Raw genomic sequence first — 144,179 nt, 5'->3', positions numbered from 1 at the left:
ATTACTGCCAACCTTGGAAGGGTCGCTCTGACAACCACTTTGAAAAGATCACTCAGTGCAAGAGTCTGAATTGCAAGTTTACTGACTATACCTGGGAATGTTTCTTCATAGGGATGTACCTTACCTAATTCAACAGAATTAAATTCATTCATACTCTGTGGAGTTCCAAAGAAGACTCAAGAGCCAGTGGGGATCTAGCCATGATAGATACTACTTTCCTAAAATTGAAGATAATCCATAGTTGCCTCAAGAGACGAAGGGCATCAGTTAGTGGGCTCATTTGTTTGTCCTCTGCGGACATTTTACTAGTGATCACCAAAATCGTTCAGATTTCGATCAGCAGTGTTCTTCTTCCACAAGGCGAAAGGAGTCCAGACAGTAGTTCAACATTTCTTGGCACTTGTGAAAAATGTAGTAATCAGAGTAATTGTCAAGGGCCTTAATTACGGCTCCAGGCGTGACTTTTTTGCGTATGCATTTTATTCTCAGTGGTATAATTTGTAAGGAAAGATTAGAGTAAGTGGATTAGCATTTGGACTATTAATTAAAAAGAAAGAGAAGATCTTGCCAGTGAATCAAATAAAGTGTTTATTTAGTTTATTTGCTCTTTTTTGCTTGTCTCTTAGGCTATGGGCAGCACACCCACCCCCAGGATATCCTTTTTTATCCATCCCTTTAGATCCCTGAGAAGCCTCTACTGATGGAGGATCTGACAAATACTGATTGTGTCTCTGCATGCATTTCTGGGTACTTTGTTGCAAAGACCACAAAAACCATTTTTGCTGGTGACATTCTGAAGGGAATGTCATGAAAATAAAATATCTCTGATGTTGCTCATGTTGATCTGTCAGTGGCCTTGAAATTGGGAAAAATGAGGTTTGAAAGGAAGAAATAGGAGAAGTTGGGGGAAGGTGACTGGGGAAGGTGACAAGGGAGACATAAAACATCACCAAGGCAGAGGGAAGGAAGAAAGTAACATTTTAATGGAAGACCGTCGGAGAAAAGAAGAAATTACAGAAACAAAGATAAATGGACAGAAAAGGAATACTTGTTAATCTTTTTCATTAGGATTCGGTCTTTCTTTTTCTTTTCTTGTTAAGCTAAAACTTGGAAGCATTTCCTGTACAGCACCTGTACAGCACCCAGTGCTGTACTAAATGCCATGTATTTTTATTTTATTATTACATTTTAATATTATAACCCTCTGAGGAAACAGTAAAGCTAATAAATAGTGCTTAGATGTATTAGCCCTGGGGCTTGATTGTCTGAGGTTGGAATCCCTAATGTACCGCTTACTTGCTCTGTGATATCGGGCATAGTAGCCTTTCTGTACCCATTTCTTCATCTGTAAACTGGTGATAATTCTAGTATTTATCTCGGTATTCATCGGTTATGGTGCCAATTTGTAGGTTAATACCTGTAAAGCATTTAGAACAAAGTCTACGCATAGCAATACTTAACAAAGATTGGCCCTTCCTATTATTTTCATTACATTCCGATTTCATAGTTGAGGCTCAGAAAAATCAAGGCAGTATCTCAAGATATCTTAGCTAGTTTCTAATGCGGGTGAATCTACTTGAAAACACATGCTTTTAATCCATATCCCATAAAAAGATACAAGACCTAGATCTAGGTCTGACAGATATTCTAGACTCCAAACATAACTGACTTTTTAAAAAAAAATAAGTTACTTAAACTCTTAGATTCTGCTTAGATTCTCTCCCCAAAGCAGCACCTATGACAAGGGCTTGATGAGAGGTTCCCCAGGAATATGACTTTTTTTGATGTATTTATTAACTCTTAATAAACTCCTGCAACCGAATACAATAAAGCAAAATAGGTATGACGAATGGGAAAGAGCAGAGCAGAGAAGGAGGCCAATGCAAAGATGCTTTTTTTAAAAATGTAAAAAAAAAAAATGTTTATTTTGAGAGAGAGAGCGTGTGCGAGCATCGGCGCACAAGCGGGGGAGGGGCAGAGAGAGGGAGAGAAAGAATCCAAAGCAGGTTATATGCTGCCAGTGCGAGCCTGACCTGGGGCTGGGACCCATGAACCATGAGATCATGACCTCAGCTGAAATCGAGAGTCTGATGCTTGACCAACTGAGCCACCCAGGTGCCTCCAAAGATGCTTTTTAAAGAAGATGGCTGGCAGTAGCTGGGGCTCAGTGATGCCAGGGCTCCACCAGCATTATCTAGAATGTACCCCAGAATCATCCACCAAGGATGGGGAAAGAGGAGTCCTTATTTACCACTTCCTACCCCCTGTTGATTAAATATTGTTCCAGCGGTGTTGACCCCCTTGCACTCCCAGCTTTGCACATGACCTGGGAAAACCCAGAATCCCAGTGCACAGAAAGCAAGTGTAAGGGATCACCACTAAGGGTGGGGAGGGGGGAGGCGGTCATTTATCAAAGGTAATGTCTGTGGCGCCCCCTGCTGGCATAGCCGTCCAAGTAAAGTCTGCCAAGGGATTGGAAAAGGTATTTGCCACCCTCCCCTTCTTCAGTAGACATGCGGATTACCTGAGATCCTTGCTCCATGTTTGTGTATGTAAATTTTATGTCGTTAGCACTGGGTTGATAAGAAGATTGAGATGTGTGTAAAAATGATCTGATATACAAATCATGTGGAACGTGACACAGTATGTGTTCTAACATTGAGAGCTCCAAAGTTGAAGGTCAAACAGTGGTTGAACAATTATTTTTAACCCACCATTGTGGCTCCCTTTGAAATCAATGCCTCTATCATTTTACTGTATAAATGCGTCTGGGTTTTAGCAGGGGAAAATAGCCTTGGGAACCCAACAGGGCATGCATAGCTGAATTCCAAATTGATTGTTGATGTAGCCCTTTGGATTGGGAAAGTCCAAACCATTCGTCTGCCTAACGTGTAGTCATTTGGTTACTTGCTGCCTTGGATGTTGTTCCCCTAATATTCTGAGGTAAAATGAAATAGAGCAGAATAAAAGTTTTGTTCTCACTAGTTTAAAATCTGAGCCAGTTTGGCACTTCCTATATTGGGTGGAAATCAGTCTGTGCTCCACTTTCAGAACTAAAATATGGCTTTGCGATGTTTAATGTTCAATGTTGTCTTCCTGCTCCCTGTTTGAATCCTTTTCCCCTTCATTTACTCATGGTGTGATGTTGGTCACGTTATTTAATTTCTCTGGGCTTCAATTTCCTCACTGAAAAATTGGGGTAATATTAACATTTAATCTAATGAACTATGATGATGATGACTGTAATGTGTTTGGAAGAGTTCCTGGAACATAAATTCATGCAATATGTGTTAGCTGCTATTATTATTGTTGTTAGCATTATCTGTCTTGACACAGATCTGTAGCATTATTTTCTGAGTGTTTAATGTAACAGTATTTCTGTTAATCCAGTTTAATGATGAGCTGCTCGAATATAACATTTTTTAAACATTATTTCAATTTTTATTTATTTATTTTTATTTTTTAGTTGAGAGAGAGAGTGCAGAGAGAGAAAGTGCAAGCAGGGGAGAGGGGTGGGAAGGTGGAGAATGTTAAGCAGGTTCCATGCTCAGTATGGAGCCTGATGCAGGGCTCAATCCTACTACCATGGGATCATGACCTGAGCTGAAATAAAGAGTCGGATACTCATCTGACTGAGCCAGCCAGGTGCGCCTCTAATCTAACATTTTATATGAAATATAAAGGCCCTAAGAATAGTCTAGATGACCTGGCTGAGAGATAAGTTAAAATCTTTTGACCCTCTTAGGAGCTCTCTGACATCACTAAAGCCCAGAGCCTTTCTAAAGTTGATTTTCTTTGTTGTTTTTTTTTTTAATGAAAAAAAAATTTAATGTTTATTTATTTTTTTTGAGAGAGAGATAGAGTGCGAGCAGAGGAGGGGCAGAGAGAGAGGGAGACACAGAATCTGAAACAGGTTCCAGGCTCTGAGCTATCAGCACAGAGCCTGATGCCTGGCTCTAACTCATGACCTGTGAGATCATGACCTGAGCCAAAGTCAGAGGCTTGACCCACTGAGCCACCCAGGTGCCCCTAAAGTTGACTTTCTAAAAAGAAAATTGATATCCCTATCCATATCTAATTTGGAAACCATTTGGAAATATTAAGGACCTTAGGAAGGAATAACGATTTTGGTAATAATGCTGTGGACTTAGAGAGGTTGTTCTACCTCAAGAACTAGAGGTGCCTTATGTTCTTATTCCACATACTTCCCATGTACCCTGCACAGGAGTTTTGCACACAGGTAGTATCGATGTAACAGATCTCTATCTCCTAGATTTATAGAAGAGCCTGTAAATATAACCCAGTATGATAAGGACTCTGGCTCTGTTTTTTGATGTTTGATTGCCAAAATCTTAAGCTTCCCCTCCCTCCCCCTCTGCCTCATTTCTGGACTAGCTGCTTAGAAACTCTGGATCCTCCTTCCTTGATACTGCTGGGAAATTCAAACCACACAAGACCCTGCCTGTGCCCATGAGTCCTCATGTCAGCCTTCCCCTCTGACTACTGTAAAGACCCACGGCAGTCTCCTTTTCCTGTCTTGCAAAGCGTTTTCAGACCAGCTTGCAAAGCCTTCCCTGCTTTCCCAGAAAGCGTCATTATGTAAGTAATAACCCTTTTGATACCCTCTTGCTATGAGTCATCAGTCTGGACCTTCCAACCAAATTTTGGGTGGTGGGGCAGGGTCTATCCTGTTTCTTCAGAGTGGCGACAACACACAGATAGTAGCTTGAACTGAAAAGAACTAAGGTTTTTGTGTAGAAATGGCCGAGTCCAGGTCTAGGCAAGAAAAATACAAGATAAGTCTGGGCTATTTTTGTTATGCCCTAAAGCAAGGAAGTGTTCAAAGACTAATGGGCTCATGTCAAAAGAATTAACAGAAGCCAGGATGAAGGGGCTTCCACTTGCCAAAATGGGGGCAATTTGAGCACTGAAAAGAATAATGATGGTAATGGATTATATCACATCAAATATAAATCTATAATGATACAGAGAAAGAAGAGGGGAAAGAGAGAGAGGGAGAGAGAGAGGGGAAATAAAAGGCAGAAGGTCTTCTTTATAAAAAATTATTCACTAATGTGAAAAGAAGATTTTTAGAAGTCACCATTTTGCAGCCAAACGTAATTCAAGCAAAGATCATAAAATAATATGAAAACTCTTGAATAAAGTGTTGTTGAGATATTTGCATGGACTCAATGTATTATCCCAAAGATGATGTGTTTTAATTGCCAAGGAAAATTAAGCCCTGTGATAGATACATGATAACAGTAGGAGGTATGCAGCATCACATGTAGTGGGTAGTACTTAGGACAAAATAATTAACATGAACCTAATGGTGAAGAAGAATTAAATACAGAATATGGGGTATAGTAGAAGGCAACTATCCTGAATTTTTCAATGTCATCAAAACGAAAACGAAAAGCTGAGTGCTCTTCTAAAAGAGATTAAAGGTATTAAAGAGACATAGCCACATGTCATGTGTGAACCTTGATTTGATTCTAGAATGAAGAAGTAAAGTAATCTTAAAAGTTATGTTCCATCAGTTGGGGAAATTTTAATGTAGATAAATGAAAGGGATGGTGTGGTTATGTAGGACACTCATTCTTAGCAGATATGTGATATTTAGGGATGAACTGACACAGTGTCTGTAACTTATTCTCAAATGTTTCAGCAAAAAAGTATATATATATTTTTATGCCAAAGAATAGAAGATTAGCCCACATAAAAAAAGGAAGAAAGGAAAGAAGGAAGGAAGGAAGGAAGGAAGGAAGAATGGGAGGGAGGGAGGGAGGATTGGAGGAAACAGAAATTAAAGCAAGTGTGACAGAATGTTAACATTTTGATGAATTGAGATGGATGGTATTTATTGTTCTCTTCCTTCAAGTTTTTTTCTGGGTTTTAAAGTTCTTACATAAAAAGAAATTAAGGCTCAAAGCCCAAAATGAAATAGAAACAACAAAAGAGCTCCACAGGAGTGCCGATGCCCTCCAAATGCCTGTGTTAACTTCCTCTGAACACTTAACAGACTTGAACAGAATGTAATATTTGCACTTGAAAATTATTCTTAATGTAGAAAATAAACTGCAATTATTATGATGTCAAAAGACCTACCGCACAGCAGCACAGGTTCATGAATCAATGTTATCTGCCTCTGTCTCTGGCATCTATTTGGATTGCTTTGCCCTGAAAGCTGTATAAATATGTGCTCTCTGCCAACAAGGACAAATAGACAACTGGCTCAGAAATCAAAAGATTTATGGTTGCTGTAAGTCTCCTTATCGTGGTACCTCGTTAATACCAGATTTGATTTGGGAGCGCCTTGCTCGAACTGCAAACGAGCCTTGACTTGCCTGATTGGAGAGCCACTGGCAAGACTCACCTGTGATTAACATCTCTTTGCTCAAATAAGGACGACTCCTCCAGGATGACATTTCTGACTTGTTCAGCTTGTGTTATTACATCTGAAAACAGCAGTAATTCCTCGTCCTGCTCCTGTGCCCTGAGACAATAATTGGCGGGCTCATTATCTTTTAAGACCCTGGAGGAATTTATCCTATTAAGACCGTGGACAAATGAGTACTTACCGAGATCTCTTTGACTTTGCAGTGCCTTTCCACAACTTGTTATCATGCCTAATCTTTTTTCTCCATTCTGTGGTACTTTTTTTTTTTTTTAAGATGACAACTTATTTTTCTTTTCCTCTTCTGAAAGGCTCTCTGTATGAAGAAGGATTGCCAGTCAGTGCGGTTTTATGAATTCAGGGTAAAATGTAATTGTAAGGGAATTCTCTGGCCTTACATACTCCATCCTCTGCCTGTGAGAGATGCGACTATTACCATCATATTCCGTGTCTGTTCACATCTACTACATAACAATTTTTTGGTTCTTTCTTGTTTGTTTTTTGTGAATGTTCTTTGGATCTCAGTCTTCATTTTCCTACCAATAATTTCTCCATGGGAGAGAGCACAGCCTGCTCTACATGAAAATGAAAACCTGTAAGCCAGATAATGTACTCGGTGAATTTAAGGAACACGAGTTTTGGTGAGACTTCCTTATGCAAGGATTATTTGTTTCTGAAAACTGGAAAATTCCTGTGGAAGGAACACATACTTTCAAAGTGAAACCAAACTGGTGTCTCAATATCATATGAGTGTTTCCAGATAGCTAAAAGAAAGAAGCGTAAAATCAGATTCACATGACACAGGTTTGAATCCTGACTTTTTGCCAGTTGTGTGTTGCCTTTGAACAAACTGCCAGGCCTCTCTGAACCACAATTCCATGAAATAAGTATAATAATCCCCACCACACAAGACATTGTAAAAGGGTTAAATTATGATGATGTCTATCAGTGAGCCCAGAAGTGTTAGGCTTTCAGTACATGTTGGTTGAATGTGGATCTCTTGAGAATCTCTAATATCTGAATAATTAGCATGGAAAGGAAATTCACACCCTGACAAGCTAGCTAAACAAGTAGATTTATCTTTACCTAATACAAAGTCAAGGTAGATGCTGCGGTTCTTGATCCAGGGGTTTATTGTCACCAGGGTTGGGTGGCTTCTCTGTAGATCATCTGGTCTTTCCTTAAAAGTCATCACAAGGGGCGCCTGGGTGGCTCAGTCGGTTAAGCGTCCGACTTCGGCTCAGGTCATGATCTCGCGGTCCGTGAGTTTGAGCCCCGCGTCGGGCTCTGTGCTGACAGCTCAGAGCCTGGAGCCTGTTTCAGATTCTGTGTCTCCCTCTCTCTGACCCTCCCCCGTTCATGCTTTGTCTCTCTCTGTCTCAAAAATAAACGTTAAAAAAAAAAAAAAAAAAAAAAAGTCATCACAAAATGAGGGCTATGTCTCCTATCACAAGATCTGTGATCTTGGCAGAAAGAGGAGGAGAAGAGCAGTGACTCATATTTGTCCCCCCCCCCAATCTTTTAAAAATTATTTGAGAGAGAGAGCGAGCATGGGGGAAGGGCAGAGGGAGAGAGAGAGAGAATCTTAAGTAGGCTCCATACTCAGCACGGATCCTGATGTGGGACTTGATCTCACAACCATGGGATCATGACCTGAGCCACAATCAAGAATTGGTCACTGAACTGACTGAGCCACCCAGGCACCCCTCAGATTTGTCCCTTTGATCCTAAAAACAGAGATTTTCCAGAAGCTCCAGTCCACTGCTCCTTATATTTCTCTTGCCATAACTGTGTCACATGGTCTGCTCTGGCTGTGATGGAAGCTGGAAATGGAGTGGTTGGCTTTCCCAGTCTCCGCTATGGAGGGTGGCAAAGGAGAAGAGGTTGGGAATGGGATTGGGTGTACCTGCCACACAGGGTTATCTGAGGAGGTAGGGAGGGTGGTATAAGAGCACAGACTTTGGGGGCACCTAGGTGGCTCAGGTCATGATTTCGGCTCTGGTCATATATATTAATTATATATATACTATACACATGTATATACACATGATATACATATATACACACACACACATGATACATATACATAATTTATACTTATATACATATATATACTTATATACATATATATATATAAGTATATATATACATATATACTTATATACATATATGTATATAAGTATATATATACATATATACTTATATACATATGATATACTTCTATATACCTATGATATATACATAATTTCCATTATCTGGTACATTACATTACCATTATCTGGTACATGGAAACTTTAATAAATTATAATTACTGATGAAATATTTTTAAAAGTTGTATTTTTGTTGTGATAGTAACTTGGCAATGAAATAGTAATAATGAGTTAACCTTCTATTAGAGAGTTAAATGCATTCAATGTATAAAATTAAACAACAATATTACAAGGAGTGGAGAAAAACTTCCTAAGGGAGACAGAAAATTCTAACGTTTTGGGGAAAAGATAAACATTTGGCAACTGTCATGAGGTAATATTGGAAGGTTCCCATTTGGCTGATGTGCTCCCAACAGCAGTCTTTGTGAAGGGTCCTTCAAGGGAAGATGTCTTCATTAACAGGTTTGATAATAGTGATGAATTGTTTTGAAGTAGTGATTTGAATCATGGCTTAGTGAGAGCTAGTTTCAGTTGAATTGATTTAAGAGAGTTCATATTGTAAAGGGTTGAATTTTCGGCAGAATTAAATGTTTGACGCTTTTTAAAATTATACTGATGGTAAAAGGTAATTGAAATAAAAGTTTTGATTCTTTTACATCTCCTAGAACAACACATATCAATCTTCTGAAAAAATATCTTTCAATAAAAGATAAAGTACGGGTTGTATACCTTTTGGAATAGGGACATTATAACACTAGAAATTCCTGCAAATGGGGCCACTAGACTCTTAGCAAATGAACTTTCATCTCAAGCTAGCTAGACTGCTGGAATTGCAGGTAAACAATGGATTCCTTTTTATTACAAGCATGTCCTAAATATTGCATGGGGAATGCTTATACTAAAATAACATCTATTGTTTTAACAAAAATTCAAATTTAATTGGGCATCCTATATATTTACTTGCCAAATCTGTCCAACCTACCACAAGCGAATCTTAAAATCTGCCCAAGTCGTTTGTTACAGGAGCCTGGTTATGTCTTCCAGACTCTGAAGAGGAAGCAAGACTTTTGATGAGTGGCCATCATTTTGTTTTTCCCACTTTTCCACAATAACTAATCGGTCTTCCTTTCTAGATCTGAGGAAGGAGGGCAAAAATAAAACCTTGTGTGAATGCATTTCCCCTCTTAGCTGTTGAACACTTCCTTGCTATGATCAAGTCTATTTTTGGTGAACTTGTAAAACGACCTGGAGAGTAGAGGTAGAGGGACACGGAAAAGTATCTGCTGTAACAATTGCCCCTGATTCCAAGGCATGAGACCTGGATATTGATGAGGATCCACCACAGGTAGGGCTTTGACTTTTCACAATGCACTTACCTTTATGTATTTATTTACTTCAGTGTATAATGAACCTCATTTACCTCATAGGATCTAACTTTATATCAAATGAGGTCATTTATGTGAAAGCACACCATAAATAAGCATTTTTATTAAGAGTCAGAAGTTAAGGGGTGCCTGGGTGGCTCCATCAGTTAAGTGTCCAACTCCTAGTTTCGGCTCAGGTCATGATCTCACGGTTTGTGAGTTCCCTCTCTCTCTGCCTCTCCTCTGATCTCTCTCTCTATTTCTCTCTCAAAATAAATACACAAACTTAAGAAAAGAGTCTGGGGGTGCCTGGGTGGCTCAGTCGGTTGAACGTCCGACTTTGGCTCAGGTCATGATCTCGCGGTTACTGAGTTCAAGCCCTGCAAAGTCTGTGCTGACAGCTCAGAGCTTAGAGCTCGCTTCAGATTCTGTGTTTCCCTCTGTCTGCCCCCCCACCGCTTGCACTGTCTCTTGCTCTGTCTCAAAAATAAATAAACATTAAAAATAAATAAAAATAAGAAAAGAGTCACAAGTTAAAACTAGGATCAAATCAAGATAAATGTGTGTAAAATTAGGGTTAATTTTGGTATTTAGTAATTTTCTAGGAATTTATTTATTTTATCTACTTTTAAAAATTTGTGTATAGTATCTAACTGTTGATTAATTGCTGGTATTATGATTGTCTGCCTGAAAGAACTAATAAGATTCAGAGAGAAACTATTAAAACTAATGTAAGAGTTTATCAAGGTTGCTGGATACAACATCAACCTTCAAAAATAAGAAAATATTTCTCTACACCAGCAATAATCAATTAGAAGTCTCCATAAAACTATTATTCCATTCACAATTTAAATAAAACTATGCAGTATCCAGGACCTTTATGGAGAAAGGTACCAAAATGAAATCTTCAAATTTGTCTATGTGTAAATTGTCTATATGTAAATAGACAATGAACATGTGTCAAAGATTTTAAATTCATTAATTAATGAGCAAACCACTCATGTCATGGTCAGTTCAAAGAGCACTTGAGAAGCCAGGGATTTATAGGCACTTTAATAGAGAAATATTAAGATACAAGGGCTGAATTGGTTATAAAACAAATGTCCCACAGACCTTGGATGTTTGGAGTTTTCTGTTTCATCAGACACAAAATTATTTGCATCTACTGGGTGCAATTTTAGAAATTAACATGTAACCTCACTAGGTCTGAGACATTTTATTAATAGTAAACAGTGAAATAAACCAAGTGCATTCCATAGCAATTCTTTCCTTTTGTGGTCTTCATCCCTGAGTGATAGTGTAAGGATATTCTATGCATCTTTTTGGCCTTATTTCCAAGTTTCACATAAATTTCCTGATACTTCAAAATTCTGGTAAAGGATATAAAAGATGATCTAAATAAATGGAGTGACATTTCATGCTCCTGGGATGGGATGAATTCATATTCCTAAGATGTGGATTTTCTTCAATTCAGTATATAAATGAAATGCAATTTCAATCCAAATTCCAGTTAAATATTTTAGAGGAACTATTAAGCTTTCAGTAAAAATTGTAGAGAGGAATAAAAGTCCATGGCTGTCTGTTGGTTAAAGGGAAGTCATAAAGATAGAGAGTTTGCCTGTCACGTATTAAGACATACTACGAGGCCAAAGTGATAAAAACAATGTGCTACTCATATTAAGACCAGATAAACGGGTAAGTGGAAGGAAATAATACACTCAGAAGAGACTCATGTATCCACGGGAACTTAATAAACTTTAAAGGAGTTACCACAAATCAATGAAAATTGTTTAGTTGAAGTGTTTGGGGAAAACTGGCTCACCATATGCAGAAAAATTAAAGTGGATGCCTACCTAACCCCCAAAAAAAGGATGAATTCCAGATAGACTAAATATCTAAATTGAAAATGGAAAACCATACAGCTGATAGAAGAGAATATATGAGATAATCCTTACAATCTAGAATGGTGAAACCCTTCAAAAACTTCAAAAAGAAAATAAAACAAATGATTGATAACCATAATTGTATCAAAATTAAAGCTTTCTGTTCATGAAGAATACCAGGGGCCAAATTAATAACACGAGTAACTGGAAGAAGGTGTTTTCAAATTTTATTTTATTTTTTAAAATTAATTTATTTTTGAGAGAGAGAGCAAACAGGGGAGGGGCAGAGAGAGAGGGAGAGAGAGAATCCCAAGCAGGCTCAATGCTGTCAGCACAGAGCCTGACATGGGGCTTGATACCATGAAGCATGAGATCATGACCTGAAAGCTAAGATCAAGGGTCCTATGCTAAACCAACAGAGCCACCCACACACCCCAAGAAGGTGTTTTCAATATCTAAAAGGGGCAAGGGAGTAATAGTGAAAAGTTTCTGTATATTGACAAGTCAATTACTATAGTAGGGAAACAAAGAACATGAGCAAGTAATTTAAGGGAAAGAAAATTCTGAAAACCAACATGTGCCCAAAGCCATGCTGAAGATAATTGGAAGAATGCAGTTAAATTAACAATAGTAAAGTGGCAAAAATAAGAAAGCTGGGTAATGCTAAGTATTGTCAGGGAAGCAGGTATGCAGGAAGCTTCATGGGAGAGTAGACTGGTATAGGCATTCTGCACAGTCTGGCATGATGGATACAAATTATATATCTATATCTATATCTATATCTATATCTATATCTATCTATCTATCTATCTATATATCTATCTATGACCTGGCAATTCTTCTCCTGAGACTTTATCTAAAAAAATTTTCAATCATATTTATAGCATGAAATATATAAAGGTATTTACTGCAGTGTTGTTTACAATGGTGGGAATTGGGGGCAGTTTGGGTAGACAGATGTGGAGAATACCTCCGTGGGTTATTAAGGAAGCATTAGAAGGAGCACATCTGATGTATACATAGAAATTAGATCGGATCTTAAAAAGAAAAAAAAAGCTTCATCCAAAAAAGTAGAAGCTGAATGAGATCTATAAGGATTTTCATAGTTTAACACAAATGCCAAGGAAATCACACATCACGTTTTTAAGCACTTAGTAATAAAAAGAATAAACCACAATAGAATGGTTACTTTCGAGATTGGGATAAAATGTAATAAATAAATAATAAAACTGGAGACCCTCGTATGGATCAGTGATAATAATGTGCCTTGAACTGAGGCGCGTTGTTAATATCTGGTGAATAAATAAAAAATAAAATAAAACGAAACATAACGGTGCGCTGGAGGAGCATAAGCATTCATCACTATGGAAGAGTTACGACTTGCTAAATTTACCACCATGGTTGCGTTCTGGGGGATAGTCCACCTGGGAGGCGGCTGTAGGCTGATTCAGGGCTTTCACGTGCTCTGAGGTCAGAGACCAGCAAGAGAAATTCAGAAAGAAGGAGCACACTCGCCATCAAAACAGTTGCAGTCCCTTTTGTGCATATTGTTAAAATGCTGCAAATAGTTTTGGGTATCGGTCTTTGCCAGCAAGAACCCCACTGTTTCTTCATTTCTTCCCCTGTGTATTTAGCAGATTGTCTTCGTGGTTATTAACAACCCATGCTACTGTAGTTTTCCAGTATGCGAACCGCTTTGCTGAAACATGCTTTTGTTTCGTCTTTGCTACAGCTCCTCTGGAGGCCCTATCCTGCTACTTTCGCAGTTGAGAAGGCAAAGGCTGAGCGAGACACATAACGCGCACGAGGTCAGGTATCTGGGAAGTGATGGAAATGGAACTTGATGTCACGTCTTCTGGCTTGAAACCCCACGTTTTTCATCTAATGCTTCAGGCTGCTTTCATGCAAAGAAATATTTAGTCCTAACTGAAATTCAAGTGATTGAAGAAATGAAATTAATGAAATTTTTATATAGGTTTCTATTGCTGTCTTTGCAGAAATTAACTAAGAATCGGTAAAGAGCTAGTAGATATCTCAACCAGGGTAAGGCACTTTTTGGGTGGAAGTCTGAAAAACAGTGATAAATAATGTAATTCCTTGGTCATTCACTACTGTTTGGAAACTATAATTCATTTTTGTTAACGTTTATTTTTGAGACCGAGAGCATGAATGGGGGAGGGTCAGAGAGAGAGGGAGACACAGAATCTGAAACAGGCTCCAGGCTCTGAGCTGTTAGCACAGAGCCTGATGTGGGGCTCAAACTCATGGACCGTGAGATCATGACCTGAGCCAAAGTCGGACACTTAACCGACTGAGCCACCCAGGCGTCCCTATAACTCATTTCATAATAAATTCTGAATTTCAAGGAATTTCAATTTGTCCAAATACATGAGGCTATGAGTTACAGATATTCTATTACATCATCCCAGATGCAGTTTCCAAAAAGAGGAATACTTATGATATTAAACTTGACAAAATCAGAAAAAATTTTAGGCATGTATGTAATACAATCTTACAAAATAACAGATATGGGAAAACTGATTAAAATAAAACATAAATGTTGAAGTAAAAGCTACGATAGTCTACTGTCAAGTGGCCTATGGGCTTTCTCCATGTGTCTTGTACAAGGCAAGACTATGGTCACTTCTCTTCAGAACCATTCAATGTCCACAGTCTCCAGGTCCTCATTTGCCACACAACAATCAGGGTGATCTGATTATTTTAGGGTTCTCCAGCATAGTTCATCCATATTTGCTTTCATAATAAAGAAAGAAATATGACTTCATCTAGCTTCATCTACCTTATCCTAACCTTACTTTCAACACACTCCTCTCCCCCATAAACCTTAACCTAGAATAAGTACATGGTCCTTTCACCTCCTCAGACTTGCTGTGTTCCTTCTCACCACAGGCCTTCTGCATATGTGCTTCCCTTCACTGGAATGTTCTGGAAGGTTCTTCAACTACTTCCATCTGTTTAACTCATTTCTTCCTCAGATTCAGTTTAGAAATCATCTCCTCAAGAAGTCTTGTGATCCCTAGTTCCATTTGGGTCCCACCTATATCAGTGGGATATAGATCTCTGTCCTTTGCATCACTTATGTGGTTTATAATTGTATCTTTATTAATGTGGTTATTTGCTTAATTTTTGTTCTGTCTTCCCCAACAAACTACAGATTCCACGCAAATCTGTTGCTTAACATATTTTTATTTTTCCTCATCATTTCCTCACTTTGTATCTAGTGCCCTCTGCTTGTTGGGGGCATCGGTCTTTTATTTTGACTCTTTGGGACCTCTGCACACCACACCTTTCCTGTGTTTGAGGAATACTTCACCTTATGAGCCCATTGCTAACAGCGGAAGGGCCCAGAAACTTACTTCCCTAGCCATCATACTTTGTAGCTGAGCACAGACCTCTGACCCAGGCAATGACATGCAGCTTTACAGAGGTGTAGTCTGGAAGATTCCAGGAGTTGTCTTCAGTCCCTGGAATAAACAGTGCAATCCACGGGATTGTGCCTGGTGGTCGCCCTGGGGCTGGCACCATTTTGCATCTTACTTTGAAAATTGTTCCTGGAAGAATGGCCACAAGCCTGCTTCTGTGACTTTCCCAGAAATTCTGAGACTTCTGTCCTTAATAAAGCATTTTTATCTGCCTTAACGAGCTAGAACAGTTTCTTTGGTTTGCAACTAAGAACCTTGAAGTGAATGAATGAATAATGGAGTCTCTTTGCTGCCAACACAAATTGGATGTTTTGATGTCTATGCTGTTCTAGGAAGTTATTGCAAAAGAGATTCAAATTACAGAAGTGATCTGAGTGTTGTCTAGAGGCTTGATTATGGCCCAGCATATTTCAACCGTAGGAGGCTACAAAATGTTCTTAGATTCATGTAAATATATGCATTGTCTTCCTAATATCTATTGCTTAAAATCTTCTGACAAGTAGTTTGGAGTTCTGTGTAAGTAATTTCAGAATAATTCAGCTCTTAATGCTCTCTGTGTGTTGTTTTATTGTGTACTGCTAAGCTGAAAGAAAAATATTAGATACTTTTGTGTCAGGATTTATAAGTACTTTATCCTTTGTTCTATGCTAAAGGGAGATATTTCAAATTAAACAAATAAATTGGAAAATAGTTGTATGTGTGCTGTGATTCCCTGAATCACACCAGCCAAGATTCTGTGAATGTATGTGTCTTATAAGAAGAGAGCAATCATTAGTAACATATTCTTCTGGTAATGAACTTTGGCATCCTGGATGGAAGGCTTGGAAGAGCTGAAATACACTATAGCCAGTTATTAAATGTGTCAACTGGGATAACAGCAGCAGTGACTTAAGAGTTTAATTGGCCTCTCCTTGAACCATCTACCACTGGACCCTGCCAGCACTCACTTAGATAGTAGAGGCTCTCAAGCTCATATGTCACTGAGGCACAAAACTGTGAAACGCAGCTGCTAAAAGACATTTAAGAGGGGTAGGGACTATGAAGGACTAGAGTGTTTATGCTATTAAAAGCTAAGCTGATGGGGCACCTGGGTGGCTCAGTTAAGCATCTGACTTCAGCTCAGGTCATGATCTCACGGTTCATGAGTTCGAGCCTCGTGTCAGGCTCTGAGTGTCAGCACAGCTTCGGATTCTGTGTGTGTCTCTCTCTCTGCCCCTCCCCCTCTCATGCTCTGTCTGTGTGTCTGTCTCTCTCTCAAAAATAAATAATAAACATTAAAAAAAATTTAAACACATAAACTGAGGGATATTAAAATTTTTAAGAGTTTATTTCAGCAAAAGTCTATTCAAATCAGGCAGCACCAATCCAGAAGTGGTTAGGAATGTTCCACTGACAGGAGTTGGTGAGAGGCTTTCACAGAGAAAAGGCCAAAGTAGGGAAATTCTTGAATGGCTTTAATTAAAACCTGCTTGTTTGTGATTAGTTGTTGTTAGTGTCTTGATTTCATACTCTTGTGGCATTTATAGGCTTAGATATTGGTTTGCCATGGCATGGGAGCGACATTGGTCTAATGGCCTCCTTTTTAAAATTTTAACATTTATTTTTTTGAGAGGCAGAGACAGTGAGAGAGAGAAAGCGAACACAAGTAGGAGAGGGAAACAGGCTTGGTGATGTGAACACAGAGCCCAATGTGGGGGTCGAACCCACGAACCATGAGATCATGACCTGAGCCCAAACCAAGAGTTGGCTGCTTAACCAACTGAGCCACTCAGGCACCCCATGGCCTCCTTGTTTAATTAATTTAATTAATTAATTAAATACCCTGCTTTTTTGGTCATTCTCTTGCTTTTGTCTCATGATGAAACTCATAAGTTATGATGTCAAATCCATTGGAAGAATTGTTTTTGCTATTTATTTCCTTGTTCTATAAGCAAGTTACCAGGAAGAGTTTTTCCAGCATTCCAATGTTTTCCAGCGTTGGTAGTATGACCAATATTTCCGACCATGTCCTCTTACATGAAGCACCGATTTTTACTGAACCTGTATGGATAACTGTATTCTCATGAAAATAAGATTGGAGTTTCTGAATTCTGGCAGCATCAGGTAGGAAGGAAAAGGTCAATGTTTCATCCTTGTTCATAAAGGTGTATTTTCCAAATGGCTAAGAGCTTAAGAGAAAAGAGCTAAAGATTAACTTACATCTGGAAAAATAAAACATTAAAGACCACACAAGTCATAAGCAAAACTAAACAAGCAAAAGTTCTAAAAATGATAGTTATTCTCATCCATTCATTGACTCCCATGTAATTAATTCTTAGTGATCTTGATCTTTTGTTAGCAGTTTTATACAGTTACCACTTTTTCCATTAGAGTTCTGAAATTCTCATTCAGTTAGGGGATATGATCTGAAAGCTAGCAGAAACTTGGACTAATCAGAATCCTTTCTGTGAGTCTCCTTGAAGATGAAGGACTTTGGCAAAAGCATCAGATTAAAATCATAACCGTCCGTAAATGACAAAAGACTTAAAAAATAGCCATGGTTAAAGATATGAGGGGAGAGTTTATTTTAATGAAAATGACAAGAAAAATTGGTTATTTCTTTGGCATGCAATGTTTTCTAATTCTTTTTAAGTTTTACTTATTTATTTTGAAAGAGACAGTGACAGTGTGACTGGGGCAGGGGCAGAGAGAGAGAATCCCAAGTAGGCTCCACACTGCCAGCACAGAGCCCAGTGCAGGGCTCAGACCCACAAAACCATGAGATCATGACTGGAACTGAAACCAAGAGCTGGACGTTTAACTGACTGAGCCACCCAGGCACCCCTGGCATGCAATGTTTTAAAATGCTTACAGGAATTACAACTGGCAACACTATTATACTAGGATATCCTGGATTTTCAGATATTTTATATAATTTCTGTAACAATATTAGTAAAATGTATCCATACATTATAACCTAAAGAAGGTTTAGCTTCACTTCTTGTTGGACAATATTTCCCCTGCAGTTTAATGTATGAAATAAGCCCAATTAGTTTAACATGTCTCTTTTTATAAGAAGAGACAAAGAAATCTTTTGAGATGATTCAGGGACTGTCTGCAAACCTCAAAGTTAGTTCAAAGTTAAAAAAAAAATAGTTCATTTAGAATTTTATTTTTGGGAAGTGCGTTTAAGAAAATAAGCATTTAGGGGCACCTAGGTGGCTCAGTCGGTTCAGCGTCTGATTATGGCTCAGGTCATGATCTTGTAGTTCACAAGTTTGAGCCCCATGTGGGGCTCTGTGCTGACAGCTTAAAGCCTGGAGCCTGCTTTGGATTCTGTGTCTTCCTTTCTCTCTCTGCCTCTCCCTCGTTTGCACTCTCTCTCTTTCTCTCTCTCTCAAAAATAAACATTAAAAAAAATTTTTTTAAACATCCACTTAACCGAAGAAACCATTAAAAACTTCAAAGGCAAATGCAGGAAGTTACAGTTGTTAAGACCTTAGCTTTTTCAATATTGAGAAGACTGAGTTTTCTTAAGTAATCAAAGACCTGATAAAGACAACATGAAGCCCAAGAAACGATTTTGATGAAACACAGAATTTTTGCTTTCTAGACAGATGGCTTAAAAGTAAAACCCTTTTATAGTCTTATGAAGAGCAGACCAGGGGCACCTGGATGGCTCAGTCAGTTGAGCCTCTCGCTCTTGATTTCAGCTCAGGTGATCTCACGGTCATGAGATCAAGCCTGGCCTGGGTGTGGAGCCTGCTTGGGATTCTCTCTCTCTCTCTCTCTCTCTCTCTCTCGCTCTCTCGCTCTCTCGCTCTCTCTCTCTCTCTCTCTCTCTCATAGTAAATAAACTTAAAAAAAAAAAGCAGACCATTAGGTCAAGAGAACTTTGTTAAGCAGATGAAAGAAAAATGTTTAGTTTTACAGAAGTGCATATTTATTAAAGCTTATCTTATTACCTTATAATAAATCCATTGTGTTTTTAGCCAGCTTGACTGCACAGGTAAAATTCTCTCTCTCTCTCTGCCCTGCTTTTCCTCCTCTTCTCTCTCTCTTCTCAGCTTTCTGTATCTAATTTGTTTGGTCTTTGTCCTCCTCTTTCCATTTAAAAAAAAAAACCACTTCTGCTTTAGGACACAATTACCTTGTTTTCCTTTAGCAAAAATGTTTCTCTATCATTGATACCTTTTTTTAGTCAAAACTCATCCTAGTTCCCTCACAAAGATTGTTTCTCTTATTATTTCTTGTCATTTTAGTTATACAGATTAATTAGAATTTTTAACCCTTAGAAACCTTCCTTCCTAGTGAAAACTAACAGTTACTGTCAATTTTCTGTTACTCTAGCTGGCAACTGCCGGTAGGACCCTAGTCACAAATGGAGTACAATCTACCTTTTGGTACAGCCGGGTATTTGTTGCCTCCCAGTCTGACAGTTGCCAAGTCAAGTCCTCAGGACACAAAGTGTGACAAGTAAGAAGGCAATAGTTGTCTCTGGAAGAGAATGGATCAACAACAAATGGTACCCAAAAGCAAATTCACAAGTCAGAATTCAAAGATGTAATTCTTACCAATGTTTTTGTTTGCCAATCTGAATATGGAAAGAAATGGACAAAGTTAAAATTTCCCTTCCTCTCTTGGCCAGGTAACACTAACGGAGATCTGGCAGAGCTGACTTTGGTAAGAATTCTTACCTTCTTCTGATTCCTGCCAATGTTCCCAGGATCCCGCCTATAGGCTCTAGAGGTAACAGGGTGGCCTAGCAGGTCCCATTCTTATCCCTAGAAACTGTAGAGGAGGGAAAATAATTTTCCCTCTACCCTTTATGGTGAGCACCTGGCTAAGACCCCGTTATTTATATGGCTCCTCATAGATGGATAAACTTATGGAGGTTAAAATGCAATCCAAGATTATCTTTGGTAAATTAACCCGTGTTCAGCCTTAAGACAAAATTGCATTCACCTAAGTCCTCACACTGGACACAGTCTGGTTTCTAAGTCAGACTCAGTCTGGTTTCTAAATTGGACCCATTCCGAGCCTGGACCCAGTCCAGTTTTTAAGTCAGACCCAGTCTGGAAAAAGGAATGTTCAAAGAAAGCTTGAAAGCTCATAATGCAAAAACTACAGAGCTTGGATCCAAAAGGGACCCACCTGCCCCCTCCAGCAGCAGTGAGGGAGCAGTGAGCTCAATGGGGGTCAGCAGGCACCTTCACCGGGACCTTAGCCTTCCCCTTTCTAGTCTTTCTGGGACACCCCACAGATTTATATTTGTGCCTCTGCTTCTGTCCGCGGTAGCTGCTGCTTCTTTTTTTTTTTTTTTCTTTTTTTTTTTTTTAATTTTTTTTTCAACGTTTTTTATTTATTTTTGGGACAGAGAGAGACAGAGCATGAACAGGGGAGGGGCAGAGAGAGAGGGAGACACAGAATCGGAAACAGGCTCCAGGCTCCGAGCCATCAGCCCAGAGCCTGACGCGGGGCTCGAACTCACGGACCGCGAGATCGTGACCTGGCTGAAGTCGGACGCTTAACCGACTGTGCCACCCAGGCGCCCCAAGCTGCTGCTTCTTTTATTAACTCCCCAGGACATTGTGTAAAATATATCCTGTGACTGCTGTCTACACTGGCCTGCTGGGCCACCAGCAGGTAGCCCATTGAGTGGCTGTGACTCACTTTTGACCTCGCAAGCTCCTTGAGGCCTCTTCTCTCTACAAAGCTGGGACTCTTCATCATCTTTCCTGTGAATCTCATATGCTCCCCTTTATCTGGCCAATAGGAAATAGTTATTCCTTGTCACGTTCTGCTTCTTATTTTCAGTGGTGGTAGTAGGAAAATTTATCACAGGATCCTTAATCCCTTAGTTACGGCTCTTCGTTAGGCTCCCTCACCCTCCCCTACAAGAGGGCTGGTTTGGATAAACTCAAGTGCAGTCTTCCATGCTAGACAGACCTTCCCTCCATTCCAACACACAGGCCCTCAAGCTGAGTCGGGTCTCCCCAGGGAGGCCTGTGGGTAGGGTTGGACTTCTTGGTAAGTGAACTAATCCACCACCCAATAGTATTGCCATCCCAGCAGGGTCTTCCTGTCTTCTGCTTGTTTCAGTGTAATATTTAAGTAATGATAATAATACTCGAGTAGTAAGAATTAAGTGTAATACTCAAGACTACTGCATACACAGTATACAGAGCCAACTTGATGATAATAACCTGAGAACATAGTGTTATCACAAACCGAGCTTTATTAAACCTTGTCCACAGCCAAGAGTAACTATTTTAGCAATCTAACGGGGAAAAAAATTACACAGCAACAGAAGCCATCCTGAGTTTTCTCTCTGTGCAGTACATTTCTTTTTTTCCCCCAAATGTTTGTTTCTTTTGAGAGACAGAGAGAGAGAGCACGTGCGTGAGTGCAAGCAGGCGAGGGGCAAAGAGAGAGAGAGAGAGAGACAGAATCCAAAGAAGGCTCCAAGTTGTCAGCCCAGAACCTGGTGTGAGGCTGGATCCCACCAACCAGTTAGATCATGACCTGAGTCAGAATTGAGTCAGACGCTTAACAAGCTGAGCCATCCAGGTGCCCCTACCCACCCCCCACCCCCAACAATGAATTTCCATGTGACTTCTTTCACTTCCCAATGAGCGCATCAAGTCCATAAAGATTCTCCATACCAAAAGACTACCAGTGTATATTCTTGCTCCTTTTATTCTGAAAACAGAGACTCACACAAGCTGTTAGGCAGCTTTCTTTGTGAGGTGTTAAGAGAAGAAAAAAAAGAAGATGAGTTACTGCCTGTGGAAAATGATCACTTGAGTGGAGGGTACTGAGCCACTGCAGGCTTGGGATAGAGGAGGAGAAGGAGTCACGGCCCTAGTGAAGCATGCCTTCAACTCCATCAGAGGAAGGACGGATGCCATCACACAGTAAGAAGCAACCTCTTGCACCATGATAAAATGCTGTTGGTCCTCAAATCATGCGAAAAAAGGGGCTTTGCTTGTCCTAAGGGACTTCTCTTCCCAAAGCTGGAGGGGTCATAAAACAACTGCTAATGTTTTTCTAACCTCTGTCCCCTTCAAGGCACAGGACTGGAGTTGGTTTGTTTTGAATCATAATAAAATATGACAACTTCTAGCTTCTCAGCCACTCTGTCATTTATGATGCCCAATATTTTCCAAGTTCTGGTCCTTTATCATGGTGAGCCTGACTTATGAGCCATATTGAAGCTAATGCTTTCCTTCTGAAAGCAGAAGAAATTTATTGTAAATGGCTATATTTGACTATTTTTTGATGACTTCTTACTTTTGTCTCAGGAAAAATGATATTTACCATAAATGTCTGTTTTGTGCCTGTTGAAACATCTTTGTTCTTTTACAAGAAAAAAAAATCTGAGGTTTGCCTGGCTTTTAACATTGCACTTTTGTTATGAGAGCAGAAGTATAGAACGAATGGCTATAATTTCTGAATTTAAATATTTTAAACCTCCTTGTTCATATATATATATACACATATATTCACTGTGATGGTTTCTTTCTTTCTTTTTTTTTTTTTTGAAGTGTCTGCTGGGCTAAGCTACATCTCCACTCATTCAAACACTAATCTGTGCGTTGTTGTGAAGGGAATTTGCAGATGGAATTGAAATCCTTATCCAGTTGGCTTTAACTATAGGAGATTATCCTGGATAATCTAGGATCTGATTAAAGCAGTTAAAGAGCCTTAGAAGCAGGGCTGGGGACTGTGCTCTGTGTGTGTGTGTGTGTGTGTGAGAGAGAGAGAGAGAGACAGAGAGAGACAGAGAGAGAGACAGAGACAGAGAGACAGAGAAATTATCCTTGTGTTTTAAAATTTTTTTCTAGCTTATGTATAATTGACATATTACATTGTGTGTTGAAGACATAGGACATGATGATTTGATATAAGTATACATTTCAAAATGATTACCACAATAACATTAGTTAACACATCCAGCACCTCACATAGTTAACTTTTAAAAAAAAATTTTTTGGCAGTGAGACCTTTTCAGATCTACTTTCTTAGCAACTTTCCTGTATACAATATGGTGTTGCTAACTACATATACTATATTTCAGAGTCTTTCATCTCCTTGGATAAATTTGGGCAAGGCCACTACTCATCCTCTGAGGTCAAGGGTATCACTGTTGGTTGGGCTCCACGTTCAAGTGGGGCTGTTGGGTCGGCTCCGGAGTCTGGAAGGGCAGTTAACTGTGTGCTGCTGTCAGGTGGGGCCACTGGCTGGCTTCTGCAATCACCTCAGGTGTGGTGGGGGCATGAGCTGTGTTTCCTGGTATGGTGGTGCCAATGGCTGGATGTAGTGATTGGACAGGGATACAGTCTGTGTTTTGCAATCTGTCCGAGTTGAATGGGAACTCAGTCCTGCCTCCTCCATCACCTGGTGCCGCTAGCTGGAATCTGTGTCAGGTGGGTCCACAGGCAGGGCGGGAGTTGGTACAAGGGGTCAGAATATGTTGTGTGATCAGGTTAGGCCCTGAACTTGGGCATGGCCACAGCCTGGGCTTCACAGTAGGCTGTTGGCTGTGCTCAGCTGTTGGGGCGATAGTTGTTGTAATTTGTGTGGTGGGGCTATACAAATATTGTTTCTTAGCAAACTCATCCCCTACCCGTGCTAGCCAAGACTAACCCATTGGTAAGTCTTGCCTCAATGTATTTTGTCATAATAATTGCATGTGATTTTCTAGTGATTTTCTAAGTGGACCTTTCCAGATTTATTAGTTGCATTCTACAGTCTATCAATCATCTATTTATGATCAAATGGACTCATGGTGTGGGGGGGGGCACCTGGGTGGCTCAGTTGGCTAAGCGTCTGACTTCAGCTCAGGCCATGATTCAGCTGAGGTCGTGATCTCGCGGTTCTTGAATTGGAGCCCCCAGTTGGACTCTGTGCTGACACCTCAGAGACTGGAGCCTGCTTGGATTCTGTGTCTACCTTTCTCTCTGACCCTCCCTTGCTCGTACTCTGTCTCTCTCTCTCAAAAATAAATATTTTAAAAAATAAAATAAATATGGACTCACGGATTTTTCTTTTATTCAATGGGTAATTATAGTTCTTATTTATTTTAATGCTCACATTGTCTCTGACTTGTCCAGTGGGAATCCCTTTGACCTGGCTCCATGTGTCCTTTTGGCACATCCTCATGTTTTTGGTTCATTTTATATGGTTTTTTTTTCCTTTTTCTTTTTTCTTCTTTTTTTTTTCTTTTCCTTTCTTTTTTCTTTTCTTTCTTTCTTTCTTTCTTTCTTCTCTTTTCTTTTCTTTTCTTTTCCTTTCTTTTCCTTTCTTTTCTTTTCTTTAGCTGTTTCTTACTTTCTGGCACAAAATGTTCAGGTTGCTCTTGTACTTTCCCTGCCCCAGTCCTGGAACCTGCCGTTTCACCAAAGACACCTGAATTTTTAAAATAGAGAATGGTATTTAGAAATAAAGATCTGAGTGTCAGGTGTGCTAATTACTCCTGGGGTATAATTGTTCTGGGCTTTCAGACCCTTTCAGCAAGGAAAAGAAATCTAAATGGCTACCTCTTAAACCTGAATACTAAGTCTCACTTTAGAACCCAGCTACATTTAACCTTTATAAGCATGCTTTACACTTGATTGTTTCCTTGTTCTGTCACATAAACCTTCCAAGTAGTTCCATTTCGATGCTTGGTTCTTCTTTCTCATTTATTAGCACTTTATTTCCTAGGATTTTCTTAGCCTTCTAAAATCCAGTGAAAGTTTTAAATTCTATCTTCAGAGTCAATCTTCAAAGACTTCTGTGGTTTCCCTGTTATGTAACTTCAAGTCCCAGGTTCAAGTGTCTATTCCCTGGGCTTTGGTTTACCCTTTAAAGTCCACACAAAGTTGATTAATATGTAACGGACACTAATATTTGAGTAGAGATTTTGGGGGTTGGCAGAATAGATGATAGTAGACGATGTTTTCATCATGTGGATTCTTTTTCCAAAGTCTGGTGCCAGTAGATTTGTCTAATGAGTTTATCTTGTGATTTAATTTCCTATAACACTGGCATTCTCCAGAGGAATTCTTCTCTGAAAGAACCAGCTGTAGGCGTGTTGTGGGTAGTTACTTTTGGAACCTTAAGTCTTAATCTGAGCTATGGCTTCTTTGGTAAGCTCAACCACATTTGAAAGTATTTTTAAAATCTTGCAAAGGATTATGGACAAAGTGCTTCAGCTAATTTTTTGTTTATAGGGTTAAAATGCTTTTGCAAGAAGACTAAAAGCCATTAAGGCCAGGACATTAGAGTTGCTTGTGGTTTTGATTCATCTGTGGTATTTTTGCCTTATAACATCAAGGGAGAAATCTGATACTGTACCCAAGAGCAAGTTCCAAAAGCAAATGGAAAATTCTTCTCTGGTACTTCTAAACCCTGGGAAAATACAACCCAATTTTTATTTATTATACTTGGATCTATAATAGCGGGGAAAATGCTATAATTTATAGTCCTGAAGGTTTCTTCTTGCCTTGGATTTATTTGTGTTATACAAGCCCTTAAATATCTTAGCCCTTAAATATCTTTCTACATCTTTCTACATGAGTTACCTCTCTTTAGATACTACTCTTTAGATACAGTCCAAGCTGTACGTGGGAAATCCCATTCAAAGATGGCCAGAACATTAGAGGCGTAAAAAGCCCTGCTTCTCTTCTAGGGTTGTCTTTCCAGTTCAGCCCCAATCCACTCTTATCAGGAAAGAATTATGAGAGCTTGGGAATAGCAACTACCGATATATAAAGAATTATCAAGCCATTTATACCCAAAGGAGGTTTAAAAATGTTTTTTATTTTTAAAATTTGTAAATTATTATTATAATTTGAGGACACCAAAGAACAAGGTTTGTTTAAGAAGAGAAAAAAAAATTTTCTTCTAAGGGAGAACAAGTATATCTCAATACCTACATATGACATCAAGGGAGAGATAGATAGATATCTCCTAACTAGAAACTACACACACACACACACACACACACACACACACACATATGAACTCATTGTCACAATATAGCCATGAATACATAAGACTATTTTTGGTGGTTAATAACAAAGAGAAATTTTTATCTAGGAAGTTAGCTATACATTTCAGAGGTGGTTCCCAAGATTCCAGAGTACATTTCTAAATCAATGTATAACATGTCAGACTCTGTTTACCAGACTATGATCTCCTTAAGGATGGGTACTAGGATGTTCATCTTAGTAGGTACTCAATAAACAAATGTGACACATTGTCATCAGGAAAAGAAACTGTGAGGTGTAAAAATAGGAAAGTCATGCTGATGCCTCTGACCTTCAGATGAAATGGCAGAGCAGAACTGCTTCTGTAAAAATAAAGCCCTGAAGGCCAAATCTGGTCTTCCTGGGTGGCCACCACAGGGATAACTTACCCCAGGGCTCCAGAAACAAATCTGTAGATGAACATGACAAGACTGGTTTATCTCACACAAATAAAAGAAATAACAGAGCCTTGTGCCAATTTTTGACAATTAATTTCTTTATTTGGAAAGAGAAAACCACATCACTTTAGCCATTTACTGGAACATGCAGGACGCCTACATGGGGGTGCTCTCTCGGTTGATCTCAAAGACAAACAACATAGCTCTCCATAATACCCAGCTTCCTGCCAAGGGCTGGCAGCCCAGGGGGCATGGATATGAAGAAAAAGCTTTATATTTCATCTTCAAAGCTGAGGGTGAAATGTGATGATATTCAAGCCAAAGCTTTAGGTGGCAATGCATATGCTCTGGGGGAAGAAAATCAGGAGTTATCAGCACAATTACAGTTAGTTTCTTTCGTAACTACAAACTAGTATAGGCATTGAGCAAGGACTCTAGAAAGACTCTAAATGATAGAACTTGAAAATGTTCATTTGCATATGATTTGATCATAAATCTAAAAAGAAAGTGTTTGTTAGCTCTCAGTATCTTTTCACCAAGAGAAACATGAAGTTGGCTGGAGGGTAAGTCCTTCTATGGGAATTCTGCTCTTTGGAGAAAGGAGAACAATGGATTTTTGAATGTATTAAAAGTTGTAATAGAGGGGCACCTGGGTGGCTCCGTCAGTTGGGCATCTGACTCTTGGTTTCCGCTCAGGTAATGATCTCGGGGTTTCGTGATTTTAAACCCTATGTCAGGGCTCCACGCTGATGGTGCAGACTCTGCTTGGGATTCTCTGTCTCCCTCTCTCTCTGCCCCTCCCCCATTCATGTTGTCTCTCTCTCAAAATAAATAAACTTAAAAAAAATGTTTAATAAAAAAAAGCTCTAAGGGATAACTGCTCTTTTTGCTGGTCCTGCATCCATCCCCCTACTACTGGAAAAAGTACCCCAGTTTTCCTTTGGGGAACTAGATTCCCCATTTTCTGGCCAAGTGTCCAGGTGGGACTCTACATCAGAGAGAATGTGACCCTGATTTTCCACGATATCATGTTTGTTTTAGGGAAAGACATCTGACTAAGGAGGCCAAGCAAAGTGAAGTCTGTGGGTTGTGAGTTGAGCTTTCTATAAAACATGCTCTTTATTTTCTGTTAGACTTGAACACGAAAGGTATGGATCAGCTATCTTTGTGGAAGCTGGGAATAAGCCATTGCATTAGGGAACAGGGCAAAGAGAAGGGGAGGGCTAGTTTTGCTGACATAGTTTGAGCCCTGGGTTCAGGTCATCTATACATTTTCAGTTCATGTGATCCAGTAAATTCCGTTATTTGCTAAATCAGCATGGGTAAGATGTCTATTACGCAACAAAAAGTGATTTAACACATTAATATGGTGATTGAATTCCAAGCAGGTTTTTGGGGCACCTGGGTGTCTCAGTCAGTTAAGCGTCTGACTTTGGCTTGGGTCATGATCTCCCGGTTCATGAGTTCAAGCCCCACATCAGGCTCCACACTGACAGCATAGATCTGCCTTGGGATTCTGTCTCTCCCTCTCTCTCTGCCCCTCCCCTAGTTTCGTGCTATCTCTCTCTCTCTCTCTCTCTCTCTCAAAAAAAAATAATTAGAAAGAAAAAAAACAAACCAACAGGCTTTTCTTCTCTTGCCCCCTTGGAACACCACCTAAGTGTTTTTATGTAAAATGTAAAAGAAAAATTATTGGATCATTAGGACTCAGAAACTAAAAACTCCACACAAATATATGATTGTATTGAATGTTGGTGCTAGCAGAAATGAAAGTAAAAGATCTAAGGAGGGAACTGACAGATATTTATGGGCTATTGCTCTCATAAAACAAGTTTGGTAGAAGAAAACTTCATGCATATATTCATTCTTCCCCAAGTCCTTTGCGGAGCTAGACTGTGATTAACATCTGTTGGAGCTCTAGTGTCCTACATACTGACCTGTGCAGTGTAAGCCCAATATCGTTTAGCAATAATAGATTAGTCTTACACATCTTTCTCTGCACGTCTGCACTGACCATATTCCTGTAATATACCTAATCTAAGATAGGGACAGAGGCAGTGTGTGTGTGTGTGTGTGTGTGCAGATATCTGAACTAGAGATGCATCATACTCCCTGTCCATAAGCGGCAGATAAGTAGCAAATTATTTGGAGACACAAAGCTTCTACTCTTCGTATGTTAGAAACAACATGAAAATTGGATAGCAATAGGGTGACAAGAAAGAGAAATCACAAGGAGGGGTTATTTGTCAAGTGACAGAGGAGTGTTTGTGTTCAGAAGCTGGGTGGATCTTCCTCTGGCTGATGTGGAACAGAGACCTCTCATAGGACAGTTGGGCTTGTGTGAAGCTTTGATGAATGGATAGATGTAAAATTATTTAAATTCGAGAGTGATGTGTCAAAGACTGTCTTGTGTTTATGAAATCCAATTTTCTAATCCATTTGTACCCTATCTTGGGCACATGGTTGACTGTATTTCTGAGTTAGGTGGGGCCATGAAATGTTGGTAGAAGTTATGGTATGCAATATTTGTCTTGGTCCTTAAAACACCAGTCACATGATGCTGTACATTCTCTCCCTTCCCTGGTCTGTGGTCAGGCCTTGCTTTCTTTCTGTTCCTGTCCAACTTGACATGCTTAGAAATATCCAGGTGCTACTCTTTTCTTTATTCACTGGATTTGTAGTTTCAGTTCATCTCCTGGCTTCCTTACAACACTGCCCCTAGGACACGGCCTGACCCAAATTAAATCAGAAGTGGTTGCAAAATATTCTATCGTCCAGTAGATGCTTTGCATGTGGGTGGTCCACCATGAAGCTGGAGAAGCCAATTGATTTCTATTTCTGGATTTTGAATTCCTGAACTGACTAACATGGTTCTAGAAAGGGTGTTTTGTCCTGGCTTGTGTGTACCTCACTGATTGAAGTAAAACATTTGTTTGCTGAGCCAATAACTGTCCTCTGGGAGGAAATGTCATTCCTTCTACAAATCTAAGTTTCTTAGTGCTCACCAACTGCAGGGGTGAATGCAGTTTTTAAAATACTGTGACCACAGGGGTTGTTCACTTGGTCAGACTGACCACACTCTGTTAACATCTGGATGCTAGAGGCAATGAAGCCCTCATAACTTGGGGCAGCCGTAAGGCAAACCTGACCTGTGTAATTGTATGAAAACTACTTGATGGAATACACTTGAAAGCATAGACAATTGTTGGCCACACCCAACACTCAGGATCTACCTGAATGTGAGTATTTGATAATGAGGGTGTGAGGGGAATAGGAATGATTTCGGTTCTTTCCTATACCTTGCTTTATTCTAGCAAGTCAGCTATGGATAGCTCTTAATGCCATTAGTTGTTTTCATATTAATTAACTCCTGTGTATTAAGGTTTCTTTTCCCTCAACCATGACTAAAATTTTAACCTGTCTTCTCAATTTGTAATGTTAAGAAGAATCATATCAGGGGGTGCCTCAGTGGTTGAGTCAGTTAATCGTCTGACACTGGCTCAGATAAGGATCTCACAGCTCATGAATTCAAGCTCTGCGTTGGGCTCTGTGCTGATAGCTCGGAGCCTGGAGCCTGCTTCAGATTCTGTGTCTCCCTCTCTCTCTCTCTTCCCCTCCCTAGCTCATGCTCTCTCTCTCTCTCTCTCTCTCCCCCCCCCCTTCTCTCTCAAAAATAAATAAACATTAAAGAAATTTAAGAAAAAAAAAAGAATCATGTCATGGACTTCAATTTCAAGCCACTCTGCACAGATTGCCTTTAATGGACAGGTAAGCCCAAGGGCTGTAGTTTGAGCTGTAGGAAAAAAAAAAAAAACAAGGATCTTTTGAATATTGCGTTAAGCACATATGGGACTTCCAGCTCCAGCATCCTATAAGAATGAGGGTGATTAGATTGAAGGGAAACAAATTATTGGAAAGTTTTTACCAGAATCCATTGAAATCATTCTCTGTTACCCAGGGACTGGTTTTTATTCCAGATGCTTGCAATTAATTCCACATTCAAAGCCTGTTTTCTGGAGGAAGAAAGATAGGCTACTTTCAAAATTTTTTAAGGGTTAAAGGTGGGAACGTTTTGAATTTATTTTTGTGGAGAAAACAAAATATAGTGAGGCAGCATTATAATCCCTTTTAAGGTTTTATTGAAATGTCAACCTCTGGGGGACTGAAGCTGTATGAAAAAAATGAATAAACAGTGGATTAGCATTTAGACAATATTCTTTCGTTGTTTGACCACAGAAAATAATGCTGAATAGAATTAATTTGGAATTTGGCAGGAATTTGAATAGTAGAGGTAAAGCATGCAAATAATTGAGTAAATTTGAATCTTGTAGGAACATTTATTGGAATAAATTAAAGAATAGCATGAGGAACAAGATTCTTTTGGAGGCTCTAAGCACAAAAACAACAAGAAAGTAAGAATTTTATACTTACTTGATGGTTTTCTGGAATTAAAAAAAGGAAAGTGTGTTTTAAAACCAGGACTTTTTAGCGCCAGTGCAATCAAGAACCAAAACCCATAACTGGTAATGACCATTGAAAGTTGTGATTTGTTGGGGAGTATCCAGGTTAGAAATAAAATGATTTCAAACCCTGACTATCCAATTTCAGTCAAAAATTGAGAAGGGATCACGCCTTAGCTAGTTATTTGGGATTCTTTGGATAACGTCAGATAAAGAAAGGGTACCTCATTTCTGAAAGAAAGTTTTTTTTCTAGACAGGGACCTATTCAGACGATTTAATTATTGTAGTTTATTGAGCATAAATTGTGGACATTTCAGCTATTTTCTCCACTCTCATTTAGATCTAATTAGAACTAGATGGCCTATTTAAATATATGTATATATACAAAAATAGTTATATATAATGGAGAAACTTAAAAATAGCCTAAATTAGGAAGCCATTTACTTTATTAATGGAGACTCCCAACCATGCCAGGATTTGATCAGATCATACAACTGAATGGGATTCATTTCCTTCATTTGTTCTCCTTTCTATATATTGTGACTTTCCGGGGCATTGTTTCACAAGCTTCTCCATTACTGTCTTGAGTTGTCTGTGTCTGTTATCAGTCTCAATACAGAAAATAGTGGTTCATATTTCTTCCCCTATCTCTAGTAGAATAGTCTGGAGGGAAAGGACGTAGGGCTGTGCTGAATACTGTCAGGAGTGAGTGAGAGGCCAAAGAGCTTATGTGGGGACAGTCCTCCAGTAAGAGGGTGGTGTTCAAGAGCAAAACCACAGTGGCCCAGAAGGTTGTTTAGATGAGAAGTCCTAGTCTTAAGAATACTGCCCTGGGACACCTGGGTGGCTCCATCAGTTGAGTGTCCGACTTCGGCTCAGGTCATGATCTCACAGTTCGTGAGTTGAAGGCCCACATCAGGCTCGCTATCGCTGTCATTGCGGAACCCACTTCAGATCCTCTGCCCCCCTCCCCCTCTCCCCTTCACCCTCCCCCACTCACCCTTTGTCCAAAATGAACAAACACTTAAAAAAAAATACTGCCTGACCTTTGCATTCCTTTCTCTCCACTCCCATTCCCACTCTCATTCATTTGAATGAGCACCTGTGATGAGTATATCCTTGGTCTGCCTATTTTCAGAAAAAAAGAAAAGAAAAATAAAAAAGCAGGCTGGGGTCATAGGAACCTGGGCATGTGTGTGTGTGGTTAACTGAGAGCCATAATGTTGCACCTGTGGCCCCAATTGCCTAAGAAGGAAATTGTTTAAGAGGACTTGCTTAATCTGTGCCCATATTTCAACCCTCAATAAGACTTGAATAATCCGGAGAAATCACTGTGTGCCCAACCCAGTGAAGGGTGATGGACAAATGCTCTTTCTCCTTTCCTTTCCTTCTCTCCCCCCTATCCTTCCTTCCCTGACTCTCCTTTCCCCCACCCCCCCTTCCTTTTCTAATTTCCTTGCTGCTCCCTCTCCCCTTCTATTCACTAACCAAATGACTGTTTGGGGACATAGACTTGATTTACTATAAACATTTAATAAAACTTGCCGTTTATTAAACCAGCCCTCTTTGGTGTATTTGTCATTGCTATAAGATCCAAAAGTGAATTACGGAGGAAAAAAATGAGATCCTCCAAATCCATTCATCTTATGACCTAATCTGATACTGCAGTCTAGGTCCCTTGAGAGCAATTACATAATTTAAGCAGAGTAATAGTGATTTGAATGTATAGATCTCCCAAAGCCATGAGTAGAATTGAAAACCTGTAACATTAGTGAAGATCTCTCAGTGTAAAAAAGCCATTTGAACGAGGATGTTTCAAGGCCCGCTGGTTTTTCCTGAGCACGTTTGAACATGAGGTAGCCATATATCTTCCGCATGTATATTAGATTATTTAAATGCCGAGTGCAAAATTGAAAACATTTAATTTCCTTAAGTATATTCAGCAGCGCAAAACTATTAAAAACATGTTTGTGAGGCTAACCAATCTCTTTCCTTTGTCCAAAAGAAACTGTTGTTTGTGTATTACTAGTGAATGCTGAGTGTGCCTCAGGTAATTGATCATGAATGATCCAAAGTTTCACCCTCTTGTCCAGCAGGAACTACCTCCCTTTGTGAGTATGTTTCGATGTTATAATGAAATGCGTTTTTATCTATTCACAGAATCCTTATCACATTCCACTTAACTGTTGTGTGTTTTTCCCTCTGGCATCTCTTCCTATCTTGGGAACATGTCTAATTATGAGCAATCTTGGTGGGGACAGTGTCCATCTCCCAATATGGAAATGCAAAAGGTTATGGCCTCCCTTCCCTGATCCTGATAATACTACTTGGGTATGACCTATACCCCGCTGATTGGATGTTGCTGCCAAGGACTTTAAATTTTGAATGAGTAAATAAAGGAAAGGACAGCTGGACCTCTTTTCACAGAAGCAGCAGTGACAGTGTCCAGTGGTGTGGTATCCTGGCCAATAGCTGCTAAACATGATTGTGCTTTCAGCTTCTTGGTTTTTCAGAGATATTTACTTTCTAAGCCTGATCATTACATTTCCATCAATTGTGTGAATCCTCAATAACTTTTCTAATAATTTTATTTTTGGTAAACAAAGACAGATTTACTATCTGTCCTTGATTCTTTTTTTTTTTTAATTTAAGTTTATTTATTTATTTTGGGAGATGCAGAGATAGTGCATGTGGTGAAAGGACAGAGAGGAGAGAGAGAATCCTGAGCAGGCTCCGGGCTGCCAGCTCAGAGCATGATGTGGGACTTGAACTCACAAAAAACTGCAAGACCATGATCTGAGCTGAAACCAAGAGTCAGATGCTTAATCCACTGAGCCACCCAGGTGCCCACTGGTTTTGATTCTTATCCTCTCCTTGCATTCAAACTCCTTGCTATGTGATTTTGCAGTCCTTCCCATCAGAAGCAGTATGTGTGTACTTATATTTTGACTTTGGGCTTAACCATGAACTTTCTTTGTCCTAGAAAAGGTGGGTAGAAGTAATAATGTGTCAGTTCTGAATCTAGACCTTTGGAGGCATCATATATCTGCCTGGCTTCTTGTGCTTCTGCTATCGCCAAGCTTCCTTGGATACCTTCTGTTCCTTTGCCTGTGCCTCAGAATAAATACATCTGGAATTGACCTCAACCCAACCTGCAGTGAGGAGCAAAGCAGCTTGACTCACAGCTTGAAGCAGCATCACTTAGCAAAGCCCAGCCTGGATTAGCTGACCATCAAAAGACCCAGAGATACGGGAGTGCATCTCCCTGTGATTAAGAGAACCAAACCTCTAAGGCTAACCTGCAGATTTCTGAGAAATACGTGGCTTTTGTTTTGTGCCACTGGGATTTTGTGTTTGTGTGTTTTGTGATCTGTATCTGCTATATGCAATGGGAAGTATTCTTATTGATGGATTATAATACATTGATGTTGAGAATATGAAGGGTGTATGTGTGTGTGTGTGCCTATCTTTGGTTTTGTGGGGCAAATCCTATTGAGACTTAGCCTCATATTTATTCTCTTTCCTGTTGATTGGTTGGAATGAGTATATAATTCAGCTTTCACACTGATGGGATGTGTGCGAAGTCGTGTGTGTATGTGTATGTGAAAGTGTTTTTTTTCCCCCCTTTCCTAATAAAAAGCAAACATTGGAGACACATTCTCCACATTCTCTCTTCTTCTGTTCTTTTCTCTTCTCACCTGGAGCTGAGGCAGCTGTTTGTGTCTGTCAGGAAACGCCTAAGGATAGCAGAGAGGGAATGAATCTGTGTGCATGATGTACATGAACCACTTAGACAATTCTGGAACATCCTACTATTGAGCTTTGTATCCTTTCATAGAATACATTTTTATTTTTTAAGCTGATGGCTTTGGGTTTCCTTTAACTTGCTATTGAAAGTATCTTAACAGATATGTGGAGTATATGTGTATGGGGGCACGGGAGGACTGAATGCAGAAGTCTATATGAAAAGAAGAAAATAGCTCAGGTTATCCCTCGTGAACCTGTAGCCTCTCAGCATCATGTGTTAAGTGGTATGTAAGCTGAGGTCAGGTGGACAGAAGTCCACTTTTACCTGACTTTTCCTGCCACAGCTTTATGTGCTCTGTATGGATTACCAGAAAATGACAGATGTTATCTTCCCTGCTGACCCTTTTGGCAGAGTGTCCATATCTAGAACACTTTCACCCATAAAACACTGACCCTGCCTTTCAATACTTTTGGAAATAAGTGAATGTTTGGCGTCTGAGATTTGCTCCATGTCATCTGAAATCATGTAGTGTATTATTTGCAGGTAATAACTTTGACTCAATCCTAATGTCCAGGCTGCATCCTAGAACCAAGCAATCTGGATCTCTGGGGTTCCTAAGTAAATTCCATTATACAGCCACTGTTGAGAACCACTGTTCTAAACTCCATTCTCTTGTGAATTAAGCAAACTCCAAATCAAATGTGCACATAAGGGGTTAAAAAAGAGGGGAATAAAGACTATGAAGGTATTCATTATCTATTGCTATATAACAAATTGCCCTATAATTCAGCAGCTTAGAACAGTAATAAACCTTTATTGCTCCCAATTCTGGGGATCAGGAATCTAGGAACAGCTTAGCTGGGATGGCTATGGCTAAGGGTCTTTCCTATAGTTGCAATCAAATTGTGGGCCAAGGCTGCAGTCACTTGAAGGCTTTGATGGGGCTGGGGGGTCTGCTTTCAAGGAGGTTCACTCACATAGCTCTTGATATGAGGTCCTAGTTTCTTGCTGCCTTTTGCCAGGAGGCATCAGCCCCTTACCAAGTGGCTTTTCTCTCTGGAGCTGTGTGAGGGTCCTTGAAACATGGAAGCTGGCTTGTCCCAAGCAAGTAATTCAAGAGTTAGCAAGGTAGAAGCTGGGATATCTTTCATGCCCTAGGCTCTGAAGTCACACACCATCACTTTCAAAATATTCTATTGGTCGTACAGGTCATGCATCCCTACTTCCTAGGAGAGGGGACTACAAAGGTCTCAATACCAGGAGTTTGGAATCGTTGAGAAGGTCATCTTGGCAAGTGCAACCGGATAGGAATGAATAAATGATTTGTGCTCATTTCAAGGGTGAATGCCTAGTAGGCTGAATGATGGAAACCCATGCCTATAGCTTTCTTGAGGAGGCTTCATATGAATCAAAATACTCTGTGGAGTTAGCCCTATTAGTTTCTCGAACACCAGGTGGCTGGACAGAGCTTTGGGAGCTCTTAAAGGGCACTATTCAAAGGCACAGTGCCTTTTAGAGGAGTTCAACTCTGCCATTTCCTGAATTAATTTTGTCCAGATTCAGATTAGCTGAGACTAGCAGCTGATGTTTAGCAAACAGATAAATAAGGTGCTAGCTTCATTAGTACTGATTTTCCTAAATGAGGGACTTACAATACCTTCCAATTGTATGTAGCTATAAAAGAGGCCTCTAACATTAAGATGCGTGAGTCAACTCTTTGCAATTCTATCTTCTCCCTCACCTTTTGCTTTTTTGGCTGTGGGAAAAGCAGGGTCTTCAACACAGTCTTCAGCTCTCTGTCTTTATAATCCCTCCCACCCAGAGTTCCTTATGCTGTGCCAACCCAGTATTGCCTAATTTGTATTTTCAGGTTCAGATTTCTCCTACCAAATGCCAGGCTTCTGTAGCCAACTGCCTATTTGACATCTACTCTTGAATGACTAATGCAAATCCCAATTTTATTTGGCCAAAACCAAATTATTTTTTGTAATATTTATTTATTTTCGAGAGAGAGAGAGAGAGAGAGAGAGAGAGACAGAGACAGAGAGCAGAGGGAGGGAGACACCAATCTGAAGCAGGCTCCAGGCTCTGAGCTGTCAGCACAGAGCAGATCGCGGGGTTCTACCTCACCAACGCACGAGATCATGACCTGAGCCAAAGTCATTAGCTTAACTTACTGAGCCACTCAGGTGCCCCGAGTTTGCTCTCTTCTTATGTGGGTGAGTTGACCGCGGCTGCTGTGGTTATAATATACTGTCAACCTTTCAATTTCTGGTTTCTAACTCTGTAGAAATACAGTTCTTATCTATACAAACAAGTAAGTTTGAGAGGTCAGTCGATCTCCAAAGCAATTAAGTAAAATAGCTTATAAAGCTTGAACTGGTTTGGTATTTTTGGTCTGATGTATCCAGCAATCCTATACAGAATTAACTGGTTTGTGTGGATCCAATCAGAGCTGGAGGCAGTACTCTTTCTCCATGATTCTCCTCTGTCTGTGATTTCAAGAACCCGGGCAAATGGGAACAAAGAAGAATGAAGAACAGACTTTTAAAAGATTTCTGGCAGACTATAATGTGACTATGGATGACTTTTATTTTATCATGAGCCATCAGATTACTGGGGTTTTTTTTTAAGTCATTTTTAAAATTTAAAGTTTACTTATTTATTTTTGAGGGAGAGAGTGCGTGAGAGGCTGAGAGAGAATCCCAAGCAGGTCTCACGCTGTTAGCACAGAGCCTGATGCTGGGCTCACGGGGCTCCATCTCAAGAACCTTAAGATCATGACCCGAGGCAAAATCAAGAGTGGGATTCTTAACTGACTAAACCACCCAGGCGCCCCTTAGTCATTTTTAACGGAGAAGGTATATCTTGTAGGTAATCTGTGGTTCATCCATCTAAAAATTTTTTTTGTTTTTTTTTTGGGAAAAGGTATTAGTCTAACATATGTACATAAAATTATTTTGTTTGTTGCTCATTGTTTCTGTTATTTTCATTGCATCAGTATTGCTGAAAGCATTGATTTTTTTTCCTTCTCATTCTCTTTTCCTTTTTTTTTTTTGCTTTAAAAAGAGGTAGAAATAAGTTAACCTCTAAGCATATAAAAAAGATTGGATATTTCAATGAAAATATAGATAAAAATTTGACCACAGTTGTATTTTAAGCCAATATTGCTTAAATCCTTTAGCCTGAAAGATTACCAAGTTGATAGGATTTTAATTAATGATTTTAATTTTAGAATTATAATTTTAGCATTAAAAATTTCCATATCTTTTTAAAAGTCAAGGACAAGGATAGCAAAATAAAGAATAATTGTGAGTGATACTGGATTCATATCAAAAGTGCTCATACTGAAACTAAAAAATATAAAATGCAAATTTCATGGCAATTAAGATTAGCATATTCAGTAAACAACTTGTCCTGAAATTATATACTTCATATTTTAATATTTGGGCATGTAATACATTTTGAGTATATAATCATGACATTGCCAGCTTTTTATGCATAAAAAGGAAGATTTCATCTATTATTTAAAACCACAAATACCCCGTAATCATTTCTGTGTCTTCCTGTAGTAAAAGCAATATCTGTGCCTTTGACTTGGTGATCAGCATTTGATGATATACCATTTGTGTGTGTGTGTGTGTGTGTGTGTGTGTATGTATTTTTTGAGCCCCGCAGCAAATTGTAAATGCCATACTTTCAGGAGAAACAGCTGGAATAAATTACAAGGAGCAGGCCGACATGGCAAGCAACAAATAAGAAAACTAAATTAGGGTTTTAAGGGCCTATCTTCAGTGGAGGAGTGGGTTTTCCCTCTGTCTCTAGGGGAGGCCCATTCTAATCTTCAAGCTGGAATTGTTCAGCTTGCTTTCTCTTGGTATTTGGATGGGAAAGTAGAGTGAGCCAGGCTTTAAATTAAATAGCAAAATACTTGCAGGATGGGGGTCTAGTGCTCTGCATAGGGAGTTGTTTTTATTCTCTGCCTTGGCACTTTTTGGATGAGTTAGACTGGAGCGTATCCCTTAGTTCTCCATTCTATAAACAGAACACAATCACTCATTTACAGAGCTTTGTTAACGCTGTAAACACTTTCAAGCACTTGTTGAAATAATTACAAGAAACTTTGAAGTATAATCCTTTACCTTAAGATCTGTGTTGACTTTTGGACAGTCTGGCTCATTACCAGTACCCCTCTATTTTGAAAAACAACAATGTTTTAAAGACTAGGACTCTGGAAAGAATTGGCTCCGAAAATCAAGTTTCAGTCTTTCTTGCTGCAAACATATTGGGTATTTGGGGGCAAACTGGGTCCATGAGTGCAAGCTGCCTCTAGGAAGGGCAGTTTGGAATGAGCAGAAATGCCATTTAAACTGCCCATCTAACAAGCCAGAAATCAATCCTGGGTCAACAGAGTAAAAAAATTTTTTTTTCTTTTTTTGCCCTAAATTAGGACTTAGTATACTCAAAGTCATGTGTAGCAGTTTATATCTACCTCTCCTTCTTGCCCCCTACCGACAGCTCAGTGCTGTGGGCTGAGCCCTTGGATGTGATGACTGAATCAAATTGTTTTTGAGAAACTTTGGGAATTAGTGTATCTACTTGGGACATAGTTCAGCTGCTAGCTATGTTACATCAGGCAAAATGAAGCAATCATTAGTGGGTATTCTCATAATTGTTGCAAGATTGAGTTTAATATACTCTGAGTGGCCTCTAGTAAGAATTAAAAACTGTAGTTATTACTCTTGTCATACTGTTAATAATGAAACTGTAGTTATTACTGTTGTCATACTGTTAATAATATCTCATCCTAAATATTAACTGAGTGAGGTAATCTTGGCCATACTTCTACATTTGGGGACATTTTATTTCTAATTTTGTTGTTGTTGTTGTTGTTATTCTTACTTGTTCTTGTCTCTATAGTTTTCCTTCACCACTTTCCTTAAAAGTTGTGCCTACTTTGGTTGATTTTTACTTATTCATTTACTAATTGCTTAGTGAATTACGCCAAGCATTGATGGCTAAGACAAAAGCTTATGTAAGTTTACAGGTTTATATATACTGTGCATTGACTCCCTGTTTTCACAAAATAATAGTAAGCAGGCTGATGGGTGAGTGCTCCCTAACCCGGTAAAGCCACTGATGGTTCTAAGAGGGGAAATGTCAGTGCTTTTCAACCCAGTTGCATGTGAAAATCACCTGGCTGGGCTCCACCCCTGAAAATTCTGATTTAGTGGATCCCCCGGGGCCCTGTCATCTTCCACAAGTTTTATAAGCTATCCAGGTGAGATTTACCCCAAGTACAGGTGATACCACATTCAGTGATGGGTAAACCCACAGATGAAGAGAACATGTGAGCTTCCGGTAAAGGAGGCTCCTGCTGGCAGCCGATGTCATACCTTCCTGACTGCCTGCCATAGGTCCATTTCTGCCTTTACATCTGGTTCAGGCTGTCAGGTTTCCCTCTTCTGTTTTGGCTGTGGGAGAGCACCCTTCAAGGACAAGCTGGAGCTCCACCTCCTCCATGAAACCTTGCTGTGTCTGCCTTACCCGGCCTCTGTGAACCTGTCCTTGTCCGCATTCCTGTGTTCACCTGCTGTGGGTAGTTGTTTAAGCACCTTGCAGGCGTTTTGCGCTAAACAACTTGCGCTAAACAGTTTCAAGTTTGGGAACAGCCTGTTGACTTCAGGAATATGGTTCTCCTCTTTAGTAAGTACTCAATAAATGTGTGATGGTGGTGGTGAAGCAAATATTTGAGAGAGGTGGGAAGATGTGGGCTGGATTTATTTGGGAAAGACCACAGAGAAGATAGAGCTTGAACAAGTATTCAGGATTAGTTAGAATTTGAATTGTTGGCAGAAAGAGCCTTGTACAAAGTAGTATTTTTGGTTTGGCTTGAATAACTGTATGTCTGTGTGTACAAAAATATATAGGCACACATATGTACCTGTAGAGCCATCTGAATTTCTAGACCTACATATATATATATATATATATATATGTATATATACACACACATGCATACCTGCATATATATATACACAAGTGTATGTATGTACACACACATATATATGTATATATAAATATACACACACACACACACTATATATATATATATATATATATGTACTCTGTTGAACCAGGATTAATTTCTGGCTTATTAGATGGGCAGCTTAAACAGCATTTCTGCTCATTCCAAACTGCCCTTCCTAGAAGCAGCTTGCACTCATGGACCCAGTTTGCCCCAAATTCCCAATATTTTTGCAGCAAGAAAGACTAAAACTTGATTTTTGGAGCCAATTCTTCCCACAGTCCTAGTCTCTAAAACATTGTTGTTTTTCAAAATAGATGGGTATTGGTGTATATATACTATATATATAGGGTATATATATAGGGTGTATATATATGTATATATATATATATATATATATATATACACACATAGGGTGTGTGTTTGTAGTAGCTCGACCCCCTTCCCCATGTGTGTTTTGAACTAGCTGTCAAGAATATTGTATTAAAATCTAGAGCACCAGTGATCTTACTCACTTAAAAAGTCTGGTATTGCATGTGAAATTAAAAACTTTTCAAATTAATTCCATCTCAGAGATGTGTCTGGAACCCTTGTCAGCACTTCCTAGTTCTGACAGGCCACCTGGATGCATGATGGGAACATGGTGCTACAAGAGCAGGAATAGTCAAATCAGCCAGGAACCAGGTTTCTGTTTAGTACGACATTGATTTCAGATAGTACCAAGGTCACCAAACCATCTTCTTGTGCCCATTGGGTTTGGGGCACTAGATTTTTCTGTCCAGCAAGACATTTATTTATTCAGAATTTATTTCAACGTTTTTTATTTTTTATTTTTGGGACAGAGAGAGACAGAGCATGAACGGGGGAGGGGCAGAGAGAGAGGGAGACCCAGAATCGGAAACAGGCTCCAGGCTCCGAGCCATCAGCCCAGAGCCTGACGCGGGGCTCGAACTCACAGACCGGACCGCGAGATCGTGACCTGGCTGAAGTCGGACGCTTAACCGACTGCGCCACCCAGGCGCCCCTATTTATTCAGAATTTAAAGCTCAATTTCAAGTTGAGTGCTTTTTAAGTAGACCCAGCTTTTTTTCCCCCAATGTGTGAGGACCACTCAGCTTTGTTTACAATATGTATGACCTTGCAACAAGCCTTCCTCTTAAATCTCCCTGTGCTTTGGTATTCAGCATTAGCCGACTCCCACCGTAAATTCAGTGCGGCCAATTGCTTTTCATAATGAAGTTCATGTAAATGGAAGTAGAGCAGAGGTTTTATTAATGAGACTGATCTATTGTTAAGACCGATTTGATCATCCTTTCTGAATAGTGAGATAAAAGTCAAAAATAATGTTCCTTGTCAACAGGCTTGATGAAGAAAATGAAGTTTGGAAAATTCACACATCTTAGTTTTTGGAGGGGGGGGAACGCAAGCAGGGTAATTTATTTTGAGTCCTATTCAAGGTTTTTATAACTTCTATTAAAATCAGGATCTTCTGAAGGCATATCAGTTGTACATAATGAAAATTTTATTCATGTGCAACATGGAGCCAGATGGTGATGTCTTTAGGGTCCATATGTAGTCAATTTCTAGGATACCTATACACTCATATTTTCTTTTCTACTCTCCCCATGGATCTACTCATGGATGTCATGCCACGTATCTGGAGTTTTAGTGTGCAAAACATGGTCTGGTCAGGGCATTTACTACCCAGCTCACATTAAAAACAAACAAATAAACAGACAAACAAACTCAAATGGTATAATTATTAATGGTGGTTTCATAGGAAGTAGGATATGCAATGGAGTGGTACAGTTTGAGATGAGGTGGGGCCCTTCTAAAGGTTCCTCAACCTGTATAGCTACTTGCTCTGCCTATTTTTGAATCACCGATGTTTTGAATATGTATGTCAAAGCCCTCATTAGTACCTTATTAATTTACGTTTGTTGCAAATTATTTCTTTCTATATTTTTGTGTGTTTCTGACTCTTCAAAATGATTTAAAATGTAAGAGCCTATGTTGGGAAACGTGAAAGAAGCTGAAGGAATTGAAACCCATTCAGGGATGGATCAGTAAATCAACATTTAAAAAATGACATTGCCCAGGGCACTGGTGTATAGAGAGAAGTAGAAGATAATTAGGATAAAGCCCAAAAGGGTTTCTTGTGTTTGTGGATGAAGGATATACACAGGGACATGGAAAGAGATAGAGTTCTGATGGCTGCAGAGGGGGAGGAGGGAGGCAGGCTAACACTAGTCTTCTATCAGAGAAGAAGGCAAAGAAGTGTGGTGCTCTGCGGCATATCAGATATGAATCTCTCCATTTACAAAGGCCAGAAAATCAATTCAAACTGATTGAATTACAAAAAGAAGAGAATTTATTGACTTATATACTGGCTTCATTAAAAAAAAATTATTGGCTTTAATAATTAAAAATCCACAGAAGATACCCCTGAGTCCAAGTTCACAAGTAATTACATCAGAAATCCTTCTCCACTTCTGGGTTCTGCTCTCCTTTAATGGCTTCCTCCTCAGGTGGGCTCTCCACAGAAGCTTCTGAGCTGTAGCCTTCCTGTTGAGCAACCCTGATGGAAAGAGAGCACCTCTTCTAAGGGATACGCTCCCACCCCCCCACCCCCACCCCCTCCGCCGTCTCTGAGCTGATTTCTTGGGAACTGAGCTTAATTCGTTATTTCTTATGAACTAAACACAGTAGTCAGGGGATATGATGACCTGACTTTACAGGTTGGAGTTGTCTACCCATTTTTGAGCTTAGGAGGGTCAACTCCACCAACCTAGACTACAACTACTGAGGGCATGGGGGAAGGAGGTTCCCCCCCAAAAAGTTGGAGGCTGGTAGCAGAATGGGCTGTGACTAGGGTAGGCAAACAAAATGAAGCTAAAAAGCAAATGAAAAATTAAGAGGTCCACTGCATATGGTTACAAATAGTATCAGGATGGAGAATGGTTCATCCGTAAGGGAGCCTGGGCTTTAGGAAAAATATAAAACAGGCATTGATGTCACTATAGGAGAATCTAATGAACATTATTCAGGAAATTATAATGCTAATACTCAGTTATGGTTATTAAGAGAATGAATAGCTAAATCAAAGAACATATTTTCATGCAGCTGTCTCAAATAATTAGAAAAATATGTGAGAGGATTGATCCAACTAAAGGATTTTCAAAGTTTTCTAGGGGAAACTTTTAGGTCCAAGTTATGATCATTGTTAGCAATAGTGGGTGATTTTGTAAAAAAGGAAAACATCCTTGCAGAACATTTGTTTTTCAGCCTCAACTTTATATAGGTGCCAATCAGTAAACTTGCAATGTAGGAACAAGTGACTTCATTTTGCTAACAAAATACTGCATTCTTCACCAGAATAACTTAATTTGTGTAGAAGAGAAAAAGGTATTGTTACTAAATCCCTTTAACTTAAACTATAGGCACATACTTGTCATTCTAATAGGGGTGCTTTGGTTAACATTTCCAAGTTAAATATGGTTTGTGAATTTATTCTAGTTTTGTTTATTTTCTTAAATTTTTTTTAACATTTATTCATTTTTGAGAGACAGAGAAAGACAGAACTTGGACGGGGGAGGGGCAGAGAGAGACGGAGATACAGAATCCGAAGCAGGCCCTAGGCTCTGAGCTGTCAGCACAGAGCCTGATATGGGGCTCAAATTCATGAACTCTGAGATCGTGACCTGAGCTGAAGTCGGATGCTTAACTGACTGAACCACGCAGGTGCCCTGTTTAATTATTTTCAAAGTGGTAAAAAAAAAAAAAAAAAGAAATTTTGTGCCAAGTTATAGAGGATATATAGTGCACAGCTTTTGTATTTTGGATAGCCTCTGTTTAATGTTAAAAATAATGTTGCTTGAAAATTTGATATGTATGTCAAAAAATTCAGTCAATGCACCTGGATACAATTCAGGAATTATTGAAGACAGATACTGCAAAGGATATAAACAAACATAACATTTCCTGCTTTCAAGCAGTTTGAAATTTAGCATAGCAAAAATTTCTATATTTTATAATCATGATTATAATACACTTTAGTACATATAATAGTATTATATATGAGATTATAAGACATAATAGTACATGATGATAATATGTAGTACAAAATTATCACATACTAGAGTACAAGTCTGTAAGAGTGATACAAGTCAAATATTCACGAGAAGAAGGAAGCATTTCCTTGGAGTAAAGTAAAGAGGGAAGTTTTTGAAGGGACTCGACACATGTATCTTTCTTACAGGTACGATTGGTTGGCAAAAGGTTTTCCCATTACAGTAAATAATGTAGAGGCAAGGCATGCGTTATATTTTAAGAATAGGATAAAGATCATGAAGAGAATGGGGGACAGATAAGGCTGGAAAGGCAGATAGAAGCCCACATGAGAAGGTATGTAATGATTCACAATCTAGATTCCATGTTTGGCGACACATTTAGATATGGGGTTGTGGGAGAAGGTAGGAAATATGTCTGAGGTGGTGAAGGTGGTGGACTGGGAAGCAGCTCATGGCATTAATAGAAAAAGGCAAGTCCAGAGGTGTTGCCAGTTACTGTTAAGTTTGGGATGAATTTATTTTTCTTATTTTAGAGGGAGACAGAGACAGAGGAGAATCTGTTGTGGGGCTTGATCCCATTACCCTGGGATCATGACCTGAGCAGAAACCAAGAGTCAGATGCTCAACCAAATGAGCCATGTAGGTGCTCCAAAGGGATGAATTCATTTTAAGTGGCTGGAGAAGATCCAAGCAGTTGGGGCTGTAAGTTGAGAGTAATGGTTAGGTTAGAGAAAGACTTTTGCATTCTTCTGCCTGGAGGTCATGGTTGAAGGAAGGCATAAGAAGAACGGATGACATTATACAATGAGTGAAAATTTGAGGACAGACACTTAGAAGAAAAAAGAGTGAGTGATGGTTTGTAGATCAGTGGAGCTTGGTCTGACTGTACTTGGTCTCTGACCTTGTCACCAATCCCCTCTACATGTGCTTTTTTGTCCAGAATTGACTTCTTTCTCTCCCATCCCTTTGTTGGCTTCAGTTTGTGCTAAAAGAAGTGTAAAGAGGTTCTTGTTCAACCAGATCCCGTATCAGGATCAAGTTCTTAGCATGGCACTTAGATTGCTGGTGACTTGATTTATTTTTGGCCTTGCATTTTTCAGGCTTTTTACCCACCCCTGACTCACATACATAGTTCTTAATTTGTAACTCAATTTACCAAGTAGAGTCTGTGCAGCAAACAGATGGCAAATTTAAAGGGCTTAAAAAAAAGCTCAGTAAAGGGGAAATGTGCAATGGTGTCAGGAGGCTCAAGGGAAAAGCTGGACTTCCGGGGACAAAAGGAAGTGGTAGTTACCAGAAGCTGGGGAGAGTTGCAGCCATGGGAGGGAGTCCATGTGATAGGAGTTGCTGCCAAACAGCACAATCACAGCTGAGTATCACCAGGAGGGGTGCAGGAGAGTAAATTCTCCAATCTCTCCCTTCTTCCACTCTCCTGTCTCCTGCCAGTGCCAACCACTGGTAGACCAATATGGAAGCCAGAGAGCAAGGTAGCTGGGTGGTACTATCAGTAACGGTAAGGTTACCGTGGGGGGAGAAAAAGCAGGGTAGAGAAAAGTGGAGAGTATGTTTGGAAGGCTAGAAGGGATACACACCACACTTGACTTCCTGTTCTTTTTTCTACTCCTGACTTCTGATAAGGGCATTTACTTTACCCTTGCTTGTACTACTTAGACCCTGGCTTCCTCTTGCTTTTTGTGATCTCTAATCGGTCAGAAGGTGCTTTAAAGGCACTAAGGACTTGTCAAACACTTCTCCTTTTTCATTTCCTTTTGTTTTTCCTCATTCATCTTAAGCTGTGGAGTGTTTAAAGAACTTAAAGGAAAAAAGGCACAAGAAGGCAAAAAAGACAGATGCTTGGGCTGGGGGTCTTCCTTTTATGTCTTTGCACAAAAGGCAGATATTACACATGACTAAGAGTTTGACTATTAAATATGATCAAGCATTTATCTTGGCAATGTCTGTATTCTTTTGTTTTTATTATTATTTTAGAGAGAGAGGTGGGGGAGGGAGAGAAGGAGAGAGAATTTTAAGCAGGCTCATACCCAGCTCATACCTCATATGCAGGGCTCCATCACACCATCCTGCGATCATGACCTGAGCGAAATCAACAGAGTAAGCCACCCAGGTGCCCCAAGGGGAGTTTTGTATTCTTAGTTGGGTTTTCCTTTTAAAGCTACCAGTAAATAACTCACTGAGGTAGACAGTCCCGGCTGCCTACCCAACATCATTGCCATATTTCTACCTTGATAACAGACTCATTTTGTTTCAGCATTTGTGGCCAAGAGCTTTTGGAAAGGCTGGTTTTTCATAGCACCAGAGGTGAACTGTGGTTAGTCTAAGAAGCAAACCGAGATGTAGTGGGATGCTAAATACTATTTTTTTTGTGTGAGTTTCATAATTGTAATTGGGGTTCCCGAACTGAGGACAAAGAGTGTTCAGGAATCATATATTCTAAAGACAGGTTATAAATTACCTATAACAATTTCACATGATTGATATTCAAAACAAATCCAGCAACTAAGTCCATTACCCACATCAAGAGTATATAAGAGTTAGGATACTTACAGAGAGATTTTATTGGAGAATGTATTAGTCTTCTAGTGCTACCCTAACAATAGGAATTTATATTCTCATAGTATGAAGGCTAAAAGTCCAAGATGAAGGTGTGAAAGGGCTGTTTTTTTGGGTCAGGCCACTATACCTGGCTTGCAGATGGCCACCTTCTTGATGTGTCTTCACGTGAATGTGGACAGAGAGAGAGCTCTCTGATGTCTCTTCCTCTACTTATAAGGACACCAATCTTATTGGATTAGGGTCCCACCTTAATGACATCATTTAACCTTTCCAAAGACCCCAGCTCCAAATACCATCAAATTGGGGATCAGGGCCTCAAACTATGAATTTGGGGGCACATAATTCAATCCATAACATTGAGGATTCCTGGAGCTGTACTTCTGCTCACTTGAAGCTGAGTGAGTAGAGGACTTGAAGAAACGACTTACAGAATGTTGGGGGGTGTTTTCCAGGAGGAGAAATGGAGCTACAGGAGTCACAGATGTAGCAAACTGATCAACACAGAGTATAGGAAGATAGTTCCTGTGAGAACCTGATAAGGTCCCCCTTGATTTGGGAAGCGAGAGACTTCAGGTGAGTCTCACTGGAGCTTTCCAATAATGTGAGTAGAAAGGGTTTCCGTGGATACAAGTCATTTCCCACTGAATCAGTCTCCCTCTCTATCTATCTATCCATCTATCTTTACCTTACTTTGGTGACACCACTGACTGTTGGTAGTGAAAGACCCTGGTACTCATATCCATAACTATACCTGATTTAGTTCTGAGAAATGCCTTTCAAAAGCGGAATCTAATATAGAAGACATAAGGAAAATTTTGATAGCCCTGTGTACACAGAAACTTAAAACCCTGTCAGTAATATCAATGATGAATCTAAAAAAAATTGTAACGTAAGAAAACCCAAAGTTTATTATCTTTAATGAATCTCCCTCCAAATTTTCGAGAAATGAACAAGGTTGATTCATAAAGAAAGAAATATAAAAAGCCAATAAAGACATGAAAATATGTTTAAACTTGGGAGTGAGCACTCTTCTACACTGTTGGTGGGAATACAAATTGGTAAAACCGGTTTAGGAATAAGTATCAAATTATGTATCTTTGATCCAGTATCTCCAATTTTGCCACCAAACAAATGATCAGAGAGCACGCAGAGAAATCTGTGAAACAATGTTCGCAATTGTGTTGTTGATAATGATGAAAAAATGGAAAAAGCCTTACATTTCCACAAAATATTTATGTGGTAAAATACTGTGCAGCTATTAATCATATTTTAATGAAGTGGGGATAGTCTTGTGATAGGAGAATGTTAAAAAAATAGAAGGACACACACACAGGACCCAAAAAGCACTACCCATAAGAGAAAAAAGTAGTAAATGGGACTTCATCAAAATTGAAACATTAGTCTCATTCTCATTAAACCAAAAATTGTTAGTAAAATAAAAAGCAATCCATAGACTGGGAGAAAATAACCGCAATACACATATCTGATGATTGCTACAAGTCAACAATGAAAAGAAAACCAACCCAATAAAAAATGTGCAAAAGACTTGGGCTCTACTTAAGATAATAGGAGGGGCGGCTGGGTGGCTCAGTCAGTTGAGGGTCTGACTCTTGGTTTTGGCTCAGGTCATGATCTCACGGTTCGTGAGTTCCCAATCTCTGCTTGGGATTCTGTCTCTCCATCTCTCTCTACCTCTCCCCTGCCCTCTCTCTGTGTCTCTCCTTCAAAATAAATTAAAAAAACTTAAAAAAATAAAAAAATTGAGAAGCTATAGGAATAGCCAATACATACCTGAAAAGGGGATTTACATCAGCAGTCATCAGGAAAATGCAAATCACAGCCACGGTAAGATACTACCATACACCCACTGGAGTGGCTAAAATTAAAATGATGGATAATGCCAAATATTGGCAAAGACTAGAACTCTTATGTACTACTGGTAGGAGTGTGAAATTGTACGACTATTTTGGAAAACTGTTTGGCAGTTGCTCGTAAAGTTAAATATACACTTCCCCTATGACCCAGCAATTCCTTTCCTAGGAATTACCCAAGAGAAACAAAATCATATGTCTACAAAAAGACTTGTACAAGAATATTCTTAGAAGCTTTATTCATAATACCAAAAACTGGCAGCAAATGTTCACCAAAAAGAAAATGGATAAACAAATTGTGATATCTATCCACAGAATAGAACATTATTCAGCAGTTAATGAATTACTGATAAAAACAACAAACTGGAGGAGTTCCAAAAACATATTAAGTTGTGCAAAAGAAGTTAGACACATAGATGATATAAGTATGATTCCAAATAGTATATGAATTTCAAGGACAAGGAAAACAAATCTATGGTGACAGAAATCAGAATAATGATTGCTTATGTGTGGGAAGGGCAATAGCCCGGAATAGGGAATGAAGGAAGTTCAGCAATGACAGAATCATTCTCTTGATTGAAGTGGAAATTATATGGGCTTGTAAAATTATCAGAATTCATCAGGGTGTATACTAAAAATAAATAAAATTCATTGATTGTAGATTATATTCAATTTTTAAAAAGGACTCAAAGAAGTGCAGTCTGGATAGGCAGTCCAAAGGGCAAGAGGTGCTCAAATTTTCCCTTAGCTAAGATTCCATAGAAAGAGACCACTTACTAGTTGGTCTTGTGAGTGTTTCTCTGCAGACGAGATAGAAGTATAGACTGATGATTCTTGTGCCCCAGTGATCGTCCAATCCACCCAGTTCTTTCTTTGCTGACTGTATGCTTACTGAGAATGTTCTCAATGTAGCAATTGTTTCCCCATATAGATTTCCTTGTTGGAGAGGGAAAGTGCTGATCAGTAGACATGCTAGGCTGCCAAGTTGATAGCTACGGAATGACTAATGTGTATTCAGCTTAGTTCTGCTTACTATTGTTCAGTATGAATGTATGGATGGCTCCTCTTGAGGAAAGTTACCTTCAGTTGACCTTTTATCCTGATTCTGCAGTATCCCAAGCATCAATGCCTACCTACAAAGGACCTACAGGACGTCCACAGGCCTCTTCTAAAAAAGCCAGTCCTCTAACTGCTCAACAGCTTTGTGAAGAAGCAGTTTGATTACAGTGTATACACACCTTCTCAGATCTTTAATTTCTTTGAGGGGTTTTGGCTTGTTACATGGCAGCATGAGGTGATGTGATCATCACAGACGTGATGTGGTTTTGTCTTGTCTTGTGGTGTCTTGTCTTATCTTTGAGAGAGAAGAGAGACCATAAGCAGGGGAGAAGGGCAGAGGGAGAGTGAGAGAGAATCTTTTAAAAAAAAAAAAATTATGTTGATTTACTTTTGAGAGAGAGAGAGAGTGAGAGAGAGAGTGGGAGCAGGGGAGGGGAAGAGAGAGAGGGAGACACAGAATCCGAAGTAGGCTCTAGGCTCTAAGCTGTTAGCACAGAGCCCTACGTGGGGCCCGAACCCACGAACCGTGAGATCATGACCTGCGCAGAAGTGGGATGCTTAACCGACTGAGCCACCCAGCACCCTGAGGGTGAGAGAGAATCTTAAGCAGGCTCTGCGTTGTCAATGCAGAGCCCAACATGGGGCTTCATCCTATGAACACTGGAATCATGACCTAAAGCTGAAATCAAGAGTTGGATCCTCAGCCAATTGAGCCACCCAAGTGCCCCATGATGCTGATTTTAAATTCAAGTAAGATCCACAGCAGGATGGGGTTATGGGGTAGAGAAGCCTGCCTTCCAATTTGAGATTTATCATAGTTTTGACATTAGGTGCATTTTCTTCTGTCATAGTGAGTTAAAGGCCTCATGTTTCTGTTGTTCACTGACATCTTGCTGTAATTGGTGCCCACTGCACTCATGGAAATAAAGGAGATGCTGTTAAAATGATGGTGGTTAATGAAAAGATGGGGACACTTTTGATTGGGGGGATGAGAAGAGGGGAAGCAATAATATAAAAACTACTTGACAGCGGCAGAGGGGCACTCTTTTCCATTTATTTTCCAAACTGTAATTAAAAAAAAAAAATTGCCTTAAGAAGAATCACAAGAAAATTTAGTCTATTATTGCTTTCAGATAACCTGGTAATTTACCATTAAATGAACAGAAAATAAGAACAGTATGAACATCAATAAAAGCTAGGTTTGGGAAAAATTGCTTTGTGCAGAAAGAAAATTCTGTAATTTATCCCAAACTCAACTCACCAGATTCATAGCATGATGTAATCCTTGTCTGTTACATAGCATTCTGTGCAAATTAATTTAGGAGATCACTTTCTTTGTTCTTTAAGGTGAAACATGAAGCTCAGACACTATTTTATTCTGAGAGTTAACAGATTATATATAAAACGAGTATAAGATATTTACCAATATACAATACGCAATTCTACATATAGATATGGGGGAAAAAGAGCATTTAATATCGTTTTAAAGATGCTTTGTGGGAGATCTTTTAAATATGACAGAAGCTGCTCCGAGTTGAAAAGATACTTTATGATTTTATAATATGTATACATATATCTATAAGTTTAGATTATAAAAAAGTTCTTTGCACATTTTATGGAAAATTTGGACAACTATAAAAAACACTGTAAACTCAATATCCAGAGATAAGCCCTGCTAGTATTTCAGTGACCCGTCCTTGCCTATTTTTTCAGTTTAGAAATAATTTTCTGTTTAACATTATATGAAGGCATTGTCAAAGGTCCTAAATAGCGTTCAAAAACATTGCTTTCAATGACTAGCCTGGGTCTCACAATGATGTCATCAGGATTGCGACAGCGGCGGTTCGCTGAAGTCAGGCCTCCTGTGTGGACCAAGGCAGCACTGGGAGGATCCCAGTAGCCGTGGCGAGGCTGAGGCACCCCTTGCCTCCGCCCCTGAGACAAAGGACCACGTGGGAAGGGTAAGAGAAGCGGCCGCAGGCTTACCTCGTGGTCCCTGGGGGGGGGGGGGGGCACCCATGGTTTCGGTTTTGTTTCTCCAGTGTTTGCCAGAGAGCAGGAGGCGCGCACCCAGCTACCCCCGCGTGGAAGGGTGCTACCCAGGAGGCTCGCTGGGAGTATCCCCTCATGGAGGTCATTCGGGGAATCTGCAGGGCTCTGCCCCTCGAGATCAGAGAAGGGGGCGGCCTTAGGACAACCAGCACTCAGGTCCGGGCCGACCGCATTCCTGCGTGCAGTGACGCCATCGCCACCAAGCAGAGATCCCAACCAGTGGCTCTGTCCTTCTGCAGAACCACGCCAGCGGCCTCGCGTGGCCGGGTTGCTTGGTTGGCAATTCTGCCAGATTTGGGGCCTCAGTCATGAGCTATGCTGGCCGTGGAGCCTGTTTAACACCAGCCCAGATAGGGAAGTAAATTCTAAGCCCCACGCCACCTGCTGAGCATAGGCTCCAGTCCCGCCTATCCAGGAGCTGGTCAGAGAACCCAGGACGCCTTGGAGCCCATCCTACAGCCCTGCTGAGACAGGGAGCCAAGCCAGCAGCCCTTCCCCAGCTGTTGAGAATAGTTTTTGGTCCGGCATTACAGGATAGCCTGAAAAATAACCGTGGGCAAACTCGGAGAACAGCATATGCTACCAGAGAGCTGGGGAACTCAGACTACAGACCCGACCAGCTGTGAAGACCAGCCCACAGCCCTACTGGATTGCTGAACACAGTCTTCGTCCTCAGTCAGGCAGGGAGCTCAATCCTGGGCTTAGGCTGTGGCACACCCACCAAGGGAGCCTGGACAGTGACCCTACCAGATCATATAGCACAATCTCTAGCCCTACCTAATTACACCGATACAGCTGTAGGCTGTTCCTGAGCAGCTGACCAAACCAGCGAACTTGCCATACAATGGAGCAGAGCCAGGGACTTAGAGGATCAGGAAGCCCAGACTGTGGCCCCTTCCTACTGCAGGACACAGCCTGTCACTCCATCTGATCACACAGTACACCCCGAGGCCCTGTTCAACCACAGTGCCCTGCCTGTGGCCCTACCTGAATCTGGAGTCCAGCCAGCAGCACCATTCAGTCAAAAAACACATGCCTGAGAACACGTCTGACCAGGAGTGATTGTGGAGTCCAGCTCATAGCTGTGCCAAGTCACACAGTCCAGCCAGTGGCACTACTCTGCCGGAGTACACAGCCTGCAACCCCATCTCACCAGGGGTGATTGGAGAGTTCAGCTAGTGGCACCATCTGGCTGCAGAACACAGCTAGCAGTTTTGCTGGGCCAGCGAGCCTGCCTAGCAGGCCTCCCCAGCTGTAGAGTCCAGCCAAGGCCACTTCCTGACCTGAGAGCATGGGTAGTGTGGCCTCACCCAATTTAAAGACCCTATTATTCTTTATGTGCAGTTGATCCTAGGGGTTTGAACTTCATGGATTTACCTATATGCAGACCTTTTTATGGTAAAATATTCTAAATGTACTTGCCTTAAGATTTCCTTAACGTTTTCTTTTATCTTTATTATAAGAATATAGTATATAATATATATAGCATACGAAGTATGTATTAATTGAATGTTTATATTATTGGTCAGGCTTCCGGTCAGTAGTAGCCTATTAGCTAAGTTTTTGGGGAGTTAAGAATTATATACAGATTTTCAACTGCTTTGGGGAGCCAGCACCCAGCAGCTCTTGAACCCTGCTCTTGAACCTGCATTGTTCGAGAGTCCAGTTTATATATACATACATACACAAAATTATTCACAAAGTTTAAATATAAAAAGTTAAAGCATTTTGGAAAAGTTATTTAATTTGTGAATTTATTTTAAAATTAATTTTCTGATTGAAATTTTTTCTTCTGACTTAGGCATAAATTTACCTTAATAAAATAAACACATACAGGGATTTATATCCAGAATTATTTATTGCACAGTTATTTGCAATAGTCCGTCTGCAAAATGTAAAATTCTCTTGAAAAGAGGGAGAAAGTAAAATAAACCACAGTAAGTTAAACAATGGCTTAATAGGTGGCTCTTTGTTATTTTTTTCCAGCTTTATTGAGATAAATTTGACATATAACACTGAGTTTAAGGTGTAAACGTGATAATTTAAAATACTTATGTTTGCAGGGCACCTGGATGGCTCAGTTGGTTGAGTGTCAGACTTTGGCTCAGGTCACCATCTCTCCTCAGTTTGAGCCCCACATCCGGCTCCACTGCTGTCAGTGCAGAGCCTGCTTCAGATCCTCTGTCCCCATTCTCTGCCCCTCCCCGACTTGTACTCTCTCAAAAATAAAGAAAATATTTTTAAAAACCCATTAAAATACATATATTTAGAAAATGATGGTCACAGTAAGGTTAGTTAACATGTCTATTACTTCATTCGGTTGCAATTTTCTTGTGCCTGCAGTGAGAACTTTTAAGATTTCTCTTTTAGCAAGTTTATAACTCTTTTCTTTAATGTTCTTCTTTTATTTTCTTTTAAACCTTTAGGAAAAATTTGTTTTTTTTTAACGTTTATTCATTTTTGAGAGAGAGAGAGAGAGACAGAACATGAGCAGGGGAGGGGCAGAGAGAGAGAGGGAGACACAGAATCCAAAGCAGGCTCCAGGCTCTGAGCTGTCAGCACATAGCCCGATGCAGGGCTTGAATTCACAAACTGTGAGATCGTTACCTGAGCTAAAGTCAGATGCTTAACCGACTAAGCTACTTAGGCTGCCCTAAACTTTTAGGAAAAATTTGAACTTGTCTCCTACTTCATATATATATATATATATATATATATGTATATGAATATATATATTCATATATATATATGTATATATGTATATATGTTCATATATATTCATATATATGTATATACACACATATATGTATATGTATGTATACATATATATGTGTGTATATACACATATGTACATGTGTATATATGTATATGTATACATACATATATAGTATACATACATATATACATATGTACGTATATGTATATATACACACACATATTTTGTAAGTACTGATATAGTTTCATGGATACAATGTCCTCTTGAAACATGTTGAAAACTAAAAATACTTAAAAAATATATTATCTATACTAATTTAGGGGTTCCTTGAATTTTTTAGCCAGGAAATCATTAGTTGTGAGTCTCCAGAGTGATCTCTAATTTGAACTGCATCATATTCTCATGATTTTTTTTTTATTTTTTGAATTTCTTTATTTACCCTTACAGAACGAAGTCTACCTTTGTCCAGACTGGCAGATGAAGTGAGTTTGGTAAGCAACCCATGTCCATTTCTGAATACTTCATGCCTAGATGAAAATGAAGGTGAAGTTTCACATTGTTAGTTAATCTTCTGAATCCGAAATCCAGAACTTGCAAAGCCAGAGGTTTATGTGTGGTGGTGGGATGGAGAGGAACTAAGACGTAGGAGTCAAAGTGCTCGTATAGTTGGAATAGAGAGCCTTTTCACTGTCCAGAAGAGTTTCTCTGCATGCTTTGTTTGGCAGCCAGCATTTAGGTACATGCAGTCAGTTGTATGCCAAGGGATTATGTGGCTCAGATGCCCCCCAAGTTACCCTAAGGCTAAGAAGTTGTTCCCTAGCTTTTAATAAGCTCTACTTAAAATTTTCATTTCAACTGCTTAACTCGTCCTTTAGGGCATTAATGTGGTTATCCTAGGGTCTCATTCATTCACCCCCTGGTCTTATTCATCTTCTTTCACCAGGACATTAGAAGGGACATGATGTAGCTCTTTGCCCAAAGTCCCATCTGTGCTGTATCTAGTAGAAATTACAGTTGAAAGTCCAGATGTCTTGACATGTATGTGACATCCTTCCCTAGTTGCCATTATTTATGCTTTATTTTCCCATTTTCCTATTTCTTTCTCACTTTGTGGAGTGATGGGGTTAGGAGATGTCATATTCTTTGTTATAATCACAATGGGGAATCGTAAACATTCAGTCCTTTACAGAATACATCTGCTGAAACTGGAAAATCTAAAGCAATAGCAGCGAAACAACAGCAAAAAACCCCATTTTTTAGCTATGTCAGAGTGTTTTTAGCCATTGATTTCCTAAATGTCTAAAATAATCCAAATTTAGAAGTAGTTTGAAGTGAGAGAATTAATATTTAGTCATATTTACCTTATATACATGACCATCATTGATTCAATGAATCAATTTTTGAATTTATTTCTATGAAAAATCTTTCCAAGTCATCAACATTACAGAATAGTCATAGGTTTAACATATTTACTTATTGAAAATAATATGACCATGTGAAATTGAGAATGTTCAGTCACAGTGCATCTAAGGGTAAATTCATCCTCCTTCCTGATCGGTATGATGGGAGCAATTTCTAACTTAGAGTGTTTTCTTGTTACAGCCAAGTGGTTGTGGAGAATGTACACATGGGATCCTGGGTTTGTTAGCTGAGAAATACAAAGTTCCTCAGTGTTTTAGACCAAGAAGGCGTCTGAGGCAGCTGTTCTTTCAGTAAGCCACTTTGAATATGTAGAATGTCTGCCAGACTTTCTGGGTGTTTGTGTGTGGGCTGTCATTGAACTAATTGCCCAAACCCCTGACATGAAGATAGTTTTGTCTGAAGATCAGGGAGGGAGGGCGTATCATTCTCCGAAGAGAATGATTAGCCAACAGTTTAAACAACAGTTTCTGTCTCCCCGAAGCCCACTTGCAGCTCCTTCCAGGACATTCCATCCTAAACAGATGAAGCATCTTTTCTACTTCTGCTTTGTTTATATATTTTGTAAAATGTTACAAAATTTACCTAAGTAGATTGTAGATAAACCAGAAAATAGAAATTGTTGCAAAGAAAGCGGCCCAAAATTCATCCACCTAGAAATATTTCCTGATGCATATGTAAATATATTTACATGTACTTCTTTTGACCAAAGTGAAATCATACTAGAGATACTCTTTGTGACCTGTTTTAACTCACTGATGTATGACTTTTCAACTAAGTTTTGTTTACTTTGTAACAACATTCATTTATTCATCAAACTCGTATTTAATCAGCATGTACGCATAGCAGATGTCCTGCTGGGAACAAGAAGACATTGCTAAAGAAGATACAGCTTCTGCCTGAAACATTTAATACTCAAGGTGGAGGAAACGTAATTAAATTTTTTTAAACCCATTTATTTATTTGAGAGAGACAGAACATGAGCAGGGGAGGGGTAGAGAGAGAGGGAGACACAGAATCCGAAGCAGGCTCCAGGCTCCAAGCTATCAGCACAGAACCTGATGTGGGGCTCAAACTCACAAACCATGAGATCATGACCTGAGCTGAAGTTGGATGCTTAATCGACTGAGCCACCCAGGCACTCCCCCTCTTTTTTTTCTTTTAATTAGGAATCTGAATTAGATCAATAACCACAATGTAATTTATTACGAGCTAGAATAGAGGCAGAATACAGGTAGGATGTTTCTTCAGAAAAGAGTACGTGTACTCTAGAGAGGTTTGAGAAGATTTCTCAGGAGTGCTTGGGCACTCAGTCTTTTTTAAGGCAATTCAGTTTCCTCAGCTCATATTTGTGGGGCTTTCTAATTCGATTGGTCTGCCCTAAAGTGTGGTTGAGTGCATGGGTAGGGGTGTGGTCTCTGATCATCTGTACCTTTTGTGGTAGGCTCTTCCCCTGAAGAGAAAGATAAAGCTGTCACCCACTGTGGCTCAACAGTGTTGCATTGTTATGGGTGCAAAAACCTAGGTTTCCCAGCAAAAGTGCAATTTGAAATCTTGGTGTGGAGAAAGTGAGTAATGGTAATGTTTTATCTGAGAAAAGTCATTCAAAGCAACAATCTGGCCATTTAGGAAAAATTTCTTTTCTTTTATTTATTTTTATTTTTATTTTTACATTTATTTATTTTTGAGAGACAGAGCACAAATGGGGGAAGAGCAGACAGAGAGGGAGACACAGAATCCGAAGCAGGCTCCAGGCTCTGAGCTGTCAACACAGAGCCCGACACGGGGCTTAAACTCACAAACTGTGAGATCATGACCTGGGCCAAAGTCAGATGCTCAACTGACTGAGCCACCCAGGTGCCCCTGGAAAAATTTCTTTTAGCTTTTAGTGGTTTACAGCAGTAACAACTTTTCATTACCAGAACCTTACTTATATTTTTAATCACAGAGTCAGAGTGATCCATGAAAAAATTGTAAGCATAAAAATGATTATAATAGCATAAACTTCTGTTGGTGATGTTGAATGGAATACAGATCAAAGGTAAACAGGAGTATCCCACCACTTCCAGCTGTTGAAAGAAGTGTGCTGTTATTCTTCACAAGGATGATGCCAATTCCATTGCAATGGTTTTTAGATTGCATTGGATATATTTTAAAGAATGCAATCATATGTGTGAAATGTCAATATTTATAACACAGGACATTGTGTCATTTATGACGAGTTAATTTTATAATGAAAAACAGATGTCATCTTCAAAATATGTGAGGGCATACATGGGTCTTTTAAATTCTCTTAGAGTGCATCTTTAAAAAAGTATAGTATAGTTGCTACATGAGTAGCTGCTGAAGGCGGAAGAAAGGGGTTGAGCTCTTGATCCGCCAATACCTAGTTCCATGACCCAGGCAAGTTGTTTCATCTTTCTAAGCCTTGATTTCTTCATCAGTAAATAAATAGATGGTACCTACTCATGAGGTTTCCATGAAATTTAATGTTTCACTGGAGTGAGTTTACCACATCAGAGTCAAAGAGAATCACCTTATTGTATTCCTTTTTTTTAAAAAAATATTTTTTTTATAATGTTTATATACTTATGAGAGAAGCAGAGAGAGAGAGAGACAGAGGCATGAGGGCAGGGGCAGAGAAAAAGGGAAACACAGAATCCAAATGAGGCTTCAGGCTCTGAGCTGTCAGCACAGAGCCCGATGCGGGGCTTGAACCCATGAACTGTGAGATCATGACCTGAGCCAAAGTCGGATGCTTAAATGACTGAGCCACCCAGGTGCCCCACGTTGTTGTATTTCTTAAATATATGCAAAAAGTTAAATCTGAGTCCTTATCAAGTCCCAATATCAAGTCCTTTTTCTTTTAAAAAGGTGTTTTTGTTGTTGTTGTTGTTTTGTGGTAGGGTAATGGTATGAAGAGGAGGATTCTTTTTCCTGCAAATTGTATTCAAATTCCAGAAGAAGGGGTGCCTGGGTGGCTCAATCGGTTGAGTGTCTGACCTTTGATTTTCGCTCATGATTTCATCTGGCTCCGTGTTGTGCATGAAGCCTGCTTGGGATTCTCAATCTCTCACTTTGTCTGCCCCTTTCCCACTTGTGTTCTCTCTCTCTTAAAATAAATAAACATTAAAAAAAAAAAAAGTCCCAGAAGAAGAATATAGTCTTGACAACCTGAACTTCGGGTCTTCAAATTTCAAGCCCACAATAGCACAAAGTATTTCTACTCTTTTCCTGCCAAAATATGCTCAAGTTTCTTTTGATTTGGTTTTCAGAGTTACGACCCTTAAGGATTAGATCCCAAGGTATCCATATGTGTAACCTGCCCCCAAGAGTTCTACCATATCCAGACCTGCTGTGTTGGAGATGAGCATTGGACCTTGCCACTTGTTTAGAGACTGACCTCATCTTTTTATTTTTAGAGAAGGCACACCAGAAACAAGCCTCTTATTCCTCTTCAATTCAACACCATCACCCCCTTCTCCTCTAAGAAAATCTAGCTTAATACCTCTTCCACAAATCTGCATTCCTCCCAAAAGCTTGAGGCTTTCTTGAGGGCTCCAGATTTAGATACAGAAGTTTGGCCATCCTATCACAAAAGGGTATGTGCAGAAAAGAATTACCATATCAAGTCTGAGACTACTGTCCTTTGAAAGGTCTGTTGGCAAGGTTGGTTCTTGGCCAGCATTTGGAAACTTGGATTCTTGGAGTGTTCCCACCATTCCATAATTAATAAAAGAGTGGCTCACTGTGCTTAATATGTTTGTGGAAACAATAGGGTTTATGCAGAACACCTGGTTTACTTCTGAGAGTCTGGAATTTTGGCAGAGCTAGAGGATGTCTCTGTGACCAGTCTCCACCCAGACCTTGGCACTGAGTCTCTCTTGAGCTTCCCAGGTAGACAGCACATGCGTTGCCACAATTTGATGCTGGAGGAATTAAGTCCTGTGTGACTCTACTGGAGAACTCTTGCAAGCTTGTGTCTGGTTTCCTTTGGCCTTGGCGTATGTGTCTTTTCCCTTGGCTGATTTTGTTTTTTATCTTTTTTTGTTTTAATAAGTATTAGGCATGCAAACAAGTATCTGCTGAGTCCTGTGAGACTTCCTAGAAGTCTGAAAAATATATAGCTGAAAAAAATATAAAGCTGAAAAATATAACGGTGTGATCTTGGGGATAACCTATACAAGGAGAAATAGGAAAAACCACATTTTAGTATTTCCTGGAATTTTAATACCAGTAACAACAGTAAAACCAAGGCAAAATTCTTATCTTAATTTCAGAAAGTTAAATGAAATGCCAAGGGTCATTACACTAAAGGAAGGCTTCCCAAAGGAGACGACCTTTGGTAATTCCCTCAGTCCTAATGGTTAGCTGTTACAGTGTAGTTAGGGAAGGTTTCCCAGAAAAGGGAACTCTTGAGTCCAGGCTTACGTCTTTTTAGAGATGACCTCTCTTTTTATGCAGTCACAGAATACTAAGACCATGTCCATGGAATTCTAATTAAACCTGAAATCATACTTTTGCTGTAGAGGCTATCCAGATGGAAAGATAGTGTAAGAATGCTTTTAAAAAGTCCTCTTGATTTTTCTTTTTGATATTACTGGAGTTATCTGCTGTTTTAAATATTTTGCTGAAAATCGTGTGTGTGTGTGTGTGTGTGTGTGTGTGTGTGTGTGTTTATGTTTGTGTGTCTCGAAGCTTCAGGAATGGGCACAGTTATAGAAATCCACTGAATAAATAAAGAGTGAAAAATTGTAAAGACAGGTGGGATGTTGTTGAATCTGTGTTGTGTTTTGCTAACAAGCATATCATACTTTCCAAAACTAATACCAATCACAGCTGAAAACCTGTGATTAGATATATGGGAAGCTTATCAAATTGCATTTGATCTCTTAGTCTCAGTGGATGAGCTTTTTGCTACATTTTGGTTTTTCACCTGTGCATATTGATATAAAATATTAAGCTTTAGGGTGGAAAAATGTGGACAAAATAAATTTCTGCCCTTAGAGAGCAACCCAGTTTTCTTGGTCATTTTTAGGAAGCATTATTTTGTTCCCAGCTATTTCTTCAAAAACCTGTATTTGTATTTCAAAACAACCACTAAAAATTAAATCAAACAAGCAAAATTAAACATATATCCCTAGCATAAAATATTATTGTCTAAATATCAGTCATAGAGCTCTTCCAAGGTGGTAAAAGATTCTCGATGTTCATAGCCAGTGGCTCAGAAATGATTCAGTGTGTAGGAAAAATTATACTGAAAATTAAAAAAAAAAAGAAAAGAAAAAGAAAAAGATTTGATGTACTTGAGTTTTTAAAATCTACAGTATAGTCATACTTAAAAGCAACAATACCCCTTATCATCCTTGTTCTGTAAAAATCATCATTTTAATCCTTGTCGTGCCTTTGCATATTGTACTAATTCTTGCACTTGAATCCTTCATGGTCATAGACTCTCAGATTTTGCTTTCCTTCAAGGCCAGCTATGAAGTACCTCTCGTGCTCGTCATTCTTGCACATTTAATTGTCTTTCCTTTCTTTTTTTCCCCTTTTTTTAGTCAGAAGCTAGTTTAATGTTGGTGATGCCTCATAATTATGGTTTTGGTTTTAGAAGAGATGACTGGAGGCTCTGTTTTCTGTTGAGGACTTTCCTAGTTATTTTTTTTTTTACTTTCAAGTATATGGCATAGTGATTCGACAGGCTGATACATTATGCTGTGTCATCACATACGTAGCTACCATTTCTTGGCATCCAATGCTATTACCATAACATTGACTACATTCCTTATACTGTGCCTTTTATTCCTGAGACTTATTCATTCTATAACTGGAAGCCTGTACCTCCCTCTCCCCTTCCTCCATTTTGCCCATCCCTCTCTTCCCTCTGGCACCCACCAGATTTAGTTTTCTTACGTAAGTGCACCTCTTGTGTTCCCTCTATGCATCTGAACTTTGTAGAAATCTTTTTAACTGAGGGTCTTTTTTTCTATGCAAAATAGAAATGAAGCTACTTATCATTACACTTTTCAAAGAATATATACAAGCAAATATAATACTAAAATTAAAAAAAAATGTTTGTTTATTTTTGAGAGAGAGAGAGAGGGAGAGAGAGAGAGGGAGAGAGAGGGAGAGAGAGGGAGACACAGAATCTGAAGTAGGTTTCAGGTTCCGAGCTGTCAACACAGAGCCCAATATGGGGCTTGAACTCACAGAATGCGAGATCATGACCTGAGCTGAAGTTGAAGGGAGATGCTTAATTGAGCCACCCAGGCACCCCACAAACAAATATAATATTAATTGATGTTATATAATCACTTTTTAGAAATTTTTTCCTTGTTTTTTGGTTTGGGTAGGAGTAGCTCTAGCTAACTCTTCTCTGTCTTAGATTTTTTTACTTTGTGAATAACCAAAGGGCTTTGTTTTCGGTTGCTAATGTTAATTTTAGGGCAGCACCCTCCTAGCCAATCTTATGGACCTGAGTCACCCCTTCTAGCTGGTGCTTTGTTTTTTATGTTTATTTATTTATTCTTAAATATCCAGATGGCAGGCAGAGGCCACCAGAGGTATTGGGCTGTGGTCTACCACGTAGATTGTTGTCTCTCTTCACTGGGGTATTAAGGGCTCCCCATAGCACTCCTGATGTCTCCTCTATCCACCATACAGGGAATATGAACCGCAGTGACAATCACCCATCTCTCACAGATGCTCCTCTGTTCTTCTCATAAGATGACTTAACATCAGTGAGAACTTCCCCAGTGAAGAGTGGTCTCTTTTCCTCAATGTTAACCCTCTGCTGCCATCATGTCTTTAATTATTCTTTTTATTTTTAAATTTACATCCAAGTTGGTTAGCATATAGTGCAATAATGATTTCAGGAATAGAATCCAGTGATTCGTTCCCTACGTGTAACACCTAGTGCTTATCCTAACAAGTGTCTTCCTCAGTGCTGTTTACCCATTTAGCCCGTCCCCCCACCCACAACCCTTCCAGCAACCTTCAGTTTGTTTTCTGTAAGAGTCTCTTATGTTTTGTCCTCCTCCCTGTTTTATATTATTTTTGCTTCACTTCCCCATGCTCATCTTGTTTTGCATCTTTTTTTTAATGAAAAAAAAAGTTTACAAATTTTTAAAATATTTATTTTTGAGAGAGAGAGAGAGACAGAGCGTGAGCAGGGGAGAGGCAGAGAGAGAGGGAGACACAATCTGAAGCAGGCCTCAGGCTCTGAGCTGTTGGCACAGAGCCCAATGCGGAACTCGAACCCACAAACCGTGAGATCATGACCTGGGCCAAAGTTGGTTGCTTAACTGGCTGAACCACCCAGGTGCCCCTTAATTTTTTTTTTAATGTTTATTTATTTTTGAGAGAGCCAGAGACATAGAGTGCAAGCAGGAGAAGGGCAGAGAGAGAGGGAGACAGAATCTGAAGCAGGCTCCAGGCTCTGAGCTATCAGCACACAGCCTGACGCGGGGCTCAAATCCACCAAGGGTGATATCATGGCCTCAGCCAAAGTCCAGCGCCCAACTGACTGAGCCACCTGGGCGCCCTGTTTTGTATCTTACATTCCACAGATGAGTAAAGTCATATGATATTTGTCTTTGTCTGACTAATTTTGCTTAGCATAATACCCTCTAGTTCCATCCATGTTGTTAAAATCCTCTGCCTCCATCTTTGATGTGAATATGCTGAGGAAGCTACCTTAGATACCTACTCCTGAAATAGGGTTAGCTTTTACTGATCAAATTTTACCCCATTCTTTTAAAAATAGTCTTCTTCCTAATGTTGCATCCACAGGACTCCTGAAATAGAACGCTATGGGCACCAGTGACAGTCACAACAAAGTTTATTGCACTGAGAGGCAAGGCCAACCAATCGGGACCAACACTCTTGACCAGAGTGTGGTCTCGAACAGCCAGGGTACAGAGTTTATATAGCTGACCACATCGTCTTATCATCACCTAGGAAAAGAACAAAAGAATAGTTCCCAGATGGGGGTGGAAACAGTTCAGATGTGCCCTTGCCCCAATCCAATCAAACACTAATCCAGTTGATTTTCCTTGAACTTTTGTTCCCTTGATTGATAGGAGAAGGCTGTTGTCTCTTAACCTATAGTGTTAAAACAAAGCTGTTATTTCTTAAGGCTACAGGTTAGCCCTACACTACAATTTAACCCTTACACTAAGCCACCTTCTTGTGACCCTGTCACTCTCCTCACTGCTGCTTTCTTTCATCTTTTTTTGTTGCTAAACTTCTGGAATGAATATTTTCTATTAATTGCTTCCATTTCATTACCAGTCTTTTTTTTTTTTTCTTGTTTGTAAATGTCCTGATTTCTGTTGTTTAATGAGAGTCTCCAGTGATTTTCCAGTCACCAAATTCAGTGGCCCTGGCCTCCCAGTTATCTAACATTATATTTTGTGCTTTACTCATGCTCATTTTTGTCTTTGGTTTCGGTTTTTTCTCCTGCTGGTGAACTTTAATGACTCTCTTAAGCTTCAGATACTGCTATTCTCTGTATATATTCACCCCTTGGAGAAATTATTGATAGGCTTAACTTTCAATGCTATCTCTATGTTTCATTTAGCTCCTGATAACTATCTTCAGTCCTGCCCTCCAACCTGGCAAGCAGGCCCAGAATTTTGTGCAGATAAACACACAGTAAATATACACTGGGTATATACTGAGTGACTGTAAAGGTAAACACAGCATGAACTTTTTATATAAATGCTTTTAAGAAAGGCAATTTTTAGTGCCTAAGTGGAGAAAACTTGAACCAAAGAATTGTATTTGAAATTAAAAATACGTTGTTCTGGGTTCCCTGGGTGGCTCAGTTGGTTAAGTATCTGACTTCAGCTCAGGTCATTGACTTTGGCTCAGGTTGTGATCTTGCAGTTCGTGAGTTCAAGCCTCACATCAGGCTCTATGCTAACAGTTGAGCCTGGAGCCTGTTTCAGATTCTGTGTCTCCCTGTTTCTGTGCCCCTTCCCCACTTGTGCTCTGTCTCTGTCTCTCTCAAAAGATTAATAGACATTAAAAAAATAAATTTTTCTTCCAACTTCCTCAGAGAAAGACAAAGGGGATTTTCTTTGTCCTAACATGCACGACTTTCCCTTTCATATTGTGTTGACCCAAGGGCCAAATGAAATTGAGCAGCGTACTTTGATTAGAGTCAGCCATTTCTAAGTAGTAATGAAAAATCTTCAAGTTTGACTTGAATTAATTCCAGGAATGGGTAAGAGTAATGCAGGGAGGGCTATTACAATTATTTTTCTTATAAGACTTTTTAAAAAACTTCCATTAAATAAATCAGGTTTCAAAATAAGTTTTTCTTTAATGATGATTGTCTCTGAAGATTTAAAGTTTATATTATGTTGAAAGTGAAGAAATGCAATAGATACCAAAAATGTACACTTTACCTTAAAGACCTAGAGAGTTTTAAACTTTAAAATGTTTCCTTTGTCTTAGGAATTGTACAGTTTATGTTTATTTTTGCTGCTCTGTAGTAGACTCTGGGTCTGGAGTTCTGTCTTGTCCAGCAAGAGAGCGGGACGCAGGATTGAAAATGCAAGAGAGAGCTGTTGTATGGGAGGAGACAAGATCCCCAAGTAAGGGTCCTTGCTCCGTTTTTATTAGGATCAGAAGGCTTACAAGCATAATGGGTGTGTACAGAGAGACAATGAAACTGTGAACATAAATTCATGGGCATGAGGGATAGGGATTTGGGAGATAGGTGGTGTTAGGAGCTTGGGTCAATACAAAACAAGATTCTGGTGCTGGGTGGAAGGTTGTTTATAGCAAACATGAAGCCCCACCTCTGTTTACCTAAACTGGCTTAGGAGACAAGAAAGAGAACGTACTACCTCAGGGTCAACAAGGCATCTTTTGCCTAATTAGCTCTGTTCTGGGCAACTCCCCCCACCTCCCCCTGCTGTGGTCCATAGCCCTATTTACCCGTTTACCTAATTTGGTCCTTCCTTTCTGTGAAAGCAGCTTTCTGCTATTGTCCTATACCTTGTCCTATACTGGGGGACCTTTGCCCCATTTACCTAATCTTATTTACCTAATGTTGTTTACCCAAACTTGGGTGTGTTCATCCTATGGCTTTCTAATTCTTTATGCCTTGTTAACCTATCAGTGCAGGCTCAGGGAATTCCTAAGCTTATTCCCCATACTGCTTGTGTTTCTTTAGTCTGAGAATTCATGTATCCTGAGCACTTGTTTCCTCATGAGTTTCACAACTTTAAAATGTGAGGTTATTTTTGAGTAGCTTGTTTTTTGTTTTTCTGTGAAAATTCCTTGTGGCCTGGATTTGGGGAGTTTCTTTTCAGAATGGTCCCACCTTTGCCTCTGTCAGACACATCAGGGATAGTGCCAGGTTTCCATTAAGTTTTTGGTGTAGAGTTTTCTGCACCTCTAAGGAATTGTATGTTTGGGCTCTAAACATACAGAGCCCAAGGGGCAGGCCTGGGCTTTCAGTTTCCTGCCAGAGTCTTTATTTTCTTAACCCAGAGAAAAGCTCTTCTCTCCTTGGTTTGCTTGGGTGGCATTCTTCACGTGCCCTCCCCCCACCTGCCCCCCGCCTCATGGTAGTGATGGTTCCTGGCTTCTCCTGGCTTCCAGCCATAGGAGCATTGCACATCCTCCTCACATTCTCATCTTTTCTCTCACCCTGCGTGGATGTTAACATCAGCCCCTCTGACCGCTGGATTTTATCTCTATCCCTCACCCTAGAAGTGGAGAATTTCCCTGATTATTTTGGTAAAGGGGCTGTCAAGGAGAAGTACTATCATACATGGTAGATTTATTATTTTACTCTTTGAAACATTATGAAAAATATCAGATGTCTTTAACCACACTGAGCAGATAATCATTCTGTTGATCTCAGCCAGTGTGGGATCTCAATAGTTGCGAAAAATCTCATGTCTGGGCAGTAAGATGATAAAGCATGGGATACTTATTCATAGATTTCTTTGCCTTTGTATGTACTTTCTCATTTCTCAGACTGCAGTTAATATTCTAAGCATTCAAGGGGCGCCTGGATAGCTCAGTCGGTTAAGCATCTGACTTTGGCTTGGGTCATGATCTTGCGGTCCGTGAGTTCAAGCCCCACATTGGGCTCTGTGCTGACAGTTCAGAACCTGGAGCCTGCTTCCGATTCTGTGTTTCCCTCTCTCCCTGCACTTCCCCCACTTGCTCTGTCTTTTCTCTGTCTCTCTCTCTGTCTCTCTCTCTTTCTCTCAAAAATAAATAAACATCAAAGAAAAATTCTAAGCATTCAAAATATGAGTCGATAGTAGTTAGAAGCCAGAAACATACCTAAGGATAACCCTGTAGGAACAGAATCTGACTTTGAAAAACCAGAAACAATTAGGAAAAGTGTGCATCCCTTAGGCGGGGTGATGAATTTAGGGCTTTTGTTCATGAGCAGCATTATGTATTACTATTAAAGTCCTTGGCTAAGGAACCAGATGACAGGGTTGAATTCTGGCTCTCTATTTTATAAATCCTGTGACCCCAGGTAATTAACTTTATGCTTCAGTGACTCATCTGTAAGATGGGGATTGTATTGTGACCCCCCAAAAGTGGTTGTGAGATGTAAGGAAATTAATGCAAAACTACTAACAGCGCCTGATAAAAGCAGACAGTGTGGTAGTAGCTAATACCTTGATGACAATAAGGAGGATGATGATTTTCTAAGGCAGATTTCATAAACCTAAAGGCATTCCAATTTAACTGCTTTTAAAACACAATGGAGGCAAACAAAGCCCTTCTGTGAACTTATATTAGTCAGCGTTTATGATCTAACTAGTTTATGACCTCTGTTATGGACAGATATACAATTTTAATAGAGAGCCATTATAGGAGATGATTGTTCAATTAACACCACATAAAACCAAACCCAGCAAATTTAGGAATAGTAGTACCCTTATAAATAGCATGTCTTATCAACCAATAGATTTTTATTGCGTATTGAATATATACCTACTATTTAGTTGGGTTAATTATTCAAATGAAAGAATGAAGCCAAAGTGGTTGGTTTAGTCATTCCTTTTGGAGCCCCAAACGGGCCATGGCCACATGTCACGTGGAGGGTTTGTCCATGGCTCTTTCTGTGTATCGGGGAAATACAATTAAAAACAAAATCTTCTCCCACCCCAGGAATCCTTTCCACAAAGGTAGTAGAGACAGAAAACATTCTAAGAATTTTTTTTTTTATTTTAGCACGAGCGAGGGAGAGGAGCAGAGAGAAAAAGAGAGAGAGAGAGGGAGAGAGAGAGAGAGAAAATCTTAAGTAGGCTCCATGCTCAGCATGGAGGCTGGCCTGGAGCTCCATCCCATGACCCTGGGATCATGACCTGAGCCAAAAATCAAAAGCCAGATGGTCAACTGACTGAGCCATCCAGGCACCCCAAGAAAACACTTTTATTATTGAAAGAGCAATAAACTAGAATGTGAGACACATTACAGGCAATCCAGTAACAGATTACAAAAGATGGAAAGAAATCTTACCCTTTTTGCCACGCCATGCAGAGATGACCTATTATATATATGTTTGCAAGATAAACACTAGTCCCCAAGACAGAGGACTTTACAGCACCATTTTTCACTCATAGTTCATCCTTTCTTCACCTATTAATTGAGGTGACCATCTGTGCTAGCTAATTCGTTTTATCTACAGAAAAACCAGACTTCTTGTCTATTACAAGAGGTAGTTTTGCAGGGGAACAAGGCATCTACCAAAAGTAGACTCCTCCTCTCTCACAGACACTAGGATCTAGAGCTGCTATCTTCCTTGATGTTTGCATTTCAAGGAGATTGCTTCCAGGTCCAGGAGACAGATATTCCTGGGTTAGAAAGCTGACAAAAGGGTTTGCATACATTTCAAAGAGAGGAGCAAGTACTTACAATGACAAGTAGTAGTTAAATTCTTGGAGAAAAGGGTGGAAGAGGGGATTTCTTCTCTTATTTGCAATAGGAAAAAGTAAGTCTCTTATTTTCCTATTTGTCTGTATGTGTACTCTTGACATGCATCATCTGAATAAGGTCTGTCTCCAGTTTACAGCTGAGTTGCTGAGGTACAGATAAGTTTATTACCTAATCAACAGTTGATGGTTAAAACTAAGGTTATATATAAATCTTTAAATTTGGCAGTGGTAGGGAAGTTCTGATTTAATTTTTTCTTTTTTGCATTGTTAAAATATGGTACGTATTTAATGGTACGTCTTCGAAAAGAAATGAGGAAACTCCAGATTACCTTTCATATTATTTAAGACTCTTCTTTTATTACAAGAACCTTGGGGGAGAAACTCTTGCCTATTTTAATTTAAAGAGAATTGCTCATTAATTCTTTCAATATGCAGACCATTTACTGTGTTAAATCAGCCTGATGTTAGAAATGTTTAATTGTGAACCAGAATCAGATTAGTGATATTTTATCCTATTAAAAGTTTTTCAAATGTTCTCACCAACTGTGAATTTTAGATCAACTAAATGATCTGAAAGAAAGAGAAAGCAGGGGGAGTAAATCCTGTGAAGAATACCCTTTATGAGCTTGATAGGAGCCTGAGGCTAAAGATAAGGAATGAAGGGTCTCAGTGTGTGGTGATAGTGTTGTTGGGAAGGAGGGGGTGGTCAGGAGGATGCTGTGGGCCTTAGGACTTGACATTCTTTTTGCCCTCATTTCTTATTTTCTGTTTTAGGAGGTAATCTGCTTTTAGTTTCTGCTAAGATGCAATGAGGTTGAATTCAGTGACTGACTTATGGAATCAAGGTTCAAATGGACTCCCTGATTACTCTCTTTTTTAAGTCTGACATTTTATTACATGGGCAGTAACCTTGGCCTGTGTGCTGTTTTAATTCAGGGTCTTATCTCACAGAAACCTTCGCTCTGGACAAAGTGAAAACATTTGTTTGGAATAAACAGTTTTCTCTTCTGCTCCAGTTTTTTTTTTTTTTTTATAGCTTTTATGACATTTTTAAGGCCCTATTCTTTACAGACATCAGGCAGTTCAATTTGACAGTGGCTTTAGTGACCCACAGATATGTTTTGCATCACTGCTGAGCTTAGGGTATAGGCACTTTCCTAACTTAGCAGATAGTCTTGCATCTGGATTCAGTTTGGTCAGAGACTTGGGAACTCTAGACCTATTTTTATAGCTTAAAACATTTGATGACCTTTTGAAGAGTGTCTTTTCGAAAAAAAAAAAAAGTAATGATTAGTGATTCAAAAGTGTAAAACTGAAAGCCTGAAGTATGCTTTATGTCATCTAGCTTACAGGTAGGTTGGAGACCATAATTATTCACCTCTTGGCCTAGCGAGAGTCAAAGAACAGCAGCAGCAGCTTTATTAGTGTTCAAGCTGGAATGAAACATGAAGTTTGGATCCAAAGACAAGACATGACCCCTACTACTTTTTCTTCTTCACGTCCAAGTCTAGATCTTGTGACTTGCTTGTGTGGCAAGCTGGCTGTACTCTATATGAAGGAACCAATGAGGGTAGAATAGGAATTGTTTGCTGACTGTGTTTCTTCTGTGGAGGTTGGAGGGTGGTGGGGACCCACATCATGGGAGTCACTGGTCTCCCTCAATGCAAAAACTATTGAAGACACACCACTTGTAGGGGAAATAGAACTCACAATCCTAGTCTTTTAGCATATGCAGGGCTTGTATGATAGATTTTCTTTCTTTTTGAAAAATACTCTATTAAATTTAGGTTGAAGGAGAATTGGGTTAGGATTTGAATTAATCAGTTTAGCTGTTCCCCAGCTTTTTTTTTTTTTTTTTTTTTTTTTTAGTCACCCTTAACGATTGCCCTTCAATTTAGCCATGAGTGAAAACCACATCTCCATTTTTCCTGACCTCTGTGCAGGGAACAGAAACTTTATTTATACCTCTTATTCCTTTGTGTAAAGAATTTATTTGAAGAGTGATATATTTCAAAGAAGAAATGTCCCTTTTCCAGCTCTGTTGTAGACACAGTAACCATTGCTCCTAATTACTGTTTTATTCCTATGTTAAAAAAAATGCACTGTTCCCAATTCTCGGTGATGCTGGCAACTTTGAGACTGGGGCTTGAGATTTGGGGAAAAGTAGCCAGATCAAGAGAGATAGGAAGCCAGCTAGGTCAAGATGAACACTTATGAAACATTCATTTTTCCCTTTCAGGAGAATAATGTTCATTTTTCCATCAAGACATATATTTATTCTGCAAGTCTTAAACTGCACATACACAGGTGTGGAAATAATGGATGAGTCAGCTAGCCACCTAACTAGTATAAATTCTAGGACTTGAAAAAGCTTCTCCTTCTGCCCACTTGAGCAACCTGAGACTAACATCTGAATTTTTTTCCTAAGGTTTTTCTCTTGTAAAAATGCAACTACACTTTGGGTAGATAATTTACTAGGATTATCACAAATTTACACCTTGTTTTAAAGAAGTTTATTATAATGTCCTGAGGATTTATTTTGATGGGATGGAGGTAGAAAGAATTTGAGGTCCCTTGGTTTCTAAAAAGAAGGTGGTAATGACTTAGTTTGTGGGGCGGGAAGGTCTGAAACCGTGCTTGGCCCTTCTCACTGTTTTGCAGAAGACTATTTTTGCTCTCGAATCTTTAACACATGCCAGGCACTCAGCCATGTCAATGAGTTTTGATGCTGATAAACTGAAGTGACAAACCACTTTCCATAAGATCAGAATTGTAAAACTAGAACAAGTCTAGTATTTTCTTTTTTAGGTTTATAAACTTTCCCTTCAAAGTCTTATGATGTAATTAAATTTGCTTATTGCTTAAAAACTCATATAGACTACATATTGCTTACACAGGTTATCAGAATGAATGTTTAGCTTCTTTTTATATGATTAAATACCCTAAGGCCTTTCTTTCACATGGCTAGTGTGAAAAAGGGTCTTCAGATGAATGCATTACCTGGATATAGGTGCCTCAGCTCATTTTGCCTAAATTAAACTGCGTCTTCCCCTCCAATCCTGCCTACTCCTGTGTTTTCAGTCTTTATAAGTAGCTCTGTAGTCTTTCTATTCATACTAACCATCCGTCTGGCTAGACTCTTTCCTTTTCTACTTCCTTTATTTAATTCATAATTTAACAGGTTCCAGCAATTCTCTATATTTTATGTACTTTAATAAATTGCAAAAAGGAATTTTTTAAATAAAAGAATTAAACCATATACAATGTGTAAAGCAAAAAGTGAAAGTTTCTGGTCTTCCCCTTTGTTTCCCTGGATTCTAAGGAGTCATGCAAAATGTGTCTCAGAACTGTGTGCCTCAGAGCAGGGAGCCTAGGTGTGCCCAGTGTGGGCTGAAGTGAGGCCTGGTCACCTTGCACACATGACCTGGGTGGAAATGGCCTATGTCACAGCCTGTGTGGAAATGGCCGAGGCAGCAATCACTGTAGGAAGAAGTGGTGTTGAGGTGTGCACAAGAGGTGTCTGAGACAATATCCTTAGAGATTTTTATCGGCTTTCTGTATATGTATAGTCATGCATTTTTTAATTTTAATTTTTAATTTTTTAAAAAAATATTTAGATTCAAGTTAGTTAACATATAGTGTAGTATTGGTTTCAGGAGTGGAATTTAGTGATTCATCTCTTACATATAACACCTAATGCTCATCCCAACAATGTGCTCCTCAGTGCCCATCACCCATTTAGCCCATCCCCCCCCACCTCACCTCCAGAAACCCTCAGTTTGTTCTCTACATTTAAGATTCTCTTATGGTTTACCTCCTTTCTGTTTTTATCTTATTTAATTTTTCCTTCCCTTCACCTATGTTCGCCTGTTTTGTTTCTTAAATTCCACATATGAGTGAAATCATAGGATATTTGTCTTTCTCTGACTTATTTCACTTACCCTCCAGTTCCATCTATGTTGTTGCACATGGCAAGATTTCATTCTTTTTGATCTCTGAGTAATATTCCATTGTAAATATATATATATATATACACACACATATGTGTATATATATATATATATATATATATATATATATATATATATACCACATCTTCTTTATCCATTCATCAGCCGATGGACATTTGGGCTATTTCCATAATTTGGCTATTGTCAGTAGGGCTGCTATAAACATTGGGGTGCATGTGTCCCTTCAAATAAGTACTTTGTATCCATTGGATAAATACCTAGTAGTGCAATTGCTGGGTGGTAGAGTAGTTCTATTTTTAACTTTTTGAGGAACCTCCATACTGTCTTCCAGGGTGGCTGCACTGTTTTGCATTCCCACCAGCAGTGCAAAAGAGTTCCCCTTTCTCCATATCCTCACCAACATCTGTTGTTTCCTGAGCTGTTAATTTTAGCCATTCTGAAAGGCATGAGGGGGTATCTCATCACGGTATTGATTTGTATTTCTTTGATGGCAAGTGAAGTTGAGGATCTTTTCATGGGCCTGTTAGCCATCTGGATGTCTTCTTTGAAAAAGTGTCTGTTCATGTCCTCTGCCCATTTCTTCACTGGATTATTTGTTTTTTGGGTGTTGAGTTCAATAAGTTCTTTATAGATTTTGGATACTAACCCTTTATCTAATATGTCATTTGCAAATATCTTCTCCTATTCTGTTGGTTGCCTTTTAGTTTTGTTGATTGTTTGCTTTGCTGTGCAGAAGCTTTTTATCCTGATGAGGTCTTAGTAGTTCATTTTTGCTTTTGTTTCCCTTGCCTCTGGAGACATGTCTAGTAAGAAGTTGCTGCGACTGAGGTGAAGGAGGTTGTTGCCTGTTTTCTCCTCTACGGTTTTAATGGTTTCCTGTCTCACATTCAGGTCTTTAATTCATTTTGAATTTATTTTTGTGTATTGTGTAAGAAAGTGATTCAGTTTTGTTCTTATGTTTATTGCTGTCCGGTTTTTCCAACACCATTTCCAGAAGACACTTTTTTTCCCCATTGGATAGTCTTTCCTCCTTTGTATTTGTCGAAGATTAGTTGGCCTATGTTTGTGGGTCTATTTCTGGGTTCCCTATTCTGTTCCTTTGATGTATGTGTCTGTTTTTGTGCCAGTACCATACTGCCTTGATGATTACAGCTTTGTAATACAGCTTGAAGTCCGGAATTACGATGCCTCCAGCTTTGGTTTTCTTTTTCAAACTTACTTTGGTTATTCAGGGCTTTTCTGGTTCCATAGAAATTTTAGAATTGTTTGTTCTAGCTGTATAAAAACTGCTTTTATTTTGATAGGGATTGCATTGGATATGCTGATTGCTTTGGGTAGTATTGGCATTTTAACAATATTTGTTCTATCAATCCATGAGCATGAAATGTGTTTCCATTTCTTTGTGTCTTTTTCAGTTTCTTTCATAAGCTTTCTATAGTTTTCAGTGTAGGTATCTTCTACTTCTTTGATTAGGTTTTTTCCTAGGTATCTCATGGTTTTTGGTGCACTTGTAAATGGGATCGATTCCTTGATTTCTCTTTCTTCTGGTTCATTATTGGTGTATGGAAATGCAACCAATGTCTGTAGTTGATTTTATATCCTGCAACTTTGCTGAATTGATGTATCAATTCTAGCAGTTTTTTGGGAGTCTTTTGGGTTTTCCATGTAGAGTATCATGTAATCTGTTAAGAGTGAAGGTTTGACTTCTTCCTTGCCAATTTGTATGCCTTTTATTTCTTTTTATTGTATGATTGCTGAGGCTAGGATTTCCGGTACTATGTTTAACACCAGTGGTGAGAGTGAATATTTCTGTCATGTTCCTGATATTAGGGGGAAAGCTCTCAGCTTTTCCCCATTGAAGATGATGCTAGCTGTGGGTCTTTTATATATGGCCTCTATGATGTTGAGGTATGCTCCTTCTATACCAACTTTTTTGAGGGTTTTTATCAAGAAAGGATAATGTATTTTGTCAAATGCTTTTTCTGAATTTATTGAGAGGATTATGTGATTCTTATTCTTTCTTTTACTAATGTGGTTTATCTTGTTGATTGATTTGTGGATATTGAACCAGCCCTGTAGCCCAGGACTAAATCCCATTTGATCATGGTGAATAATTCTTTTAATTTATTGTTGGATTTGATTTGCTAGTATCTTGTTGAGAAGTTTTACATCCATGTTCATCAAGGAAATTAGTCTATATGTAGTTCTTTTTAGTGGGGTCTTTGTTTGGTTTTGGAATCAAGGAAATGGTGGCTTCATAGAATGAGTTTGGGTTTTCCTTTCATTTCTCTTTTTTGGAACAGCTTCAAAAGAATGGGTATTAATTCTTCTTTAAATGTTTTGTAGAATTCCCCTGGAAAGCCATCCCGCTCTGGACTCCTGTTTTTTGGGAGACTTTTGATTACTGATTCAATTTCTTTACTGGTTATAGGTCTGTTCAGATTTTCTATTTCTTTCTGTTTCAGTTTTGGTTGTTTATGTGTTTCTAGGAATTTATCCATTTCTTCCAGATTTCCCATTTTGTTGGTGTATAATTGCTCATAATCTCTTATTATTGTTTGTATTTCTGTGGTGTTAGTTGTGATCACTCCTCCTTCATTCATGATTTCATTTATTTTGGTCCTTTCCTTTTTCTTTTTGGAAAGGGAAGGGGTTAGGGGTTTATCAATTTTGTTCCTTCTTTCAAAGAACCAGTACCTAGTTTCATTGATCTGTTCTACTGTCAGGGAGTAAGGGGGGGGAAGTCCTTAACCTACAAGGGAAGACAGATCAGGTTTGTAGCAGATCTGTCCACAGAAACTTGGCAGGCCAGAAAGGAGTGGCAGGATATATTCAATGTGCTGAATGGGAAAAATATGCAGACCAGAATACTCTATCCAACAAGGCTGTCATTCAGAATAGAAGGAGAGATAAAGAGTTTCCCAGACAAACAGAAACTGTCCACTAAACCAGTCCTGCCTTAAAAGAAATTTTAAGAGGGAGGGGAGAAAAAGCAAAACAAAAAAAGACCCAAGGCAGCAAAGACCAGAAAGGACCAGAGAACATCACCAGAAACACCAACTCTACAGGTAATACAATGGCACTAAATTCATGTCTTTCAATAATCACTCATTGTAAATGGACTAAATGCTCCAATAAAAAGATATAGAGTATCAGAATGGATAAAAAAACAAGATCCATTTATATGCCACCTACAAGAGACTCATTTTAGACCTACAGACATCTGCAGATTGAAAGTGAGGGGATGGAGAACCATCCAGCACACTAATGTATGTGGAAAGAAAGCTGGAGTAGCCATACTTATATCAGACAAACTAGATTTTTATTTTATTTTATTTTATTTTATTATTATTTTTTTAATGTTTATTTATATTTTGAGAGAGAGATTGATAGAGTGTGAGCACGGGAGGGGCAGAGAGAGAGAGAGGAAGACACAGAATCTGAAGCAGGCTCCAGGCTCTGAGCTGTCAGCACAGAGTGTGACACGGGGCTCAAACTCACAAACCGCGAGATTATGACCTGAGCTGAAGTCGGACTCTCAAGTAACTGAGCCACCCAGGTGCCCCAGATAAACTAGATTTTAAAACAAAGACTGTAACAAGAGATGAAGAAGGACATTATATCATAATTAAGGGGGCTATCTATCAATAAATTGTAAATATTTATATCCCCAGATTGGAAGCACCCAGATATATCAATCAATAACAAATATAAAGAAACTCATTGATAATAATGCAATAATAGTAGGGGCCTGACTTAACAGCACTGGACAGATCATCTAAGCAGAAAATCAACAAGGAAACAATGGCTTTCAATGACACACCGGACTGGATGGACTTAACAGATATATTCAAAACATTTTATCCTAAAGCAGCAGAATACACATTCATCTCAGGTTCACATGGAATATTCTCCAGAATAGATCACATGCTGGGTCAAAAATCAGCCCTCAAAAGCACAAAAAGATCAAGATCATACCGTGCACATTTATAGACCACAATGCTATGAAACTTGAAATCAACCTCAAGAAAAAATCTGGAAAGATTACAGATACTTGGAAGTTAAAGAACATCCCGCTAAAGAATGAATAGGTTAACCAAGAAATTAAAGAGGAAATAAAAAAGTACAAGGAAGCCAATGAATGTGAAAACATAACAGTCCAAAACCTTTAGGATGCTGCAAAGGCACCCATAAGAGGCAAGTATATAGCAATCCAAGCCTTCCTAAAGAAGGAAGAAATGTCTCAAATAGGCAACCTAACCTTACACCTAAAGGAGCTGGAAAAAGAAGAGCAAATAAAGCCCCAAAGCAGCAGAAGAAGGGAAATAATAAAGGTTAGAGCAGCAATCAATGATACTGAAATCAGACATGCATTTTTTTTTTTTTAAACAGAAAACTGAATCACACACATTGTTCTACATCTTAAAAAAATAAGAAAAATTTGGCTGGAGTCTTTTCATGTCAGTAATTAGAGAACTGCCTCATTCTTTTTGTTTTTTGTTTTTTTTTTTTTTTTATTTATTTTTTATTTATTTATTTTTTAATATATGAAATTTACTGTCAAATTGGTTTCCATACAACACCCAGTGCTCATCCCAAAAGGTGCCCTCCTCAATACCCATCACCCACCCTGCCCTCCCTCCCACCCCCCATCAACCCTCAGTTTGTTCTCAGTTTTTAACAGTCTCTTATGCTTTGGCTCTCTCCCACTCTAACCTCTTTTTTTTTTTTTTTTCCCTTCCCCTCCCCCATGGGTTTCTGTTACGTTTCTCAGGATCCACATAAGAGTGAAACCATATGGTATCTGTCTTTCTCTGTATGGCTTATTTCACTTAGCATCACACTCTCCAGTTCCATCCACGTTGCTACAAAAGGCCATATTTCATTTTTTCTCATTGCCACGTAGTATTCCATTGTGTATATAAACCACAATTTCTTTATCCATTCATCAGTTGATGGACATTTAGGCTCTTTCCATAATTTGGCTATTGTTGAGAGTGCTGCTATAAACATTGGGGTACAAGTGCCCCTATGCATCAGTACTCCTGTATCCCTTGGATAAATTCCTAGCAGTGCTATTGCTGGGTCATAGGGTAGGTCTATTTTTAATTTTCTGAGGAACCTCCACACTGCTTTCCAGAGCGGCTGCACCAATTTGCATTCCCACCCCCACCAACAGTGCAAGAGGGTTCCCGTCTCTCCACATCCTCTCCAGCATCTATAGTCTCCTGATTTCTTCATTTTGGCCACTCTGACTGGCGTGAGGTGGTATCTGAGTGTGGTTTTGATTTGTATTTCCCTGATGAGGAGCGACGTTGAACATCTTTTCATGTGCCTGTTGGCCATCCGGATGTCTTCTTTAGAGAAGTGTCTATTCATGTTTTCTGCCCATTTCTTCACTGGGTTATTTGTTTTTCGGGTGTGGAGTTTGATGAGCTCTTTATAGATTTTGGATACTAGCCCTTTGTCCGATGTGTCATTTGCAAATATCTTTTCCCATTCCGTTGGTTGCCTTTTAGTTTTGTTGGTTGTTTCCTTTGCTGTGCAGAAGCTTTTTATCTTCATAAGGTCCCAGTAATTCACTTTTGCTTTTAATTCCCTTGCCTTTGGGGATGTGCCAAGTAAGAGATTGCTACGGCTGAGGTCAGAGAGGTCTTTTCCTGCTTTCTCCTCTAAGGTTTTGATGGTTTCCTGTCTCACATTCAGGTCCTTTATCCATTTTGAGTTTATTTTTGTGAATGGTGTGAGAAAGTGGTCTAGTTTCAACCTTCTGCATGTTGCTGTCCAGTTCTCCCAGCACCATTTGTTAAAGAGACTGTCTTTTTTCCATTGGATGTTCTTTCCTGCTTTGTCAAAAATGAGTTGGCCATACGTTTGTGGGTCTAGTTCTGGGGTTTCTATTCGATTCCATTGGTCTATGTGTCTGTTTTTATGCCAATACCATGCTGTCTTGATGGTTACAGCTTTGTAGTAGAGGCTAAAGTCTGGGATTGTGATGCCTCCTGCTTTGGTCTTCTTCTTCAAAATTACTTTGGCTATTCGGGGCCTTTTGTGGTTCCATATGAATTTTAGGATTGCTTGTTCTAGTTTCAAGAAGAATGCTGGTGCAATTTTGATTGGGATTGCATTGAATGTGTAGATAGCTTTGGGTAGTATTGACATTTTGACAATATTTATTCTTCCAATCCATGAGCAGGGAATGTCTTTCCATTTCTTTATATCTTCTTCAATTACCTGCATAAGCTTTCTATAGTTTTCAGCATACAGATCTTTTACATCTTTGGATAGATTTATTCCTAGGTATTTTATGCTTCTTCGTGCAATTGTGAATGGGATCAGTTTCTTTATTTGTCTTTCTGTTGCTTCATTGTTAGTGTATAAGAATGCAACTGATTTCTGTACATTGATTTTGTATCCTGCAACTTTGCTGAATTCATGTATCAGTTCTAGCAGACTTTTGGTGGAGTCTATCGGATTTTCCATGTATAATATCATGTCATCTGCAAAAAGCGAAAGCTTGACTTCATCCTTGCCAATTTTGATGCCTTTGATTTCCTTTTGTTGTCTGATTGCTGATGCTAGAACTTCCAGCACTATATTAAACAACAGCGGTGAGAGTGGGCATCCCTGTCGTGTTCCTGATCTCAGGGAAAAAGCTCTCAGTTTTTCCCCATTGAGGATGATGTTAGCTGTGGGCTTTTCATAAATGGCTTTGATGATCTTTAAGTATGTTCCTTCTATCCCGACTTTCTCAAGGGTTTTTATTAAGAAAGGGTGCTGGATTTTGTCAAAGGCCTTTTCTGCATCGATTGACAGGATCATATGGTTCTTCTCTTTTTTTTTGTTAATGTGATGTATCACGTTGATCGATTTGCGAATGTTGAACCAGCCCTGCATCCCAGGAATGAATCCCACTTGATCATGGTGAATAATTCTTTTTATATGCTGTTGAATTCGATTTGCTAGTATCTTATTGAGAATTTTTGCATCCATATTCATCAGGGATATTGGCCTGTAGTTCTCTTTTTTTACTGGGTCTCTGTCTGGTTTAGGAATCAAAGTAATACTGGCTTCATAGAATGAGTCTGGAAGTTTTCCTTCCCTTTCTATTTCTTGGAATAGCTTGAGAAGGATAGGTATTATCTCTGCTTTAAACGTCTGGTAGAACTCCCCTGGGATGCCTCATTCTTTTTGAAAAGATCCGGGGCGCCTGGGTGGCGCAGTCGGTTAAGCGTCCGACTTCAGCCAGGTCACGATCTCGCGGTCCGTGAGTTCGAGCCCCGCATCAGGCTCTGGGCTGATGGCTCGGAGCCTGGAGCCTGTTTCTGATTCTGTGTCTCCCTCTCTCTCTGCCCCTCCCCCGTTCATGCTCTGTCTCTCTCTGTCCCAAAAATAAATAAAAAACGTTGAAAAAAAAATTAAAAAAAAAAAAAAAGATCCCCCCAAGCTTTATTGAGATATTGACATATAACATTGTGTACACTTAAGGTGTATAACATGTTGATTCGATACACATATTGCAAAGTGATTGCCATTGGTAGTGTTGGCTAACACCTTTATCACATCACAAAATCACCATTTCTTTTTTTTTTTTTTGTAGTGAGAACGTTGACGATCTACTCAATTAGCAACTTTCAAGTATACAATACAGTATTATTACCTTAAATTGCTATGGTATACAATGGATCCCTAGAGCTTATTCACCTTATAACTGGAAATTTTTACACTTTGACCACTCTCTTTGCATTTCTCCCGCACTGCATCCCCTAGTAACCCCCACTTTACTGTTTCTGACTTTCTATCCCATTCTTTTTAACATTTTTTCTTTTTTGGAAAGTGCATTTTGTTGATATATCACAATGATAATTAAATCATATTTCCTATAGGAGGACGGTTGTTTCTAATCTTGTTTTTTGTTGCTGCAAACACTGATAAAATAAACATCCTAAAACATGTCTTTGCCTCTGAGTTATTTATCTAAATTTTCTTTTAACATCTATCAGTACATTTTAGAGTTTGTTTTTCATGAGGCCTTGTATATTTTTTCTTATATCTTTTCTATGTATTATAGTGACTTCTAATGCCTTTAGATATGGTATCTAATGCTTTTGTATGTACGGTATTATAATTTCTGGTTATTTCTGAAATATAACAAAGGTAGATTTTTTTGTGGTGCCTATTTACCTTATAAATGGCTATCTCATTAAATTCTTCCTAAGGATAATATTTGCTTGTCTTGACTTTTCCAGGTATAAGATTTTATCAGATGCAAGTGAAGCATATTGAAATTATTTGTGTCCAATTTTGACACTTCTTACTCTTTTTCTAGTCTTGTCACATTGTCCAGGATTTCTGAAACAATTTTGATTAATACTGATGATAGTGTGTCTTTGTCTTATTTATACCTTGATGATAATGCCTAAATATATGACTATAAACCTCTCTCCTTTCTAATCATTAATGATATCACCCATTTCTCTGTGTCCTTGTTTATGTTGGATATTTCCATCTTTTACATACTTGTCAGTCTCATAAATAAAAAACAATATTCCATTACTGTTTTAATTTGTATTTCTCTGATAATACATAAGATTGAGTATGTTTTCATATGTTTATTGGCTGATGTGCTTCTGTGTATCGTGCACTCGTATTCTTGTGGGTTGTTGATAAATTTGATTTGTGGGAGTTCCTTATATGGAAATTTTTTTTGGTTTGCTGTGCACACATTGCAAATATTCTTCAAGGGTATCAGTTTAGGGTTTCTGGGAAGGCAGAATAATTTATTCTAGCTAGCTGAAGGTGAAAGGAAATTAATTAGCTTCTTTAGTTTCTGGAAGTGCTAGCAAACCATCTTCAGTGAAGGCCAAATAGACAGAAGTGATCAAGTTAAGAGAAATGCCCCGCTTCCTCTGAGCCCAGTATTGTAGAAATCCTACTGTTGGTTCTACCAACCATCCTACCGTTGTCCCCAAATCAACAAAGCCAGGACCCAGTTTCAGAGCACCAACTATGGATACTGTAGGATATCAAATACCTTAATAACTGCTGTTGCCGGAAGAGCCTAGCAGCTTCATGATCTTCAAATCTGCCTTCCCAATTCTTCCATTGGTGTATCTGTTTGATGGAAACTAGTCAGAAGTCTACATGCTGAAAGAAAGAAATGTTGGGAAATACCGATTTTAGATTCAACCTGGCAAAGGTGAGGGTCAACAATATGGAGAACTATCAAAATGGAGGATGGTTAGAAGTCCTTGGGCAGCCACACATGATAGATTTTTATCACAGCCAGACTGCCATTTTGTGCAAAGCTTTGTTTTTTCTTTTTCTTTTTTTAAAATAATATAGAAGTTTAACATTTCAAACATTTTCGTATTTATTCTTTATTTATTCAATAGGTATTTATTGTAAGCCAATTATGTGTCAATCAGTGTGTTTTCTTAATGGAGATAAAATGGTGATCCTGACTTCCTGGAGTTTTGAGTCTCGTAGGGGAGACAGACATTAAATTATCTCAGAAAGAAATTTAGCATTCTGAGAGTGACCGGTTAGACGAAGGGAGGGAGCATTGAGAGCAGATACAAGGGATAATCAACCCACTCAGATAGGTCAGCTGAGTTTGCTAATGAAATGGTACTTGATCTGAGATTTGAAAGATGATCAGGAGTTGATTCAGAAACGTGTTGGAAGGGTGTTTTAGGCAGAGCAGATAATGAGGGGCCAGAGGACCCTTGGCAAGTGTGAGGATTTGAAATGACATGGCTGTGATTGAGGTACAAAGAGTGAAGGAAAACATAGTTCTGAATATTGCTGAAATTATAGGTAGAGGCTAGACCATGAAAGGCATGTGGCCAAGATAAGATTTCTGGTCTTTGTCTTAAGAGCACTGGGAAGCCACAGGCTCAGGCTTCAGTGTGGAAAATAGTTTGGAAGATATAAGGTTACTTTGGGTGGACAAGTTAGAGGAGGCAATTAGAGTTGTTGAGGGAATAGCCACCCAGACATCAGCTCAAAGAAGATCCTGACAAATGTTGGCTGAATGAATGAAGTAACTAAATGCCCAAGTTAATACTGGTAGGTCTTTTTAAGCAATAACAAAGCAAAAATAAAGCTATCTGGAAAGCATCTTATGGAATTTGATGAGGAAATTCAACACAGAGAATAAAGAAGCAATTTGTTACAGAGTAGCAAGGCATAGGATCAAAAGTATTTCTATTATGTGAAAATATCCAGTTATAATAAAGAGAGCATCTCTGCAACATATAATTATTATGCTTAGTTCAGGCTGTTCGTTTTGATAATTTAACATGTTCATTGACTGGCTAATGAGATTTACCAGTAATAACATGTAAGCAGTTTAGTAAAAATCTATTAATTTAGATCATCAGGTTACGTAGACGGATGCTTCCTTAAGGAAATGCTCAGTGCCTACCAAATATATAGTTAACTGTGCTGGTTAATAAGGTCGTTTGTATAAAGGCAATAATCTGTCAGGCCTTGATTTTACTTGTTAATGAACTCTTGCTGAATATATTAGGAGATTTGGAGTTTCTTAGTAACAGCAGTTCTTTGAGAGTCATAACCTGCTTAAGGTTTCAGAGAGGTCTTATGCATGAAGAGAGGCTGACTTAAAATAATAATTATGTGCTTTTAAAGTTTTTTTGAGTTATGGTATGGCAGGACCTATCCATATTCCCTGAGATGATCTAAGTAGGGGGATAAATAGGTAGAGAAGCCCTTAGAAGATCATGTTTGATGGTTGTAAAAATAATTTAAAAAGTAGGATGAGGAAATCACTGCCTAGCGCAGTAGATGTGATAGGGGTCTCAGCTTTTGCCTCCATGTGAGGCTAGGTGTGGTCTGAGTGTTGCCTTCAGAAGGATGGAGAGGATTGAGGGTTCTTTGAAGTGTCATATGCTCTAAAGGTCCAAAGGCCTTGGCCCTTCTTCAGTTCAGGTGCCCATAGGCCCCTGGCTTTCCAGTACTCTCTTTGTACTTTTTAATGGGAAAGTCTAGATGTCATTTACTAAACTCGTGCACTGGACTTCCCAAGAGCATCATGTGTCCCTAGATCCCCCAAGACCACCATTATCACACCAGGAATCCAAGGATCTCATTTTGAAGTGGTAGTTGATATTGACTTATGGGAAAAAAGAGCTGTTGGCAGTTGATCCACATGCTTCTTTAGGCAGGTCCCATGTCATGGAATTACAGATTTTTGCCACAGTAAGGATCCACAGGGAATATCTTATTCGTTGGTCTTAATTCACTGGTAAGGAAATTGAGGCCTAATGGAGGCCAAGTAACTTCCTTAATTATAAAGGAGGTAGAAGGTAGAATGCGAAAGGAATAAATTTGTAACTTCTGCTTCCCTACTGAATGAAAAGAAAAGGAAGGAGACGGGTTCTGCAGTGCTGTGACTATGAGGATTTTTTAGATTTCATTAGGTTGCTCTCCCTCATGGCAAGTTTTGTTAATCCTTCCATACCCAGCAACAGAAAGGTCCCTGAGGGCCAAAGGATGGCTTTCTAAACGTGAAGGAAATAGTCCTCTGTTCCTGAAAAATCTAACTTCTACGAACGTGGCTTTAAAGAAAAAAAAAAAAGGACTTTTTAAAAAAGGAATTTTTGCCTTTGCAAAAGATATTGAAAACCAAGCCTAAAGGGAGCACACATGTCTTAGGAGTCAGAAGGAAATTTAGCGATGTAATCTGTAACCTTTTTGGTATATTCCTATAGCTTAAAATGCTTCTAGTGTCAGTAAAAATAAATGACCTTGAGTCATAAGCTACCGTAAAAGCTACCTGCACATAAATGTACATTTACAAACAGCAAAGAAAATGCCTCCCACAAATCCTGAATTCTCTCCTTTATCAGCCATACAAACAGAGGCAAACTTCTACCCATATGTCTCAAAATAGACAAACACAAACCAAGTGTAGTTACCTAAATTATATTTGTATTTATTCCCTGCACTGCCATCCATGGAGTCTTAGAGGCAACTGGTAAGACACAGAAACTATTGCAGTTGGAAAAATTCCATAAACTCTTGTAAATTCTCCTCCTCCTCCTTCTTCCCCTTCTTCTTCTCTTCCTCCTTGTCTCTTTAATTCTTTTGCCTTCAAATTTTGCTTGTCCAAAGTAGCATCGTTCTCCATTTCAAGTTCCCATTTTGTCCTTGTTTACTTTTTGCTTTTTTTGCCTCTTCAGTGGTGGCTTCTTATTCCCTGTGGGTGGGTAGATCCTCCTTGGTAGAAGCAAGGTGCTGAGTGAGCACTCAGAGCATAAGCTTCCTTGGCTGTCAGCAACTCATGAATGAATTTACCTTTATCAAGGTAGTGATAAAGAGGAGATACAGCAGAGGTTCAGGAAAATTTGACTTATCTACATTGGTCATAGTCATATCAATGAAAGAACAATATATCTTTATTATTCCAGATTCCCTTAATCCATTGGGTTCTCAAATCTAGATTCTTCCCTACATCCTCTTCCCCAGTTTAGCTAGTTAGAACTCATGCTTTTCTGTTTATTTCTATTTACTTCATTTACATAATAATATCATTAAGGGGAGAGCATAAACTATAAGCAGAGCAGTGGATAAGGGTCCCTGTTCATCCAAGCCTTACTAGTGTTCATAAATATCTGTTTCTTCTGTCCTTCCAGATACCTTGGAAAGTGGCCTTCTCAGCTTTAGGTTGGGCTGGGCCATGTGATGAATCATGGCAAATGGGTTATGAGTGGGTATGATGTGAGTCACTGTTGGGCCAAGGCATTGATTTATCAAAGCCAGGGTCTCTATCTCTCTCTGTCATGTTGATTATGGAGACCAAGGATAAAAGCATCCTGATTGCTCACAGGCCGTAGGGAAGATGTAACCTTGGAAATTCACCTGGAACAAAGGCAGACTTTATATGAGAAATAAGTCTTTAGTATCTTACACCATTGACACTGTGAGATTTATTCCTGCTGAATAACTTTGCCTATCCTAGCCACTACACTGGAGCTTCTGCCCTAATTAGTTAAACTTAACATGGTGTTCTTATCTCACCTAATGCTCAAGGTCACAGGAATATAAACCCTCTGCATACAGCCTATTTCTCTATCTTGTTTGTGTCCCCAGTGTCCTGTTGAATGGCACATATTTTCTAAAAATAATCGACATTTTATTTCTGCTAAATAAACATGAACCAAAAATGTTTGTTATAACTTTTAGCCTATAAAACCTGTTACTGCATGTTAAAAACTCATTTCACAAGCTCATCTGTTTTTTTTCCTTCTATGCAATAGATTTCTCTTTTAATCAAAATTGCCTACCCACCCCTAAAATTATCATTTCCTCCAGATATATGAGAAACTATTTTGTCAACTGTATTTCTAAGCTATAGTGATGGATTAGTAATTTTATTTATGTTTCTTTGTAATAATACCCTGTGGATATAAGCAGCAGATTATAGGCAAGAGTTCTATTCACCGGACTGAGAAGTCCCAATGTCTGCCATCTGTGAGTTAGAGATCCAGGAAAGCTAGTTGTGTAATGAATCCAAAGGCCTGGGAACGAAGGCAGTTGATGGTGTAAATCCCAGTTGAGGTCTGGAGAAGATGGGGTGATGTGTTCCAGTTCAGTCAGTGAGGCAGGGGGTGAAAAATGTGAATTCCTTCTTTCTCTGCCTTGTGTTCTCTTCAGGCCCTCAAAGGATGATGCCCACCATCATAAGACTTTAGTGAGTCCCCCAATTCCAAAGGTAATCTCATCTCACCTGGAAACACCCTTGCAGACTCACCCAGAAATAATGTTTAATCTGGACACCCTGTGGCTGGTCAAGTTGACATACAAAGTTAACTATCATACCATATTATTTTTAGAATAAACCCAGCAGTTATGTTGAGATAGTTCTTTTTGTCCTTACTGTTGCTCTTGTTATTGTTACCATGTATTATCCCGAATAGAACTAGAAATGGAGATACAGATAGAAGAGGAAACAAGTTTCAGAAAAGTACATTATTTGGCCAGTGATCCAAAGTTGTAAAGCATGGATAGGCTTAAATCTGGGTCTTTGATCTCTAAATTCTTTTTTTTTTTCCATCTCCCCTTGACCAACCTGAACTCCATCAAAAGTAGTTGAACTAGTGTCCTTACCACAACTCACTGATAATTATAAATGTGTAAACTTCTTCAGGTTTTGGGGACGTAGAGCAAGATGATTGTGTTTTTTCTTCTTGATGCCCAAATATGTACTTCAGTTGTGACACAATCCACAGTACAATCTTTACACTGAGTATCTCCAGGTTTCTTGTTTCTTTCTTTGTTTTATTCATCCTAATGGGCAAAATCCAGTGTTAATCTTTCTCTCTTAGTGTCCTTTGTTGAGAAGTGTTTTCACCATGGGACATCTCTCACTACTTTACAGGCAGTTTGCTTTCTCAGTAGTGAGCACACTGTGCTAAGGGATATGTCAAGTTTATTTTATCTTCTTTGGGTATTTGAAGTTCTAGTAAAAAGACCAACTACCTAGAGGCATCACCCTTTCTGGTAGGATTCTGTCCTGCTCTTAGATGAATGAGACCCATTTGAAGACACCTTTACTGGGCTCCTCATGAAAAGACTCTTAAAATATTAAAGGTTTAAAAATTTTAAAACTTTCTTTTTAAAGTCATTAAAGTTGTATCTTTATCAGAGCATATATGTCTAGGTTAAAAAAATTTTAATGACAATAGTTTATAGTAAGTTTATTGTGCTCACTCCATCCTGTTCCAACTCCTACTCACCAGAGGCAACTTACTTATTTGTTTCTGTTTTGAGTTCTTCTGATTATTACCTCTATAATTCTAAATAATATGCTTCTTTTTTTATATTTTGATTTAATGAACATTAGAGAGTGGCCACATACCTTACCTACATTCCTGAAAATGAGAATTTATCTCTTTGCCCAACTCCTAGCTCTGTGCCTCTTCTCTCTCCTATCTTTTTCTGAATTTTAATATTTTTAATTTAATTTTTTAGGATAATGGAAATGTTCAGTGTCTAGATAGTTTGATTTGGTTAAATTATATGCTTAAGATTTGAGCATTTCATAATATATAAATTATATCGCAAAAATAGTTTTGAAATGCATGTGAAATGCATTACTTTAATTTTTCTTAAAAAATTTTTTTTAAACGTTTATTTATTGAGAGACAGAGGGAGACAGAGTGCGAGCAGGGGAGGGGCAGAGAGAGAGGGAGACACAGAATCCGAAGCAAGTTCCAGGCTCTGGGCTGTCAGCACAGAGCCCAATGTGGGGTTCAAACTTACGAACTGTGAGATCATGACCTGAGCTGAAGTCAGATGCTTAACTGACTGAGCCACCCAGGTGCTCCGAAATGCATTACTTGAAAACGATTTTTTATGGGAATGTAATTAACATACAGTATTATTACTTTCAAGTGTGCAATATAATTCAGATTCAACAACCTGTATATTAGTTAGTCCTCATCATGATAAGTATACTCTTAATCCCCTTTATCTATTTCACCCATCCCCCCACCCATCTCCCTCTGGCAACTACCAGTTTGTTTTCTGTATTTTTAAGAGTCTGGTCTTTTGTTTCTCTCTCTTACTCTCTCTCTCTATTTCTCTCTCTCTCTCTCTTTTTTTTTTTTTTTGTTCTTTTGTTTCTTAAATTCCACAAATGTGTGAAATACTCTGGTATTTGTCTTTCTCTGTCTGATTTATTTCACTTAGCATTATACCCTCTAGGTGAATCCATGTTGCAAATGGCAAGAGCTCCTTTTTTAATGACTGTGTAATAGTCCATCTTTAGTATCATCTTTAGCCATTCTTTTGTAATATTTAAAAATTAATGTAATATTAAAAAATAGTATATATATTTTTAATATAATGTATTGTCAAATTGGCAAACATACAGTGTGTAAAGTGTGTTCTTGGTTTTTTGGGTAGATTCCCGTGGTTCATGCTTGTATACAACACCCAGTGCTCATCCCAGCAGCTGCCCTCCTCAATGCCCATCACCCTTTTTCCCCTCTTCCCCACCCACCATCTACCCTCAGTTTGCTGTCTGTATTTAAGAGTGTCTTATGGTTTGCCTCCCTCCCTCTCTATAACTATTTTTGTCCCTGTCACTTCCCCATGGTCTTCTGTTAAGTTTCTCAAGATCCACACATGAGTGAAAACATGTGATATCTGTCCTTCTCTGACTGACAAAAATTAATATATTTTAAGTTTTACTGGTTCCCTTTCTAACTTCCATTCGTACTCATATAAAATATTTTGCATATTTATGTATTCGTGTGTGTGTATACACACACACACACACACACACACACACACACACACACACACTTTGCATCCATTTTACAGTCTCCTTTGAGTCCTTGCTCTGTAACATGGTTGTTTTAGAGCTGCTAGCTTTTCTTATTGTTTTTTCTATCGCTCAACTTTTGAAGGCCATACCTCTGTTTTTACATTTTTCAAATTGAAAACATTTACAACTTATTTTGTCACCATAATTAATCTTGTTAATTTCTGTAGGTTAATTCTTGTTCTGAAACCCAATAAAGATCATTATGGCCTTATTAATGTAAGTTTCTATGTCCTTGTCTGTGGGTCTAATGCCCACATGGCCCTTTAGAAAGGTACCATCAAGGTCAAATGGAGTATGTTCTCTTACAATTCAGCATTTTCTCATAATTATGTACATTTTAGCTTGATACACTTTGGAGTCACGACTCCTCTATATAGTTTTTATTTTCTTAGGATTTTTTTCTGATTTTTTGTCTTCAAGGTTTTCTTTTCATTTTTGATCTTTTGCAATTTGAATATATCTAGGTGTAAGTTTTTTTGGTATTTATCCTGCTGTGTTTGTAGATTGGTGCCTGTCATTAATTTTGGAAAATTCTTACCATTACTACTTCAAATGCTTTTTCTTAAAAAAATTTTTTTTAATGTTTATTATTTTGAGAGAGAGAGAGAGAGAGAGAGAGAGAGGGAAAGGGGCAGAGAGAGAGGCAGACACAGAATCCGAAGCAGTTCCAGGCTCCGAGCTGTTAGCAACAGAGCCCAGTGTGGGGCTTGAATCCATTCATTGTGAGATCATGACTTGAGCCGAAGTTGGATGCTTAACCAACTGAACCACCCAGACACCCCTTCAAACTTTTTTTCTATTACTTTTCTTCTTTTCCTTCTAGAATTCTTTTTTTTTTCTTTTCCTTTTTTTTTTTTTTTTTTAGAGAGAGAGTGCATGTGTGCGCACAAATACTAGCAGAGGAGGGTCAGAGGGAGAGGGAGAGAAAGAATCTCAATCAGGATCCACACTAAGCACATAACCCGATGCAGGGCTTGATCCCATGACCATGGGATCATGATCCGAGCCAAAATCAAGAGTCAGAAGCTCAACAGAATGAGCTACCCAAGCACCCTTGGAATTCTTATTATGCATATATTATACCTTTTATAATTATGTTTCATCCTTTTATTCTTGTTTGTCTTTGCATTTAAGTTTGGTAGTTTCTACTGACATATCTTCAAGTACCCTGATTTTTTCCTTACTTGTGTCCAGTCTACTAATGAACTGAATCAAAGACATTCTTTCTTCCTGTTAACAATATTTTGTAATTCTCGCATTTCCTTTTGATTCTTTCTTAGTTTCCATCCATCTTTTTATGCTACCCATCTGTTCTTGCATGTTGTCCACTTTTTCGCTAGAGCCATTAGCACATTAATTACAGTTATTTTAAATTCACCATCTGATAATTCCAAAATCTCTGCCACATCTGATTCTGATGCTTAGTGTCTCTTCAAGACTTTTGTTTTTTGTTTATTTCCTTTTAGAATGCTTTGTAATTTTTTGCTGAAATCCAGACATGATATATTGGATAAAAGAATTGAGAATAGACACCTTTAGTGGGATGTTTTATATTTATCTGGCTAGGAGTTAGGCTTTGTTTACTTTGGCTGTGAGGGTGGTATCAGAGTCAGAAATTTCCTCGGGCATCCTGATTTTTGTCTCCGCTGTTGTCTGTTTTTTTTCTGGAGATTCCTTAGTGTGATGGTTAATTTTATTGTCAGCTTGACTGGGACAGAGTGCTCAAATATTTGGTTAAACATTATTTCTGGATGTGTCTGTGAGAGTGTTTTCATATGAGGTTAACATTTGAATCTGTAGATTGAGTAAAGAAGATGGCCCTCCCCAAAGTTGAGTGGGCCTCATCCAATACACTGAAGGCTTGAATAGAATAATAGGTTGAGTAAGAAAGAATTCTTTTTCTCTGCTTTACTGTCTTTGAGTTGGGATACCCATCTTCTCTTGCCTTTACACTAAGACTGAAGTGGGACCTTATACCATCAACTTATTGAATCTGCTCTCTTTGTCTTATAAATCTTTTGGAATCCTTGTTGGGCTGATGACCATGCCTTATTTTTTGCATTGTTATTGTGCTATTCATTTGGTATGTTTATGATACTATTTCAGCAGAGTCTTTGATGGAATGTGGATGCTTATTCTGTCTCCTTGAATCCAGAATTTTGGTTATTTAAACTGTCTTATTTATCTAAATGAGATGTCAATAATTCTTTTAAAAATTCAAGCAAGGGGCGCCTGGGTGGCTCAGTCGGTTGAGGGCCGACTTCGGCTCAGGTCACGATCTCGCGGTCTGTGAGTTCGAGCCCCGCATCGGGCCCCTGTGCTGACAGCTCAGAGCCCTGAGCCTGTTTCAGATTCTGTGTCTCCCTCTCTCTGACCCTCCCCCATTCATGCTCTGTCTCTCTCCGTCTCAAAAATAAATAAACGTTAAAAAAAAATTAAAAATTCAAGCAATAAACAATTGTACAGAACAAAATGTTAATATATGTTTTTATCTCTTCCCCACTTTCCCTTTATTTCCTTCTCATCAGTTGAACTTTGCCGTATATAACCCTCTTTTCCCACCCACTGCTTCTCATATTTAACCACTGTAAATAGTTTGGTAGAATAGTTTGGTAGATAGCTTCATGGACTTTTTTCAATGAATTTTGAATCAAATATAATTATAAAGATTTGCTTCATTTTTTTATTTTTATTTTTTTTTATCTTTAAGAGTGTATTTTATTATCCATAACTTCAATAAAGCTGTCAGTATATTTGTGGTCTGATTTTTGATAAATGTATACACTAGCATAACCACCATCACAATTAAGATGTAGAACATTAACATCACCCTTTCTTCATGCTGCTTTCCAGTCAGCCTCTCTCTTAGTTCCAGGCAACTGTTGGCCTGCTTTCTGCTCCTGTAGTTTTGCCTGTTGCAGAATTTCATATAAATGGAATCATATAATATCTACTCTTGTTTCTGGCTTCTCTGGTCTAACATAATCTTGAGGATTTATTTCCTTTTATAATAAATGAGATTATATTCCATATATTATTTATGTAGGTTGCTTTTTGGGAAGACTATTGAATAATATGTTTTAAATCTCTAGTCATAATTAAATACAAATTTCCCCCAATTACCTGATATAAATTTGGATTTTATTCTTTCCCTCAAGATAGCTATATTGGATGTCATATGTCTGATATCAGTTAATTATTATCTGATAATCATTTTGTAATTTAGAATCTACTTACTTTTAATTAAATTATCCCACTTAAGCATTTTTCTATTTTACAATGAATTCTACAAAAATAGAATTCTAGGCCACTTAACATCAAAGCATTTCAATTTTTATTATCCTTCTTTTTATAAAAGAAGAAACTGAAGCCCAGAAATACTGTGATTTTCCAAGGTTACATGGATAATAAGCAGGCCGGGAGCAGAGCTGTTGGCTTTCCTGACTAGTGGTATAGGGCTCTTTTAAGCCAGCTAATACTTTGTGGAGGGTTGGAAGTTCTATCTCCCTGCCAGGAGAAAAATTAAACTACTGATATATATGAAATATTCTTTAACCTTGAATAAAATAAATCTCATGTAAGTAATAAGTGAGAAGAAATTGATGAGAAATATAACCAATAGCTCCAGGCATAGACACAGTTCAAATTTCTCAGCACATAAGAAGGAAAGATAGCCTGGGCTATGTGTGTAGATGACAACTTGCCCATGCATCCCTCTTTCCTGTCAGCCCAGGTTGTTAAATAGTTAACTACTCCTTTTTCTAAACTTTATTGTACTTTTGACTCTGTATTATCATTTGTTTACATGTCCATCTCCCTTGTTGGTATTTTACTACTTGATTATTTGGGGAACTTTGGGAACTTTGTCTTTTCATGCCTGACCCCCAGCCCCTGGGGCAGTACATGTCTCACTAAATGTTTCTTGAATGAATTGACACTTTCTGTTACAAATGCTAAGTTCATTAGGTTTGACTCCTCAGGGTAACTAACTGCAGGCTGTGACAAATATTAAATTTTATGGGTAATTCTGAAGGGAGGAGATTCTAAGTAGTTCTTATGACAAGTATGAGATAGGACAGTGCAAAGCAAGCTTGGAAAGAAGGTCACTTTTTTCTTTTCGTATCTCTGAATTTGTGGGCTGAAGACACCACAGTTTTAGAACTTGTGCAGAGAATAAGCACACATCTTATGAAAACATTCAACTGGGTTTTGGGGTAAGTATATTTTTAATATCTCTCTTGCTAACTAGGACCCCTCACCTTTTGTTCATTTATTTTAAGGCATATGTCAGGTTCAGGGTCTTCAATGAACTGAAGTATTTAGCTAGAACTTAGCATTTTGCTTTTGCTCTTTTATTTATAATAACCTTCCATTTATGATGAATAACAGTTTTACATCTGTGGTCTTAACATAAATTTTCCTTTAATGGCAGGTTAATTTGTGTCTTCATGTGGGCCAAGTTAAAGAAATATAAGTAAATGACAGCACAGGAGGGACATATACTTGATAATAATTATGGCAGTGGTATGTGAATGGCTAAAATTTGAGACACACTGGGTTAGAGCTGGCTTCTGATTGTAGCAGCATATTCACAAAGACCAGATTTGTACAGCTGGAGAGTCCGAATCAGTAGGTGTGACTGACTCCTAAGTGTGTTATGGTGGAGAACCACTGGCTGAAGACGAAGAGAGAGACTTGTTGAGAGCCCTGTACAGCTTCAGGAAGACCAGGGCTGTGAGGCCCAGGCTCAGGTCTGAGTCCGGAAGGCCATTAACAGCAGGCTTTTTGAGAGTCAGCTTGCTCACATCCCATCAACTCTTCCATGTACTCCGGTTGGGCTCCCACCCATCCCATGTTACTCTACCACTGTAGCTCACGTTCATATTCAGTATTGACCTTCCCCAGAGGACATTTGTCAATACTTACCTTACCTGACATGTCATTAGCTTTCAGTGTGTATTATATCCTCACTGTTCCTTCAACTTGTTTGCCTTGGCTTCCATGATCCCATATTCTCCTCATTGGTCTTTTAAGTCATATAATTTCAAGAAGGCAGCCAAAGAGATAGAGGCCAGCTTTGCAGGCTGATTCTTATCTGTCAAGTCGCTAAATGTTGAGTTTCCTTAAAGCTGTTCATAGACTCTCTTTTTTGCCCCCTGGACCCTTGCCCTGGGTAGTCTAATTCACATTCAAGGCTCATTTTTTTTTTTTATTGTTTGTTCCTTTTTTTGAGAGACAGAGAGAGACAATGTAAGTGGGGGAAGGACAGAGAGAGAAGGAGACACAGATTCTGAAGCAGGATCCAGGCTCCGAGCTGTCAGCACAGAGCACGACACAGGGCTCAAATTCGCAAACCATGAGATCATGGCTTGAGCTGAAGTCGGATGCTTAACCGACTGAGCCACCCAGGCACCCTGACAAGGCTCATTTCTCATCTGTGTGCAGAAAGCTTACAAATGAGCAGTTCTAGTCGGACACCTTCCTAGACTCCAGACTCATGTCCCCAACTGTCCTCTTGACAGCTTTGCCTTACAGACACCTGCAAGTCATGTCCAAATCAACCCTTGAGTTGTCTTCCTCCCTATTTCCTGACTCCCTCATCAAACCTAGTCCTCCTGTCCTTTTTTCTTTCTCATGAAATGTTATCATTCTTTACATTACCAAGGCCAGAAACCTAGAGTTGCCTTTATAACATACTATTCCCCTTACATCTATGTTCATTTCATCCCTACATTTTGTTAGTTTTGCCACTTAAATATTTCCCACAGATATCTCTCTATCTCTGGATCATTATTACTTCCATTGTCCTGTCTAAGCTATCATTTTCTTTCCTCAACCATTTCAGTGGCTTCTGTGGGACCCTCTCCTTACCTTTCTCCTCTCTGTGCTTCCCTTCCCCCATTCTGTTTTTCACACTGTAGTGAGAATATTTATTTCAAGTATTATAATCCCATCCCCTTGCTTGGAAATCTTTTGAGAACTTCTCACTGTTCTTAGGATAAAGATCCAAATCCTTAATGTAAACTTGAAGACCCTGCATGATCAGACCCTACTTCTTCACAATAAGGCCTGATCCCACTCCTGCTCTCTGCCTGCTTGCTCACTAAACTGTGCAGATTCCTCTTCCTCAGTGGGTACTGTTCCTTCTGTGTCAAGTGCTTCATGTCTTTTCACCCCCATCCTTCCACATTTGCCCACTTTTAACAAGTTCATGTGTGCACAAAAGGATCACTGCCTCAGAGAGCCTTTACTTTCCTCCCTGACTCCAGCAGGCCCTCCTGCGACAAGCTAACATGCCACCATATACCTTCCTTCCCTTCGTGGCACTTAATCATGGTAATAATTTCACTTTTTTTGGTGCTTGTTAGTTTAGGTCTATCTCCTGTGCTAGACTGTACGTTCCACGAGAGGTACCGACACCATGTTCGCTGTTGTTCACCTGAGTCCTCACTTTTTAGGAAAATCCTCAGCATAGTACTTAACAAATACATCTAGAATAAAGGAAGAACAAAGAAAAACAGTGAAGTTGTGTGCAAGAAAAAGGGGGAGAGTAGTGGTTATGAGCGAGTAAAGGACGAATGATCTTTATCTTCTTCGTTGTTTAGCTCTGGTTCCTCTTGGTGACAATGTCTGCCCTCTCTGTCTACTGAATTGGAACTGGAGATATTAGAGAGAGTGAGATTAAGAGTGTGCAAAAGTATTGCTTCTTTGAATATTTCTGATCCCTGTTTTGTATATCTCTTCATGAGCTAGGTTTTAGTGTGATAGTATACTTACAGGGAGTGATTAATTGTGGGAATTGAAATATAAAAGCTTTGCTTGATAAAAAATATTTTCATTGGTTGAGAAAATTTTCCTAAGGTGGGATTTCTAGGTTGTCCATTTCTATATTCACTTGAATAGTTTTCGATGGTATCAACTAGATCTTTTGTAAAGTGCTTGCCAAAAAGTGAAACTCTGTTCATTTAAAAATCACCCATTTGTGTGCAGGGAAAATTGCCTGTCATGGTTTGAAAGGATTATTTATGGTTTCTAAACATTCATCTTTTCCAACTCGACTCATATATTGCCTTTACAGAATGGAAATTTAATTCCATTAGAATGTCCTATTGTCCAATATATACCCCTTGTTACAACATGATTGCATTCAATTGCTCTGCTTGCCATATTAGAAAATGACAAACTGTATCAACTAGTTTTTAACTTTTTCCTCCAATATGTACTGGTGATGGTGACTAATGCTGTTGATGATTACCTCAAGAGATAATCACTAGGAACAACAATGTTTTGCATTGACCCAAGAAAAAATAGTTCATGGTAGTACACAAAAGAGTAATAGTGGAAAATGATTATATAATATACTCTCCAAAGATAAAGGCTTGCAAAATGGAAAAAAGAAGGTTAGCGTTTAAATGACATCTCTTTGTATTTGAATCTTAGAAATAGTTTCTTTGGCTTATGTTGAATTTTATTAAGTTTGATATTAAACCTGTATGACATAAATAGAACATTGTATGAATATGATTTTTTTTGTGACCAAAAGTTCAAAATTCCTTAATTCTTGATGTATGTTTCTGTATTAACATGATGCTGGTTGGGGGCGAGGGACAGACTGAAATGTGACAAAATGGTCTCAGCAGTGCCTCATACCTGAGAAATTGTGATACAGAGATGTATCCATTCTGAAGGGTACCTGTCAAATTTCAGAAATTGGCTCTGTCATACTATTTGGCCAAATGCTTGCTTCCTAAGAGGAGACACCATCTGCTTTAGGCATTACTCACACTGAGGGGTACATGAACAGTAATTAAGAGGAAATACAGCATAGGTTGTTAACAAAAAAAAAAGCTTTGGAAGAATTTGATGCTGTGCATGAACATATAATTAGGAAGGACACTCAGATGCAAAAGTTTGAAGGGAAATGCGTACATTAGGTATTCAAATCCAAATTTATTTTTAAAGGCCAATTTGTATTTTTTTAGGCAAGACCAGTTTGTAGAATTTTAAACATCTATGTCTTCCTTTCTCTTTGTCCTCTTCCATGATTTTAGTAATGTTGCTGTGCTTTTTGACCATGACCTTTGCATTAGAATCTGTGTGGTTCCCTGTAGCTACTTTGCAGGAGCAAGTGCCTTTCGGGGTGGGGTGGAAGGGTTTGTACCCTCAGCCGCTACACTGACAAGGGGCTTGTACAGGTCATTGACTTTACCAGCAGTGAGGTGACTGATTCAGACTGTTTTGATCTTGTCTTTCCATTGTATTTTGAACACTATGCCATGGAACTAATGTATCTTGCCTTCAGTTTCTGTTGGTAGCTTCAAGCAAAAGAATCTTCTCCATTAGGGAAGAAGTTTTATTTTCAGGTGGAAGATACAACAATGGCAAAGTGTTGGAATTATTGTAAAACTTGAGAAACAGTGGCATGTTTTATTAAGATGTCATGATAACTCTCAGCACATTTTGACAGTTATTCTTGAAATTTAGTGACAGTGGAGATAAGTCATGATCAAAAGATTTTTTAAAAAATCTCATTTATTTGAGAGAGAGAGAGAGCGAGTGAGAATGGGCAAGGGAGGTGCAGAGAGAGGGAGAGAGAAAGAATCCCAAGCATGCTCGGCGGGTGAAAGCATGGAGCCTGACGTGGGGGTTGAATACATGAACCGGGAGATCATGACCGGAGCCAAAATCAAGAGTCACGTGCTTCATTGACTGAGCCACCCAGGTGCCCCAGTGATCAAAAGATTTTAAAAACACTGTTGCGTGGACTGCAGAAGAAGTTATCAGGGTCTATGTAAATATTTAGGAGACTTACTTTTGCACTAAAATGGCAGTTATTGTAATGTTTGATTATTACTTGTCTTTTCAACTAAAACATAAGAGCTATTGGTATTCCTGATGGTGTAGTTTTGCTTTTGAATAGAGTATATGTATTATGGAAAAACAGTTTATAATTTTAGCTTTTTGATGGAGTGGACTAATTCAAGGAAATGAATCCCACGTTTTTCTTTGGTCATATTTTTTCCTAAGAGCCAATGTGCAAAGTCAGTGAGGGTAGAAGCCATGACTCTTTTGTTCATCTGTGGCTCTCCATGGCCTGTGACTTACAGTGTCCTCAGCAAACACTTGTCTGGATGGTAGAGTGAGTAACAAAGGGAGACTTCTGATTAGTATTATTTAGTAGATGGCAGGTGTAATGAAGACAATTATTGAGTACCTGCTGAATGCTCAGTATCATTTAATGTGCTATGCAGGTATAAAATACAGGGTTCTGCTGATCATTTTAGACCACGGAGGGGAAAAATAAGGCACAGTAACAGAATACACCTTATCCACAATGGTTAAACTGATTCCCCTTGATATCAAGTACAGACTGATGAAAAGATCATCAAGGTGATTTTTGTGTAAGAAGTTTGCTTTGTGAAATAGATGTATATTTATGAAGAGTTATGTTAGTTAATAATATATGTTCATGATGAAGGGCAAATTACTATATAATACAGTTCTTATTGAAGAATTACTTATAAAACTGGTGATGATGATTTATTCTCTACGTAAGTAAATGATTATTTCATCTTTCAGAAAAGCATAAAATGTAGAATACTAGTACAAAAGACACACAAGTGTTACTTAGATAAAACTAAAGGTTTCTTTTATGTTGCCATACAATGCCTTCCATCATGGAATACATTTTTTTTAAGGTTTATTTATTTAGTTTGGTAGAGACAGAGACAGTGTGAGTGAGGAAGGGGCAGACAGAGAGGAGAGAAAATCCCAAGCAGGCTCCACACAGTCAGCGCAGAGCCCCACACGGGACTCAAACCTACAAAACTGTGAGATCATGACCCGAGCTGAAACCAAGAGTTGGACGTTTAACCGACTGAGCCCCATTATGGAATTTTTATAGAGTGCTATCAAGATAATCAAGTGCTTTACAAGTAGAATTCAAATTTTATCACATGAAGCAAACCAGACAAAAATCACCTTAATTTCGTCAGTCTGCTGTAAGGTGGTTTTTTTGTTTTTACTTTGAGCATCTTGAACTAAAGTCAGCTTGGGTCCACCCATCCATATATGAAATATATATATATATACAAAATATCCTATACTGTATTTGATATATTTATATGTATATAGAGAGCCCCTGTCTCTATTGTCTCTTTATCTGTGTAACTCTACTTCTATATCTATATCTATATATAAAATTTCCTAGAGAGATTCCTGAACTTAGATTCCTGAACTTTTAACTTTGCTGTGAGAATTTTTCAAGAAAGACTGAACCAGTAATTAGAACTATGCTTAATTCATTATTGATGAAAGAATAAGAATATGTGAAGACTTTTAGTAGAAGATTGGTGTTTCTCCTGTCTCTGGTTTTGGTTGGTCTGTCCATCCATGCACATAAGGAAATAGTTTTGACCACTTCCTGATAGGTTACTTGCCAGATGTTTAATGAAGACTCATGGAAACCATCAAATATCCACCTTGCAAATACCCAGGATTCTTTTGTGTATCATACTCTGCTTTACCTGTAGGACATATGCTGTGATTCCTACACCTAGCTTTTGGGCCCTTATTACTTAAATGAGTGAGTATTTATAGAGTTGTAAAAAGAGTTCTTGCTACATTGTAAATGTTTAATAAATACTATTAAATTAACCAATAAGTAAAAGTAATACTTTAGAAAAGATAGAGTACTTATGATATAGTAGGGTTGGGGAGCAGTTAGAAAATTCATTGGTGTTTCACTTGAAAGGCACTAGGAAGCAACATATTAGTAGGTGTGAATCAAGATCATAGGATATAAGCTAAAGAGGTGACTATGGTGAATCATGATGAGACCGGGATATTACCCCACCTTCAAACAGAAAGTTAGTCACAATTTCATGGATGTTGATGAAAGGTCTTCTGGACTCAGTCTTCTTGTTTAGAGAATTTGTAGTGTGCTTGAACATTTCTTTTGACTCTTTTCCAATGAAGTTGCAGATTCAAAGCCATTGAAAGATTTGGTTCAGCCACATTAAGCCTGAAGCATAGCATGAACTCCTGGCAACATTTGTAACAATGTTTTACAGCCTTCTCTCATGGTTGGGTGGACGTGAGGGTTAGAGATCCAGCACCCCATTTTTTTTTTTTTTTTTTTTTTTTTTTTTGTGGAGGGTTTAAAAAATTCCTCTTCATAGGGATCCTAGCATGTATTGCTGGCTTCAACATTTGAAGCACAGGAAATCTACTTTGACTCTTGCTTATCATTTTGGTTTTGACTCCATTTCAAGTTGATAGATCTATACTATATTTAAATCCATGTTGTTTCTCTTTATATTTTACCATCATCTCTCTCTCTCTTTGGGGTGGAAAGAGTTAATAAAGTGTGATGTCATTTCATAGTCTTGACCAATGTACCCTTTAAGGTGATTTTAGGGCTGTAATTTTAGGCCAGTATCATCTTCTCTGATATCATTTTATAATACACATCAGTTCTTTCTAATGGGTGGTCATGGTCTTTGTACATTGTAACTGTTGGATCAGCTGAGGAGTCCTAGTGGTAGGAAAGTGTGCTAAGGTAGTCATTTTGATGTTAACATCTGGCTGTAGTGGATTAAGCATGCATGTGCTTTAAAAAGTTATCTCAAGAAAAAATATATTATTACTACATTTCCTCCCACAATTGGAAAGTTGAGCTTTTTTAAAATTTTCATCACTTCAAAATGGAGCATCAACCATATATATTAGATTAAATGTTAGGTTACAGAATTAGAACAATTCTTCTTCGGAAATTATCTAGAAAACAGATGGTTGTTAGTCCTACCTGTGGCCAGAGAAGGGATGAGGTCATCTTTTGAAGTGTCTCCCTGTCTTAATATGTTAGGTTTGAGATGAAGGCAGAATCAGAGGAGATGCTGGTTTCTTCGTTCAGTTATTCCTTTACGAGAGGGTCTTTACCAATTAAAGTTCAGCACCTAGCATAGGTCACAGCTCAACAGTGAATGACAAGTTCAGTTTAAGACAATTTTGTCATCATTTTGAAAAAGTTGCGTCTACGTCAATTATGCTTAAAGCACCAATGGCATTAGTCTATCTCTTTATTCTGGAATCTATTCTATTATTTTATCTAATTTTCAAAGTTCCTGTTTGTTGAATTTCATTTTTTAAAAAAATAAACATTTAGTACAGCTTTAACTAGTAGGTTGGTGACCTGTACTTGGTTTTATGATTATAGTGACATGTTTAACTACACATGGCGTATTCACATCTTCTATTTTTGAAGTAGACATAAGTCATTTACCACAGATTCCTTATTGCCTCAAAGAGACATTCTTAGCAACAATGTTGTCAAGGAAACACACAGAAACTGTTACATAAAAGAATGTCTCTTTGAGGAAAATCTTTCAAAATGATATTTCTGTGTTTTCCCAGATTGTGTGAAATTATAATTTACAAGCAATTCAATTTAAGCAAATAAATTATAAGCAGTCGATGTAACGGTATAGTTCTGGAAATATCTGGTAAATGCAGACATTTTTGAATTTGATGTTTAAATAATTAGATATCACTAATACAGTGCCAAGGCCTAATCAGGAAGATATTTAAAAAATGATATGATGTCTTGAATAAGACATATTAAACATATTAAATGTCAGAAATCTTTAATATACAAATGACATAAGTTCTTAGAAGAATTCCTAGATAATAATGTTCTGTATTTCCATGTTGGAAGAGCATCTGAGGGAGAGAAGAAAAGGCGATGAATGCCCTTGAAGGTATAAAGTTCAAAGACCGTAGGAACTTAATAGGAAGTACCATTAAATAGCAGGTATATATTATTAACATGTTCAAGCAACCATGTTAGAAAATAATAGTTGCAGACTAGAATGGTCACAGACTTCTATCCTTAGCTCTTGCTTGCTGTCTTTTTGAAATGTATCTTTTAGAATTTAAGACTGTAACCTTAAGTGAAGAACTCAGAGGAATATATCCTAGATTATATATATCACATATGTTTTGCTAAAAAGTATGTATTGATCTGCATTATGTAATAGAATACTTGAATTTGAGGGTACTGAAGAAGATCCTTCAACAGATGAGGAAATGTTCCAAGAAAGGCTAAGAAACTTGCCTAAAGTTACTTAGGAACAAAGCCAGAAATAGAACCTAGCTTCCTGATTCTTAGTTCAGTGCTATTTCCATGATATTGTTGGCTTAAGGAACTTGGGTTACCACTTTTGTCTGATTTTTTCCCAGTCATTAGCACCACTGATCTTCAACTGAAATGTCAATTCCACATAGCATTTTGGATGTTATTTAAGTCACTCCTTGTGGGATGAAAGGAAAAAAAAATGTAAGAAGTAAAAAAAGATTTTTTTTTTTTTAAGAAATGTATAGGAATTCTCAGTAGGCCTTTACATCAGGAAGTAGAAGGCTTTCAAGTAAAATGGAAGTATAATAGTCCAAATAGATTTTGATAGTCAAAGTTGTGAAAAGGATAAGCTTTGGCTGGAGGCAAAGTGAAAATAAGATGATATTCTTAAGTGACATGACTTGTCTCTGAGAATGTCAGCATCTTGACTGGTGATGTCAAGCCTCACATGGTGAATATCTATGACTGATTGAAGAGTACTTACACTGTCACCTTTTTCAAGATACTGAAGAAATTGCTTATCAATGGTCAGTTTTGGTTAATAATCTTATGCACTTAAAAAAACTGTGTGTTATTTTTTTCTTTATTTTTACAGTTTTTTAAAACTGATTTTGGTTATCAGCAAATTTACTAGCATGTGCCCACATGTAATGTTCTTTTGTAATTGTCCCACTTAGTGTTCAGAATGTTTTTGACTTAGTGACTTAATATGTTTTCATCAGTTTTGACACATCTCAGCCAATATCTCTTCCAATATTCAAATATTGTTTCTACTTCATTTTATCTTTCTCCTCTGGGCCTCTAGATACACTGTGTAATTAATCTGTCCACCATATGCCATTCATTACTTACATCTTTGTTTCTGTATTTTCCATTTAAAAAAAATTTCTGGAGTCTACCTTGAGTATATTGTTCTTACCTTTATTGGAGGTCACTGATGCTCTCAGTAGCTATAGTTGGTACTGGTGCAACTGGTATACTGATATTAAAATTTCCATTTGGTTTATTTTTGTTATGCTTCAGTTATTTGCTATATTCTCTTTACTTGATTATATTAGACATATTTATCTTAATGCTCTTGTCTCAGGATCCCCTGAGTAATTATTTCTATACTATATGTGGAATATAATTTTAGCATTATGATAATGTTATCTTTTACTAAAGAGAATTCTTATTTGTTTCTGGCAGGTGGTTAGGGACAGTAGCAATTCCAGGTCACTTGAATACAATCAGGGGTCAAAATAATTCAACACTGGGCTTCAGTCCTTATGAAATTGCTTTATTTCTAATTATTTCTAGAGTGTCAAACTTAATAGTCCCAGCCCAAAGTCTGGATGGCTTCCCGGATCACCCTTCCCCTCTCTACTCTTTGTTGATTCTTGATTTTCAATTTTTGTTCTTTTAGCCTTGTGAATGTACTGAAAGTTCTGCTAGGAACCTTGGGTTTTTCTATTAAAATGGACGTATGTGCTTAGGACACAGCAGTCCTCAAAGTCCACGTCCTCAGTCTGGGTTTCCTTCTTATCCTAGATCTTGTCCTCCTCAGTCTTCACTGCGTTATGAGTTCTTTGATGCTGTTAAAAGATTTTGTTTTATTTTGTCCAAAGTTTCTCTTTTCTTTCTGGAAGAAAACTGGTTCAAATTACCTAGTCTTCTGTTACTAGAAGTGAACTTCCCAGATTTTATCTTTGAAATTTGCCCCATTTTTATGTACTTGCGAAGTTCTCAATTTTTTGAAATCAAGACTTCTGGGGAACGAAGCTACTGTGCATATCTTTTTTTTTTTTTTCCTTTTTGCTAGCAGTACTGAGCTACAACACAGCAAAAAAAAATGTTTAACAGTAATTTTCATGTTTCTTTCAAGATTTGCAGGTAGAAATTCAGTAGAATCTCTTAGGGGTGTGGAAGATATAGTATACTTTGTCTTTTCCCTGATTCATTTAATAGCAGAATTGTTTCAGGTGCCATTTCATGTGTTTCATCCAGAAATTCAAGTAATATCATTTGTATTTCCTTATTAAATATTTGTATTATGGTACATAATTGATAATTATAGAGTTTTTCTTTTGCTAACATATTGATTTTTTTCTAAGTTCATTTATTTATTTTGAGAGAGTAAGAGAGCAAGCACGTGCACACACAGGAGTAAGAAGGGGCAGAGAGAGAGAGGGAGAGGGAGAGAATTCCAAGCAGGCTGTGTGCTGTCAGGGCTCACACAGGGCTCCATCTCCCAAACCCGTGAGATCGTGACCAAAGCCTAATTCGAGAGACGGATGCTCAACCAACTGAGCCACCCAGGCACCCTGCTAACATACTGTTGAACATTGTATAAGGTTAACTAGAAGCCTCTTAAGACTCAACTTTTACATAATTAAAATGTCTCATTTCTAGTTTTCAGATTACAAATGAAAGGGAGAACTATCTGCTATTATAAATAATTTGTTATTGTTGAGGAACATTACATATACATACATAGGTATGTATATTTTTTTATACTTTGGATTCACAAAATTGAATTACTCAGATTCCTGGGTTCATGACACACTTTTATGATTGACTTATATGGTCCTCATAATTAAGTTAGTTATTTATAGTATATTAACATCCATAAAGTCACTATTTGACCTGAAAGGTAAAACATTAACATCTATATATTTTTTACTTTCCAATCCTTTATTTCTCTCTTGATTCTTGAAAGTAACTACTTTCCTGAATGTGTGTTTACCCCGTATGCCTACACAATGTACTGCTTAATTCTAATTGTTTTAAAATTTTTTTCTAGAGCCTTGACTCTTGAAAGTATACTGTGCATTTTCCTCTGGGATTCATTTCACTCAATATTTTTCTATTAATATTCTTTTCTAAAAATTTTTTCTAATGTTTACTTTTAAGAGAGAGAGAGAGAGAGAGACAGAGTGCGAGCACAGGAGGGGCAGAGAGAGAGAGAGGGAGACAGAATCGGAAGCAGGCTCCAGGTTCTGAGCTGTCAGCACAGAGCCTGATGCAAGGCTCTAACTCATGGACTGTGAGATCATGATCTGAGCCAAAGTCGGACACTTAACTGACTGAGCCATCCAGTCCCTGCTATTAACATTCTTACTTTTGCATGAGCTGGAATTCACTCATTTTCACTAATGCATAATGTTCCACTGTGAGTTTACCACAATTTGTATATTCACCTGTTGTGAACGTTTAATGTTTTGTGTTTTATAATGTAACGAACAATTCTGCTATGAAAATTTTTGATCTTCTACCTTGTGTATATTTATAATATCTTCATTGCTTATATTAATAGTAGATTTTCTGGACTTATTACATATAAATGTTCATATTTTAAAAATGTGATTGTGTTTGGCCAGCCTGTTATTGTGGGCTGGTTAGGTGTGGGTTCCACTGGGTCCCAAGTATCCTCTTGTTGGGTCACTGGGCTGGTCCCTTGGTGGCAGGACTGTAGCTGGACCATGGTAGAGCAGGGCTGGAGCCAGGTCCCAGAGCCGCTTCAAGGATAGCAGTCAGGTCCAAGGCCAGCAGGCCTGTTACTGGTGGTATGAATGGATGTGACTCATCGTAGGTACCTTAGCAGAGGGTAAGGTACCTAGGCTGGACTGTGGACAAATGGGACGAGACCTGAGTCCACAGGGGGATGGGACTGTTTCAGGTCTGCATCCAGGGCCACTGGTGGTTCTGCCACTGTTGTGGGGTGGGGGTATGTGGGGCTGGATTCTTCAGAGTGATTCTCTTCATTCTTGGGCTTTATCAGAGTTACACCACCTCTTACTTGGTCCCAAAGCTACCATAAAGGCACTTTATGGAATAGCTTTCTGTCAGAGGGTGTGCATGTGTTTGTTGGGGAGGGGGGGGACTTCCTATTCTGCCATATTGCTGATGTCACTCCTTAAGAAATCTTATTGATTCCCTTTCTCTCTAATACTTGTTTTGTTGGATTTCTTGATTTTTGTTTATTGACTGGATATAAAATGATATCTTACTGTGACTTAGATTTGAAGTCTGTGATTATTAATGAGATTGGGCAGCTCCTAATTCATTGGCCATATATGTTTCCTCTTCTTTGGAATCCCTGTTCTTGTCCTTTGTCTAATTTCTCCTGTTGGGTTATTTACCCTTTTCTAATCATTCTGTTGGAGATCTAATATATATCCTCGACACTAACCAGTGAGATTATTTTTTTTTGCAAGTTTTTTTTCCAGTGTTATATCCAATGTTTTCACTTTGTTAAAATACCATTTGATAAAAATTCTTATTTTAAGATAATCCATACAGGATATGGAATTTATTTTTATAAAAGAATGATTTGTCTAGGCCACTAGGTGAAAATCACTTCTCACTTGGATATTAGAGGGTTATGAAGGAACAGTATATCTTTCTCTCCAACGTTCACTTTCATTCTGATGTCTCCAGAAATGGGTACAAACTAACCATAAATCTCAAATGTTATTGCTAAGGCATTTGAACCACAGGCTGTCATTTCAGGTATCTCAGATCTATTGCTTATTCTTAATCCAAGAAGAGGAGAACTTTTACTCTTTGTTAAAGCTCACGTTAAACCAGGCAGAGCTTCAGCCAACATGTTTAATAGGCATTGGTGGGTGGAATAATTGTGCTGCTTTTATTATATTTCTTAGCCAGGTCTATAGATGGTTTGCAGCTAAGTCCATGTGGGCTACAAATAGCTAGCATGAATTTTACACCCGGCATACAAATGCAGGGCTCGGTCAGCTGCCTCCAGTTGCATTCCTGTTCACATGAACTGCATTCAGCACCGAGACAAGGCAGCACAGAGTAGCTGACTGCTGAGGGCCACGTGGAGTGTGCACTGAGTGGTTTTTACTTCCCTCCCAGTTCATGGGCTCCTATGGGCTCTGAAAGTACTAATTATAATAACTCTGACATTGGATTTTTATTTCAGGGAGCTAGATTTTGGTTTTAGCCTAAAAAGGTTGGAGAAATTTACTAATGAACAACAACAACAGAAAATGGATAATCTTAGTATATAGTGAATAGTGCAAAAAGGTGACAAAATGATTGTGAATCCTGTCTAAAGAAAGAATTAAGATAGGCTGTACCCTTAGACACTTCTCTTGTGGATTGGCTTTATTTGTGATTCAAGAAGAATTTCTCTTTTAAAAATAGGCTTTGGTTTTATTATTAGAATAGGAATTTGGGGAAGAAAGAAAGAAAAGCAAAATAAAGTAGAACAGACAAATTATATTGGAAGCAGAGAGAAGAGACATGTTCTTAGGAGAATGATTGAAATCTTAGAGGTCTGACTAACTAGATATGACAAATTAAAGAAAATAAGTACCCACGTAATTGCTTTTGAACGTGAGACTGTAAAAGGGATTTTTTTTTTCCAGTTGTTCTGGGAATGGAGAGGATGGCTGGGGTTCATAAAGAAGTGTAGCTGGAGCATAGTGTCAGGATCACAGAGAGTAAATTGCAGTTGTTACACTGAGGGACCCCAGATCTAACAAACTCTTGGAAAATGTCCTCTTAAAGTTGTAAACAGGGAGTCTTTAATGAGGACTAGCCATATGCGTACAGAATACTTGGACAGATTTGAAAGGGAATGATGGAAAAAATCAGCCATTATTTAAAGAAGTACTTACTTTCAGTGGGATTAGAGGTATTGCCTCTCTCGCTAGGGAATGAAATTTAGGAAATAAGGGCTTGAAGAGAAGGTGCATGGGAGATAATGTCCACTAGCAGGGGAAGATGGTGGTAGGTCTAATCCAGCCTGGGTTGGACACTTGTATGATGGGTCCATAATTGAGATGACTTCACTCAGGCGGTGAAGGGTGACAAGATTTGTTCAAACAGTGGATGTTTTTGTTAGCACCACAACTCACCGACTGTATGTCTTTCATGATAGGGCACCTTACAAGACGAGACCTGGAGAAAACTGTGTCAGAAAAGCAGATAGTTGGGCTTAAAAAGGAAAAGAAACAAAAAGTAAAGCAGATACTGAGATGTTGTGAATAGCCATACCTGTGGTAGAGATGGAAAGGAACGTATTCCAGAAGCAAGTTGAACAGTTTTGAGCTCAATATCAGAGCCTTCTTCCTTGTTGCAGAAACCTGTGTAGCAGAAAGAAATGTTGCTCAAAGTCTAGAACATTCAAAAGCTGATGAAAGGCAGGACCCGCAGAGGGTGATTCTCCAGCAGAAATGAAGTTGGGGGTAATATGAAAACCTACCCTAACAGGCCAGTCTCCTAGGCCTAGGACATTCCAGAGCAAGTGGCAGGCACCCCTATGGAATGGATCTGCCTCCTAAACAACTCTGATCCCAAATGCAGTGCTGAGGGTGGGTTTGAGGAGAGGAAGTGGAGACTCAAAAGGCAAATGAAATGGAAAAGCTTTTAATAGGCTGAATAGGATTGAAAGAATTTCAGTGAGGCCTGGTGACTGGGTCTGTGACCACTGCAAATTTCAAAACTTTGCCAGGAGTTTCTCTGAGGATAGAGAATGTGAAAGGAGATTCTCCTCCCCTCCATACTGTGGCAGTCTTCACAGTTTACTGGTTTGGAACATGGGCAAGTGACTGATAAGCTAGGAGTTTGGTGTAGTGGAAATTAAATTTTTCTGCATTCACTTTCCTTTCCTCACATAACACTGAGCCTCTCCTACCATCTTTGGGAGCACTGTGCTAGTTTCTGGGAACATTCTTTTTTATTTTTTCCTGGGAGTAATCACTTTGGAGCTGGGATTAAGTTGTTTTTTAACTGTGACTCCAAAACTTCTGTCTGTCCTTGTAACTCTTTGTACTTTCTCTATGGTGGGTCCCGTAGGGAAAATAATTTAACTCCACATATCTTGAAGGGACCATACTCATTACCGTGGAGCACAGCCAATTTCTATTGAGCTATTATGGACCCAAATTAGAAAGGGAAACAAAATAAGAAGTAAATTTTTAGCCTGACGTACAACAGTACTTCGGAATGTTTACTTACTGTAGTATTCTTAACCAATTCATATATATATATATATATATATATATATATATATATTTTTTTTTTTTTTTTTTTTTTTTTTTAACGTTTATTTATTTTTGAGACAGAGAGAGACAGAGCATGAACAGGGGAGGGTCAGAGAGAGAGGGAGACACAGAATCTGAAACAGGCTTCAGGCTCTGAGCAGTCAGCCCAGAGCCCGACGCGGGGCTCGAACTCACGGACCGTGAGATCGTGACCTGAGCCGAAGTCGGACGCTTAACCGACTGAGCCACCCAGGCGCCCCTGTATATATATTTTTATGGGAAAAAGCTACATTGGCCACAATGGAGCATTGACTGGTATTTGGAGAAGAGCTTCATGAACACGGAGAGGACTCTCCCAAAGCTCATCTCTTTCCCTGAAGGATATGCCAAATCTTTCATCCATTATTTCCTTGATTGTTAAACCAACTAGGTAAAGAGAACTGAAAATCGAGGAATGTGTATACATGTGTAGGATACTTATTCCCTACCACTAATCTTTCCATAAAGGGGAAATAATATGTATGCCAATTCCCAGAAGGGAAACTATGGGAAAATCTCTTTCCCTACACCCTTACTCCTAACCAGGGCTCAAGTGGTGACTTCTGGAATTGATGAATTTGGGAGAAGGTACTGAGCCTTGTCAGTTTTGCTTTTTTTGAGTTTTCCTGTTTTGGGAGACAGTCTGAAACACACATGGAGGGAAGTTTGTCAGGGCATGTTCTGTCCCTGCAGCAGGTAGAGATGTCTGCAGTTTTGGATGGGGTCAAGCTCAGATGAAGGGGAGTGTATTAGGAGCATATTTGGCCACTGATTCAAATCATGTTCTTCAGTTCAGTGTTATCAGTAATAAAGTTAAATTTTTATATTCATTCCCCTATCTCCCTCATCTGTGTTTCAACTCAGGGAGGCTGCAAAGGGTGATTATCATCCTAAAACCCCAGCAGATGCAGACACGTACCAACCGATGCAGGAGGAACAGTAGTTGTGATAGCATCTCAGTGAACAGGGACTGCCTTTCACTGGGCTTCAGGCTTTTTCAGCGACAAGAAAATTGGGGTCATCAAAGGCAAAATAAAAATGGTGACTCGTGACATATTGCCTCTTTCTGTTGCAGGGGATGTGATCTCAAATGCCTATAAGGGCCAGGTAGGTGAAATGAAAGAGTAAGAGATCACTGTGTTCATTGTACGGATGGTGGTGATAAGTTGGCGAATTGGAGGATGGTGTGAACTGGAGAACATCTACCCTCTCTTCCAAGTGGAAGTTGTTACATGTACCAGAAGGCTCTAGCTATGGAGGAATTATCAGATCTTATTTTTAAGAGAAAACAGAGATAAGTATTTCTATAGTAGGTTTCTCAATTTTTAAATGTTGGTTTTAATTGAGGGGAAAAAGCTTTCCATGTTAGACAGTGAAAACAGGTCTATAGACTGGACGTGGTTTGTGTACTATTGGAATGGAACTACTGTTTTTTCTCAGCATGTTGGGGACCTACCCCCCATTGCACTTAGATTTGCGTTTCTTTGTCAGGAATTTACGCTATCCCAACTGGATAAGGCAGCTCACTCTCCTGTCTGTTTGCTGTATTTAAACTTTTGCTCTACCTCTTTTATTACCACTGATTTAAGAATTTATCATATACTGTCCTACACCAAATGTAGAGTTTATGACTCCAGTGTTCATGGGACTTGATTAGATCCAAAGAAGCACATATGGTGAAATGTGCCATCTCAACGTTTTGTCAATTATGCCAGTGTACTTGTGCCAAGGAAAGTGATTTCTCCCTCCTAAAGACATATGAGCCAGAAAGAAGTTCTTTGATTTCTTGTTTTATGTGACATTCTGTCTGCAATTAGCAGGCTTCCAGATGTTCATGAATTTTATATTCAACTTACATAGTCATTTATGTTTCCCACCAGAAAGCAGAGTGGTTTATGTTCCAGAAACTCCATCGAAAAACATTTCTTCTAACTTGAACTTGAAACGACTAAATATTTCATGGTGTAACTTCTAATTATAAATGTTCTGTGAGATTAGAGGACTTTTATTTTTATCTGGATAGTCTGAATTTTATCCACACTCATTGAACAAACATTTGAAAATATTTCCTTCAGCTTGGAGCTGCTTGGATCTTCCTTTTTTTTTTTCTTTTTTCATTGATAGGATTCTGTTGCTCTGCTCTGAAAACTGTATTTGAAACTTAATCGCATTTCAAAAATCACATTTGTTCTGTGTTTTAATTGTGTATTCTACTTTTTGTAGGCTGTGAGATTCTTGAGAGGTCTTTGCAACACTTAGCGTAGGACTTTCTTATACCAGGTGCTCAAGAAACTTACTTTATTAGTACTAAATCATTCTCTCTTGAAATTCAGAGAACAGTTATCTATAGATCAGTTATTTAACTGAGTTCTCTTTTAAACATCCCTGGGCTATCGCCATTGCCCATGATTAAAACATGGATGTGTTTCTGTCCTTCCCTATAAAACTGAAACCTGAAATACCAAGCTTGTTCTATGCAGGAATCAATTTAGCATGGAGTCAGGTTGGATTAAGGCAGGAAAGCAGCCAGATTTACCACACTCTTTTAACACAAAGCAAGTTTCTTCTAAAATAAGTTTTTGTTTACATATGCAGCAGTTTTAGGATACCAAAAATCAAAAATTATGTGTGTATAACTTTGCTAAGGTTCGAATGCATAAAATCATAACTTTGGGAGGTATCCTAGTGATAGTTTTAATTTTTTTTCTACTGTGATTGTACGGTATTCTTTGCAAAGAGTACTAACTTCCAAGGGATGAGGAACAGTCTTCTAGAAGAGGCTGTTTCTTTTGAAGAGCATAATGAGCAAACTTTTCCTTCTATCAAATAAAATCTACCTTTTCCCACTTTTGTTCATTAGTTTTAGTTCTTCCCTTTAGAATAGCCTAAAGTAAATTTAATTCTTTCTCCACACATACTTGCAATGTGTTACCTTGGTCTTTCTCCTCTTCTTCCGCCCTTCTTCCCTCCCCCCTCCTTTTTTTCCTGTTCTCCATTTGTCTTCTTCTAAAATGGCTTGATTAAGGTATAATTTACATACCATGACGTTCTTCCACTGTCATTGTACATCATAGTGATTTTTGGTATGTTCGTTGGAGTCGGGTAATCATTATCACAGTTCAGTTTTAGAATATTTTCATCACCCCTAAAAGTTCCTGTGCTTATTTGTAGTTAGTCCCTAGCCCTAGGGCAATCACTGATAGCTTTCTCTGTATACAGATTTGCCTTTTAAGGGGTTTCATTTAAATAGTACCATACAATATGAATTGTTCTCTGTCTGGCTTCTTTCCATTAGCTTAATGGTTTTGAGGTTCATTCATGTTGTGGAATGTATCAGTAGTTTCTTTTTATTTTTTTAATTATTTAAAAAAGTGTTTACTCATTTTGAGACAGAGAGAGAGTAAGAGCTGGGGAGGGGCAGAGACAGAGGGAGAGAGAGAATCCCAAGCAGGCTTTGCACCATTAGTGCAGAGTCTGACCCCGGGGCTTGATCCCATGAACCCTGAGATCATGGCCTGAGCTGAAATCGAGAGTCAGACCCTCAACCGACCAAGTCACCAGGCACCCCAGAATTTTTTTTTTTTTTTTAATGCTGGCTAGTATTCTCTTATATAGCTATTTCACATTCCTTTGATCTGTTCACTCATTGATGGGCATTTGGATTTTTTCCAGTGTTTGGTTCTTTCGAGTAATATTTCTTTAAAAAAAATTTTTTTTAAAATGTTTTTTCAATGATTATTTATTTAAGAGAGAGAGAGAGAGAGAATGTATGTGATCAGGGGAGGAGCAGAGAGAGAGGGAGACACAGAATCCGAAGCAGGCTCCAGGCTCTGAGCTGTTAGCACAGAGCCCAATGTGGGACTGGAACTCACGAATGGTGAGATCATGACCTGAGTCGAAGTCGGCCGCTTAACTGACTGAGCCACCCAGGCACCCCTTGTGTAATACTTCTATGAATATTCATGTACAAGTCTTCATGGGGACATATGTTTTCATTTCTCTTGAGTAGATACTTATGATACTTAGGGATTACTGCACTGTATGATAAGTATGTGATTAGCATTTCAAGAATCTGACAAATGTTACCATTTTGTGATGTTCCATTTTATACCCGACCAGCCAAGTGTCCCAGTTGTCTCCATATCTTCACCAATGCTTGAAATTGTCAGGTTTTTTTTTTTTTATTTAGAATTCTTGTTGTGGTTTTAGTTTGTGTTTCCCTAATGACTAATGACGTTGAACATCTTTTCATATGTTTATTAGCCATTTATATATTTTCTTAGGATAAATTAGTAACTTATATATCTTCTTTGGTGAAATGTATTACCCACTTTTAAATTGTGCTGTCTTCTTATAATTTAGTTGATAAGACTTCTTTATATATCCTGGATATGAGTTCTTTTTTAGAGATATGATGTGAAAATATTTTCTTCCACTCTGCTTTGTTATTTCAATTTCCTAGTGCTGTCTTTTAAAGAGTGTGTTTAATTTTGATGAAATTCAATTTTTAATTTAATAGCAACTTTGTAGCCAGTTTTGAAATTGGGTAGTGTAAATCTTCCAGCTTTGTTTTGCTCTTTAAAAATTGTTTTGGGGGCGCCTGGGTGGCTCAGTTGGTTAACGCGTACGATTTCAGCTCAGGTCATGATCTCTCAGCTTGTGGGTTTGAGCCCCGCGTAGGGCTCTGTGCTGGCAGCTCAGAGCCTGGAGCCTACTTTGGATTCTGTGTTTCCCTCTCTCTGCTTCTCCCCTGCTTGTACTCTGTCTCTCTCTCTCTCTCTCAAAAATAAATAAAGACTAAAAAAAAATCTTAAAAAAATTATTTTGGCTATTTTAAGTCCTTTGCCTTTTCATGTAAATTTTAGGGTCAGGTTATAAATTTCTACAAAGACGCCTGCTAGGAATTTGATAGAGATAACAATGAATCTGTAGATCATGTTAACAATAGTAAATCTCCAGTCTGTAAACATGGAGTTCTATTTACTTAGATCATCTTCGACTTCTTGCATTTAAAGATGTGGTTTTAGTATACAGGTTCTATATTTCCATCATTGAATATATTACTCAATATTTTATTCTTTTTGATGTTAATATGAAGGAAATTATTTTCTCAATTTCAATTTCCAGTTGTTTGTTGCTGATATGTAGAAATACAGCTTGGTCTTTGGTTGAAATTGATTTGCGTTTTTCTAGTTTTTTTTTAGGATAAGAGAAAATGCCTAAGCTTGTGTTCTCGGCTTCCTTTCCCCATTAAATGACCTTGTAAGGACTATCATCTTCTCAAGAGCACTGAATATTGATGAGAATTTGAATTACTTGTGTTCAGAGTATGGAAGTAATACATTTGAAAATTACAATCTTGTTAGCAGGGTCAACAGTCAGTCTGTTAAACTTGATAAACATCTCCTAGTCTTGAGGAGTGTGATAAACCAGAGAGGTTATTGAACGGGATACCCATTAATCAAAAGGCTGTAAACTTGAAGGGTCCTGTATTCAAGGCCATCATTCAACAACCCAGAGAGTGATGAAAATTTGCAACCTTTCAGTGGTTCGTGAGATGTTACTGTGACCCTGTGTGAGCAATCACTTTGTGACTCTCCGTGAACTGCCTCCTTCCTGTGGCCCTGCCATTTCCCCAGAAGCAAGAATATTTTCTGCATCCTACCCTTCTTTCTTCCATTCGTCAGCTGAAGGAGACCTTGCTCTTAAGTGACCAGATAGTTAACACTGTCCTAAAATTTGTTGTTACTAATTAAATTGTGAATACCTGTTGTTCTACTAGAGTTCCTACATTGTTTAACTCAAGGGGAAAACAATAAGAATCTTTTGTTTCTGACCTCCTCTGTTGAATCTAGAAGAACTGTTGCATATTATTAAAGATTGAATGTGACCGAATATAGCAAAAGCCTTGGTATAATGGTTTAATAAGGTGTGGATTGATCGCCACCTACCCATCCATCTATCTGTCTGTCTACATTAAGTCTGTAAAGTGGGGTGCCTGGGGGGCTCAGTTGGTTGAGCATCCAGCTCTTGGTTTCCGGTCAGGTCATGATCTTGAGTTTTGTGAGAGTTGGGCTCTCTGCTGACAGCTTGGGATTTCTCTCCGCACCCCCCCCTCCATTGGCGTGCGCTTGTATACATGCAAACTTGTTCTCTCTCACTCTCTCTCAATAAATAAATGAACATTAAAAAAAAAGTCTGTAAAGTAGTCTGGAGGTGATTGATTCAGGGATATTTTGGCTATTCACCAAGTCATCAAGGAGTTAAAGCCCCTTCTAGTTGCTGTTCCACCATCTTTAGTATATGGCTGTATCCTTATGATTGTAATGTCCTCCAGCACAGCGCCCACTTTCCTGCTTGGGAGAATAGGAGAGTGTGGGAGCCAAAGGGAACATGCGAAGTCTGCCTCCTTTATCAAGCTTTCCTGGTGAAACTTCTTATGTCAGATTCATGTCTCTTGGCCAATTCTAGCTGCCTGGGAGTCTGGAAGGTTGAATATTTAAAGCTGGACATGTTTTTAGCCAGGAAAAAAAAATGTGCTCCTGTTGGTGAACATGTTAAATATTATCAGTTATTACTGTATATGATCCTTCTGCCCTTCTGGATTTTGGGAAGGCTTTACTCTTCAGCCTCCTTTGTGTTGGGCGAGGTAATATGATCAGTTCTGGCCAAGGAAATGTGAACAAACATGACATTTTTTCTAAATGAGAATGCCAACAGTTCATTTTAGGGACACTTGGCTGGCTCAGTTGACAGAGCAGGTGACTCTTGATCTTGGGGTTGTGAATTCAAGCGTCACGTTGGGCCTACAGCTTACTTAAAAAAATCATTTAATGTTCTTCAGTCTTGCCTCACCTGCTGGAGTGATCCAGGGGCTGTTTTTCAGATAGTATGGTGACAAGAGTGTGGAGCTTTCATTAGCCTGGTCCCCTTTGCCAACCTATGTGGGACATATGGTATGAACAAGAAAGGCACTTTTGTTAAACTGAGATTCGTGGCCTTTTACTGCCACATAACCTAGTGTTCTAACTAATGTACTAAAGAAAAGGAGTTAATATATACATTGGCCAGGCAGCTAGCTGGATCTGCCATACACTGAATCCCCCAGAGCCTTGGTGGCCATCACTTTTCCTTTCTAACTATTTTTATTATATTATGGCCAAATTTTATGTATTTGCAAAACCAGAGAGAATGATATAATAACTCTGTGTACCCATACATATATGACCAATCCTGTTTATTTTTACTCCTACCCTCTCCTCCCCACCAGATTATATTTAATCAGGTCCCAACCCATCACATAATTTCATATATAATGTTTAAGTATATGTTTCTTTAAGATAAATATTTTTAATTTAACCATAATACTATTTTCTCAGCTGTGAAATTAATAATTCCTTAATAGTATTCACACTTTACTTCTTGTCTTATTGGGGATTTTTTTTTCTTATAATTTATTTGTTCAAATTGGGATCCGCATGAAGTTTCTAATTGTGATTGCATGATACATTTTTGAATTCTCTCTTCATCTAGCGATTAATCTGGCTATTTTCCCCTCTAGCTCTAAAAACCCTATCGTTTGTTTTGGAGAGTTTCCCACAGTTTGTTTAGATGTTGTCCTGTGCCCGCATGGTGTCTTAAATGGACTCATCTGCCCATTGCATTTTCTACCCATTGCTAAATAGATCAAGAGACTTGATCAGTTGAAATTAGTTAATTGGCAGGAGCACTTCATGGATATCTTTTTATCCATGCAGATACAAGCATATAGTATCTGCTTGTTTCTACCACTGTACCCCCTGCCCCCACTCTTTAAATGACTGAACATCTTAGAAATAGCTTCTGTTCTTGACAATGGGGATGCATGAAGCTTTTGGTAGGATCCCGATTGTATTGGCAGGACTTTTCTCTCAATTTCCGCACAGTTGAACTGTCTCTCTTTCTCTCTTTTATCAGCTTTCTTGGAGTATAATTTACAAAAATAAAAATCATACATTTTAGTTGAATAGTTTGATGAGTTTTGGCAAATGTGTGCATTCATGTAACCATCCCCACAATTGAGTTGTAGAACAATTTCATCATCCCCAAATCTGTTGTCCTCTTCCTGGGCACTTTCTTCTTCCTGGCTGCAACTAACCAGTGATCTACTTTCTGTCACTGTAGATTAAAATTTCATATAGACAATTCAGAGTTTCATAAAAATGGCATTATATGGTATGTATTCTTTTGTGACTTACTTTTTCTTTTGCTCCGAATGATATCTGTAAGTTTCATCCATGCTATTGGGTATATAAACAATTTGTTTCTTTTTATAATTGAATAGAACTCTATTTTGTGGCCATGCCAAAATTGTTTATCCACTCACACGTCGATGGACATTTGAATTGTTTCAGGGTTTTGGCTATCAAAAAGTTGCTACAAAAATTCCTGTACAAGTCTCTGAATGGATGTATGTTTTCATCCTATAGTGTAAATCTTAGAAGTGAAATAGCTGGGTTGTAGTATTGGCATATATTCAACTCTATGAAAATGCCAGTTTTCTAAAATTATAGTTGAGAGATGTTATATTTCCACCAGAAATGTATGATAGTTCCATTGCTTCACATTTTTGCTAACATTTGGTATGTCAGTCCTTTTAATTTAGCCATCTCATGGGTGTAGAGTGGTATCTTAATTTGATTTTAAAATTTGTTTCCTTGATGATTTATGATACTGACCATTTTTTTCAAGGGCTTACAGGTTTTTTTTTTTTTTTTTTTTTTTTAAGTTCTGTCTTTATTTTTACCTACCTACCAACATACTACCTACTTACCTATCAATCACCATCTGTTTACTTGTACTGAGGGAGAGAGAGTGATGGCTGGACCCATCTGGGAGGATGTTACTTGGTACCCCAGCTGACTCACCAGTGCTCTGCCCACTATATGATTGGAATTTGAGTGTTTTCCTTTTGTGTATGAGCTCTTGGAATTTTTTATCTTACGAGTCTTTGGTTGTTTTTTACCTTATGAAATGTAATCCTATGCTTCTGTTGATGCACAAATTAGCCCTCAGCTCATATTCAAAGGAAGTTATGCAAATTTCTGGATGACTCCTTCTCCTGCCTCTTTTCCTTCTTATCCCTCTTCCCTTCATCTCCTCTCCCCCACCCCTCTCCTCCTCTTCCTTTTCCTTCTTCTTTCTTAGTTTCCTTCTTTGCTCCACAACTTCCAGCCCTCTTATTCTCCCCACACTCTGATCTTTGTTTCTTCAGATTTATAAACTTTTTTGCTGTGCTTGGGATTCTCTTTCATGATCCAGAAGCTTCTATCACATAATTGTCTTATATATTTTGTCCAGTTCTTAGTTGTTTATGGTATGGGGTTATGACCAAATGGCCAATAGCAAAAATCCTACAACTCCTTCTTTTAGGTATTCTTTGCTTTTTTTTTTTTTAAAGTTTATTTTTGAGAGAGAGAGAGAGCACATGGACCATGGAGGGGCAGAAAGAGAAGGAGACAGAGAGTCCCAAGTGGGTTTGTGCTGTCAGTGCAGAGCCCAATGTGGGGCTTGAACTCATAAACCGTGAGATCATAAACTGTGAGAGCTGAAATCAAGAGTCGAGCATTCAAACCGACTGAGCCACGCAGATGCCCTGGTATTCTTAAGCTTTTGATACTCAGCTGAACCCTCAAAGGTTTGTTAGAATTTACTTGCTCTAAATATTTTCTCTTCTCCTTTATCTGTGGTAGATGTTCCTAATCTTTATTTTTCTCCTTTTGGCATTGCCTAATCTTTTCTTCATTTATTTTTGCAGAATTCTGGAATCTTTCTTCTCTGAAGAAATAAACAAAATTCAATATGAATTCCTTCAATTTTATTCCACCATCCTGGTATGTCTGATAAGACATTCTGTTTCCTATTTTAAAGTACGGTGACCTCATATGACCAATATTCATGAGGTTTTTTTTAACTGACTGTATCTGCAGAATTACATTTTCCTTACTCTGTCCTTGCATTTTCTCAATTACCCTGTATTCCAACATTTCTTCCATCTATTGCCAGGTCTTTATCTCGCCATTTACAATTAAGGCATCCTCTCCTCTCAGGTTTTTACCTGGCTATTGGTGGCCAGTTTTCAGCTTTAATTCAGCACATTTATGAACAACCCTCAGGGTAACAGTTATCATGGCTGGATCCTGCTACTGAATCTCTTTTCTTGTACCACTTATTCCTTCCAATATTTCTAGGAATCATTTAGATTAGGACTGCTCGTTCTCAGCTTTATTGTCATTTTTCAGATAATTCTTAGTTAAGGGAGCTGTTCTGTGTATTGAAAAACCCAGTGGCTCTACCCACAAGCTGTCAGTAACATGGGACTCCCGCCCCTCAGGTGTGACACACTGTCTCCAGACTTTGTCACATGTATCCTGGGAAGCAAAATCACCCTTGGTTAAAAACCACTGACTTACAACAACTTTCCCTGACTCTTTTCAGAGAAAGTTTTCTTAGACTCTGTTTTCTCAACTGTAAAATGAAGATAAGGAAACATATTTTCCAGGGCTATTTTGGGGAATCAAGGTGATGCATGGAAGTTTTTAGCATAACGTCTGCTCAGAAAATATTTTGATATTATTATAATAATTACTGACCTATCAATACACCGCTCCCCTGTCTTCTTACTTCTCAAATCCTATTTTATCTATTATGTGTGTATCTGCAATGTATCTTATTGTCAGTTTAGTTAATTTATCTAATGTATTATATAGCATATGCATTTTACTTTGCATCCCTTATATACTAACTCCTCTTTTTCTTACGTTTCCTTTTCCTAGGAGATGTTGATCTTTGTGAGTCTATTGTCACTTCTTCTTCCCTTTACATTATTAATTTAAAAAAAAGTGAATCTACATTTATTGTCATAAAGCTTTTGTATATCTTTCTGTCTGGCTTCCGTTCCAGTCACTTTACTGAAATTGCTTAGGCAAACATCAGCAATATATTTTTATTAAAAAATTTTTCTTATTGAAGTTAAACATACACATGGTTTAAATAGATCAATTTTTCAAGGGCTATGAGGAAGAACAAAAAACAGAAAATAAAAACAGCTATCCCTTTCTCCTCCACACCCCATCCCAATTCTCACTTCCTTGAGTCAAACACTTTGTATTGTCTTAGATGATTCTTTAGGAGTTCACTCTGTGATTATATGGCAACTTGACTGGGACAAAGGATGCCCAGAAACTCGGTTAAACATTGTTTCTGGGTGTGTCTGTACGATATTTCTGGAAGCGATTAGCATCTGAATCTGTAAGTAGAAAGGGGATCAAAGATGTAAACTTAGGAGGCTCAGACAGTTAATAGGGTGGACTGAGGGCAAAGTACCTGCAGACTGAGGATAAGGAAGTGGGAAAGTCGGAGAATGACGAGTATAAGATACACAGTAAGCCAGGAGAATTACTTGGCAGAGGACTGAAAAATAAGCATTTTGATTTGCCAGGTGGGGGATCATTGGTGGTTTAAGCAATGGTAGTTGTAGGGTGGGTTTTGCCAATGTTCTACCTCTGATGCTGATTGTATCCTTGATCAGTCTTCAGATATCATCTAAAACACTTCTATGACAATGTCTCTAAGTTCTTGCAATATCTTGGGGGATATAATTGATGTGGTTTAGTGACCTGAGCTCCATGTTCTTTTAATGGAGACAGCAAGAGCTCATGTTTTCACAGTTTTAAATTTCACACCATTGGGTTCCTGGAAGATCTGTGTTGCCATTCTGGGTGGGTTTGATCTATTGCAGTAGCCAAGAGGGGGATAAACACACTGTGGCAAAGTTGCCACAGTGGTAGCAATGCAAACCCACATCCAGCACAGCAGGCCCTAACAGTAGGACAGCGATGCGTCATGGATTGAAAAACCCAAAGGTTATTTGCATCAGTTGCGAGCTCATCTGCACAGAAGGTACAGGTAGGTACCATTCCCAGGAAGTTCTCAAGGTCAGAGCAACTTCTTGTAATCTACAGCTCATACTCTCACATATCTGTTCTCACTCACCCCTCTGCCTAAACTGTACCCTATTTATCCTTCTTTCTTCTGGTGATAAGAGTATAAAAATTATGTGGTTTTCTCATTATCAGGACTTAGTCTTCAGTTATAATAGAGGCATTCTTATTGAACCATTCATGCTATTCTTAGAGGTTTTTATTTTTTATTAACATGAAGTACCAAATATTTGCAAACATGCATTCAAAGCGTCTTTCCCAGTACATGACATATACTTAGGACTTGTCCTAATTACCTCCCCTACTACCTTGCAATAGATTTCCTTCTTGCCACTAATGGCTCATACCCAACACTTCCCATATATTAGTTCAGTGAATCACACATTTCAGCCTTCAGGCTCCAGCCACTTCATTGTCTTGTTTGTTCTTCCATTTTTGGTTTTAAGGATTCTTTGATAGAAAAGACAAATGAAAAATGAGACTTAAGATGTTCTATGTTCTCTGTGCCATCTGTTAACTTTACACCATCTGCTTCAAATACTGATCTAACCCTCATTTTCTGTGCTTTTGAAATGCACAGAGTTTCTTTTTCTCCCTTGCATCCTTTGTGATTATGTAGTCCAGAAACCCTCTCCTGCAAGTCCTTCTCCCTCCTTCTTCTTCCCTCCTCTCCTTCTCTCTCCCTCTTCCCTTCTTGAGAGCTTCATTCTCTTGAACAACATTTTAGTATCTAAGAGTAAGTGACCATATACATATTTTTCATAGGAAATGTTTGAAAACCTTATTTAAAAAAGTCCAGGGTACCTGATCATCCCGGCTCATGGTTCCTTTCCTAAACTCTGTGTGCATGCAGGTATGTATGCCCGTGTGCTCACTCTCAAGGACGTGAGGTGGGAGGTGGGACGGAAGAAAGGCAGAGACTAGAAGATGTTGGTTTGTGTTCAGAGTCATCAGTCTTGAATGCTGGCATCACAGTCATTCCCACATAGAAATTCTCATATCATCCGAGACTTCCGATTTCTTATTCCTTGCATCCACTTAGTCTCAAACTGCTATTGATTTTACCCCAGGATAACTCTCAAGACTGACCTCTGCCTTGGACTCTCCACTGGTACCCGCTCCCGTGGTGCAGGCCCTCCCAACTCGGGCAGTCCCATGGCTTTGGACCGCATAGGCCCATTTGCTCTAGTCCCTCCTTCCCATGTTACCTGGTCACTTGTCTTTTCTCACATTCCCTTTAGCCCATGACTGCTGCTGTCATTGCTGTTGAGTACTTTAACAGCTGCCTAGATGATCTAGCCAGCACCAGGCCTCCTGTTTCCATAACCTCCTACACTTTAAATGTTTCCTCCACCTTTTTCAGCCATCTGCTCCCAGTCATCACCAGCCGCTTTCCCACCTCCCTAATCTTGATTTCAGACATCTCAGTCTCTTATCACTTCTTATGTTTTAACTTCCTTGTTACAGTATTTCTATTCCAACAAGCCCCCCATCTTTATGAGGCTTTTAGTGCATTGACCTTATCTCTTCTTCACTAGCCTTGGTTTCCTAATTTTTCTGTTTTTGTTTTTTTTTTTCTCTCACATAGTCTGTTCACAGATAGTTTTCTGGTTCCATAATTGGAGACAGTGGCTGATTTATTTCTCTAAATGAGTAGAACTTTACCTACCACATCAGATTCACAGACTGTAAGGTTTGAACAAGCTTGATTATTCCTCTTTATACCTTTTGAGGCCTAGGAATGAAAAGAAATGATCTTAAGAGAAGGAAAGAAGTTAGAGATTACAAGTGACTCAATATCCAGGCAGGATTTGGACCATGTAAGCAGAGAGAAGATGAATGATTATTTGAAAAATTTACAGGTGTAGTAATAGCAGCATGGAGCAAGTTTGTTTCTAGCTTAAATCCAGGAGGGTCATTCCTGTAAACCTCCCTTTCATGAGGCCGGCTGGTTTCTGACTGTCATTGAATAAATCCAGATAAGTAGGGGCTTTTAGACTCCCCTTGGTGACTGTACCAAAACAGAGGTAGAGACAAATTTAACCCTCTAAACGTTTTCAACTCATAGCTAAAAGTCATTCAAATATTTACATTTATTTAAATTTTTTCTAAGTTTATTAATTTTGAGAGAGAGAGAGAGGGAGTGTGAGTTGGGAAGTGGCAGAGAGGAAGGGAGAGAGAGAGAATCCCAAGCAGGCCGCACACTGACAGCACGCCTGGGTGGCTCAGTCAGTTAAGTGTCCGACTCTTAATTTCAGCTCAGGTCATGATGTCATGGTTTGTGAGTTTGAACCCACAATGGGCTCTGTGCTGGCATTGCGGAGCTGCTTAGGATTCTCTCTCTCTCCCTGTCTCTCTGCCCCTCCTGTGCTCTCTCTTTCTCTCAAAATAAATAAAAAAAATAACTTAAAAAATAATTAAAATGAAGGTTTGAATAGATACTTGACCAAAGAGAAATGGGTGGCAAAAATGCATATGAAAAGATTTTCAACATGATTATTCAACATCATTTAAACATACTTAAAATCATTTTGCATTAGAAAAATTCAAATTAAAACCACAAGGACTCTTAACTATAGAGAAAAAACTGATGGTTGGCAGAGGGGAGGTGGGTGGTGGGATGGGTGAAATAGGTGATGGGGATTAAAGACTACATTTATGATGAGCACAGAGTGATGTATAGAAATTTTGAATCACTATATTGGGCACCCGAAACTAAGATAACCCTGTATGTTAACTATACTGGAATCAAATTAAAAACTTAATAAAAAACACAGTGATAATAATACACATTACAAAAAAAATTTAAAAGCTAACTGAATACAGTAAAAAATAAAACAACAAACCAAATCATAAGGAGAAACCACTACCTACCTATTAGGGTAGCAAAAAGAATTCTAATCAGTCTTCAAAGTAACTAGAACTGTCATTCATTAATGTTGTGAATGCAAAATAAGCCCTGCCACGTGGAAGACAGTTTGATGATTTCTTATGCAGTTAAATGTACACATAAAATATGATCCAGCAGTTTCATTTCTAGGTATTTACCCAACATGTACATCTGTGTCTACACAAAATCTGCTTAAAGGTTGCATAAAAATCTCTGTATTGATGTTTGTAATAGCTTTACTCATAGTTGCACAAACTAGAAACAACCCACGTATCATTCCACTGATGAATATATATATAAAATATAGGTACATCTGTACAATTGAATATAAGCAAAAAAAAAAAAAGAATGAACTATTTATTGATACATGCAACAATATTGGTGAATCTTGAATATGTTTTGCTGAGTGAAAACCGAACTCAAAGGCTACTTAATGTATGATCCCATTTATATAACATTCTGGAAAAGACAAAAGTATAGGTAGTAAACAGATGTATGGTTGCCAGGCCTGGCATTCCTATCCATTGTATTTTTCTTCTCAGATATAGTAGTTTTCATTTCTATTAGTTTGATGCCTTTTTTATATGCTACATTTTTCTACCTTTATAATGTAGAATATAGCTATTGGAAGTGTTTTAATGTCTTTGTCTTCTAAATCGAATATAGGTTTCAGTTCTGGGTCAATTATGATTGATATTTTTGTTCTCTACAGTGCAGATCATGTTTTCTTCCTCCTTTTCATGCTTAGTAATTTTTGAATGGATTTTAGGCATTGTGAGTTTCATTTTTTTTCCAGGTCTTGATTTTAAGTTTTGTTAGGTGAAGCTTTGTTGGATGGCAGAGCAGTGTTTGTTCCAGGGATAATTATGCTCCTCTCTTGAGGTAAGGTAAGGTCCTTTTGTGTGCTCTATGTGATACCCTGTGAATCCAGAGGCTTTCCATTGTGGCTGGTGTGAATGGGCATTGTTCCCAGATTCTGGGAACCCTAGGCACTGTCACCTCTAACCCTTCCAGATGACTCTTCCTTCAGCCTTGGTAATTTCCTTATACATACACACTGAGTAATATTCAGCTGAAGGCACAAGATGATCACACGCAGATCTCTGGAGTTACTTCACTGTGCAGCTGTCTTCTCTCTAGTACGCTGTTTTATAAAGAAACTCATCTGCTTTAATATCCTTGAACCCCAACTCTGTCTTAGAGAATATACTTGTTTTGTTCTGAGTTTCTTCCCTCTGTGCTATGGATTGGAACCTCTCTCAGCACAGCAACTGGACAGCCAATCACAGGTTCACCTCATTTGTTTCCTATCTCTCAGAGATTCCTGCCCTTTGTTGCTTGATGTCCTGTGCCTTGAAAATCATTGTTTTATATATCTTAACCAGTTTTTTTGATTGATTAAAGTGAGAAAATAAGTCTGGTCCATTTTGGCCAGAAATGGAAGTCTACAGTATTATGTTTTTGATACTTCTGGGGTTTCCTTCTTGTGTTTTATCATGGGATGGATTGGGTTTTTCCTACATCAGGTTTTTTTTTTTTTTTTTTTTTTTTAATGAAAATCCTTGAGAGGGCCAGATGGAGGTCAAGGTAGCATTCCAGTTTTATTGCAGTGCACAATTCAAAAGTTCTCTTCCTCCCTGTTGCCAAAAAACAGGCTGCTTCATTTACCTGTAGCTTTTACTTTTGATTTTTAAAATATTTTTCTCTTTTCTTTCTTTTGTCTTTCTTTTGCCTGCCTGTTTGCTGTACTTCACAGAACCAAACACAGTTGAAGAGAATTTCATTTGCTAGCTCATTTTAACCCACTTCTTGCACTCCATGTATATCAAGAGGCATATATGGGAAAATATCAGTCGGAACTTCTCACTTTTACAAATGCATTTTGAAAGCACTTTTAGGTATGTTCTCCATTAGGAAGATTTCACTCTGAAGTTTTATTCAAATGTCCTTTCCATTCCTCTCCCTTAACCTCATCTGCTTTTGATAACCCTACCCTGCAGTTGAGAAACTGGGGATTATTCTGTCTTCATTGGAAATAGTGTTTGCATTAAAAATTCTCTTTATTGCTTTTGGATGTTTCCTACACGGATAAGGTGAGATGCTAATTTATGAAACTTGTTTACTCATTTATGGAACTTGTCAGGGAGTAGGGTGATTAATTCAGTTTTCTAAAAAAATTGAGGGGCACTTGGCTGGCTCAGTCAGTAGAGCATGCAACTCTTGATTTTGGGCTTGTATCTTCGAGCTGCATGTTGGGTATAGAGATTACTTAAAATATTTGAAAAATTTCAAAGCAAAATTTCTTGATATGAAGGGGATGCATATGTTAAAATAATTGTGTTGAAATGCCTTTATTGAGATAAAGACATTTATCTAATATTAGTATATAAAAAATTAGGTTATAAATAATATTTGTAGCAGATACTATTTTGGAAAATATAATGTATATATGCAAAGAACAATGAGGGACACTTTGCATTAAGCTGTTAAGTATGCACATATTTGAATGTTGGACTTAGGAGTGGTTTTACTTTTCTGCTTTGTGATAACCTCTCTTTAGTAATTTTTAAACAAGAAGTTAGTATTTCTGATGTAAAATTGTCACTGCTTCAAATGAGAGTATATACAGAGTTCATGACAAAAACATGGCAACTCAAAGTATAGATTAAGCATTATATAATTACTTAATACATACTTCCAAAAACAGTATTCCAAATATACATATAGATTTACATGAGAATGTTGACATCCTGATCCTGTTAAATAAAAAATAGCAACAATTCTCATTTCTACCTATAACAGGTATCATTTCTTTTTAAAAATATTATCACTGGGACAGTCTCATAGAGTTAGATTCACTAGGAATTAAACTGTAGCGTAAATCACATTTTATTTTCTGCAAGAGAAAAAAGACATAGTGGGTCTTTAAAAATTAGTGTGGAGGTTGAGTGATGAGCTCTGTTACTCCTTCCAAAAATGTCATAGAGTCGTGTTGTATAATGTGTATATCTGAGTTTCTTCCAACAGTGTAAAAAATATGTATATCCTACAACTCATTTACATTGTTTTTAGCTGTCTATCGATCTATCAATCTATCTGTTGAATTATTTTCCATCAGCTGGACTGGCTGCCTGTGTAAGTGACAAGTGAACAAAGAACATGGAGTTCCCAGTTAGAATGTCAGCTTTCTCTTCCCTGTGTACAATTGTAGACCAAAAATGGCATTGTATCAAGATAGCAATAGTCCAGACTTGATTTTTTTTTTTATTTTTTAAAAAAAAATTTTTTTTTTTCAACGGTTTTTATTTATTTTTGGGACAGAGAGAGACAGAGCATGAACGGGGGAGGGGCAGAGAGAGAGGGAGACACAGAATCGGAAACAGGCTCCAGGCTCCGAGCCATCAGCCCAGAGCCTGACGCGGGGCTCGAACTCACGGACCGCGAGATCGTGACCTGGCTGAAGTCGGACGCTTAACCGACTGCGCCACCCAGGCGCCCCCCAGACTTGATTTTTAACAGCACTGTGACAACCTGGGGATACCCTTTTAAACAGCCTTCTTTGTGTAGTGTGCACAAGGTGATGATGGTTCTTTGATTTGTAGCAGCTTCTGTCACTGCAAATCTGTGCTATATCAGAAGTTTGTCATTCCAGTTTTATCTGAGGCTTTTACTCTCTCCATTACCTCTACTGATGGCCATATGCCCAGCACTATGATTTTTAAATGTGTTTCTCAATTTTTCCTAACATCATTGTTCTTTGCTCAGTAGGTATCTATGTCTCCTCGATTATTGTGCAGACTGCACTTGTGAAAAGCACCCACATCAGTCATTAAACACAATCAGGATCTTTGGAATTCACGTGTATCTGGGGTTCATTCATTCATTCATTCATTCAAAAATTCTTATGAAATTCCTACTATATTTTAGGCACTGGACATACACAGTTGAATAATCTCTACATCAAAGCGTTTTAGCCAAAGATGATTGGAAATATATCAGTAGTCAAATGAAGTGAATTTATTGCCTAATGGCAAAAAGGGAGACCACACACTGAGGAGAGCCATCAGGCTTCCTAATAGAAAGGTGGTAAGAAGGATTTATTACAGGATTTATGCTTGTGTTGTGTGATTTCTTTTAACTTTATTTTTTATTTTTTAAAATTTACATCCAAATTAGTATATAGTGAAGCAATGATTTCAGTAGATTCCTTAATGCTCCTTACCCATTTAGCCCATTCCCCCTCCCACAAACCCTCCAGTAACCCTCATTTTGTTCTCCATATTTATGAGTCTCTTGTTTTGTCCCCCTCCCTGTTTTTTATATTATTTTTGTTTCCCTTCCCTTATGTTCATCTGTTTTGTCTCTTAAAGTTCTCATATGAGTGAAGTCATATGATCTTTTTCTTACTCTGACTGACTAATTTCACTTAGCATAATACCCTCCAGTTCCATCCACGTAGTTGCAAACGGCACGATTTCATTCTTTTTGATTGCTGAGTAATACTCCATTGTATATATATACCACATCTTCTTTATCCATTCATCCATCGATGGACGTTTGGGCTCTTTCCATACTTTGGCTATTGTTAATAGTGGTGCTGTAAACATGGGGGTGCATGTATCCCTACGAAACGGCAACCTGTATCCTGCGGATAAATGCCTAGTAGTGCAATTGCTAGGTCGTAGGGTAGTTCTATTTTTAGTTTTTTGAGGAACCTCCAAACTGTTTTCCAGAGTGGCTGCACCAGCTTGCATTGCTACCAACAGTACAAAAGAGATCGTCTTTCTCCACATTCTCGCCAACATCTGTTGTTGCCTGAGTTGTTAATGGGAGCCATTCTGACAGGTGTAAGGTGGTATATCATTGTGGTTTTCATTTGTATTTCCCTGATGATGAGTGATGTTGAGCATTTTTTCATGTGTCGGTTGGCCATCTGGATGTCTTCTTTGGAGAAGTGTCTATTCATGTCTTTTGCCTATTTCTTCACTGGGTTATTTGTTATTTGGGTGTTGAGTTTGATAAGCTCTTTGTAGATTTTGGATACCAACCCTTTACCTGATATGTCATTTGCAAATATCTTCTCCCATTCTGTCGGTTGCCTTTTAGTTTTGCTGATTGTTTCCTTCACTGTGCAGAAACTTTTTATTTTGATGAGGTCCCAGTAGTTCATTTTTGCTTTTGTTTCCCTTGCCTTTGGAGACGTGTTGAATAAGAAGTTGCTGTGGGCAAGATCAAAGAGATTTTTGCCTGCTTTCTCCTCGAGGATTTTGATGGCTTCCTGTCTTACACTGAGGTCTTTCATCCATTTTGAGTTTATTTTTGTGTCTGGTGTAAGAAAGTGGTCCAGGTTCATTCTTCTGCATGTCACTGTCCAGTTTTCCCAGCACCACTTGCTGAAGAGACTGTCTTTATTCCATTGGATATTCTTTCTTGCTTTGTCAGAGATTAGTTGGCCATACGTTTGTGGGTCCATTTCTGGGTTCTCTATTCTGTTCCATGGATCTGAGTGTCTGTTCTTGTGCCAGTACCATACTGTCTTGATGATTACATCTTTGTAGTATAGCTTGAAGTCTGGGATTGTGATGCCTCCTGCTTTGGTTTTCTTTTTCAAGATTGCTTTGGCTATTTGGGGTCTTTTCTGGTTCCAGACAAATTTTAGGATTATTTGTTCTAGCTCTGTGAAGAATGCTGGTGTTACTTTGATAGGGATCACATTGAATATGTACATTGCTTTGGGTAGTATTGACATTTTAACAATATTTGTTCTTCCTATCCAGGAGCAGGGAACCTCTTTCCATTTCTTTGCATCTTCTTCAGTTTCTTTCATCAGCTTTCTATACTTTTCAGTGTATAGATTTTTCACCTCTTTGTTTAGATTTATTCCTAGGTATTTTATGGTTTTTTGTGCAACTGCAAATAGGATCGATTCCTTGATTTCTCTTTTTGTCGCTTCATTGTTGGTCTATAGGAATGCAACCTATTTCTGTGCATTGATTTTATATCCTGCAACTTTGCTGAATTCATGAATCAGTTCTAGCAGTTTTTTTGTGGAATCCTTTGGGTTTTCCATATAGAGTATCATGTCATCTGCAAAGAGTGAAAGTTTGACCTCTTCCTGGCTGATTTGGATGCCTTTTATTTCTTTGGGTTGTCTGATAGCAGAGGCTAAGACTTCCAATACCATGTTGAATAATATTGGTGAGAGTGGACATCCCTGTCTTGTTCCTGACCTTAGGGGGAAAGCTCTCATTTTTCCCCATTGAGGATGATATTAGTGTTGGGTCGCTCGTATATGGCTTTTATCATCTCGAGGTATGATCCTTCTATCCCTACTTTCTTGAGGGTTTTTATCAAGAAAGGATGCTGTATTTTGTCAAATGCTTTCTCTGCATCTATTGAGAGGATCATATGGTTCTTGTCCTTTCTTTCATTGATGTGATGAATCACGTTAATTGTTTTGCGGATATTGAACCAGCCCTGCATCCCAGGTATAAATCCCACTTGGTTGTGGTGAATACTTTTTTTAATGTATTGTTGGATCCGGCTGGCTAATATCTTGTTGAAGATTTTTGCATCCATGTTCATCAGGAAAATTGGTCTATAGTTCTCCTTTTTAGTGGGGTCTCTGTCTGGTTTTGGAATCAAGGTAATACTGGCCTCATAGAAAGAGTTGGGAAGTTTTCCTTCCATTTTTATTTTTTGGATCACCTTCAAGAGAATAGGTGTCAACTCTTCCTTAAATGTTTGGTAGAATTCCCCTGGAAAGCCATCTGGCCCTGGACTCTTGTTTTTTGGCAGATTTTTGATTACTAATTTGACTTCCTTACTGGTGATGGGTCTGTTCAAATTTTCTATTTCTTCCTGTTTCAGTTTTGGTAGTGTATATGTTTCTAGGAATTTGTCCATTTCTTCCAGATTCCCCATTTTGTTGGCATATAATTGCTCATAATATTCTCTTATTATCGTTTTTATTTCTGCTGTGTTGGTTGTGACTTCTCCTCTTTCATTCTTGATTTTACTTATTTGGGTCCTTTCCTTTTTTTTCTTGATCAAACTGGCTAGTGGTTTATCAATTTTGTCAATTCTTTCAAAGAACCAGCTTCTTGTTTCATTGATGTGTTCTACTGTTTTTTTTTTTTTTGTTTGTTTCGATAGCATTAATTTCTGCTTTAATCTTTATTATTTCCTGTCTTCTGCTGGATTTGGGTTTTATTTGCTGTTCTTTTTCCAGCTCCTTAAGGCGTAAGGTTAGGTTGTGTATCTAAGATCTTTCTTCCTTCTTTAGGAAGGCCTGGATTGCTATATACTTCCCTCTTATGACCACCTTTGCTGCATCCCAGAGGTTTTGGGTTGTGGTGCTATCATTTTCATTGACTTGTATATACTTTTTAATTTCTTAACTGCTTGGTTAGCCCATTCATTCTTTAGTAAGATGTTCTTCATTCTCCTAGTATTTGTTACCTTTCAAATTTTTTCTTGTGGTTGATTTCGAATTTCATAGCTTTGTGGTCTGAAAATATGCATGGTATGATGTCGATCTTTTTGTATTTACTTAGGGCTGATTTGTGTCCCAGTATGTGGTCTATTTTGGAGAACGTTCCATGTGCACTGGAAAAGAATGTATATTCTGCTTTAGGATGAAATGTTCTGAATATATCTGTTAAGTCCATCTGGTCCAATGTGTCATTAAAGCCATTGTTTCCTTGTTGATTTTTTGATTAGATGATCTGTCCATTGTTGTGAGTGGTGTGTTGAAGTCTCCTACTATTATGGTGTTACTATCGATGAGTTTCTTGATGTTTGTGATTAATTGATTTATATATTTGGGTGCTTTCACATTTGGCACATAAATGTTTATAATTGTTAGATCTTCTTGGTCTATAGACCCCTTGATTATGATATAATGCCCTTCTGCATCTCTTGATACAGTCTTATTTTAAAGTCTAGATTGTCTGATGTAAGTATGGCTACTCCTGCTTTCTTTTGTTGACCATTAGCGTGATAGATGATTCTCCATCCCCTTATTTTCAATCTGTAGGTGTCTTTAGGTCTAAAGTGGGTCTCTTGTAAACAGCATATAGATGGGTCTTGTTTTCTTATCCATTCTGTTACCCTGTGTCTTTTGATTGGAGCATTGAGTCCATTGACGTTTAGAGTGAGTACTGAAAATATGAATTTATTGCCATTATGATGCTTGTAGAGTTGGAGTTTCTGGTCTTTTCTTATCTTTTGTTGCTTTTGGTATTTATGTGTGTATATAAATTTTGTATATAAATATATACATATTTATATAAATATGTAAATATGAATTTTTTTCTTTTTCTGTATTCAAGAAAAAGAAAAGAATTGTAAATGTGAAAAAGGAAAAAGAAAAAAAAATTGAATAGATGAACCTGCTAACAGATTGAAGTAGGACTGAAATATATATATGTATATATGTATATTTTCATCTTTTTTTCCCTCAGAGAGTCCCCCTTAAAATTTCTTGCAGGGCTGGTGTAGTGCTCACCACTACACCTTTAATTTTTGTTTGTCTGGGAAACTTTTTACCTCTCTTTGTATTTTGAATGACAGTCTTGCTGGATTAAGAACTCTTGGCTGCCTATTTTTCTGATTCAGTACACTGAATATATCCTGCCACTCCTTTCTGGCCTGACAGGTTTCTGTGGATAGGTCTGCTGCAAACCTGATCTGTCTCCCCTTGTAGGTTAGGGACTTTTTTCTCTTACTGCTTTCATGATTCTCTCCTTGCCTGAGTATTTTTTGAATTTGACTATGATATGCCTTGTTGATGGTCGGTTTTTGTTGAATCTAATGGGAGTCCTCCGTGCTTCCTGGATTTTGATGTCTGTGTCTTTCCCCAGGTTAGGAAAGTTTTCCGCTGTGATTTGCTCACATAACCCTTTTACCCCTATTTCTCTCTCTTCTTTCTCTGGGACCCCTATAATTCTGATGTTGTTCCTTTTTAATGAGTCACTGATTTCTCTCTTAAATCGTGTTCTTTTGCCTTAATCTCCCTCTTTTTCTCTGCTTTGTTATTCTCTATAAGTTTGTCCTCTATGTTGCTGATTCTCTGTTCTCCCTCATCCATCCTTGCCGCCACTGCATCCATCCATGATTGCAGCTCAGTTATAGCATTTTTAATTTCATTCTGGCTATTTTTTACTTCTTTATCTCTGCAGAAAGGGATTCTAATCTATTTCTGATTCCACCTAGTATTCTTATTATCGTGATTCTAAATTCTGGTTCAGACATCTTGCTTGTGTCTGTGTTGGTTAAATCCCTGGCTGTCATTTCTTTGTGCTCTTTCTTTTGGGGTGAATTCCTTCGTTTTGTCATTTTGAAAGGAGAAAAGGAATTAGTGAGGTAGAGAAATTGAAATTAAAATAATTAAAGTTAAAAAAATATTAAAGTTAATAATTAAAAACACACCCACACAAAAATCGAATAGATGATGCTACATCCTAGGGGTGTTTTGGTCTGGGTGTAGAAAATGGTTTGACAGATTAGAGAAACAAACAAACAAACAAAAAAGGGGGGGGAGACAAAAAAATCATTTGAGAATTTGAAAAAATGAATACACTAAAGTAGACAAATCCACAAAAGTAGAGAATATAGTAGAAAAAAATTATAGAAAAATATTTTAATAAAAATTAAAGTAATATGAATTTTTTCATTTTCTGTATTTAAGAAAAATGAAAAATGAAAAGAGAAAAAAGGTAAAAAAAGAAAAAAGGAAAGACAAAAAAAGAAATCGTTTGAAAATTTGAAAAAGTGAATACACTGTAGTAGACTGAAATAAAATGATGGGAGTAGATAGAATATGAAAAAATTTACATAAAAGCAAAAAATATAGTAATAAAAATTAAATAAAAATGTTTTTAAAAGAAATTGAAAGTAGAAGTGAAGTTTTTTTCTTTCTGCATTCAAGAAAAAGAAAGGAAATGAAAAATAGAAAAAAAGAAAAAGAAAAGAAAAGAAATTGTTTGAAAATTTGAAAAGGTGAGTACACTGAGGCAGACTAAAATAAAATGATGGAAGTAAAGTAGAATTTGAAAAAATTTACACAAAAGTAAAAAACATAGTAATAAAAATTAAGGATATTTTTAATAAAAATTGAAAATAAAAATGAGTTTTTTCTTTTTCTGTATTCAAGAAAAAGAAAAGAATTGTAAAAGTGAAAAAGGAAAAAGAAAAAAAATTGAATAGATGAACCTGGTAACAGATTGAAGTAGGACTGAAATTGCTTTGTTTTCCCCTAGAGGTCAGTCCATGTAGCTCTTTATAGGCCATAAATTAAGCCGGTGGTGAGGTTTGTGTTCTTGAACAGTGAAGTTGGCCCAGTTGGGCAGGGCTCAGTGTAACAGCTCCGCTCTCCCCTAGATGGCGCTGCTAGCCTACTGGGGTGGATCGTTGGGGGTGCTCGTTGGTGCGCATGTGCGGGAGGTGAAAAATGGCGCCACCGAGCCACCCAGTCTGTTCTCCTGGATCAGCAGTCGTGCACCGGTCCTCTGTCTTCAGCTCTGGTCCATTCCCCGCTTTTCCACTCTCTGTAACCAGGCCCCAGGCAGTACCTCTCTCCCAAGTATTGTCTCAGATGCGGCTGTTTTCCCCGGCCCCTTACTTCCGAAGGACTGCGGCTTTGACCCGCTATGCCCCTCTGCATAGGTCTCACCAAGCGATGGCCAAATGAACAATGGCCGAATGTCGGCTGCACCCAGGAATGCCTGCTGGATCCTGCTGTTGCCAGTGCCCTGAGACTGCAGCCAGGTTCCAGCCCGTCCCCCCCAAAAATCGCAAGACAGTGTAGCCTCAGCGTTTCAGGGACCATGGAAAATTGCAACACACATCTGACACCAGGCTTCACCCTCAACAACCTTGCCCCTGCACCAGTGAATGTGGCTGCCTTCCGGGGTCTGCTGGGACCATGTGGCTTCAACAGTCTCTACCAAATGTCCTTCCAGCAGTGGAACCGCTTTTCCCCATGTGGCCTGAGAACCTCCCGGACCCCACTCTGTTCCTGGGGATTCACCTTTCCCACCAGAGCACCACCAGGTATTGAGCTGAGCTGCGGAGTTGCAGCCTTTGCGCTCCCCTTGTTTATAGTCTTAATGGAATTTAAACCCTCTCCTTTCTCCTTTCTCCCTTTTTAGTTTAGTCCCTGCGGCTCTTTCCAATTTTCCACTTTCTCTCCAGCTGCTTTTGGGGAGGATGCTTTTCCCATATGCTTCCCCCCTCCCCAGTCTCTGTCCTCTCTCCTCCCACTAGAGGGGTTCCCTCCTTTTGGGGCTTTTTGCTCCCCAAGTTTAGCTCTTCGTGTCTCATACCTGCTGAATTCTGTGGTTCAGGTTGTGCAGATTGTTGTGTTAATCTTCCAATCAGTTTTCTAGGTGTGTAGGATGGTTTAGTGTTGGTCTGAATGTATTTCATGGACGCGAGACACACAAAAAGCTTCCATGCTGTTCCACCATCTTGGCTCCTCCCTCCTGTCATGCGATTTTTGAGGAATGTTCAAGGAAGTGGGATTTACTCTGGATTGGGTGCTGTCAGGGAGTAGGGTAGTTAATTCATTATTTCAATGAATCTTACCTAGAAGGCAGGAAAAATAATCTGAGGCTAAGCCTATAATTGGCAAAGAAGTAGTTGTTATCCTTGTTTGCTGGGAAAAGAGGATAGTTGGTAATTTTTGTTATTTGCACTGTAATCTTGTTTTGTGTGTGTTCTAATAAGATCATAGAATGATATTTTTTGTCTTAGTTTATTACAGTCACAGAGCTACCTTCTCTGACATCAGTGCACTGTGAGGTTAATTTCAAGAAAAGAATGCCACAGTTTGGCTGTAAATGTCAGGCCATCAACTAGTAACACCAAGAGCTAGCTGGTAGGGTTAGGTCAGTCAGATTGTTTTCCTTTTTCTAATCAGATTCATTATCCAGTGAGAAAGATAAGCCCTTAATCTGATCATGTAACAACAATAGCAGCAGCAATAATAGTGACAACTAGTATATATTAGGTTTTTATGTGCCAGGCAGTTGTCTGAGCACTTTACATATATTATTTCATTTACTACTCATGACAGCCCTATGATGTAGATACTGCCATTACATTATTCCTATTAATAGATGTGGGAACTGCAGTTTGGAAATATTAAGTGATTTGCCCCAAATTGCATAGCTATATGTAGGGTTGACACCTATAGGCAATCTGGTTCAAGAGCTCATGTTCTTGCACACTCTTTTAAATATATACTACAGTGTGATAAGTGTTATGTGATGTGGTGGATATCGCTGGTGTTCATCTGAGATCCCCTCTACTGGTCTGGTACGCTCTCCCCCAGTTGCTGTGAGTATGGCTGCTGATGGCTCACAGTTGTCTCTTTCTTCTAAGAATTGCCATCTCACCAGAGAGATGATGTGCCTCCTCAGGACAGCCCAGGGGTATTGATTTTGACTGTTGGGCTAGTGATGGGGAAGGCAGGTGGTTGGAATGGCTGGGATGGGGAGAGAGGCTGGTCTTTTACAGTGGGGTTTACGCTGTGATGCAGTTAGTGCTCTGAGTTTCCCAGGATTTTGGGCTAAAGCTGGAATCCATCTGAGACCCAAGACCAAATCCTTGCCTGGCTTTCCCTGTGCCCTGTCATACTTCTTGGCTCGCTCCGCTCTGAGAGCTTTCTTGTGATAAGCCACTTATGCACTAGTCCCTGTCTCAAGGCTCTTTGTAGGTGACAAACAGATGGTAGCATGCATTATTGAGGGTAACATGCATTTTTGATAGCTTTTATCAACACGGAAGCAGAGAGGAGAGATACCTACACTTTCCTGGCATGAAGAAGTTAGGGGATGGTATTGGCGAGAGAAGACTTTCTAGATGAAGTAATTCCTAAATGTAGTCTTAAAGCATGAAGTGGATTAGGGAGGTGAAGTTGTTTTCAAAGTCAACCAGTTTATTTGTTAAATCTTTGCTAAAGAAGAAAGGGTGGAGAGGTGCCTAGGTGGCTCAGTCGATTGAGTATCTGACTCGATTTCTGCTCAGGTCATGATCTCACAGTTCATGAGTCCGAGCCCCACATCTGCCTCCCCACTGATAGTGCAGAGCCTGCTTAGAATTCTGTCTTTCCCCCTCTCTCTGCTCATCCCTTCCTTGCTCTCTCACTCTCTCTCTGTCTCTCTCAAAATAAAGAAATAAACTTAAAAAAAAGAATAAAGAATGAAATTTAAAATTTTATTTTGTGATCAAATTAATATCCTTGCAGGAATTTTAGTTTTAAAATTCTTACCCTTTAAGTGATAACATTTATAAAGGGAACACGAAGGGAAATTTACATTCACTAACTACCTAAATGTGAAATTTATACTATTAGGGTATTTTATCATATACTGCCTCCCTTAATATTTCAACCAAACAGAAGAAATGAAATTCAGAGGTGAAGGAAATTCTTCAAGTCTTTATATTTTAAATTCGTGCAATTATCTTTCAAAATATACTTATTTATGTGTAATGGACATACAATAAAATATGCACATTGAAAGAATAAGTTTTGATGAGTTTTGACAAGTTTATGCATTCATTTAAATCTGCTACCATTGAGATGTAGAACATGTGCATCACCTGAAAAAGTTTGGCTCTGCCTTTCCCAGTCAGTTCAGTCTGATATTCAGCCCCAGTCAAGCATCGCTTTGCTCTGTTTCTTTATAGATTAGCTTTCCCTAGTAGATTTCTGCTTTTGTTATGCCCTTTAATACATCCACATTTTAAAAATATTGCCATTAGGTAAAATTAGCCACATTTTATGGAAATGTCATGGATTTATTCTACAGTTTTGTTTAGACATACCACAAAGTATCCCAGAAAAACTCAAGAAATGCTTTCTCATGTATTTCAAGGGATATAGCAGAAATTTAACGAAAGCAAAATTGCAACTTCTCCTGATGGTCTTTTTCCCCTTAAATCTGCTTTAAGACCCTCATGGAGCTTACAAGAGGTATATGTGTGTGTATGTATGTGTGTGTATGTGGTGTGTATGTATGACTGTGACTGCAGGGGCTTGTCTAGATGCGTAGAGAATGTATAAGGTGAATGGAACTTTTTTTTGGCCATGATTACAAGACATAGATGATTCTGGAACAATGTCTCATAATTGATATTCTTATATGCCAGTAATTGTTTTTACCTTTATATAAGGTATATATAATATATATATTTTCATTCTAATCTTTTTTTTTTTTTTAGAGATAGAGAATGCATGTATGAAAGACAGAGGGAGGGGGCAGAGGGGGAGAGAGAGAAAATCTCAAGCAGGCTCTGCACTGAGTGTGGAACCTGACACAATTTTCAATCCCGTGACCCTGGGATCATGTCCTGAGTTGAAATCAAGAGTCAGGTGCTCAACTGACTGAGCCACCCAGTTGCCCCTCACTCTAATCTTTTAAAAATATGTATTATGTATGAATATGTAGAGGATGACATTAATATATCTAAATATGAAAAGTGTTTTTGGTAGATCTTGGTTATCTGTGCTGAGGACAAATGGAGCTAATGTGAAGCAATTATGGAAGCTGAGTTGTACTAATCTGAATGGTGTAAGAGGCGGTGAACTGTAGATTCTTTTGACTGTCTTAGTGATACACAGAGTTATGAATAAACTACTATGTTTTGTTTTTTGACAAATTACTAGCTGTATGGTTCAAGACAAATTTACCTTTTATCACTTACATTCTAGTTGTACCTTTTAGATATTTTATGTGTGATGTTTTCAATTTTTTTCTATAAATTTAAAACATAGAGGGGCGCCTGGGTGGCTCAGTCGGTTAAGTGTCCAACTTCAGCTCAGGTCACGATCTCGCGGTCCGTGAATTCGAGCCCCACGTCGGGCTCTGGGCTGATGGCTCGGAGCCTGGAGCCTGCTTCCGATTCTGTGTCTCCCTCTCTCTCTGCTGCTCCCCCATTCATGCTCTGTCTCTCTCTGTCTCAAAAATAAATAAAAAAAAAAGTAAAAAAAAAAAAACATAGAATACCTTAAAAATAGTTGGGAGTCATGACTTTGGCGCATACCGGCAAAATAAATTTTGCCTTGTGTTATCACTCAAGGCTTTCTTCTAGCTTATAGTCATAAAATAAGCTATACAGAAAATAGGGCATATTAAATTGTAATTATTCATGTCCTATATCTTTGCATTCTACTAAGTCTTATGGATTTTAGCTTAATATTAAATTAAAAAAATTTTTTAAGCACCAAGAAAAAAAATAATAACTTCCTATTTGGTAAATCATAAAATACAAAGAATTAGAATAATTTACCTCTAATTCTACTATGCTGATGCAACTGTTGTTAATATTTTGACAAACATAATTTAATATATTTTAAAATTCTCAAATAATAAAATCACAATATTTTGTACCTTATGTTTTACATACCATCTTTGTACTTTTTATTTTTTTTCCTTAGTGAATTACTTATGGATTTCTGTAAAATATTGAATAGGGATTGTAAGAGAGGCCATGCTTACCTTGTTCTTGATTTTAGGAGAAAAGTATCGAGTTCTCATTTTTTCACATATGAATTTTTTTGTAGATGTTTATTATAAAGTTGAGGAAGTTTCCTTCTTTTCCTAGATGGCTCAGAATATTGATCATAAATGGGTATTGGGTTTTTTGAAATGCCTTTTCTGCATCTCTTGAGATGGTCATGTAGTTTTGTCCTTTATTTTATTTATGTGGTTTATAAGAATTGATTTTGGAACTAACCAATATTGCAATTTTGGGATAAATCTTACTCAGTCTTTTTGTACATAGTAGGCATTAATTTACTAATATTTTATTGAGGATTTTTGCATTATATTCATAAGATATATTGGTCTATAGTTTTCTTGTCTTATGCTGTGTTTGTATTTTTTGGATAGTAAGGTAATTGTGGTCTCAAAGAATGATTAGGAAGTACTCTCTCTCCTTGTATATTCTCAAGAGATTGTCAAAAGTTGATACCATCACTTTCTTAAATGCTTAATAGAATTCACCAATGAAACTATCTGGGCTTGGTACTTTCATTTAGGAAAATTGTAAATTATTAGTTTAATTTATTTAATGGATATAAAACTATTCAGATTATTTAGTTTTTCTTGTGTGAGTTTTGATAGTTTGTGTCTTTTAAGGAACTGGTCCATTTCATCTAATTGTCAGATTTGTAGGCATAGAGTTGCTCGAACTATTCCTTTACTATTTATTTAATTTCCACGGAATCAGTAGGGATGAACCTTCTTTCATTTGTGGTATCGTTCATTGATCAATTTGATTGATCTTTTCAAAGTGTGTCTTTGACTTTATTCATTTTTCTTTTTTGTTGATTGGAAATTAATTGCTTTCTGTTCTTTTAATTATTTTCTTCTGCTTGGCTTAGGCTTAAATTCTTCTTCTCTGTCTAGTTCTTTAAAGTGGAAGCTTAGGTTATCACTTTTACATTTTTCATATTTTCTGGTGTATGGATTTTATTATCATTTAGCCAGAGAACATTTAAAAATTTTTGAAACTTCTTTGAGTCATGGGTTGTTTGGAGTTGTGTTATTTAATTTTCAAATATTTGGAGATTTTTCTAGTTAACTTTATGTGCACTCTTTTCTCCCCTTCTGGTATTCCAGTTACAGTTGATCCTTGAACAACACAGGTTTGAACTGTATGAGTCCACTTATATGGATTTTTTTTCAGTAAATACACTGTATAACTGTAAATGTATTTGGGATGTAGCAAAAACTGTTCTAAAAGGAGAGTTTATAGTAATAGAGGCCTACTTTAAGGAGCCAGAAAAATCTCAAACAATGAAACCTTACACCTAATGGAGCTAGAAAAAGAAGAACAAACAAAACCCTAAACCAGTAGGAGGAAGGAAGTAATAAAGATTAGAGCAGAAATAAATGAAATGGAAACTAAAAAAACAAACAAACAAAAAACCCCAAAAAACCCCAAAACAGAACAGATCAATGAAACCAAGTGCTGGTTCTTTGAAAAGATCAACAAAATTGATAAACCTTTAGCTAGACTCATGAGAGAGAGAGAGAGAGAGAGAGAGAGAGAGAGAGAGATACGTCTAAAGTAAACAAAGCCAGAAATGAAAGAGAAGTAACAACTGACACCATAGAAATACAAAGGAGTAAGAGAGATATTATGCAAAATTATATGCCAACAGACTAGACAACCTAGAAGAAATGGATAAATTCCTAGAAACATATAACCTCCAGAATACTGAATCAAGAAGAAATAGAAAATTTGAACAGACCAATTATCAGTAATGAAATTAAATCAGTAATGAAAAAAAACTCTCAACAAACAAAAGTCCCAGACCAGATGGTTTCACAGGTGAATTCTACCAAATATTTAAAAAAAAGTTAATACCTATTCTTCTCAAAGTATTCCAAAAAAATGGAAGAGGAAGGAAATCTTTCATATTTATCTTATGAGGTCTGTGTTACCCTGATAACAAAACCAGAAGAAGACACTACAAAAAAAGAGAACTACAGGCCAGTATCCCTGATGAATGAATATATATATATATATATATATATATATATATATATATATATATACATTCTCAAGAAAAGATTAGCAAACCAAATCCAACACTACATTAAAATAAAATCATTCGTCACAATCAAGTGGGATTTATTCTTTGGATGCAAGAGTGTTTCATTATTCACAAATCAATCAATGTGATTAAGAGAAAGGATAAGAACCATATGATCATTTCAGTAGATGTAGAAAAAGCATTTAGCAAAGTACAACATCCATTCATGATAAAAACCCGCAACAAAGTAGTTTTAGAGGGAACATACCTCAACATAATAAAAGCCATATATGAAAAATCCACAGCTAACATCATACTCAGTGGTGAAAAACACAGCTTTCCCCCTAAAATCAGGAACAAGACAAGGACATCCAATCTCACCACTTTGATTCAACATAGTACTTAAAGTCATAGGCACGACAATCGGACAAGAAAAAGAAACAAAAGATACCGAGATTGGTAAGGAAGAGGTAAAACTTTCACTATTTTCAGATGACATGATACTATGTATACAAACCCAAAAGACTTCACCAAAAATCTACAAGACTGATAAATGAATTCAGTAAGGTTACAGGATATAAAAACAATAGAAGGAATTGCATTGCATTTCTATACACTAAATAATGAAGTGGAAGAAAGAGAAATTAAAAAATAGATCCTGTGTACAATTGTACAAAAACCAGTAAAATAGGAATAAACAATCAAAAAAGGGAAAGACCTGTAGTCTGAAGACTATAAAACAATATAAAAGAAATTTAAGACAACACAAAGAAATGGAAAGACATTTCATGCTTATGGGGTGGAAGAACAGATAATGTTAAAAAGTCCATACTTCCGAAAGCAATCTACAGATTTAATGCGATTCCTATCAAAATACCAACAGCATTTTTCACAGACCTAGAACAGATAACCCTAAAATTTGTGTGGAACCACAAAAGATCTCAAACAGCCAAAACAATCTTGGAAAAGAGAAATAAGACTGGATGTATCACAATTCCATATTTCAAGTTATATTGCGAATCAGTTGTAATTAAAACAGTATGGTACTGGTATAAAAGTAGACATACAGATCAATGAATAGAATAGAAAACTCAAAAATAAACCCATAATTATATGGTCAATTAATCTTTGACAAAGGAGGGATGAATATACAATGGGAAAAAGACAGTCTTTTCAATGGATGATGGTGGGAAAACTGGGAAACATCTTGCAGAAGAATGAAGCTGGATGACTTACACAAAATAAACTCAAAATGGATTAAAGATGTAAAGATGAGAGCTGAAACCATAGAAATCCTTGAAGAGAGCATAGGCGATAATGTCTTTGGCATTGACCATAGCAACATTTTTCTAGATATGTCTCCTAAGGCAAGGGAAATAAAAGCAAAAGAAAACAAAACAAAACAAAACAAAACAAAAACAAAAACAAAACACACACACACACACACACACACACACACACACACAAACCCTATTGGGCTACATCAAAATAAAAAGTTTCTGCACAGTGAAGGAAATAATCAACAAAACTAAAAGGCAGCCTACTGAATGGGAGAAGATATTTGCAAATGACATATCCAATAAAGGGTTAGTATCCAAAATATATAAAGAACTTATATAACTCAACACCCAAAACACAAAATCCCTATTAAAAATGGGCAGAAAACATGAACGTACATTTCTCCATAGAAGACATTCAGTAGGCCAACAG

Source organism: Neofelis nebulosa, chromosome 1 (assembly GCF_028018385.1).
Source record: "Neofelis nebulosa isolate mNeoNeb1 chromosome 1, mNeoNeb1.pri, whole genome shotgun sequence".
Classification (NCBI taxonomy): Eukaryota; Metazoa; Chordata; class Mammalia; order Carnivora; family Felidae; genus Neofelis; species Neofelis nebulosa.
This window is presented reverse-complemented; position numbering follows the sequence as displayed.